Source organism: Panthera tigris, chromosome E2 (genome assembly GCF_018350195.1).
Source record: "Panthera tigris isolate Pti1 chromosome E2, P.tigris_Pti1_mat1.1, whole genome shotgun sequence".
Taxonomy (NCBI): Eukaryota; Metazoa; Chordata; class Mammalia; order Carnivora; family Felidae; genus Panthera; species Panthera tigris.
Window position 1 is genome coordinate 10,332,965 of NC_056674.1, and position 143,852 is coordinate 10,476,816.

A 143,852-nucleotide genomic window follows, 5' to 3' on the forward strand; every position below is an offset into this window, starting at 1 on the left:
ACGGGAATTGTTTTCTGCAGGGACCGCCGACCCCGCCCCGGGGCAGCCCAAATCTCGGAACCTGCTTCCACTGGCAGAGGCCGGGGCTCTGTCCAAGCGGTGAACGATGCCCTGAGGCCGCTGTGCGCGGGCAGGCGGGGTAAGCGGTCTGGGGAGCAGGGAGCGTGTAGAGGGTCACGGGGGCCACTGCCTGGCCAGTTCAGTCCTCAAGAAGGTCCAAGTCAGAGAGCAGGGCGCCCTCTGGCTGCTGCCTACGGCCGGCTCCGGGGTCTGCAGCGCTGGGCTCGGGGAGCCTGATGGCCCAGCACAAGGTGTGGACTGGGGCTGGTGCTACCGCTGAGGTCTTGAGAAGGTAACAGGGCAGAGGGGACACTCTCCCCACTCCTACCCCAGTGGACCGGGTTTTGTTCAAGGCCGCATGCCGCCCCGCGGAAGAGAGAAGGTCACCTTTGGCCCCAGGCCTCGGTGGCTCACAGCGTGTGTTCGGCTTGCAGCTGGGAGGGGAGCAGGGCCTGCATGGGAGACTGGGGCGTGGGTGGAGGCGACTGGGGGGGTGACGGCTGGCTCGTGCCAGGTGTGGAGGTGAGGAAGGGGACGGTGGAAGCCACAGCGGAGGGGGAGCTGGGCGTGGCACCGGGAGGCTCACTGATGGGCCGATTGTGGAAGAAGAAGGGGCACTGCTGGATGAAGAGCTCGATGATTGTCTGGTAGGTCCGCGTGGCCGTGAGGGCGTCCATGGTGCTGAAGTCGGGTCTCATCAAGGTGGGCCAGAAGCAGATGGAGAGGTTCTCACTGGTCATGAGATTCACCTTGTTGTTGTGGCTGACTCTGTGGGTGACACCAAACTCACGGTCAGGGCTCCACAGGGCAGGGGGCCCCAGATGAGGCTCTCTGCCAGCAGGGACCCTGCCCTGTCCCATGTGTGCTCGTGCTCACTGACACCCCAGACCGCTCTGCCCGCCTGCCCGTCTATAGCCTGAACAGAGAAAAGGCCCGAGCACAGCTCTCCCGGGCCTGGCCTGGAAGTCGAGGTCGGAGACCCTCTAGGGCTGGTCCTCTGCTTCGGTGTCGCCACAGGGCCAGCCCCCGAGGAGTGACTCTGAGGTCTTGCCTCAGGGACAATCGCCCGGGCCTCAAAGTGCGTGACACTGCTCTGGCTGCATCGAGAGGGAGTAGGAACCCCATCAAACACCACTCTGGCGAGAGAAGAACAGGTTTGCCTGGAAAACCAACCTACTCTGTCTGTACATAAATCCGGGAAACAGTTCCAGGCTTCCTGCCCACACTCTTGCACGTACTCGACGAGTTCGAGCTTCTTCACAGCACACGTACCTTGGCAGTGTTCTGTCACATACCGCGGAGGACCCTGGGCATGCCCGAGGCCACACGGGCCTCTCAGACAGAAGCAGGACGGACATGGGAGGAGGAGTCGAGACCCCAGGATGCCCCTGGTGAGCCAGACGTGGCCTACTGAGGAGGGAGACGGCAGCCCTATCACTGCCAGGCTGAGGACAGGGCCTTGCTCTGCGTCACGCTGCTGCTCACCGGCCCGGCCCCTGACTAGCCATTTCAGGTGGAGGGAAGACCCGAGGGCAAGCCCGGCCACCTACTTGTTCAGGTGAGAGATGACGTATTTGAAGACTTCGTGGTTTTCCTTTGGAAATTTCTTGAGTACTTCCTTAAGGGCATGTAACTTCTGCTCCCGGTCATTGATTTCTGAGGAAAGAGAAAACCAAAGACTTCCATGGCCACAGCTGGTGGGTGTTGCGGGCTCGAGAGATGGCAGTCCTGGGCGGGTGGTGAGACTGGTGGGCCGGGGGCCGCCTAGGGGTGGCCCAGGGCTCTTACACCAGGTCAGCCCCACTCTTCCCCCCAAAAGTCTGTGCCCACAGCGGGCACACCTGGCGGTGGCACCGACCCAGCAACCGGGCCCACCTCGGGGTCCCAGGCCCCTGCTGAAGGGGAGCACTGTGCGTCCGGGGCTTCCTGGCCCCCCCACCACCCGAGACTCAACGATCCACACAGACTCCCCATACAGAACACCATTCTTCGCTCATCCGGTTGCCCCCGGAGACAGGAATCCCGGTGCAGAAAGCCCACGTGCTTCCTGAGCAGACGGGTGAGCACTGCCACCCACCCACGCCCACAGACTGTCTAGGGAGGGAGTCTGTCACAAGACCAGGGCTCTGTCCTTTCCCTAGAGACACAAGGACCCTCTACACATCCCCCTATCGGAGGAGCCGATGGAAACAGTGGGGGAATTCTCATGCAGTTCATCAAAGGGCCTATGCACCCCTTTCCCCCACCACCACCCACACTTTGCCCATCATGGAATCCTAATGTGGTGGGAGTGTGAAAACAAGCTAACTCGAGTAAGGGCTTATCCACACCAGGCCTGGTTCAGCAAGTCTTTGCTGTCCTACGAGGAAGGGGCTTGTCGCCCTATTGAGGGATAAGGAATCTCATACCCAGAGAGGTGACGGAGCTGAGACTCAATCATCACTGACTGGCTGTGGATATCGTGTTTCCTGGGATCCCACCTCCCTTCCCTGAATACGCCCGGCTTATCTTGGCTAGGAGAGCCAGCCTAGACAGATTTCTTCGAGCATGGAAAGATCCCCCTGTGGCTACTTCTTAGAACTGAAGGTGATCTCTAGCACTCAGAAAAACTAGAGTAGGGCCCAGGAAGAGATAACAGCTATCCCATACTTATGGGGGTGGATGAATGGGGGGGATCGCTAAAAAAATACGATGGTTCCCGACTGGTTTGGGGGCACAGACTCCTTTGGGCTGGATGTGAGTTCCAGAACCTCTCCCCAGATAGGCCATGTACAACCCTGTCTACGACCTCTGGAGTTCACGGACTCGCCCAAATCCATCACATTCCTTAGGAAGCCTGTGGCCTCCAAGTTAAGAACCTCCGCGGTAGGCATTGCCCCTAGAGGGTCACGGTTTGGGGAAGCACAGGAGGAGCCTGGCTCGAGCTGGGCGAGGAAGGACAGGTGGTGCATGAACGGTAGTGGGGGGTGGCAAGGGGCAGGGGGCCAGGGCCGTGCGGTGGGACAGAGCCAAACCCAACCCACACGGTCTTGGGCACAAATTCTGTCCCTGACACCCGCCAGCTGTGGGATCTTGGGTGAGTGACACATGTGAGTGTCAGGCCCTTGTCTGTAAAAGGGGCTGGGGATGGTGATGCCATACTGTGAAAGGAACAGCACACACACAGTAAGCATCTGGAGGCGGTCCGAGTGTCAGGAAGCAGCGGGAAGGGAGGCCACAGAGACAGGCAGGGCCGGAGCGACCCAGAGCTTTTGCCGGTAGGCTCACGGTCATGAAACTGGGGAGTTTTAGGACTCAAGATTGGGACTTGATAACAACAGTGTTTTGATAGCGTCTGTCTGTTAGAAAATGATTGAAAAGCCAAGGGAGCGAACTGGGTGGGGTCACTATCACCTTCACTGCTCTGCGCCTAAGATTTATTTTAAGGGTTCCACCTTGAGAGCACGCTTTGTCTCCGGCCTTGAATTTCAAATACTTTTTACTGTTAAACTTCAGCAAAAAGTTTACTTAAAAATAGTACACTGCTCTAGGGAGGATGCGCGATCGTCCTGACACCTGAGAAGCACAGGCAGGGCTCAGAATCTCACTTCATAAAAAAGCGATCGCGCCCCCTTACAGATGCAAGCCCGGCCCAGGTGTCTGCTGGGCGCCGGTGCGGCACAAACGCAGCTGTGTGTTTTCATCAGGCACTTGACCCCTAGGGCGCCTTCACCCAAAAGCGGGTCTCTGCCATCCTGACTAGAGGCAGGAAGCGGGGCTGGAGTGACAGGTGCCGGTCTTCTCCTTCCCATCCATGGTGCCACAGGGATGCTGGCTCCCTCGGTCTTCCTTGGGAGGAGGGGGGGGGGGGAGGAGGGGGGGAGGAGGGGGGGGCAGGCAGAGGGGGGGGTATCAGGCTGCCTCGATAGTAACTCACACCCCTTCCTCAGGAATGCCACGTGGTGCGGCAGCAAGGTGCCCAACGAAGACCTAGATGGTCCCCCCTACTCATGCTTCCCCTCCCTTTCTCCAGCCAGCTTCAGGGTGCAGGTGCTCACGAGTGCTGGGGAGCACAGGGTTTGGCGGGAGGAGCAAGGACGTCAAGGAGACAACAGGAAGCCTCTCGGTGCAGGGCCCGGCCCTCTGTTGTCTGTCTCACGAAAAACACGACCCATCTTGCTGACCACCTTCTGACTTCATCTTGCTCACCTCCCCCCCTCAAGCAAGCGAATCTTCTTCCCGGTGCTCGGGACGCCAGTGATTTCTTCCTCTGCACAGGCCAGAGTGCTAGCGGGGCAGCTTCGGAGCGGCTGTCTGTGCAGCCCTCACCGCACTAGGCTCACCCTACGCGCTGGCTGGGGCGAGGCCAAGAGGCAGCGCCAAGGACGTAAGACCGGTGGGGGGAGGGCGGCCGGGCACAGGCTCCGTCTCCCGGTCCCCTACGTCTGCTCCGGGTCCCCTGCCTTCTGCCAGGCCGCAGCGCTCTCCGGCTTCAGATCCTCTTTGAAGGACGACTCGGGTGGTGAGGGGCCCTCTACAGGGCAAGGACCCCCCCAGCTAACATGTCATACTTGTGAAATGAGGTCTCAGCTGATGGAGACGGCAACACGGGTTCAGAAGAGGCATTTTCAGGCCAGCTGAACCAAGGCAAAATTTTTACACAGACCAGGCGATTTAGAACCAATTTAGAACTAATACATACCCTAAGAACTCGGGAGGAAGAGAAGGGGACAGCCAGAGGCCACAGCCTAGAGGTTAGCTCGCCACACCCCTCACAGTATACAGAGAAACTAAGGCTCAGAGAAGTAAGAATACGGGCCCAAGGTCACACAAATTGCTGTCAGGGATCTCGATCCCACACACAGCTCCTGCCTTGGCCGTGCCACCCTGCTGCCCACGTCACCCCAGGCCATCAGACAGGCTCTAGGCTTGGACCTGCTGCCGCCCCACACAGTGCCTGGAGGAAAATCTGATGGCCTTCGACCATCTCGCACACCTGCACCACCAGAAGAGGAAAAAAGTGGCTCAAGGTCACAGCACCCTCTCAGTGAAGCATGCAGGCACGTACAGCATGCACCCTCTACCTCTCTCTCAGGTACAAAACGAGTCCAAGGCCAAGATTTCACTCCGCCGGGCTTGGAATGGAAGATTCCGGGTATCTCTCTCCGGGAGGCGTGACCCTGCAGTAACCTGTTCCATGCCTCCTACCCTGCCAGACCGAGGCAGGGACTACACACTCCTCTGTCTACTGCCATTTGTCCCTGTCCCACACAGGGCCTGGTACGTGCCAGGATGTGAGCGAGGAACACCCCCGTGACCTTAAGCAGCTATCTCGACAGACAAGAGGAGGCACGATCCCAGGATGTTTACCACCTCTAGCTGTAAGGCACCCCGTCTCCCAGTGGGAATGGTAAGACGGGAGCCAGTGCCCTGAACCACTTGGGTCCCACATCCCTTTGACAATCTGATGGAAGCTGCTGGTCTTCTCTGTACACTAAACTGCACAAATGGAGCTTTACAAGTAGTTACGGGGCTAATGAGGCCCCGGAGCCAAAGGTCCTTAGGCTCAGAACTTCTAGACCAAGACAGAACTAGCTTTAGGTCCCTCTGGCATAAAGGACCTAGGACAGGACTGGCTGGACCGGAGGGGCTCTAAATAGGTGGTGGTGAGGCTGGCGGTGTCATAAGAGGAGGAGGGGAAGACGTGGGGCAAGAACGAATGACAATATTTGGCGAGGGCCAGGATGAGGTGCGCGTGTGAGATGAACAGGGAACCCAAAGCCCTTTTCTCTGCCTCCTGAAATCCTGGTCCTCCCTGAAGCCACAGCTCAGGTGCCATCTCTTCCACAAAGCCCTCCACCCTGCATTTTCTACCCTTCCAGCTCAGCTGGCTTCATTCTGTCTGGCAGGTAACTAACGTATGCACCCTGGCAGGGCAGGGACGACGTCTCTGCATGGAAGGTCAAGCCCCAGCGTGCCACTCCCCAGCAGTGTGGGTGACGGATGCTACCGTCACTCATTTCTGAATCACCCACACATCACCTTGAGTGTGGTAGGAAGATAAATGGTAAATAATCACAAAAACCTCTATTTGTGCACACATTTTCAGCAATGTTCAATATTGTGAAATTCTGCAGCTAACAAAACAATTTGATAGTGACCTTGATATCTGTTGTGATGGAATCTGAAACCATTCTCAAGCCCTGAACACACAGACACAACAGCTCTTAGGTATTAAGTGGGAAGAGCTGGTCAAGTTGATGTTGCCATGGAAACCCAGCCAGGCTGGGAATAGCTACTTTTGGGCTTGAGAATCTTCGTTTCATAATGTCCCTTAACACTAACACTGGTACTGCCTACTTGGTGCCCCTGGTTAAAGCCACCCCAGGACATACACAGCCCACCTTCACTCAACTGCTGTGGCCTTGAAAGGTGCCATGTCAGCGAGATCCTCTCCACCCTCCTGCCCCCAGGTTCAAGACAACGGAACCCCAGCTGACTGGCTCGGGCACAGGAAACACACAATGGGAAGAGGAAGCAGAAATCTCCACCCTTTTCCAGGCTGCTGCAGCAAGGGGCTCCCTTTCTCAGCAGTGGAGACTAGGGAAGCTGCTGTAGGAAGGGCAGCTGATTCTCTATCAATAACACCTCCTTCTCCTGCCCCCCCACACCCCTCCAAAAACAAAAAGATGCTATGTTAGCAGTTCCTGCAGAGACAATGGGATTCTGTCAGGTGCCAGGACTCTACAAGCCTCTAGATGGCGCCAAGTCAAGACAAATGCTGACAGGAATCCACCGGCTCCAGGAGGGGAGTACCAGCCCACACCTTTTCTCCCCAACTTCCGCCAAGAGAAAGCTTAGGTGGAGAGAAAGCTGGCTCCACATAGAGATTTCCTATGTGGTTCACATCTGGGCCAGCCTGGAGCCTGCTGGAGGAGTCTTTGGACAGCAGGATCAGAGCAGAAGCTGGCACCTGTCCCCACCCAACTCATCTTGGAGAAACCCGGACTCCTATCCAGAGAAAGCAGGTGGGAAAGAAGGCCCGGCAACCCTACGACAGCCCCAGAACCATGCGCTCCTGCCCCATCCGTGATGGGCTTGGATAAGATCAGGAGCCGTGAGAGATTTCAATCCACCGAGACCATGAGGATAAAGCAAGGCAAAGGTGGCACCCAGGTTGTGAAAGTCAGCACCGCGGAGTACGTAGACCATGGAAAGGTGACCCCAGGGGTCCCGCAGTTCTGGCAGCAGCCAGGTTCTGACCTGGGCACCCTCACATTTCAGGGGTGGGCTTTTGTCGGCACGTCCATTTCCTGAAGCCACTAAGAATCTGTGACCTAAGACTTAAAACCCTGATTTGCGACTGCCCCCAAATTTCTGCCTACACCACCAGCCTTGTGAGTAAACCATGCTTGCTTGAAACTCCCTCTTCTGAGTTGGGCACTGATGAGATGAGACTAAAGTCCTGTGGCTCCTTTTCCTCTTCCCCACCTCTATGGTCACCGGCCAAGACACTCCCTTCTGCAGCTGCGCGGCGATGGCTCCTTCTGGGGGTCCCGGCCCACCAGAGCTGCACAGCAGGAAGGATGCCTCTGACTAAAAAAGGTAAAAAGTGCCACAAGGTGGGAAGCTGTGGTACTACACGAAGTCCGGGAAAGGCTGCCCGGAGGGAAGGCTCCCAATCGGGTGGACAGATGCCTCCTGAGAGAAGCAGGTCAGGGTGGAAACAGCTGGCAGGGCGGGCAGGATGGCTCACAAAGGTCGCCATTAAAACCAGAGGTGCTGGGGCACCCGGCGGCTCAGTCGGTTAAGCATCCGGCTTCTATTCAAGTCATGATCTCATGGCTTGTGAGTTGGAGCCCCGTGTAGGGCTCTGTGCTCAGGGCCTGGAGCCTGCTTTGGATTCTGTCTCCCTCCCTTTGCCCCTCCCCCGCTTGCTCGCTCTCACTCTCTCTCTCTCAAATATAAATAAACATTAAAAAAATTAAAACCAACAACAACAAACAAAAAACCAGAGGTGCTGACCTGCCACCCCCCCGGCCATTGATCATCTGGTCAGGGCAACTGGAACCATCCCTTTCCCCCCAGAGGTGGGCTGGCCCCAGACTACATGCTAACTTCCTTGTAAGAGGGATGGGCAAGCAGAGGGGAAAAGAAATACCCGCCCCCTTTAACAGGTCTCTTACCGCCCTGCCTCAAGGTCTCTCCTAATATTTCATAAATAGGAGCGGGGACAGTGTTGTAGGGAAACTAAGGGTCAGGGAACATTGTGTCGACCACGCTTACACTTTGAACAAGCATAGGAGCAGATTTGACCCAAGTCTGCTACAAAACCAGGCTAGTAAGTGATGGAGTTTTGGGGGAACCTGCAACGATTTTGCTAGAATGCTTAGAAAAGCATCTCTGGTCTACAAAGGCAGGGGTGGGAGGGGTGGGGGCTGATCTACAAGCCCCTACGGCATCATCCTTAGTTAGTTCCCTGTCCTTATATCCTTCCAACCTCAGCTCTAAGAGCCAGAGTGTCTGTTCCCTGAGCACAGGACTCATTCTACTGATGCTCAGCTCCTCTCCCTTAGTTCAACAAACACAGTCAGCCTGGAGTGCTGCCTGGGCCCACGAGCCGGGCTGGGTTACCAGTACTCACTGTGTGCCTCCACCAGATCAATCTGCATGTTGTACGGGACCAGGGGGTCTGGCAGCTCTGAGAAAAAGCTCTTCATGGCACCAGCCACGGTATTCACTGTAAAGTCTTTCTCTGCCAAATCCAGGTTGTGGTCTGAAAGGAAGTTGGGAGAGTGAGGTCAGTCTAAGCTGGAAAGAAGCAAAAGGAAAACTCAGTGCTTGGAGAAAGGCAGAGAAACCTCGAAGACCCTGGGATGCTGCCCAGGGCTGGCCTGGAGCCTGGGCAGGGACTCAGGATTATCAAAGACTGAACAGGAGGTGGCATTCCCTGCTAAAAAAAAAAAAAAGCTGTGAGATTCGCAGACAGAGGCTGAACACCCAATGCCTCCTTCCAAGGTCATCCTTTGAATAAAGCAGCTTCACCCCCTCCTTCTGTCCTGCCTTTTCCTTACACCCCCCCGCCCCCCACCCCCTTGGAAAATCAAAGGACTTTCCTAAAAGGTTGGCTCACTTTTCACGGTGGGTTACAGAATGTTACCAATAATCTCAACTCCATCCTTATTCCTTAAGGTGGCAGGGTGAGCAGAGTCCTCTTTCTCCCTCTGCCCCTCCCAGCTTATGAAACCAATGACCTCTGTGCCTTCACTTTTCCTTAAATGCTTTATTACATTCCCGATTTACAAGAAATCATCTACTGTTAGACACTAGCTATTTCCATTTGGGGCGGTAGAAACCATTAACAGATTCTTGCATATATACATGTACGTAATGGAGTATGTGGCTCTACCCTCGTGCTGACGTCAGGCCTCCCATCCTGCAAGATTCCTTAGTGCGTGCCCTCCCCGCACTGCTGGCTAACCGGCTGGCCGTGGCGGGGTTGGGGGCCTGCCCCTGGCCGCTGCTCTGTCCCACACGCCCACACAGGCTGCCTGGCTTCAGAATCTGGCTTGGTCTCCTCAGGCCCAGCCACACGCTGGGTTGGACCCTACTCTGATCCTCAGCTTACTTTCCTCTCTGGCTGGTGACATCTGAGAAGTTTCATTGCTTTGGCTCGTTTGCTTCTGGCACCAGTGGGTGTGACTTCTCAGCCCACAGTGTGCTCAGTTCTAAGACTTAGAGTTTAGCTCTCTGGCTTCAGACCTCTGAGACCCAGCTTTGGAGACAGGAGTCCCGGCCAAGAGCCAGTCTAACTCATGAGACTTCAGCTTTGGGAGTCTGGGTCCCAACGCTCAGCTGATCATAAACGTTCCCTCGCTTTGTCTCTCTCGTGCAGGGACTCTGCGAGGAGGGGAGTCATAGCTGAGGGTATTCCTGGGGTTGGCAAAACGGGACTATTGCTGCAACCCAACTTCAGATTATGTGCCTGCAATTACGCCCCGGGGGCCCAGGGCAAGGGAAGCAAGGCCCTTGAGAGGTGACGGAGGCACACGTTGCCCTTCCCAGGGTGAGAGAAGCAAGGCACCTCGAGAGGTGACCTGGAATACGGTCAGTGGACGGTGACACGGGGGAGCAGCGGGCTGACTCGGGTTCGGCGCGGGGAATGCTTCCGTCTGGCGGCAGGGCTCGTTCCCCTCCCCTCCGAGTGGCAGTGTGACCTCGGAGGGAAGGCTAACTGGGGCCAAATGCTTTCTCTTTCTCAGTCACCAGTCACCAAGAGCCAGCACCTCTTGGCTCCGGGGCTGTGCGCGGCAGGACACCCCGGCAATTTGGCCGTCCCGTCCGCCCTGACCGGCTCGAGCCTCCGATGCTCAGCCAGGCTGTGGCCTCACCTTGATCAAACTGTCTCTGCAGACTCTCCATCTCCGACTTATTCCCGCTGACCCGGTAGATCCCTTCTGTGCTCAGTCCTGAGGAGAAACAAACAGGTATCTTAGGAGCAGGGAGTGCAGAGAATGAGCAGGACTGGACTTGAGCAAAGACGGGGCGATTCCGTGAGGAGCCCACACGGGGGAGGAAGAGGGCGAAGCACAGACTTTCCTAGATGCTTCAACCCACTTCCCCCATTTTCGTTTTTACTTCAATATTTAAAAATATTTTTTGTAAAAATTAAAATAATAGAGAAATGCCTCAGCTAAAGATAATTTTTGTCCACATTTTGATGTATATTCTTGTACTTTAATTAAAAACTTCAAAACAGTTTTTTTTTAGTGTTTATTTACTTTCGAGACAAAGAGAGACAGAGCATGAACAGGGCAGGGTCAGACAGAGAGGGAGACACAGGATGGGAAGCAGGCTCCAGGCTCCAAGCTGTCAGCACAGAGCCCGACGCGGGGCTCGAACCCACAGACCGCAAGATCATGACCTGAGCCGAAGTCGGACGCTCAACCGACTGAGACACCCAGACGCCCCTAATTAAAAACTTTTAAAAATATTTATTTTTGGGAGAGCACGAGCAGGGGAGGGGCAGAAAGAGGGGGACAGAGGAGCCAAGGCAGGCTCTGCACTGACAGCAGCGAGCCAGATGTGGGGCTCAAACTCACGAACTGTGAGATCGTGACCTGAGCCGAAGTTGGGTGCTCAAACGACTGAGCCACCCAGGTGCCCCTTAATTTTCTTTTCTTTTTCTTTTTATTTTATTTTTTAAAATTTTTTAACGTTTATTTATTTTTGAGACAGAGCATGAACGGGGGAAGGTCAAAGAGAGAGGGAGACACAGAAGCTGAAACAGGCTCCAGGCTCTGAGCCGTCAGCACAGAGCCTGACGTGGAGCTCGAACTCACAGACTGTGAGATCAGGACCTGAGCCAAAGTCGGACGCTTAACCAACTGAGCCACCCAGGCGCCCCCTTAATTTTCTTTTAAAGTAGGCTCCTTGCCCAACGTCGCGCTTGAACTCACAACCCCGAGAATAAGAGTTCCTTATTCTACCGACTGAGCCAGCCAGGTGCCCCTTGAGTTTTAATTTAAAATTTTTTTTTTAAATGGGAGATAATGCTGTGTTTTAACCTGACCTTCTCACTTACAAAGTTATGTTGTGAGCTTATTCTAATCATTAACTATTCTTTACAACATGCTTTTAAAGACATCAAAGTATACAGTAACTTTAAAAACAGTCCTATTGTTAATCATTTAGTTTTTCCTGAGTTTTTTTTTTTTCTGTTTAAATACCCCACAATTATGTTTCTTCTGTTTTCTGGAAAGCTAGTAAGTTTAACAGATTCTTGGCAATGTGTGTTTCTTACTTTGTGAATTTCCTATTCATGTTCTTGTCATTCTTTTTTTTATTAAAAAACATTTTTTTAATATTTATCTTTGAGAGAGAGAGAGAGAGACAGAGCGTGTGCGCGAGCAGAGAGAGAAGGAGACACAGAATCCAAAGAATGCTCCAGGCTCTAAGCTGTCAGCACAGAGCCCGACACAGGGCTCGAACTCATAAACTGTGAGATCATGACCTGAGCTGAAGTCGGAAGCTCAACCGACTGAGCCACCCAAGTGTCCCTAATTTTTAAAAAATGTTTATTTATTTTTGAGAGGTGGGGGGGAGAGAGAGAGAGGGGGAGGAGGGGAGAGATTGGGCATGACAGCATGAGCAGGGGAAGGGCAGAGAGAGAGGGAGAGACAGAATCCGAAACAGGCTCCGGGCTCTGAGCTGTCAAAACAGAGCCCGACGTGGGGCTCGAACCCACAAACTGTGAGATCATGACCTGAGCCAAAGTCGGACGCTTAACCGACTGAGCCACCCAGGCGCCCCTGTTCTTGTCATTCTTGTTCATTTTTTACGAGTGGTCCCTCTCACTGTGTACTTGAAAGAGGCCTCTGAATAGTAAGGAACTATGTTAATGTTACAACATTCCCCCTTTTTGTTATGTGTCTTCTAAATATGTATAATGAATTTTTTGAGGTATGTAATTTAAAATTTTTAGGTTTTCAGGACCAGTCTGTTTCTTTATCAGTCTTCCTTTGTCTTTAGACATTTTTTTAAAAGTTTGTTTATTTTGAGAGAGACAGCCCGAGCAGTGGAGGAGCAGAGAGAGGGAGAGAGAGGGAGAGAGAGGGAGAGAGAGGGAGAGAGAGGGAGAGAGAGGGAGAGAGAGGGAGAGAGAGGGAGAGAGAGGGAGGGAGGGAGGGAGGGAGGGGGAGAGAGAGAGAGAGAGAGAGAGAGAGGGAGAGAGAGGGAGAGAGAGAGGGAGAGAGAGGGAGAGAGAGAGGGAGAGAGAGGGAGAGAGAGGGAGAGAGAGAGAGAGAGAGGGAGAGAGAGAGGAGAGAGAGAGAGAGAGAATCCCAGGCAGGCTCTGTGCTATCAGTTCAGAGAGCCTGATGAGGTGCTCTATCTCACGAACTGAGAGATCATGACCTGAACTGAGACCAAGAGTCAACCGACACTCAACTGACTGAGCCACCCAGGCGCCCGGATGTCTCCCTTTGTTTTTACCTTTGAACAGCTTTTCCTATTTTTAGAGCAGGTACTCTCTATTTCTTTCTTGTTCTTTTATAATTTTTTTTTTTTTCACTTAGCTCTGTGATCCTTTTATAACTGATTTAGTATATACAGCGTTAGGTAAGGAAAAAAAATCTTAAAATGTAGTTAAGTAATACAGAAGAACACAAAGGATCAGGTGAGAGACTGACTCACCCCACCCTTCAGCTCTCAACCCCTCGGCACAGGAAGCACCGCTCAGGTTAAAGTGGAGTCCAGGCCCTGGCTACTGCCTCCACTGTCCTCAACTCAGGGAAGGAGAGGCCACGGCTGTGCCCCTGAGACCACAGTTCTAAAGGACGAGGAAGTCACAGTGAAGAGCAGAGTGGGATCTCATGGCTAAACCAAGCCTGGCCCCTCCTGAAGACTACGGTTTCGAGCAACCCTGGCTAGCTGAAGGGGCCCTGAGGATGTGCCCCGGAGCCAACACCAGAAGGCAGTGTGGGCAGTGGAGACGGGACCAGGCCCGGAAGTCAATTAGTGAGCTCCTGAGAGCCAAGTGTCTCAATGTCAGTTATCACCGTAATTACTGCCTCTGGAGAGGCACCCATCAGGCAAGATAAAAGCAGCAGCCTATTTCTGGGGCCCCACAACAGTAGCAGGTGAACTCTAAAGAACATCGAAGCAAGAGTCATCAATTCTCTGGCTTAAAAGCTGTTAACTGCACATAGGCCTTTCACCCCAGAGAAAAGGGGGTTAACGGGCCAGCCGTAAGGACACCCTACCTTGCAATGCCTGGCTACAAAGGAGCTGCCCTCACTGCATTTGTGGGGAGGGAGAAGTACGTACACTTTCCAAACCTGAGGCCCCAGACGAACCCCGCTCGGCAACCTTGCTCACTGCCTCCCTTTCGGCACTGACGTTTCTGGAGTGTCTCTATGTTGTGCACTGAGCCGGGTGCTTCCCCACCACATCCACCTACTCACTCACTCACTCACTCACTCACTCAATAAACGATGACGCCCCTGAACCCTCCAGCCCTTATGGTAGGAGCTGCTGGACAGTGACAACACAGATGAGAAAAGGAAGATTCTAAAAGGTGAAATCCTCGCCCCAAACTGCACAGATGATAAGAAGCCCAAGTCCAGGACCTCTGTCACCCTTCTGCCTCAGTGCTGTTCCGGAAGATGTCTGGCATCTATCCAACAGGTTGGGGTCCAGACCACAGTCTTCCCCGCAGAAGACAGGCCACACTTGAGTGAAGTCCATTGGTCCTCGCCATTCTGGGTCGCTTTTGAGATGGCACATCCCCTAATGCTGTCAACCCCCAAAGGTCAGAGTCAGGGATGGACCTAGTAAATTTCCAATGGTCTCTTTTCTTCTTAGTGACTTTTCCAAAGCGTCTCAGACATATTTAAACTTTGTACCTATTTCACATCCCAGGTAACCACACATACGACACACAGACACACACACAGACAGACACACACACAGACAGACACACACACACACACACACACACACACACACACAATCATCCACACTTTAACGTTTTGGCAAGCCCTGTGTTATGTGTCAGCAGGCACAAGGCTTCACCTCCTATAGGCTGAAAATACAACCTACTTTCTACATACTCTTCCCTTTATCTGAATATCAGCTCCCTCCAGCACACAGGAAACAACGGCACAAATGGCAGGGCCTTAAAAGTCCCTCAAGAATGTGGCAATGCCCTGGTCTGAGCCCCAGGTGTGGACAGGCCCCGTAGGAACTGCGGAAGATCCTGACAGCCTCAGGCCATTCACCATCTTCTGGCCACTCTGACCTCCAGCGTGGAGAGAAGTCCTCTGCGCTGTCTCCTTGTGGCCACCTGCCCCAGCACCGGAGGGCAGAAAACAAGCTGCAAATCAGCTCTCTGGAAACTATCCGAGGCGTGGGCCTGCTGAAACCTCACTAGATGGACGATCACGAGAGTGGAGGCATTTACAAGCGCAAGGCCAGCTCCGCAGCGTCAATTCATCATCAACTTAGTATTTCCTGTAATCGGGACACGTGTTTATTTTACGAAATGCCATTTTAAAATAGCAATTCTGCTGCTGCCCTACACAACGCCACAGCATAATTTAGGAAAGGTATCATCTGCTTGGCCACCACAATTTTTCACAGCTACTAATCAGACATCAATTAAATAAAAACAAAAGCTCAGAACAGACTGCAAACACCACAAAGGCCGCTACCGAAACAGAGCCCAGGGCTAGCGATACAGCTGAGAACCACGGCCCCTGACACAGCAGGACCGGCTTCCCCGGGCTGCGCCTCCCGGGACCCACACAGAAACACTCCTGGGGGGGTGGGGGGCGCCTGTGGCTCAGGCCTGCCAGCAGGAAGCAAAGCCCTTGCCAGCGGTGCCCCGATGACACATCCATTCCACGCCCGCAAGTCTGCTTGAGAAGCTTCAACCTCAACTCTGAGGCGTCTCCGCACACCAGAAATCTCCAAAGACCCGCTAGCAAAGCAGGGCCTCACCTACAGTCCTTTTTCTTTCCTTTTAAAAAAGTCCTATCTGAAAAAGCCCTTCAGATATCTTCTCCATTAAAGCTAATTTTTGGGAATAGAACAAGGGAAAGTTCAGAATGGCCTAGGTCACTCTCTTCAAATACCTCAACAACTGCTACGTGAACAGTCTTGTCCAACTGCTCTGGAGAACAGGGCTACGACTAAGAATGGAAACTGCAGGAAGGGAAACGTTCTCTCAATATATGAAATAACAATCTAATACCTACAGCTGACATTCGCTGGCCTGGGCCAGAGCTTCTGAGCTCCCTCTTCACCGGACAGCCATTTGTCAAGGGTTTCTGTTTAAAAATATTACCACCTGGTCTAGGAAGATAGCTAACAACAACAATACCAAAGCGCCCACTGGATGCTTACTACGTGTGAGGTGCACGATGCCAAGCGCTTGCTGTGCATTTTTACGTTAGTTCTAACAACAGCCTCTTCAGAGAGATTATTACCGATCCCATCGTACAGTCGGGAATGCAGAGACTAAGAGGTAAAGTAAGACGGGCAAGGTCAGAGAGCTGCTGGGCTGTGACCTCAACCCCACCTGACTTTTAGAGTCTGCGTTCTTTTACCCTGTTCTAAATCACCAGTTCTGCAAACTGAGCACGCGTCAGAACCCCTGGGAAGGCCGGCTGCAATACAGGCGCCCGGGCTCTGCCGCAGAGATTCCGACAACATCAGCCCGGAGCGGGATCCGGAACGTGGATCTCTAGCACATTTCCGGACAGTGCGGACGCTGCCGGTCGGGCAACCATCCATTTTGATAACCGCTACTGTAGAAGATGACCCAGACCTTGAAGATCTCAGACTCCTAAATTCGACGTTTCAATAAAACTGGGAGGCAATATGTACAAGGCAAAATAAATACTGGATACTTTGGAAACAAAGCATTTTCAAAAGTATTAAACCGCTGCTTTTTCGTAACGTGAGCAAGCCTTTAATGTATTAAACTTTACCCACAGCCATGTATGACTTTCATAAAAATGTTAAAAAATAGTAAAGAGAAAGGCAAAAGGGCCTTATTCTTTCTTTCGCTGAATATTTACCAAGCCCCTACATGGCAGTCAAGTGCCTTTCCAGAGCCTTTCAGGTGTGGTCTTCCTCAAAACTCCTCTGATGACCTAAGAAGGCTAGATGGCCCGCCCATGCCAGCCAGGAGGCACGCCCCATGGGCCCGAGAACTAGCAGATTTCACCCTTGATTTCCCCGTCAGAGTGGCTGCTGACCCCGGCTCCTCCCTGGCACCCGGAGCACTAGGGACACTGGGAGCTTGGAAACCGAGGGGGGCGAATCACCTCCTGCCAGGGCACGTGTCTGATTTTCCGAAATGTCCAAACGAGTTTATGTTCTTGGATCCCAAGCACCACTTCTCAGCACCAGCGTTCGTGGCCAGGAGGCTTTCCGCAGTCGGCCCACGTCAGGCTTTGCCTCTGCTCATTCACACCAGGACTCCGTTCCTCCCAAGTTTCCTTTCTAGCAACAAATCAATTCCTCTTCTAAGATAAATTCTGACTTGTTTATTTTTCACATTCTATATTTAGGTATAAAAACTCAGCACTTCAGTCCTTTAGAAAAAACTTAATTGGTGCCGCCGGTGCTCTAAGTGGCCCACACGAGACGGGCCTTAACTATGAAATAACTTTTGTTGACTTTTCTGGGGGCTGAAAACCCATCTAACAGAGAGTACTCTTCTCGTCCATGCATCTAAGACTAAGAAGTCACAGGTGGGCTAAATTACAAGCCCAGAGGGGCGCTGGGAACTCGGCAGAGAAGGCAACTCCCTCGACCATAAAATCTAAACGGTCTTGAAGAGGGCCAACCTCTGGGGAGGAGGAAGATGCCCTCCGTTGGGGCCGCAGGCCAGCAGCACACGTGGTCTCTCCTTCTGAGGGTCACACCGCAGCACCCCCACCTTGGAGGAAGACGAAAGGGCTGGGGGCGGTGGAACACGGAGGTCAAGAGCAGAAGCGACCTGCTAGCTGTGGGGTCCCGGCCCCCTGGCTTTCCTTCTCCGCACAACAGACAGAACAGCTCCCCCGCCGTGGCCTAGTGGTGTGCCTTTCGGGAGACCTTGGGGTTAAGGCAGTAGCTGTTACCCGGATGATCTGAGTGGAAAGCAAGCCGGCAAGTGGAGGGGCACCTGACTTTTGTTGTCCGGGAGACACGGGCTCGAATCCTGACCCTCGCTGCGGCTCACCTGACCATGGAACGGATGCACGCCCACCTTCGCTGCTGTGAGGAAGAGCAGTTTAACGGCTGCTGTTGTCCCCCTCCTTGCTCTACACCCTTCACAAGCCTCGACGGCAGTGGCGCCTAGAGGCAGGGCCTGTTCTGAGGGCTGAGCCCAAACCAGCCAGTCTGCAGAAAAATATTTTAAAAGACGCCTGGGCTTCGACACCAAAGTGACCGTGATTCTGATCCTGGCTCTGCCTCACAGCTGGCAGGGTGACTGGGGACAGATCACTCACCTCTCGGAGCTTCGGCTACTTTGTCAAAAACAGGGCTGCTTATTAAGGACTCTGGTCGAGACGTTGCAAATACTGAGATTACACACGTGCAAGGGGGGAATACGAATGGCTGGCACGCTGGAAGGCCAATGGCAGTAAGAAAACGATGACAGGTAACTTTTGCTGAGGGCTTACTATGTACCCGGCAGTTTTCTCAGCTCTTCACTAGAATTATCATAGTGGATCCGCCCACTAATTCTTTAAGGTAAATATTGGTCTTATTCCCATTTTACAGATAGCAAATGGAGGCTTGGTGAGGCCGAGCCATTTGCCCAAAGCCACGGAGCTGGGTCAGTGGTGGGGGCAGGATCTGAACCAGCTCGCTCAGGCTCTGTCTCCGATTACTGTGCAAGGGGTCTACTATCTGCAACGCTAATCCCCGGTCCCTTCTCCCTTGAATGTGGTATGGAGGTTACATCCTGCCAATGCCAGATCGATCCACTATGGGCTCTGAGAACTTTCCATCCCCTGCGTAGTCCTACGCATTCATCTCTTCATTCACACCCCGCTCCGTGTTCTCATCTGTCACTTGGAGGGTGAGGAGGAAGCGCCACAGAAAAAATGCCACCTCCTCGCCACATAAAAAGCAGCCAATGGGAAGGGTCCTTGCTTTATTCCTACGATGCAGTTCTACTATTGATGACACGAAAGAGTCCCCGCCAGATCTCCCCGTTGCCTTCCTGTTTTGGATGTGCTCGGAATGATTTTCTGGCTCTTCTATTAATCGAACACTAGGGTCACTCTGGCCCCGCCAGCGCCCCTTTGTTAGCTGTCTCCCCTCGGTAATTCCCTCGTCAATCAAGATCTGTTTCTGGCAATGCCAGACCTCCTCTCTCCCCATGACAGAATGCCACTAACACTCTATTATGACTGCTTGACCGGGTGTTAGCCCCACAAGTAGGCACTGTGGCTTTATAAATTTCCAACTCTATTGTACGTACACACAGTCATGTCATAAATCTCAAGGCTGAGGAGGAAGGGAGAGAAGAGATCTGGGGGAAAGAGATGAAAATATCACACCAGGTCTGGGGCATCATATGGCTCTAGCATCTGGCTGATCCTTTATAAGCTCCCCATGTATTTACTGCATTTAACTGTGAAAGAGGGCTTCTGGACTCTGCTCTGAGCCAAACAAGGGGCCCTGTATTTTTCTCCTGATTTTCAAGAAAATGCAGACCCCGAAAGATGGGTTTGAGAAACCACGCCGACAAAGTGAACTTCAGGTCAGCCTAGAGCTGATGCTGCCTGTTCTGGGCAGCCCGGGATGGAGGGGAGAGGAGAGTGCGACCCACAGTCGAGCTGAGCAAACCGTACCCAGCAAAGCAGCAACCAACGTTCCAAGCCGGGAGCAGCTGGGAGACCCTTCTGCCAAGAATTCGAGCATCCTTCGGGCTCCGGGTGTGGCTCTGTCGGCACACGCACAAGCCCAGTGGCACAGGGGTGACGGCAGTGTGGCTCTGAGGCGAGCTGGGGCCACCACGGTGAGGGGTCTCACTGGCTAAACAAAGCGCTACCGACAAAGACACAGCTCCAACCAGCGCAGAGGTAGTGTGTCACTGCCAGCCCCAGCCCCATGCATATAATGCCAACTTCCTTTCCAACAGGCCCCCAAGGAGAGCGGCCCCTTGAGGTCACGGGCAGATTCCTCCCAAGCATTAATGAGGGCAGAGGTTAACTTCTTTCAGGTTCCTGATTCCCAATGAACCATGAAAGGGACAAAGATGTCACCAATCACAGCCCGGTGTCCTTCCTTTCCCGGTTTCCCTTTCCTCACTAAGACGAGCACTCTTCATAGGTGAGAGGCCTGTAATCCTCAGGCAGAAAAGGGGGTTGTAGCCCCCACCGGCCGGCAATCCTTCCACTCTGCGTCTAGGACACAATACCGCACGTGGCGTGGGGTGGCCTGCGTCACCGCCCGAGCCTGCTCCCCAGCCCCCCAGCCCCCCATCGTGTTGGCTTGGAAGCACCGGATCCTTCTCCGCAAGGCCTTCTTGCAGGTTGTTACTTCTACCTTTCCCCCCATTGCTTCTGGCTGGCTAAACGTCGCTCCCTCAGAGAGGGCTCCCCCGACCCCCAGATCTAAATTAAGCGTGTTACGGTAAGTGCTTCCATTGACGCGGTGCTTCCACGACGGGCCAGGCTCAGGGATAAGCACTTTACGTGCCCCGTCTCAGCAAGGCCTCGTAACAACCCGGGAGCTGTAGACTACCATTGTTATGGTGCCCCTTTTACAGCGGGACAGACCGAGCCATGCGGCAGACGAACGGCAGGGGTGCACTCGAACCCAGGCAGTCTGGCCCCGGAGCCTGTGCTCAATCCCCACACCCCACTCGCTCTGCACCTTCTTACAGGGCACCGGCGAGCCGGAAAGTCCCCGCGCAGCCGAGAGGTTATCTGCTGCGTGCTGGCCCCCCAGTAGGCCATGGGAGCAGGGAGGGTTTTCTGATTACCCGTCTAGGTACCCGGACTCGGCAGAGCCGCTCATACCGGAAGAAGGCATTCAGCAACTAGGCCCAGAATGGAGGGAAAGAGAAGTAAGTGCCTGACACTAAATGTGCAGTTTCTCTGGTCGAAGAGACGGAGGAAGCGGACAGCCTCGGGCCTCCAGGCGTACTGGCAGGCCTTCCCGGACCGTGGAATGTGGGAAAGAGAAAGCCTCCGGCCTGGCCAGCATGGAAAAGATGTTTCATGAACAACTGTGTCCAACCCCTACCTTCCTTTATGCACCGGGTGAGGGTCTGCGCTCCCCATCTCCACTAGTCCCTGCAGAGGTCACGGGGACTTCATAAATTCATTTATCATCTCCCGGGGGTTAGTCGCCTGCTGCTCTGTGTGTGGCTTTCCGATCTGGGTTGTTCACTTTTTTTTTTTTTTTTTTTTTTAACGTTTTCTTTTATTTTCAAGAGAGACAGAGACAGAGCGCGAACAGGGGTGGGGCAGAGAGAGAGGAAGACACAGAATCGGAAGCAGGCTCCAGACACCGAGCGTGTCTGCACAGAGCCCGACGCGGGGCTCGAACCCATGAACCGTGAGATCACGATCCGAGCCCAAGTCGGACGCTTCACCGACTGAGCCACCCAGGCGCCCCTGGGTTGTTCACTTTTACAGAGAGGGGCCAGAGTTTGGCTTTGGCTGGGATCCCCCACAGTGGGCTGCACCCCTTCCCACACGCACACGCGTAGGCACGAAGGACAGACAGGGACCGAGAGCGAGGGCGAGGGCCAGGGCCACAGAGCTCCCCTCAGGCGACAGTTCAGGGGCACAGGCGGGGGCGGAGAGGCTCTTGCGGGCGGCCCGCAGAACCGACTGTGGGAGCAAACGCGGCGTGTGTCCGGGCCGCTCGCTAAGGGGGAGCAGCCTGCCTGACGGAGCTCACCGCTGCCGAGAGGGGAGGCACGACCGGAACGGCCAGGCCAGGCAGGTCTGTCGGAACGGTCTCGGGGATCTGGGCTTCCACCCAGACTATTTCTGTCTTGGATGGAAGGGCAGGATTACTCTGTGAAACAAGCTTTACTTCTCTCTGGCTGCCGGGCTGTCCAGGCGGCCTGCCAGGGCGCGCTGTGCAGATCAGGGCACTGGGTCCTGAGGAAATCCGCTAGCAACGCCGAGTCACAAGCCACACGAACCCTGCTTATCTGGAAGAGGCCAAAGTGGGGCCGACTGCCTGCTTTTACGGCAAGGGAGCATTTTTTTTTTTTTTTTAAATAAGTCAGTTTTTAGACATGTTTGTTTATTTTGAGAGTGAGAGATTCAGAGCGTGAGCAGGGAAGCGGCAGAGAGGGAGGGACAGATAGAATCCCAAGCAGGCTCCACACTGTCAGCACACAGCCTGAGGTGGGGCCCGATCCCACGAACCCATGAGATCATGACCTGAGCCGAAATCAAGAGTCAGGCGCTTAACTGACTGAGCCACCAGGTGCCCCATGGGGGCATTTTTACAACGCAAGTGCCTGTGTTTAACTTACAAGTGACCAGAAAACAGGAGGGTGGTGAGAAAGGGGCACATGAGAGGCAGTCAAAAAGAGTGGAAAAACCTCTGTTTTCACACTATTTAGGTTATGGGCCAGCAACTTGCCAGCGAACCCAGAATCACAGGGGGTGGGGAGATTAAGGAACACAGAACCCCCATAAAAATCACAGCAGACGAAACCACACACCTATTTCAGCACTTTATCATCAATTCAAAGCAGTATAAATATGGCAATTACTCCATAAAGCCTGTTGGTGTACCCAAGTCGTAACTGCGCCTATTAAACCGTTACAGTGATAGATGGGAGCATCTGCACTGAAATCAGCTGCCTTCTCTGAAAGACAGAACTACAGAGACCTGGGCTGACGGCAGGGAAATAACCGACTGGATCTGACGGCTCCAGTTCCACCAGATCTCCTCCACGATAGCTCTAGAATATGACTACGATGCACGTGGATAGAAATATGGATGCTTTTTTAGGGTAGCAGTTTCCCAAGTGTTAAAGAACTTGGTAAAATTCTGAATCTGTTCAGTCGGATGAGCAAAGCTCACAGCTTCAGCAGTGCGAAGCACGGAAGAAAGAGCCGGAACGTGGGTCCTTTCCATTCCGACGGGCTGCGAGTGGCCTCTGCCCAAAGGACTCCAGGACTTGTTTCCTCTCTTCTAAAAAGGGATTAGTGGTACTTTGAGATTAATAGCGTATAAAGTTTGTACGGTGACCTGGGAAGAAGCGGCACGAGCACAGGGCTCTCCCCGGGCTGCGGAGGGGCACGCTGGCCCAGGCTGGGTTCTTCCGGCTGCTCCCTTCCGGCTTCTCCTTCCCAGCCTTGGAGGACACCTGTCTCCTCGGCCCTGGTGCCCTCAGAGGGGCAGAGGAAGCCCACCGGCAAGACCTTAAACTTAGGCACCCTGTGGGAAGACGGGCAGGGGCAGTGTCGTATAACAGGAAATACACAGTTGGTCTTTGTCCCCAGTTCCTGGCACAGGGCTCCTAAAACCCTTGGAATTTCCTTAAAGATAAGAGTGTCTTTTGTTATTCATAACGAGCCCTTTCTAACTATACCTGAGTTTTTGATGAGTGACTCTAGCGCTAGACAGCTTCAAGACAGCTTCGCGGTGGGGGTTGGTGACCACAAAGACCGCGTCTTGATTAAAGGGGTTACAACTTTCAGCCCCCCTCCGTAAGAGAGGGGTTGGAGATCCAGCCCAATTACAGTCAGTCAACGACCTAATCAACTATGCCTAACTAATGGCACCTCCGTAAAACCCCTCCACGACAGGGCTGGGAGAGCTGCCGTGTTGGGGAACACGCCAAGGTGCCGGGAAGGTGGCACACTCAGAGAGCGCACGTGTACGATGCCCTAGCAGCTCTTCTGTTCAGCTCTTCCGGAGTTGCATCCCACGTAACCAACCGTAAGGGTCTGTCCGGCACCGTCCAGAGTTCTGTGAGGCGTTCGCCCGAACTACTGAACCTAGGGGGAGGTTGAGGGAACCCCTGACTTCGTGGCAGGTCAGACAGAAGTGTGCGTGGGTAACTCGGGGATTCCATACTCGCAAATGGCGTCTGAAGTGAGGACTGGCTTGCGAGACTGAGTCCTTAAACCTGCTGAGTCCTACAGTAAGTAACCCTGGGGAGTCAGCGTCGGAAGTGAACTGTAGGACGCCTAGTTGGTGTCCGAGAGCTGGAGAAGTGGTGCTGGAAAAGACCTCACATATCCGATGTCAGGAGGAAAATAAAAAACCTCTGATGCGGTTAGAGAGGAAGAAGGGTGTGTGGTGCAGGCAGCAGAGTCCAACATTAGCCGGCCTGACCCCACTGCTCCGGGAGCTGCCAGGCCACGATCTTCTCCGGGCTTCAAATTCCTAGCAAAGGGGGGGGGGGGGCAATACAGCTAAGAGGGTAATGGCTCTGGGTTAGAATCCCAGCTCTCTTACCTTCCCTTTCTGAATCTCATTTTCCTTATCAGAAAATCGGAAATCACGCCCATCTCAGAGGGCCGCCATGAGAACAAAATGAGACTCCTGGAAACGGTGCTGGCCCTGGCGACGTGAGCTCCAAACTGGCCCTCGGCCCACATTATCTGCCGTAATACCCACGACTCCCCTGCAAGGGAGCCGTTTCCATCTTCATTTTACAGTCCAGGAAACCGAGCCTTAGACGTTCAAGAACTCGCTCAGGGTCACACCTGTCACGCTGCCCACAGATGTCCCCTCTCTGGGCAAGGCTCTGTGCGGCATAAAGAGCGTTCCCCAATTAGATCAAGCAACCTGGGAGTTCACCAACAGCTGGAGGAAATCAGCTCAAGGAATAGTTTGGCCTTTTGTCTTGCTGTCTCCCATCAGGGCGACACTGTAATTTGCTCTCAGTTACGAAGCTGAAAATTACACGCGTATTACTTACTCCAAACACTAAGCAGCCATTTTCCATGGATGAGTTTGGTGGCGTTTTCTGGAGGGCAGTTCCAGGGAAGACTGGGCCGGGGTGTTCTGAAGAACTGTGAACCACGTATCCAAGCGTTCCCTAACACGGGGAGGCTTTCTCATGTTCACCGTGAAGACGCAGGAAGAGATAGAGACGTGCGCTAGGCCGTGTCTCTATGAGGAGGGATAAAACTCAGGGACCCCTGATGGTCGTCTCTTTTCAATCTACAATATGGAGGCGACACCTCGGAAATAAAGCCAGGAGCTCACCTTACCGCATAAAAACACTTTTACTGCCGTTTGTCATGAGCATACGTGACCAGTGAGTGACTCTCACTTGGGAAGGACCCAGTGGGAGGGGACAGGCACACAGTAAAGCCGGGGGTGGACTATATCCACCCTCTTTGGCCAGCAGGGCACATGGAATCCCTGGGAAGCTACGGGGTCTCTCCCGTCCCGGGGCTGTGACGAGAACACTGTTCCAGCTAGGCTCAATCACCTCCCAACTACTTACCCTTTAAGTAGGGGAACTCTACCTCCCGGCCCTCACAGAGCTCTCTCTTGTCAGCTCTGAGTGGTTTAGGGCCAAGTCGTTTTGCTTTTATTGGACCATAAACTCCTTGAGGACAAGGGTGTGCCGTCATCCTGGCTTGCTCTGGGTCATACGGCAGGTATGCCACAAACACGTGGCTGCAGAGCTATCTTTAACCTTTTGGGAGGAGGCTCCCCTCACCTTGCTCACCTGACGAACACGGCTGCACATTCGGTCTAGCCACAGTGTGCATGCGTGCACGCGTGCACGCGCACACACACACACACACACACACACAACCTCCGCACTGATTTTCAGGGGTTCGCGGATCTCCGGAAGCCCATCCACAGACCCTAGGTTAAGCGCCTCTAAATACAAAATACACTTGCTTGCACAGTCCCTCAAGTTGACTCCAGGGGTCTGAGAATCTGCTTTTCCCCAAGTTATCTGCTCTAACAATATAAATCCCTCCAACAACAAACATTTCACCAAACTCCACAAAGACAGCCCTTGTGGCAGAAGCATCCTACAGCCTTCAAAGGTGAAACAAAACTCGTGTGCAACACAGCCACCTGGACAAGGAAAAAGAAAAGCAAAAATGACGGGCTCCAGCCAGTAAGAGATCTCCAAGTGATCAATCCTCAGGAATTCATCTTGCATCTAGCGACTTTATTTCCTTCTCTGCCCTCGTCTAACCAAGTCCGTGCACAGGAGGAAGAAGTCACTTACTCTTTCGATAAACACCCGGGTGCCCACAACACGTGAAGGGCCACGCCAGGTGAAGGCGAAGAAGAGGCAGTTCCTGCCCTGGAATTCCTTATGGTGTAGCAGCATCGCAGGACACAGAGGAGCAAAGTGGCAGCACCAGTACAGGGCTGTGCACCAGCAGCAGAGAGCCTACTGGTTCTGGTGCCAACCCCTCATCTTGCCTTGGGCAGGTGGGAGAGTGGGACTCAGAGAAGGACTCCTGAAAGTGGAAAGGACAGACAGAAACAAAAACGGAGGTCGTCTCAGACGCTGAATCCAACCCAGGAATACACGGAGCAGAGAGATCCAACAATGGCATGAGTTCAGAAACCTGGGGCTGAGGAAGAAAATCTACTGCTTCTTTGAGGCTGAGGACACCCACGGAAGCGATTCAATCAGCAGTTATTTAGGTCGGGATGGTTCAACTCGGGGTCTTTAGACCCCTGAAGAGAGTGTTCTCTGTTGTTCTGCCTGTTGCGTAGATGTTCTCTCAGAGTCACTGAGGCTCTAACGCTGTCGCTGTCTCTGCCGGCCCCTGCTTGTTCCATGGCTGAACGATGGAGCCAGGGTGCGTGAGACAGCAGAGAAATCAGGCAGTGAAGAATCTTTGGCAGACAGATCTCTTCTCAAAGGACCGACCTTTGAATGAGTACTGGCTGCTACGAACGGAGAAATTTTAAGTACAAACCTAGAGCAGAACATCTACCCATCTTATCCTCTACCCATATTGTTGTTGTCATTATGTAACAGCCCTATAGAGATACAATTCACATACCATACAATGCACCTGTTGAAAGTACACAATTCAATAGTTGTTGTTGTCGTTATTCTTCTTCTTATTATTTAGAGAGACAGTTCGAGTGGGGGAGGGGGAGGGGGAGGGGGAGGGAGAGAAAATCCCAAGCAGGCTCCATGCTTAGTGGCTGGGATCACGACCTGAGCTGAAATCAAGAGTTGGATGCTCAACTGAGCCACCTAGACGCCCCCAATTCAGTGGTTTTTAAATAAATTTAGAGAGTAACCATCATCACAATCAACTTTAGAACATTTTCATCAACCCAAAAAGAAACTCCATACCCGTTAGCGGCTACTCCAAATTTCTCTCTCCTTGAAGCCCCTGGTAACCACTAGTCTACTTTCTGTCTTTATAGATTTGCCTACTCTGAACATTTCCTATAAATGGAATCCTCAAGTATGTGGTCCCTGTGACTAGCTTCTTTAACTTATTTTCAAGGGTCGCCCACGTTGTATTAATTTGAACCCTAAATTCGAAGATGATTTTCAGACACTTCCCCAAACCCAGGAAAGATGCATTTGAATATTCATGGCTGGCACCTCCACTCAGGACACCACATCTCCCATTAGCCCAGGCAGCCTGATTCACTCGCTTTCTTGCCCTGCTCTGCTGATTCACAGCCCCTTTCTTTCCAAGCTTGTCTATTTCAATATCCTACCTCTTAAGTTTCACACATCCCTTGGACTGTTAACAGTACACCCTCTACCCCTCACACTAAGAACACAGAGAATCTGTTTCCACTCCGATGCTGCAACCTTCCTCAAGGTTAGTATTGTATGCTTTTTACTTCTCCTTTTCTGTGCATACAATTCCATGTTTCCACTGAATGGAAGTCTTGAGGGAAGAGGTCTTTTGAATGTCTCTATACCAGTCTACCAGTCGGTTATTCACAGCCATTTATTAGAGCCCTGTGTCCTTAGTTTGCGGGATACAATGATGAAGACCCAGTCCCTTCCCTCAAGGAACTTAGGATCTATTGAGGAAGGAAGACAATCGGAGTTCAGTGTGATTGACTGGTCACAGAGGACTGCACAGAGCCCTACAGAACATGGGGTGGGGTGGGGTGGGGTGGGGTGGGGGGGTCCTGGCTCAGAGGGGAGGTCAGAGAAGGACTCCAGGAGGGGAGTCCTTGAAAACAGCAAGTAAAGGTGGTGTGGGTGAGAAGTATCACAAAAGCTTAAGGAACTGCACATAGTTCTAATCTGTGTGGCTGCATTTTATCATTGTGGATGAAAGTAAGGGCCAGAGGTGAAGCTCTCCAATGACAGGCAGGGGCTGGATCCTACTGGCAAGAAGCATTAAAACTTTATTCTGAGCCACTGAAGAATTTTAAACAGGGGAAGGTGATGCAATCTCATTTATTACAGAAAAACATCTGCAGCAGCGTGGAGAAGGGACACAGGATGAGAAGCTACATCCATAAACCAGGAAGGCAGACTAAATGCAGAGGTGAGGGCCAGATTCGAGACCCCCGGGTAGTAAAAACAACAGGACTGATTGATCAGAGTGACTGACGTGGGAAGGTACAGAGGGAGAGGACTCGGACAGCCTCATGCGTACACAGTTCGGCAAATTCTTGCAGATGAAACCCTTCAAACCCTGCCTTCCCACTGATGACAGGGCTGACAAGCTTTCTTAGGAGCGGCAAAATCCCTTCTCCAAATGAAATCTGAAACTAAACCTTCAGGGTGAAGGACCCAAGGTCCTTCCTGGTAGCTTGCCTTCCCCATCTGCACACAGAGGCACTTCCTTGGACTCCTAGGGATCCAAGACAGGGAGTCTGAAAAGCCCTGGCCAAGTCCAAATGCTGGAGCCTGACCTTCATTCCTAGGGCAACAGGACTTTGTGGTCAGCAGCACCTCTCACTTCCACACCCAACTCTTGTGCAGCCCACTTCCCTTGCCTGGAAGATTCTTCTGCATCCATTGTTTGCTACAGAATCCAAGTTCTCCTACAGGCCTGGCCACCACCCCGGACACGTACCAAGCCAGCTCAAGGGAATTCCTTCCTTCCTTCCTTCCTTTCTACTAAAACCTCAGTTTCATGGACACTGGGCAAACTCACTGCCACGAACTCTTCCCTGTTCATGTTCTCTTCCACGGAGCCATCTCATCTCTCCAACGAGACCTGGTCTTTGGCTTCCTCAGGATTAAAAATGCCTTGGGAGCACCAGGGTGACTCAGTCAGTTGGGCATCCAACTCTTGATTTCAGCTCGGTCATGATCTCATGGTTCGTGGATTTGAGCCCTGCCCTGGGTTCTGGGCTGACAGTGTGGAGCCTCCTTGGGATTCTTCTCTCTCCCTCTGTATGCCCCTTCCCTGCTTTGTGCTTGTGTGTGTGTGCTCTCTCTCTCTCTGTCAAAATAAATAATAAATAAACATGGCGGGGGGAAGAATTCACATATTGACCTTAAAACCCAGGGTAAAATCATCTTCCTCTAAGCTCCAACAAGCCATATCAAGCCCTCTGCTGAACTAAAACTGCCTTGTCAAGCAAACATGATCCCAAATTCAGAGGCTAGCTGAGTCAGTTAAAAGTTGAAAATTATTCTGTCACAGTTTTTCAGTGGAGGCTGACCTATGGTATAAAGGAAGACAAAATGTCAACAGTTCAAGTTCGCAAAATAAGTTGGAAATGGAGGGGCGCCTGGGTGGCTCAGTCAGTTGAACGAGCAACTCTTGATTCTGACCCAGGTCACGATGTCACAGTTGTGGGACTGAGCCCCATGTTGGGCTCCACGCTAATAATGAAGCCTGCTTGGTATTCTCTCTCTCCCTTTCTCTGCCCAACCCCGCCCCCCCCACTCTCTCTCTCTCAAAGTAAATAAATAAAAGTATACCAAAAAAAAGTTGGAAATGAATTTTCAATTTACAGTAATCTCATCTCTGATGATATGGTGGCATTTGGTTAACAGAGCATCACAGCAATAAGTCATTACTGACAAAAATGCTACTGGGTGACACTCTATTGAATTCCACGAATAGTGGGGATACAAAAATACATAGCACTGTTGTGTCTTTTCAGGTGACAACTTGGGGAGAGGACGTAAAGATGTGAAAAGTGAAATCACACTTAAAGGTAGTAAGGATCGTCGGGGTGCCTGGGTGGCTCAGTCAATTAAGTGTCTGACTCTTGATTTCGGCTCAGGTCATGATGTCAGGGTTCGTGAGGTCTAGTCCCACGTTGGGCGCTGCACTGACAGCAAGAAGCCTGCTTGGGATTTTCTCTCTCTGCCCACCCCCTCCTCTCTCTCTCTCAAAATAATAAACAAACATAAAAAATATATAGTCAGGATGGTCAATCAACAAGAAAGAAGGATTCAGGCTGGGCCTGTGATAAAAGACGGATTTGCTGAGGCCAGAGGGGAGGACAGAAGGCAGAGGGTAAAAGAAAACAGAAGGGAAGAAATAGGTGAGGTGTGTTAGGGGCCTGCAGGAAGGCCTAACATGGGAATTGTCTAGCTGGGAGAGTGCCCCCCTATAGTAGGCCCCGTCTGGTTCAAAATAAGGACCTGCTAATGTCATCCAAATAAGGACTTACTTCAATATTATATCTGGAAGGTACCCCCTCCAGCACTATGTTTACCAGTGTCCCTTTAGAACAGATCAGGAGGTTTCTTTAACACTTCCTCTATGTGTCAGGGGTATTTGGGATTTAAGAGGAGGCCAGTCTGAACTTTATACAGTTATCTGAAGTTTGCACAAATCTCTCGGTATGGACACGGAACACACCATGCTCGTGAGGCTGTCTTACATTAAGAGGGCTGGCCCTTGTAATTTAGCCTTCTTTCTTTTTTTTAAGTTTACTTTTATTTATGTTGCGAGTGAGCACACACAGGCGCGGGAGGGGCAGAGAGAGAGAGAGAATCCCAAGCAGGCTCCGTGCTGTCAGCGCGGAGCCCAACGTGGGGCTCCAACGCGCGAACTGTGACGTCAGGACCTGAGCCGACCGAGCCCCCCAGGCGCTCCATTAGCCATTATCTGTAACACATGACCAGACAGGACATCCACAGAGAGGTGCCGCCAGTGCTAGCAAAAGTCAGAAGTGTGTGCACCAAGTGTTCAGAATACATCTCCAGTCAAAAGCAACAGTTTCTGAGCACAGGAAATGTTCAAACCTGCAGCTATGCTTTGACTTACAGAAGGGTTCCAGATAGAATCTCCACAGCAAAACGAAGGAATCTTGGATGCTGAAAATCTCCCATGTTGGAGCCACACACCACGCAAACAACTCCTTGGAATCCACCACCCTCTCAAAGCAGGCCGTGAAGGACAAAAGGGAAATCAGTTTCCTGTTTACTCTGAGCAAGTAATTTTCTTGAAGACGCAATTATGTGCAACAGGGACCGGCCTGAAAAACGACCGGGAAGCAGCAGCAGAGGGTACAGACTGGAACGCAGTGAGAAGAAGGACTGAGTGGGAGAAATCACGAGCGAAGGGCAGGATGGCATGATGGGCACTCTGACTTTCTCGGCAGTCCACGGACCTTCCTAGGCCGGTCTGTGTGAGGCCCTGGGCCGGGACTTTCCCCGAACAGGTGGCGTGTGGCTGTCAGAGCAGAAACTCCTCTTGGCACATCAGCTGACTCTCAGACGCACCGCTATTCTTCGAGGGCCTCAAGGTGAAAGACACGGTCACACATTCATAGCGCTTCTGGATGCCAAGAGCATCCCTAGTCCAGTCTCGGCAAGACAGGCAAGGGCTCTGGCTTTAAGCACAAGGCTCTCAGGAAGCCTCAGCTGCATGAGGTGGCAGAGGGAGGGAAGCTTTCGACTCGTGGGGTTTTAACTGTAAAATGAAAAGAGTTGGACTAGACGCTTCAAAAAGCCTTTTTTTAAAGTTTATTTTGAGAGAGACAGAAACTGCACAAGTGGGGGAGGGGCAGAGAGAGGGAGAGAGAGAATCCCAAACAGGTTTCATGCCGCCAGCGCAGAGTCAGACGCAGGGTTCAGACCCACGAAGCCACGAGATCATGAGCTGATCTGAAACCAAGAGTTGGACGCTCAACCAACTGAGCCACGCAGGCGTTCCTAAGAGAGCCCTTTGCTGAAGTATACCACACATTTGTAAGGTTTTTTTTTTTTTTTTTTTTTAAGATTTTATTTTTAAGTAATCTCTACACCCAACGTGGGGCTCGAACTTACCACCCTGAGATCAAGAGTCACACACTCCACTGACTGAGCCAGCCAGGTGTCCCCACATTTATAAGTTTACAGAGAAGTGCACAGTGATGAGTTTCCATGCACCGAACATACCCACGTAAATAGCACCCAAGTAAAGAATCAGAGCATTCCCAGCATTCCGGAAGCACTCCTCCAGTCTCTACTCCCCGCCAAGGATAACCACTGTCCTGATTTCCAACAGCATAGCTAATTTTCCCTGATTTCTACTTTACAGAAACAGAATCATACAGTACAGTATGTATTCCTTTGTTTCTGGCTTCTTTTGTTCAGTATGTTCACGAGAGTCACCCCTACTGCGGAGGGCTGAACTAGATGATTACAAAAAAAAGGTTTTTTTGTTTAAACTTTATTCATTTTTGAGAGACAGAGACAGAACGCAAGCAGGGGTGGGGCAGAGACAGAGGGGGAGACAGAGAATCCAAAGCAGGCTCCAGGCTCTGAGCTGTCAGCACAGAGCCCGACTCAGGGCTTGAACCCACGAATTGTGAGATCATGACCTGAGCCGAAGCCAGACGCTTAATCGATTGAGCCACCCAGGCGCCCCTGAACGAGATGATTTTTAAGGCGCTTTCCCATTCTAACAGGTTACCATGTAAAACCACAGTGTTGCCTTTATATACTGCATAAAGGCAGATGTGGGTGGCATGCTGGACAGCATTTTGGCAATATCCATAAAATACAAAATGTACACACCTGTCTGTCCATTCTGAGGTATTTATTTTTCAGACAGATCTGCACACATGTATGTATGCATATGTGTATATACCCCCCCTGCAGATAGACAGCCACAGGAGTACAGTTTATAACACAAGATTAGAAACAATGTATTTCATTAGGAGACTGAGTAAATAAAGTATGATCTATCCAGACGAAGAAATACTATGCAGTGAGGAAGAGAAGGAAGAAGGGGAAGAGGAAGAAGAGGAAGAGGTAGTAGAAGTTCACACCTACCATTATGGGAAAATGTCTACAATGTATTTTTGTATTTTATTTTTTGAGGGAGGGGGGAGAGGGAGAGAGAAAGTGAAAGGGAGGGAGAGAGAATCTTAAGCAGGCTCCATACCCAGCACAACGGAGCCCGATGTGGGGCTCAACATCACAACCCGGAGATCATGGCCTGAGCTGAAATCAAGAATCAGATGCTTGGGGTGCTTGGGTGGCTCAGTCGGTTGAGCGTCCGGGTTCGGCTCAGGTCATGATCTCACGGTTCGTGAGTTCGAGCCCCGCGTCGGGCTCTGTGCTGACAGCTCAGAGCCTGGAGCCTGTTTCGGATTCTGTGTCTCCCTCTCTCTGCCCCTTCCCCACTCCTGCTCTCTCTCAAATGAATAAACGTTAAAAAAAAAAAAAAAAAAAAGAGTCAGATGCTTAAGTGACTGAGCAACACAGGGGCCCAGCGATGTATTTTTAAGTGAGGAAAAAAGCAAGGCATAGAACAGTATGTTTGGTGTTGCTCCCTTTGTGTAAAAACAAGTAGCACCTGCTATATATATTGTGTGTATGTGCAGAGAAAAAGAAAGCTTTGTGAAGGAACGACTCAAACTCGTAACAGCAGGTAACTTTGAGGAATGAGAAGGCAACTTTATTTTTTTCCTTCAAACAATTCTATCCAGTTTAATTTTTTAAATAATTTAACACTTACTGTTAAATTCCTTTTCATTCAATGCAGCAATTATACATAAAGTACATAGTCAAAGTCTTATTTTTCACCATTACCTCTATCAAAAATCTCCCTCCACTCCTAGAGCCACCTGGGAGATACTCCCGAAGTCTTTGCCATTTCCAGACATTTTTCTTCTCTATCTTTTCTTTCCTATCTTTTCCTTCCTTCTTTCCTTTTTTTTTTTTTTTTTTAAGTAATCTCTAAACCCCACCATGAGGCTTGAACTCATGACCCTGAGATCAAGAGTCACATGCTCTGACTGAGCCAGCCAAGTGCCCTGACATTTTCTTATCATGTCATAAACACGTACACATGGTTTCTTCTACCTTATGAATGGGATCATACTACAGACATTATTTTATATTCTGCTTTTCTCACTTTCTAATACATTGTGGGCATACTTCCGTATTAGTACATACAGATAAACCTCATCATTTTAACACCATCCAGCGGATGGATGCACTGTTCTGCTGTTAACAGACATCCTTGTACGTAACTTTGTGGGCAGAGGCAAATATTTCCCTAGGACAAATTCCCAGAAGAGCCAATGGCTAGGACTAAAGACATAAGAGCTTAAAATGTTTATTTATTTTTATTTTAGAGAGACAGCAAGTGAGCACGAGTGGGGGAGGGAGGCAGAGGGGGGGAGAGAGGGAATCTTAAGCAGGCTCGGTGCAGAACCCGACTTGGGGCTCGATCCCATGACCCTGGGATCATGACCTGAGCCTAAATCAAGAGTCGGATGCTCAACCGACAAAGCCACCCAGGCTCCCCAAGGGTTTAAAATTTTTAACAGTTACTGCCAAATTATCTTCTTTAATGGCCATATCTATATTCCCACCAATAGTACACAAATGCACAATCTCTAGACACTGCACCTTTGGTGATTTTTAATAAGGAATACCCATTTTACCACAAAAACAAAAGCTTTAAAAAGATTGAAAGCTAGTAAACCTAGCAAAAAGCCCAATTTCTAAGTTTAACCTATTTTTTTTTTTTTAATTTTAACAAATATTTTGAGAGAGACAGCACAAGTAGGGGGGGGGGGCAGAGAGAGAGGGAGAGAGCATCCCAAGCAGGCTCCCTGCTGTCAGTGCAGTCCCGACGTGAAATCTGTGAGATCCGTGACCCTGACTCACGAACCGTGAAATCACGAGTTATGCTGAAATCGAGAGTCGAGCACTTAACCGACTGAGTCACCCAGGCGCCCCAAGTTTAGAAGCCAGTCTCCTAACTGCCAGATTTATTTAGAAGGCTGAACAAAGCACCTAACTTATCACTGCGCATATATTCTCCACTCACAAAGAATGCTGGCTCTGAACATTCTGACCAGAAACGATCAAGCCACCACGACGGCTGGTTGCCAAGGTCCTTGCTAGAGTCAGGCACGAGAAATATAACTTGTATTGCCACGAATCATGTTTCTCTGCCATTATCGAGATTTCCATTTTAAAATTACTCAGTTGTAGGTTCTGGTTTCCTGTTTCTAGGAAAGGCCAAACCTTGTTTTTTTGTTTTTGTTTTTTATTGTTTATTTATTTTTGAGAGAGACAGAGACAGAATGCAAGGGGGTTTGGGCAGAGAGAGAGGGAGACACAGAATCTGAAGCAGCTCCAGGCTCTGAGCTGTCAGCACGGAGCCCGACGCGGGGCTCGAGCTCACGAGCTGCGCGATCGTGACCTGAGCCGAAGTCGGACGCTCAACCGACTGAGCCACCCAGGTGCCCCTGAAAAGGCCAAACCTTGTAAGGGCTAGCATTTCAAAGCACAGACCAACAGGGCTGCTATGCTAGTTTTTAGGAAGGTGGGCAGATTTTTAAGTCAGCGAGGCCCTTGTCTAGATGAGCTAGTCTAATAAGCCTCTCATTTTAAAGTTGGGGACACTCAGACCTTAAGATACAAATAAATAAGATTAAGAGCTTGAGCTCTGGAATTAGATCAACATCTGAGATGAATCTGCTACTTATTAGTTAAGCCACTTCTGGGCAAATGAATTAATTTTCCTCAATACCAGCTCATCATTAAAAGAGGAAAATGCTAGTTTCTTCCTCCTAGGACTGGAGGGGGATTAAGTAAGATCACGCAGAAAAGAGAAAAGAGATTAGTCCAGAATACTTTCCCTCTGCAAGATCACCCAGGAAGGTCTACGCAGAGCTGGGCACAGACATTCCGCTCTACCGGTACGCTAAAAGAAAAACGTACAAATCCAAACACTAGAAATTCTAAACGGAACATCTGTCAACTCTGCTGACACAACTGACAGGTGGCTGTGGTAGCTTTAGTGCTTCTCCCAACATTCACTTCTCCTGGGAACAAGAAGAGTGAGCTCCCTTGCCCCCTGGGCGGGTGGAGTCACGTGACCAGGTCTCACCAAGGCCTTACACGCATTAATGGCGGGAATGAGATCTTCCGCAAGTTTCTTTCTCTCTTGTACCCAGCGTCATTCAAGAGCGTGGCTGCCCTATCATCTGGGTCCCCGCGTCAGAACAATGGAGACCACAGCCCCCAGGACAAATATCACGGCTAAGAAAAAGTCCGCTCTGGGAGAAAAAAGGAAAAAAAAAAAAGAAAAAGTCTGCTCCTTTAAGCCACTGAGATTTTAACCTGGCCTGACCTGACTGACACACCGTGGCCAACCGGAGAAATTTAGCTACAGAAACGATAATAATAATAATTAATAGTGAGGTGAAAAACCGTCTTCTCTCAAAAGAGAACGTTGTTCTTTTTACGCAGACTAAAGAATGAAAACCTTGAGGGCACCTGGCGGTTTCAGTCGGTGGAGCCTGAGATCCGTGATCCGCTCCACACCGGAAGCCCCAAGCCCCGAGGGAGCCACAGGGGTCGGCAGGTCGGTTACCTACGAGCTCCCAAAGCGCCTCCGGTCTCGGCGACGAGAGTGGTCTGCACTTGCTCCTGCCGCGCACGCTGCCGGGAGGAGAGGAGACACCTCCTCCTCAAGACTCTCGGCAGAGCGATACACACACAAGAAATGTGTACTCGAGGACAGAGAGTCCAACTGAAATGCTAATAAAACCAGAGGAAGACGGAAATAGCCAGGCTGACGGAGAGAAGTCCGGGAAGGGTCTAAACCCACCCCTCTCAGTAAACCCTGAAGCCACTCCCTCCATAAGATCAGGTTACCCTGAAATGACACAAAGGCAGCAAGTTCCCAACCAATGGTAGTGAGGAAGTTCTCGTCAGGAGGCAAAAAAAATAAGGACCGTAAAAAATGAGTTTTTTGGAATGTTCAACTGATTTCAGTTAGAAGATTGTACTTCCTTCTAAACCGGCAGAAAAAAGACGACTCGATCCCCTTTCTCCGCTGGAGAGTCACACAAACCGACCGGGAGAATGAGAAACAGAAACATCACGTCTTTGACAAAACTAGAGACACGTGTGACCCCAAACCCCAATATATGAGTAAGAACCGCCAAATGTTGTAAAGGTCAGATGAGGGTGTGGGAAAGCGATGAAAGGGGCAGCCTGTTGTTACAGACGTCGGACAAAGCAAAAAGCCCGTTTCTAAAGAGTCAATTCCTCCTTCTGAGGGGGCAAAACCAGCAATCCATTGTTTCAACCAGTGGGAACCGGCTCAGGGACTGGCAACTGAGGCAGACCCATCTGGCACGAAGACTGCGCACAAGTCAAACCTACAGGAAGCAGTCCTACCAGGGAGGCCGGGCAACGGAGACACGGCCTGGGGCCTTACAACCACTGATTCCAGACGTCCCAGGGCAAGAAAGGCTAGGAGCTCCGTTCACATGTAGACATTGAAGGAAAACTCCAGCTAAGCCAGCCTCTCCCCCACAAAACGGTCCACAAATTTCCAGATGAGGAAGGAATTGCCTCATTCAAAGATGAATGACAATTTTGGGGCGCCTGGGTGGCGCAGTCGGTTAAGCGTCCGACTTCAGCCAGGTCACGATCTCGCGGTCCGTGAGTTCGAGCCCCGCGTCGGGCTCTGGGCTGATGGCTCAGAGCCTGGAGCCTGTTTCCGATTCTGTGTCTCCCTCTCTCTGACCCTCCCCCGTTCATGCTCTGTCGCTCTCTGTCCCAAAAATAAATAAAAAACGTTGAAAAAAAAATTTAAAGATGAATGACAATTTAAAAAGGATCTAGCACGTATTGAATGGGACCTTTAAAAATGGTCAAGACAGTAAATTTTATATTATGCAATTTTACCTCGCTTAAAAAAAAAAAGAGTGCCCAAATTCTCCAGGAAGACTACCAGCAAAAAGGGAAGTTACAAGAAAAACTAACTGCAAAGAACATCTATCACAACATGTTGCTATGTGGTAAGTAAAATATATTCCCATTAATTAAAAAAACAAAAGAAACATGCAATTCCCCCTGTGAAACAGCGTGTAAAGCAGAGTTACAAGCACTGAGAAACGATGAGACCACAAGCAGAGAAAACATTTATGGGCAGAGTTCAGAGAAGTAGAAGAGAGAAAGAAATATTTTTCCATTATGGAAATTAAAAAAGCACACGGAAAAGACATTGCTGAAAATCCAGGAAGGGACACATAGTACAGAAATTAAGATAAGTCAAATCTACAAATTAAAAGGGCTCACTACGCTCCAGAAAAAAAGTGACTTACTTCAATTAACAAGGTATGTCCTGATAAATTTATTGAACTTAAAAAAAAAAAAAAAAAAAGTGGGGGGTGGGGGGGCTTCAGGTAAAAAAAGGCTGTCCTCAGATTCCCCCATGCACGGTCCACACTAGAAGGACACAGCACTGTGCCTATGAAGGCATCAACAAAAGACAGGATAACCCAATTATTTCATATCCAGTAAAACTTCCATTTGAATACGAAGACAATAAACATTTCTGAGCATTCAAAAGGAAAAAAAAACTCCCACGGAGTAACTGCATTTATGAATACTGATGCAAAAACTGTGAGCAAATAGCATTCAGCAAGCAGCACGTTTAAAAATAATATGCTACGTATGACCGAGTGATCTGTTTTTACTCACAACACCTCCGACACCAAATGCATGTGGGTTTTTCCTCACACCAGCCAATTCTCCGGATACCAGCTGGGTGTCCAATTCAATTCAATTCTCACACTAACTACCTGGAGTCAGTGCAGACCCCACAGGTGAAGGGCTCAGTCCCATAAGACTGGCCTCCACTTCGGAGGCCAGTCACAGATCTGGGGCCCTCCTGTGTACTTCTGACTAACAGCTTATAAACTGGGGGCTCCCACAACCCCTTCCGCAGGTTTGAGAACTTGCCTGAACAACTCTTAGAACTCAGGAACATCTTTTACTTACTACTGGTTTATCATAAAGCATACATCAGGAACAGGCAGAGGGAAGAGAAGCACAGGCCAGGGTGTGCAGAAAACAGGAGGAGCTTCCCTGCCTCTGGGAGGGTACCACTCTCCCAACGACTCAACCAGGAAGTTCTCTGAATCCCATCATTTAGGGGTTTTTACAGAGGCTTCATTACAGATATTTTTGATTACATCACTGGCCTGCTGGTGAGTCAACTGTCTCCCAGTGAGTAGAAAATTATTAATTTACTGTATTCCTAAATAGGTGGAAGGAGAAAAACTATAATGACTGCAACTTCATAAAAGCTCAGAGGGCATTTAATGTAATTGAATTCCACTCTTGATAAAAATAAAACCAAAAAATTCTTAGCAAAATATGATGGATGAATAAGCTCTTCAAAATGAAAAAATCTATATAATTTATCGTAGAGGCCACCTGCAGCCAAGCAACTTGAATGGAAACCTGAGTAAGGCAGAAGGACCCACGGTGACCCCCACCCCCTGGCTAAATAGATAGGCCCATCAATCAACGCACCTCAAAGTATCTAGAAACCCTAGCTGATCAATGGGCTACTTACACGTGAACACAGGTACCAAAAAAGGAAAATTCCATTTGTTCCCAGACCTCCTTCAGCTTCTGCCTTTAACTACAGCCCCCCACCACTGCCTGGCAGAGTCTCTCCCTTGCTGTCCTGCCCACTGCTCCCCTGCAGTGTAGTCAATAAACTTCTATCTCCTTTGTTCTGCCTTGTGACTTCTTTCCTGGCCCATGCCGCAGGCCTCCATCTGATCAGGTTGCCCCACATTTGGTGGCCTCTATCTGATCAGGAGACCCCAAAAGCCGACAACGAACAAGGTAAGAATATCCACCATTACTAGTATTATTTAAAATTGTCCTAAATTGTGGTTTATATACACAATGGAGTACTACGTGGCAATGAGAAAGAATGAAATATGGCCCTTTGCAGCAACGTGGATGGAACTGGAGAGTGTGATGCTAAGTGAAATAAGCCATACAGAGAAAGACAGATACCATATGTTTTCACTCTTACGTGGATCCTGAGAAACTTAACAGAAACCCATGGGGGAGGGGAGGGAAAAAAAAAAAAAAAGAGGTTAGAGTGGGAGAGAGCCAAAGCATAAGAGACTCTTAAAAACTGAGAACAAACTGAAGGTGGATGGGGGGTGGGAAGGAGGGGAGGGTGGGTGATGGGTATTGAGGAGGGCACCTTTTGGGATGAGCACTGGGTGTTGTATGGAAACCAGTTTGACAATAAATTTCATATATTGGAAAAAAAAAAAAAATTGTCCTAGAGGTACTATAGGTACTATGATCAATGTAATTAATACAGAGGGAAAAAATATCAGAGGAATAAATACGCGGAAAAGGAGATAAATTATAATTAGAGATGTTATAAACCATTTACCTAAAAAAAACCAGGAAGTTCTATATCTTGATTGTGATGTTACATCTGTCAAAACTCAAGAATGTCACACTTAAAATCGGTGTTTTATTGTATGTAAATTATATTTCAGTAAAGCAGACTGAATCATTTGAAAAATTATTACCAGCAATAAAAAGTTCAGTTAGGAGTCTGGTTACAAAGTTAATATACAGAAATCAAAAGCCTTCATCTACATAAACACCCACCTACTAGTCCCTTTTCAAACATTCATCTTAAAAAAATGTGCAAGACTGGGTGTTGTATAGAAACCAATTAGACAATAAATTTCACATATTGGAAAAAAACGTGCAAGAACTATAGGAAGAAAACTTTAAATAAGACTGAGGAACACAAAGGAAGATGTAACATAAAGATAGCCAACAGTTAACATATGATCTAATATGATCCCAGTAGGATTCCAAAAGGTTTATTTTTAAAACTAAACAAATAGATTCTAAGGTTCATATGGAAAAATAAACAAAAGCAAGAAAAGCCAAGAAAATCCATAAGTGGCTACCTATAAAACTACAGTAAATAAAATAACGCAGTTCTGGCACATACACGGACTGAACGAGTACCTAGCTAGCTAGATCAATGAGATGAAATGAGAGGGTTCAGAAAGACATGCCAATAAATGTAAGAATTTGGTATATATTACAAGTGGTTTTCAAATCAGTGGTGGGAAGACAGATGATGCAACAAGCAATGCCGTCACAACTGAAATAATGCTGTATCTTCTAAAATAAATTTTAGATAAAAATAAAAACCACAAAATACTAGGAAAAAATTATGGGTTTTCAAAAATAATCCTGAGTGGAGTAACCCTTTCTGAATACATCAAAAGCCCAGAAGCCAAAAGAAACAAGGGAAAATTCAGCTGTAAAACAAAGGAATAAATTCTATGCAGAAGAAACCTTATAAATAAACTCAAGCAACGAACAAAGATACCTGTAACTTACATCTTTAGCTAGTTTAAGGGGCCTGGGGCAGAAGGCTAAGAGGGAGAGTTGCTTTTTCATTGCTTGCTGTTCTGCATTTCATACCAAACACAGGATTAAAAAAATTAACAGTGGACTAGCTTGTATTCTGAAATCACCTTTCCTACTACTTTGGGATTGATAAAGTATTGTCACTTTTTAAAAAAAAAACTTTAATTTTTTTTAATGTTTATTTATTTTTGAGAGAGAGAGAGAGCATGTGTGAGTGCACACATGAGCGGAGGAGGGGGCAGAGAGAGAGGGAGACAGAAGATCCAAAGTGGGCTCCACTCTAACAGCAGAGAGCCTGATGTGGGGCTTGAACTCACGAACTGTGAGGTCATGACCTGAGCCGAAGTCAGATGCTTAACCAACTGAGCCACCCAGGTGCCCCTCAAAAAAATTTTTTTAAAGTTTTATTTGTAAGAGAGAGAGAGAGAGAGAGAGAGAGAGAGAGAGAGAGATGGAGGGAGGGAGGGAGGGAGGGAAAGAGGCGGAGGGGCAGAGAAAGAGGGGGACAGAGAGGATCTGAAGCAGGCTCTGTGCTGAGAGCACAGAGCCTGATGCGGGGCTCGAATCCACGAGCTGTGAGGTCATGACCTGAGCCAAACCTGGATGCCACCCAGGCACCCCAAGTATTGTTACTTTTATGAAATAATTGTCTAATAGGTTTCTTTTTAAGTTTTTATTTAAATTCCAGTTAGTTACCATATGGATTAACATTAGTTTCAGGTGATTTGTCTAATAGTCTACAAAAATTTAACGCTCAGCAGAATGAAAAAGCAACCCTGTATTATTCTCAAATTGCTGAGAGTGACTGTACTGAGTGATTTTAAATAAAAAAGTCTGGGAGCCCCTCTCGTGCAGGTAATGATGACACTGACAACCTCTTAGAAGGCAAGATATGCAAGAAATAAGACCAAAGTTGTGATAATCCAGCTCCCAACTTGGGAAAGCGTGGCTGCTGATCACTTCCAATCTTTCCGGCACCATTACAGGGTCTCCCTCACAGGGCCGTCGTGAAGATTCGATGAGCTACCATACCTGGCACGTACCTATTCAAGCACAGATGAAGGCCTCACTTCTTCTCTGAGACCAACACACCTCCAGACAAGAGGAGCTGCAAAGTTTTATAATCTGCGAGCATTTCAACATGTCTCTCTCTTTTTAAGTAGCTTCCACGCCCAATGCGGGTTGGAACTCAACACCCCGAGATCAAAGGTCACATGCTGTAACCGACTGAGCCGGCCAGGCGCCCCTCCATTTGTCTTTCTTCTGATCTCCAGTATCACCCATCATGTAGCACGGGTAAGGCTCCCTTCTGCACTGAAGAAACCCAGGACAAAAGAAACGGAATGACTCCAATTCTCTCCCCTGGGTTCTCCGAGTCTTTTTTTTTTTTTTTTTGTCTTTCCCTTTTTGTTTTTTTCCAATTTATTTATTTTGAGAGAGAAAGAGAGTGTGAGCGGGCAGAAGCAGAGAAAGAAGAGAGAATCCCAAGCAGGCTCCACACTGTGCGGAGCCCAACGTGGGGCTCAATCCCATGAAACGTGAGATCGTGATGACCTGTGCCGAAACCAAGAGTCAGATGCTTGACCCACTGAGCCACCCAGGTGCCTCGTCTCAGTCTTTTGAACACAGACCTGTCCCTCCTGTATCTCTTCACCCATTCTCACCTCCTAACTCCCAAGGGCAGGAACCATGTCCTACTCACTGACTCTCGGACTGCTGAAGATGCTCACTCATTGCCTGAATGAGTGAATGACAGACCCAGAACTAAAAGTCAGATGTTCTGATGGCTGCACCAGTCACCTTGCCACCATACCAAAATGGCTACTATGCTCAACTTCACAAATTTGAAGCAACTGAGAAAGTCTACTTGGATGAAGAAATCATCCAAGCCACGCATTTAATAGTTTAAATCAGACTTAAAAAACAACAACAACAACAAAAAAGATGAAGGATAGTACCACCCGAACAAGAGTATTAGAAGGTCAGCTTTAAGAACAGTTAAAAATCGGGGCACCTGGGTAGCTCAGTCAGTTGAGCATCCGACTTGGCTCAGGCCATGACCTCATGGTTCGTGAGTTCGAGCCCCAGGTGGGCTCTGTGCTGACAGCTCGGAGCCTGCTTGGGATCCTTTCCTTCTCCCCCTCTCTGTCCCTCCCCTGCTCTCTCTCTCTTACAAAGTAAACTTAAAAAGAAAAAAAAAATAGTTAAAAATCATCTGTCAACAGTATGGGTTTTTTTTGTTTGTTTGAGAGAGAGCAAGCGATTGGTAAGGCGGTGGGGGGTAGGTGAGGCGGAACAGAGAGAGGGGGAAAGAGAGAGAATCCCGGGCAGGCTCCGCACTGCCAGCATGGAGCCCAATGCGGGGCTCAGAACTCAGATCGTGCCCTGAGCTGAAACCAAGAGTTGGACGCTTCACAGAGTGAGCCACCCAGGTGTCCCTGTCATTAGTATGTTAACAGTGATCAACAAGTACTGTATTTGTCAAATGCGTAGAAATAACTGGTGAGGGGTGCCTGGGGGGCTCAGCCGATGGGACATCCGACTTCATCTCAGGTCATTATTTTGTGGTTCATGGGTTCCAGCCCCGCATCGGGGTCTGTGCTCACAGCTCAAAGCCCAGAGCCTACTTCGGATTGATTCTGTGGCTCCCTCTCTCTCTGCCCCTCTCCCACTTGCACTCTGTCTCTGTCTCTCAGAAGTGAATAAACGTTAAAAATTTTAAAAAAAAGGAAAAAAATAGCTGGTGAAATCTGGATATACGGACATATTGCGATATCGTTTTTATCATCATCACCATTTAATAGACTAGGAAGCTGAGGCATAGACAGAGTAAGTAATGTGCCCCAAGTTACAGAGCTTTGGAGGTGGCAGAACAGGGCCTGGCACCGAAGCAGAAAGATCCCAGTGGGTTGTTCCCGACTGCTCTGTTGTATTCTCTTTCTTGTTAAATGATGCTTATAACTGAGTGGCAGCATTAAGGCTCATTTTTACTTTCTTCTTAGATCTTTCAAGAAGAAAAGTCTGACATCAATACAGCCATTTCCGTTTTGTAAAAAAAAAACCAAAAACCAAAACCTCATTTTCTTTTTTGGACAGTTTAAGGGGTTCTCCCCTGTAATCTTGCTTATGTTATTTAAATGATGCAGACGTCTGTCCTTCCCTTCCAAAAGCATGAAGATAAAGCTGCCTTACCTAAAATACAGGAAATATGAAACAGAGATGTTCAGATTAGGAAGATCTTGTCGACCTTACGAAAACGCTGCCAAGGAGGCTGTTGAAAGGCGAGCTGTGTGTTGTGTATGGGCCAGGGCCGACTCCTCTGGGGGCTCTACCCTCCCAGCGAGGATGAAATGAAGTAACAACGCTTACAAAGAGCTTAGAACTGGACCTCGGAAATGTTCATTATTCTCACCATGACCGTTGTTAAAAGTGCCGCTACCACATTCCCACCATCGGATGATGTACGGATGATGTACGTCTCAGCCCATTTCAAGGTTTTCCCAACTAGGCTGACTTTTCACAAATACTTTACTTACTTGTCCTGCCCATGACCCTTCCCCCAAAGCTGGTATCACTTGGATGAGGGCAGCTGAGAACCAAGGGGCCTTTCTGAGAATCAAGAGTTGTTTCATTTAGTTCAGTTCCGGCCAGGTACTTTTAGCTTATTTTTCCTCATCTAGTCATGGCGATATCAAAACAACAGTGACAACAAATCCATAACCTACATTTTTAAGACTCAGAAGAATTTTGAATTTACCCAGATTTGGGGTCCTTCCCTCACTTTATGGGTTACAGAGGAATACGTGCTCTCTGCCTAGGAAGTGAAATACTTCATTCTAGATTAAGTTTCTACAAAAACACTCTCTTGCTGCCACAGCCCCAAATCTGGCTCCTGACAACCACAACAGAAGAAAGAGTTTTCTGTCGTGGCTTTTGAAACATGAAAACCAGATCACCCCACGGAAACACTGGCCGTGGTTACGGTCATCAGGAGCTCTGGACCACGTACTAGAAAGGTCTTGTTTCAACCAGATTGCAGCTTACGTGAAAAGATAAACTGTGTGAGTTTGTTTCTTCGAACTGCTGGGAGGCCACCAAATCTACACGGCCAAAGGATTCCAGCCAGGAGTGAAAGAAGGCAAACAGAGGTGAAATCACAGGGCCTTTACACCATCTCCGTGTGAAAAAGTGGGATCCGATTGCCCGATACCCCAGTCGGCTTACATTGCAAACAAACCAACCACCTGAGAGCCAGGCGCTACACAAAAGAGCGAGCTTATCTTTTCAGACCAGGGTTCTCAGGTGGCGTTCTTCCCCGTCTCCTTCTACCGGCCTTAGGCCTTCTGACTTTCTGTTGCCTCAATTCCCATTCTCACTGACCCAATTGCTCTCTTCGGGTCACGTGAACACAAAGATCCCTGAGTGAGGTCACTGGAGAGCCAAGCCCCACTGGGATGCATAAGCCAAGAAAAACTGGCCCCTACCTTAAGGGTCTCAGGCCTTCCGATGCCTCTAGCAAACCACCTGGCCGCGTGTATCCATCGGCTCAGGCTGCCACGGTGTCTATAGAAAGCACCACAGACTAGGGGGCTTAGCAACAGAAACACTTCCTCAGTGGAGGCTGGCAAGTCCAAGATGATCACAGCGCCGGCCAATTCAGTTTCTGAGGAGCGAGCTCTCGTGTCTCTTTTCAGAAGGACAGGATCCTACCAGATCAAGGGCCCCACCATTATGGCCTTATTGACCCTCAAGCAAGGCCAGTGTGACACAGGAGAGGTACATCTAGAGTGTGAAGACTTCAGAGAGAGGGGGGATTGGTCAGGTGCAGGGGTCGGGGGAGGGCACGTACACAGCACATCGGGCGGTTAAGAACAGCGATGAGCAGACATGGAAGCATGAAACGGGAAAATGTGAAGAAAGAGGAGGTTGGAAAGGCAAGCCAGGATCAGCAGCTGCCCCGCCTGCTTACCGTTTCTTGCATTCTCCCAGTCTGGCTCTAACGGGGCCGCCCACCCCCGTGCTGAGTTACACCCCTCCACCCGTTCAGGTCTAAACCAAGGGTCTAGGTCAATCCATGCCAGCAATATAGGGGACTGGTTACATACCCAGAGAAAGGGCAGAATGGAGGAAGATCTACAGAAATGCAAGGAGATCAAGCACACTCAAGTTCCCAAGGGTCAGGACTGTTCCCTACACAGTGGCCAGAGTTATTTTACTGAGCAGAGGCCAAACACTGTCCCTCCACTTAAAACCCTCCAGCGACTTCTTACCTCACTCGGTAAAAGCCAAGCCCTCACCAGGAACGTTCCGGTCTTGGGAATTTCACACTGGCTCTTTTCTCTGTTTGGAAGGTTCTTCCCCAGGTAATGGCACGGCTCCCGCCCTCGTTTCCATCAGGCTCTCGTCAAAAGCCACCCTCCCCCAGCTCCCCCGTATCTGAAATTTTAACACTTGCTCCAGACATTTCACGTACCACTTTCCTGCTTTATTTTTATTCTCTCGAGCACTAATCACTAAGATTCTTTATATATACTTTATTTCCTGTCTGTCTCCCCCACTAGATTGTAACGCCTGCTGCACGAGGGCAAGAATTTTTATCTGTTTTGTCCAATACTCTGTCATGGGCGCCTTGAATGGTGCATGGCACACGGTACGTGAGATGTTCAATACGCAGGTGCTGACGGAATGAAGTAAGGACAGGATCCTCACGATTCCGGGTACCCTAGGCCGCTGGCACTCTGACCCAGGCAGAGGAACGAGTAAGTGCGCAGGGACCACCTACCCTAGAGAGTGAGGTAAGATGGAGGTGACAGTAGCCCTGTGGAAAAAGAGATTCCCAAGGCTTCACGACGGGCCAAGCAAGTGCGGACGAGACCTAGAACAAGAGGCTGACCGTGAGGAAAGACCAGCTAGACCGAGCCAGCCCACGAAACACTAAGGACGAGCAGGAAGCTCAGCCCTGCAGATTTCACCACGAAAGAACCGGGGCTCCCCGGTGCTCTGTGTCTCCGACGTGCCAGGCCAAGGGGCTCACACGCATGATTTCATTCAGCCCTCGCAGCCCTCACGAGGTAGGTACTCCCGACGGCTGCACTGCACACAGGAAGCACGGATCTCAGGACCTCAGGACCTCAGGACCTCAGAGACGGGAGGCGGCTCAGCGAAGAGAAGTAGCTGAGCTGGAATTTTAAACGGAGTGTGATGGCTTCTAAAGTCCACGCCTCACCTGCCCTGCGCTAAGTCGCCCTCGGAAGGGAGAGGGAGTCGCCGGGCTACTCTCTCCGAAGGAGCCGCCTGGGCGGCCCTCAAAGGTGAGGGGCACGATGGCCCGCGGGCGCGGCAGGGGCCCCAGGCGGAGGAGGGCTCCCTCAAGGTCAGGCAGGGGCCCGCCCAGAGTGGAAGGTGCAGCCTGGGCGACGGGAGCGGCACCAGAAGCAGCAGCAGCAGCCAAGGCTGATCACCCCTCGCAACCCGCCAGGTACTCTTATCAGGCCCTGAACATACCGAAGCACCTCAAGGATTCAAAGTACCGTCACCCCCATTTTAGAATCAAGGAACGGAGTCGCGGAGAGGTTCACCATTTGTTCACAAGCAGCAGCGTGGAGATCTGAGTCCAGGCACCCTGGCTCCGGGCTCATCCTGTACAGACTATTCGGCAGCAAGACGAGTCGGGGGCAGAGGGCTACCAAAACCTGCCTGACGAGTACGTGGCGTGTGCGTGTGGTGCCCCGGCCTACGGCACAAGCCCTCGAGTGGCTTCTCGGTGGGCACGATTACCAACGACAGCGAGCTCTGTACCCTCCTCATCTCCACCTCCTGCCTTCATCTGCCCTGATGTGTTTGTGGCCGGGCCATCTCCCAAAGGCCTCTGCTCTAATGGCGAGCGTCTCTCCCTGAAGATGCTACCCTCAATTAGTGGTGAAATTTAAATCTGCCACACAGAAAGCACTCTGCTCGTTTATCCAGGCAAATGAGCTAAATCAGGAGGAAGGTCACAGCTCTGAGTATCTGTCAAAGACCATTTTTATAGAGGGCTTCCATTTGCGCAGAGGAGATGAGGGCCACCTCTGACCTGCGAATGACGCAGACAAGCTGAATGAGAGCCACGGCCGGCCGGCGAGCCGTGGCTGCAGGGCTCGGCACTCGCCCTCAGAGACCCCTGCTTCTGAAGCCTCACCCTTCCTCCCCTCACAAACCGCCCGCAGGGCTGAGCCTTTCGTTTTGGAGGCTCACTGGTGGATGCCAATAAGAACACCTACTTATCTGTGCTACAAAACAACCAAACTCTAATCAGGGAGCAAAGCCCCTACAACGGACCGCGAGTAAACCCCACCGGGTTATCAAGATCTGTGCTGACCACAGCCTCACCTCAAAACCACAGACAGAACCCCGGGAAAGAAAAGTCACCTCACAAGGTACTGGAAGAATTCAAGACTCCTCCGGCCAGGCACGCTTTGCAAATGGGAACGATCCAGCTGCTAAAAGAGTATGTGAGACAGCTTTGTGTCCCTGTAAGCGCCCTTCCAGAACCACCCCTTAACTCCTTCAAAGATCCAAAACACCAACCCGTGAATAGGTAGTAAGGAGAACCCCTTACTGCTCTAGTTCCCGGCCTCACAGATGATTGTCCCTTCAGGGACTGGTGTCTTTTAAACCATCATGTTCAACACGCTAAAATTAATTATTAAAAACTGCCTCACTCTCGGGTATATACTTGAAGCACACGAGTGCTCACATACGCACCAAAATTCATTTACAAGAATGTTCACAGCAGCGCTATTTATAAAAGCCCCACACTGGAAAGTACCCAAATGTCCATGAAGAGCAGAATGAATAAACACATAGTGGATTATTCACGCGACGGAAGGGTATAAAGGGTATACGGCGATGAGAAAGGTCTCCGACCACACACAAGCATGGGTGAACTTATGGATTCAACCACGGGATGAATCTCGCAGACATCATGGTCGAGTGAAAGCTAGGCCCCAAACTGCATTTGGTATAAGTCCACTTTAAAGCATAAAAACAGACACACTCATTCTATACCGTTAGAAGTCAGGGTAGTGGTAATGCCTGGGAAAAGGTTTCTAGGGGAATTCGCCAGTCTTCTGTTTCCTAAACTGACTGCACAGTTGTGTTCGGTTTGTGCACACGGTTCACCGAGTTGCACTTACAATGGCTGTACTTTTCCTTAATGGTTGCTATACTTCAATGAGAAGTTCCAAAATAACCGCGGTGCGATCTCATCCACTACTGTTTTGGGGCGAAGTCCCGTTTGGATTTCTACAAGCGCAGCAAGTCGGTGACAGGCACCACCAAAAAATGGCTTAACAGGGGCGCCTGGGTGGCTCGGTCGGTTAAGCGTCCGACTTCGGCTCAGGTCATGATCTCGCGGTCCGTGAGTTCGAGCCCTGCGTCGGGCTCTGTGCTGACAGCTCAGAGCCTGGAGCCTGTTTCAGATTCTGTGTCTCCCTCTCTCTGACCCTCCCCCGTTCATGCTCTGTCTCTCTCTGTCTCAAAAATCAATAAACGTTAAAAAAAAAAAAAATGGCTTAACATCAACTGAGTGATGACTACGTACCAGGAATTATGTGAGAACATTACAAACAAGAATGCATCCAGTTCTCTAAAACTCTCTGTGAAAGACCTACTATTTTTATTCCCAACTTGTGAAGGAACAGAAAAATAGGGCTTAGCCGGTTCAAGCTGAAGGCCAGCTACTACCTGCAAAAGCCAGGATGCCAGGGGGGACGCCGAAGCTTAGGGCCCCACCACTGGACTATCTGAATGGGAAAGGGGTTTATGTTATAAACACAGAAGTTGCGTTAGGCCCTCAAACTTTTTTCTTTTTTGTGACACCTTTTTATTGAGTCCAGGCCAGCTGTCTTCTAAAAGGCAACACGTTCTGGATTTATCTGATTGTTTCTTCGTGGTAAGATTCAGATTAAATAGTTTTAGCAAAGGAGATATATGCTTGGTTGAACCACTAGTAGGGGCACCCGGTCTGGTCACTCTGTGAAGGTGGTGACCCCCAGATCTCTTCATCTCCTTGGTGCTGGGTGACATTTTGAGACCACGGAACTATCAAGTTCCTTCAGAACTGTTCTCCAGCGATTTTTTTGTTTTTAGTTTTTAAAAATTAACTATCGAAGCATAATGGATACATGATGAACTCTATCCATTTGAAGTATACATAACATTTGATAGTTTCGAATAGAAGAGTTCCATCATCCCCCAATTGTTGCCATGCCCCCTTGCCATCAATCCTCTTGACACTCCTAGCTCCCAGGCAACCACTGATCTGCCCGCTGTCACTAGAGATCAGTTTGTATTTTACAGAGCTTTACAGAAACGGAATCAGAATTTGTCGTCCTTCGTGTCTGGCCTGAATCTCTCTCAGCATATAATGCTTTTGAGATTCCCCCATACTGCTACGTGTGGCTAGAATCTCTCCTTTTGGCCCCTGCGTAGTATTCCAGGGGTGGAAGGACTAATTTGTTTATTCACCTGTTGATGGACACTGGGTGGTTTCCGGTTTGGGGCTCTCATGAACAAAGCTGCTAGAAACAGTTAAGTACAGGTCTTTGTGTGAGTATGTTTTCATTTCTCTCGGGCAAATACCTAGGAGTAGAATGGTAAGTGTGCATTTAGCTTTCAATAAACTGCCAAAGAGTTTTCCAAAGGGAGTCTACCCTTTTACATTCCCATCAGCATCGTGTGAGGGTTCTAACTGCTCCACAGCCTCACTTGGTCCTGTCGCTCATTTCATTCCCCAGTGATTTTAAAATCCAATAATGTTCCTTGCCTGAATTAATTATGCATTTGTGTGCTTATGTCTCTGGACATCATGGGGGGGGGGGGAGGGGGACTCGAGTTCAACACAGTTCCTAGCATAGTAGGTGCTTCATTAATATAAACAGTCAGTAAGTATCTGTTGAATGAATGAAATCTGCAGACTTTGCCCCCAACCTCAACGAGAAGACAGTAAGCTAAGCATTTTAGACCCTACTAACAACTTATCAGGAAGTTTCTATCTTTCTATAACTACTTGGTGCTGTATCCTGCATTCTCCCACTGAACCGGAGAGGAGAGGTCAAGGCTGACCGGAATCTGCTGTCCACTGAGGAGCAGCGCCCCAGAAGGCAAATAAGGAAGCCCCTCTTGCATGACACAGCCTGCTAAGGGCAGGCACTAAAACCCCAGGGCTCTGTGTGTGGCTCAGCCGCAGGCCCCGCAAGAGAGGGCTTTGAAGATACACGGGAGTTTCAGCTGCACTACCGTGTCCAGGTAGGTGCTGCCCTGAAAGGCAGAGCCCCGTTCCTGTCACCAGGTGAGAGTCCTTCCGAGACAGGAGTGGAAGAGACCGTGAAGGCTGCCACCTTCTCTCCGGCCAGGCTAACCCTGCACTTTATGGACACTGGGTCCTCCCTATGCTTGATACAAGATGTTGACCCTTCCCAAGGGCCAGCTTCCCACCACATCTGGGTTCTTGGAGTAACAAAACAGTCTCTTGTGCGCTGAGGTCACGCATGCCAAGTGCCCAGGACAATGCCCGGGTCATAGCGGGCACTCCATAAATGTGTCAGGAATAGAAGAAAATGGGGAGAGTTCATGTGATGGCAGACCATCTTTGGCGTTATTATTTTAAACAGCTGCCAGGCTTCCCTGACCACAGGGACTTTTTCATTCCACAGGGACAGACTGAAATTAAGATGCGCTAACAAAACCATGGCCTACCAGTTATTTATACGGTGGGGTCTGAATGCATAATAATTCAAGATGTACGAGAGGGGCCCTCTGCCCAAATGAAACCGCCTCTCCCTGGGAACAATTTCTCTTCTCAGCCCTCTGCGGCACTTGCCAGAGGTGCCAGGAATTCGCCACCTCTTAGTAATTGAGCAAAGCAATTAAGAAAAAGATTATTAGATGGGAAACCATTTTCGCTATTGTCACCCTGCCCCCTCCCGCTGCCAAAAGAAAAAGGTTAAAGATCACAGACAGAGGGAGCAAGGGGGTCTGGTCTCACACGTTACATCATTCAGAGAAGTCATTCCTAGAGAATGCGGTCTTCAGCGAGGCCACAGGCCTGGGGAATACGTGCCGCAGAGCCCAGATGAGCACGGCACGAAGCACTCGGCCTCCAGGAGACTAGACCTTCAGGCCGGGGAGCAGTGACACTTGGAAGCTCCCTCGGGGGGTTTCTATGCTGCAGGACATGGATGTTTCCCCCAGTTGTGGGAAGAGAACCTTGACCCAAAACTGGCCCGGAGACCTGGGATTTAAAACCTTAGTTTTACGACCACAGTGAGGTGTAAAGACAGCATACTTCTCCTGAGACATTATTCTCAGGACTGTGGGTAGGCTCTCAAAGTAAGTCCCCACCCTGACTCCAGCGAGATAAACTCTGGACAGGGCTGAATATTCCTACTCCCTGCCACGCACCAGAGAGCTCAGGTTGGCTTGGCCAATGTTCTCTCCTCACTCGACACCACACTGCTATAGAAGGGGAGCAGGGGCTCCACTGCCCTGACGATTTTCCACGTGGAGGAAAACTGGGGGGGGAAGTGTTCTAGCCAGAAATACAAAGGCAGTCCAAATGGCAGCGGTGGCCCCAGAGCAGCTGCAGTAGCGACGTGCCCCCTCCCGGCCTGATCAGGTAACCACGAGCTGCCGTCCTATTAGCACAGCAAGCACAGAGGCTGTCTCTGAGGCTGGGCTGGGCTAAAACCATCTGCAAATCAATCTGAAAGCTGTTCTACCTATGGGCCACTTCTTGAACACGTTCCACTTTTGTTTATTTTTAATGTTTATTTATTGTCGAGAGACAGAGAGAGAGCACGAGCAGGGGAGGGACAGAGAGAGAGGGAGACACAGAATCCGAAGCAGGCTCCAGACTCTGAGCTGTCAGCACAGAGCCCGACGCGGGACTCGAACCCACAAACCACGAGATCATGACCTGAGCTGAAGTCAGACGTTCAACTGACTCAGCCACCCAGACACCCCAAACACATTCCAGTTTTTCAGGAAATATGAAACGAGGGTGAGTGAACTGGTCGGAAAGCTCAGGGGAAAAAAAGGTGCAGGCCAGAAGCAATCTCCAGCTCCCACAGAGTCCTGGTAACACACAGCAGGAGCAGCAAACCGTGAGGCGAGAAGGCAGCGATCCTTGCCTTACGCTCTGTGTCAAGGAGGGCTCGGCAGTTTACTCACAGACTCTGAGGAGGAAACACAGCAGCCACAGGAACCTGCCGTGGGCCACCCCCGGAATACGGGGCTGCTTGCCAACGAAGCCTCTCTTCACACACTCCCCGAGACCCCAGCCCCCACCCTGCCCCCAACTCTTGCCACCCTCTCTTCTCAGGTCCGAGATTAAAATGCAAATTAGCTGGCTTGGAGATGGAATTAAAAAGACGATGCCCAAGGTGTATGCAGTGTTAAATTAAAACAAAAAATAAGCTGCAGAAGAGCGCACGCACGATCTCGTATTGTGAAACGTTTGGGTGGGGGGAGTATTAGCAGAAAACATAACCCATCTATTAATGCAGATTGCTTCTGGAGATGAGACTGTAAGGGACTTTCACTCTCTGTTCTAGATCTGTATTTATAATAATTTTTTTTTTTTTTTTTTACTGTGAGCAAATTTGTTACTTTTGTAATTAGGAAAAATATTAAGGTGATGGGACAGTTCACGTTGTCCCAATTCCTAACGGTCATGCCACCACTTCCCCACTGCTGGCTGTGCCAGACCCTGGCCGTGAGGTGGCAGGTGGGGAGCAACCAGGGTCCTGAGGCATGCAAGGAGAGGGGCTTCCTTCTGGGTTTCTCACTGGATCTTTCTTTCTCACTTTGGTGGGCAGGAGTGTGAACTCCCAAGCACGGCCTCTGAAAGCGATGGTGCGGTATTTTATCTGCCAGGACAAGCCAAGTGCCAACGTGTCTGAGACAGACACAAAGACAGGGACACGACACCTTTGGACTTCGAGCTGCATGGGGCAGACCTGGCAGACAAGTTTCATGTGGAGTATCGTCTCCAATCAGCTAGACGTGACTGCCTGAAACCGGGGTCATACGACGATATCCACCATGAGCAGTAGAGGGAGCGATGGGATGGACGGGTGGGGTGGCGGCAGAGGCTCTCCTAAGTGCAAGTTCAGGATAAGTCAGACCTGGGCACACACACACTCCATGATTCATTCAATCATTCAACAAAATCTCATCAGTCCCAGGCCTCTGCCGAGACAGGAGCCGCAACGATGAGGCAGCCGTGGGTGGTGTCAGAAGGGGGCTGAGGATGATGGAGAGGTACAGACAGACAGCACACCACACGAGGGGACGTTCTACAAGACAACTGTCTAGACTTAAAAAAAAAAAAAAAAAAGGTCATCATTCAGAACAAAACAAAATAAAAGGCAAAGAGAACTGTTCTGGACTGAAAGGTGCAAAGGAAGCAATAGCCAAATGCGCTGTGAACACGGCTTGGATCCTAGAACAAAATCCTAGCTAGAAGAGAGTTTAAAGTCAACTGAAGAAATTTAAACATGGAATGCATGTGAAATACTACTGAATTAATGCTATTATTCCTAAAAGTGATAACGTTAACGCAGTTACAGAGAGACTCTTTAAGCTTAGGGATACAAGCCGAGATTTTTTAGAAGTGAAGGGATGTGTGGCACCTGCAGCTTATTCTCAAATGATTTAACAATAAAATGAGGAGAAGAAAGGGCAAACGGGGCACAATATTGAGTGAATCATCATACTACTCTTTTAACTCTTCCATGGGTTTTACTGTATTCAATTTAAAAGCTGGAGAAAGGGGTGCTGGGTGGCTCAGTCGGTTAAGCATCTGACTGTTGATTTGGCTCAGGTCATGATCCCAGGGTCATGGGATCAAGCCCCGTGTCAGAATCCAGCCTGAGTTTCTCTTTCTTTCTTTCTTTCTCTCTCTCTCTCTCTCTCTCTCTCTCTCTCTCTCTCTCTCTCTCTCTCTCTCTCTCTCTCCCCCTTTGCCCCTCTTCCCTGCTCATGCTCTCTTTCTCTTAAAAAAAAAGGGGGGAAAAAGCTGGAGAGCAAAGAAAAGTCACAGATATTTACATTTATGGTACAGTCTGACAGGCAATAGGAAGAAGAACCAAATGTACTCCTGGTGAGGCGAAGGCGACAACTGGCACATACTGAGCACTTGCCTGGGCCACGCGCCACACTCGGCGCCTCCGTGCAAGTCTGCCGGCACCTTCGCGGCAGCCCGAGCGGCAGGTCCTGTCATCACCCTCAGTTTCCAGATGGGCGGAAGGCGGAACGATTCTAAACCGGGCCTAACTGCAGATCTGAAGCTCTGTATCACTAGCCCAAAACGTCTGTCCCGGCGAATCTGGTTCTTCACGTGCGTCAGGAGAAAATGCTGCATGAGCCCCCAAACAGGGGAATAGTTAAATAATCTATTTTACCGGAACGTCGTGCGGCAACTGAACGTTGTATTTTTGAGGGAGATCCTCTCTGCTTGCTTGATGTGCATACTTAGTAAAACTACTTAGTAAAACTACTTAGATCTTCACACTAAAAAAAAAAGCCATATCTTCACAGACTCACAAAACAATGTCTGATTTAAAAAGCAGTGATTCTCAGGGCACCTGGGTGGCTCAGTTGGTTGAGAGTCCGACTTTGGCTCAGGTCGTGATCTCATGGCTCCTGAGTTCGAGCCCCGCGTCAGGCTCTGTACTGACAGCTGGGACCCTGGAGTCTGCTTTGGATTCTGGGTCTCCCCCTCTCTCTGCACCTCCCCCTCTAGAACTTGGTCTCTCTCCCCAAAATAAACAAACCTTGAAAAAAAATTTTTTTTTCAAGTGATTCTCAGGGCACCTGGGTGACTCAGTTAGTTGAGCATCTGACTTCGGCTCAGGTTGTGATCTCATGGTTCGTGAGTTCGAGTCCCACATCAGGCTCTGTGCTGACGGCTCAGAGCCTGGAGCCTGCTTCGGATTCTGTGTCTCCTTCTCTCTCTGCCCCTCTCCTGTTCGCACTGTCTCTCTTTCTCTCTCTCTCTCTCAAAACCTGAATAAACATTAAAAAAATTTAAAAAAATAAAAATAAAAAGCAGAGATTCTCAAAAAATGGTCGTTCAACCCACCTCTTGGTTACTGAATTCTTTCCTTGCAGGAAAATAGGAGTAGGTAAGCTGGTAAAGTCAGGGCTCTTTTGCCTCATCTAAGTTATGCTAAACAAATTTTTGAGAACTATCATACCACATATTATGTATATATGTAAATATAATATTTATATGTAAATATAATGTGCATTATGTAATTATGTAAAAATAAAAATCGACACACACATACAGAGAAATAAGACTATCAGGAACTATATCAGACTATTAACAGTGGTTTCACGAAGTGGAAGATCAACGACTCTTTAAATCCTTTTTCACAGTTTTTGGCTTTTGTTGAATTTCTACAATGAACATGCTTTAATTTTACTAAGAGGAAAAAAATCCTTCCAGGGAAAAGAACACACAACCCACCCCCACCCCCACCCCCCCCCGCAAACACACATGCTAAATTAAATTCACAGATTCCATGTTTAACTTTTTTCCCTGAAATTCTATAAAAGTACAAACCAATGCCAAAGAGGGGATGTAATCAAACTTTAAAAGGACAAAGAAAACAAAGAAGAAAACAATGGAATTAAGGTATTCCAGCCTGAAGACCACTCATTTAATCAACAGTAATGTATGTTGTGTACCACACTCTCAGAAGACACACACTCTCAGAATCCTGTTCCCAGGAAGTGAAAACATGCTTGAGAACTACCGGGGAGGTTGCATCCAACGGCTACTGGGGGTGGGGCAGTCTTGAAGAATGAGGACAAGTTCCAGAGGCAAGGAGGAATGTGGGATACATTTCAAACCACACGAAGAACCCATGCAAAGCAGCGAAATACAAAGAAATCCTGCTTGTATTCTTGCAAAAGTAATTTTTTAAAGTTTATTTATTTTGAGAGAGGAACAGTGTAAGCAGGGGAGGGGCAGAGAGAGAGAGAGAGAGAGAGAGAGAGAGAGAGAGAGAGAGAGAGAGAGAGAGAGAGAATCCCAAGCAGGCTCCACACTACCAGTGCAGAGCCCGATGTGAGGCTCAAACTCACGAAACCTTGAGATTATGACCTGAGTCGAAACCAAGAGCCGGACGCTCAACCAACTGAGCCACCCACCTTGTAAAACAAGTTAAAAATTAATGCCTGTAGTAGCATAAAACAGAAAGCAGAGGACAGAAAAGGAAGAAAGAAGAGAGAGAGGGAAAGAGGAAGACGGGGGGCAGGAAGGCGGGCAGACAACCATAACAGCACCACACATGGGAGGAGGCAAGACTGCTGAGGCCGACACCTGGCAGGCAATGAGGCAGTAAAAAGAGGTTTTCAGTAGAGGAACCGTCATATAATCAAGACGAGGGGGGTGATGGTGGGGAAGCAAAAATGAAACAGAGAGGATAGAGCCGAGAGATGAGGAAGTAGAAGTGACAGACTTGGGAACTGATCGGAGGTGATCCTGAAGCTCCAAGCCTTTTGGTGACAGGGCGGACAGTGGCACAGTCTAAGAGAACTTTAAGAAAAGCAGCAGCTTGGCAGTGGCTGCTGGTAAAGCCTCATACCCAAAAGGATTCATAAATCCAAGGGCAAGGAGAGGTATAATTTTGTCATCGGATATCGAAAAGTGGGGGCACCTGGGTGGCTCGGTTGGTCAGGTGTCCGACTCGTGGTTTCAGCTCACATCATGATCTCGCGGTTCGTGGGTTCGAGCCCCGTGTCGGGCTCGGCACTGGCAGCGCGGAGCCTGCTTGGGATCCTCTCTCTCTCCCTCTCTCTCTGCCCCTCCCCTGCTCATGCTCGCTCTCTCTCTTTCTCAAAATAAAGAAACTTGAATTGCAAAAAGAAAAGCGAATCAGTCTAAAGCGAGAGAAGCAAGGTGCGGGAGGGGTTGGTCAAGACCACTGCTGTGCCCAGTTAGGGCGCATGTGGGTGACACTGAGGCACCCTGTGCTACCACAGGCGAGCCACTTGAGGAGGCCGTTCACAAAAGGCTCCCCCTACAAAGGGAAGGCTCCCCCTGACAGGAGAATGCCGACTGATCAACGCTGAAGGAACCAGGGAGTCAAACGATGGGGAGAGAGTGGCTCTGCAGTGGAGAAGCTCGGCCCACACTGCCACCCTAACCAAGGGGTCCAAGTGAACGTTACCGGCGATGGGTCAAACTGACATCACGTGTCACATGGTGCGATGCACCGACAAGGACACGGCATCGCTTCCCTGCTGTTTCTGCCCAAGGTACAAATAGGAACTTAATCGTGAGGAAAACACCCAAAAAACAAACAAACAAAAAACCCCAAAAAACGCCAAACTGAGGAGGAACGTCCTACAAAATAACTAATCTGTAGTTCAAACTATTGAGGCCATGAAAAACAGACTAAAAACTGTTCTAGATTGAAAGAGCCTCGAGACTCGACGACTAAACCTAACATGTGGTCCAGGATTAGCTCCCGGGCCCAAAATATTTTTGTGTTTTGCCATAAAGGACATTAATGGGACAACTAATGAAATGAAAACAGAGGACAGGTTAGCGTTGGGTCAATGTTTACGTCCTAATTTTGATAACCGCACGGCGGATATGTAAGAGAATGTTTTTAGGAATTACCCACTGAGGTAGTTAGAAGTAAAGCTGCATCAGATCTGCAAACTTTCAAATATTTCAGACAGTTATCTATATAGAAAGCATGGTGTGGGGGAAAGTGCTAAAACACTAACACTGAAGGAACCTGGGAATTTTTGTAACTTCCAATTTGTTTAAACTTGTAATTTTTCCAATAAATCGAAAATACTTTGAAAATAAAGGTAAGGAGAAAGCAACCTTCCCCTCCCCCAGAATGACACAGGGTATCTTTCTGAAGTGCCAGGTCAACATGTAAAGGCCTCAATCACCTGAATTGGACCTTTGTGCAGTTTTTCCCCTTGCACAAGGGAGAGGTGCCAGAAAGAAACTGATCTATAAGACCCGTGTCAAAAAGATGGACACTGACAAAAGTGTCCCCATTCTGGGGACAGAACGGACTGAACAAAGCTGCAGATCCGCTGTTAGATTAGGCAAAGTGTTCACCGTGATTCAACCCTGGTGTGTTGCAGAGAAAACCCCGGAAATAACCATGAAGTCTGCTTTAGCAGGCTTCGACTTGAAACCTATTTTCCCTGATTTGGCACATCCTACGTAAATATTAACACCGTCACGCAGCTTACTAGGATGCTGCTGAAATTATCTGCAGCACCCACGGGCTGTGCACACCATACAATACTTAACATCATTGCAGGGAACACCGGGATCAGAGCACAGAGGGAGGCTCTAATCCCTACTTTGGTTTCAAATTGTTTAAGCCCATATTCTTGAGCTCAACTACTAATGCTAATGCCCAAGAACTGACCTAACCATGCACCCGCTTAGACTACCTTCTCCTCAAAGCTCATCCATCAGCTCTGAGAGCATCCAGGAGAAAACCAAACCAAGGGACACAATGGCAAAAGGGAGGCCAAAGAGACACGTTACGAGAACACGTAATGAACAAATAAATGTTTTCAATACAGGCGCAAATTTGTCACTTCGAGAACGATGCAGAAAACATTAAGACAGTTGTTCCTCGCAGTAACGCCAAGTTGTCAGTGGAGATGAAATACAGCTGCCTGACCAGAAGATATCCGAGGACCTTAGCTGGGCTTTTTTTACCCCAGGGCAAAAATTCTATCAATAATGAATCCCAGGCGCCTGATCAAAGGCCAAGGTCTGCAACAGTCACGACTACTCCTTCGTTTTATTAAGCCAAAGTTTATTACCATTTGTGCCCAGGACAGGGCTGCGGACACAACGGTAACACGCCCCTTTCCCCGCCCTCCAGCGGCTGACAGATCTTCGAGGCCACAGACAAACAGGGTGGGTGCTCTGACAGGGAGCTGAGGGAGCACAGAGAAAGCACCTAACCAGCCACAGCTGCAGGCCTGAAAACACGCTGCTTGGTGCACGGAAAGGTCTCACGGATCCCGTACAACAGCCGCAAAACTACACGCAGATGGAGACCCATAAGTCTGACAGCTGTCCAGACTGCTCAGCTCCTTCTCAGAAAGCATCTCACACTTAAGGAGAGCTGATCCCAGAGTCTCCAGATGGCTCAGCTCGCCAGAAAGTAGCCCGTAGACAGTGAAAGCCACGATCAGCTCTGAGGTAACAACACTCTTACCTGTGGCTTCAATGTACTCAATACATCTCTCAATAAACACAGGGATGGGCTTCTCTGGAGTCACGACAGTTGTCAAGGGCACCCCAAAATAGTTACTCTCCCAGGTTGCCTTTGTGATGGACGGCCGGGGTTTGGGCTTTGGTTTCTGCACAGGAAAGAGAAAAGAAAGCATAAAACAAAAACAAAGTGAATATCAACATGCAACTTAAACATCAGCTAAAGCTTCCAGAAGGGAATTCACAGTGGTGTGGAAACTGCTGGGAAGACTCCAAGCAGGATAGAGATCCATTTGCTCATCTCACTAATTTTGTATTTTCCAGCCTCCAAATATCACACAAGATGCCAGCCAGTTGACACACAGTCACACCCTGAGTGTGAGACTGCATTATCAACACAAAGGTGTTTAGAAGAAGCAGGCCATGTTGAGTTAATGACAACGAGATGGCTATCCACATCCTTTATCAGGGGTGCCCTGGAGTAAACAGGAAGTTTTCCAAACATCCCACATGGATAATGAATGTCATACACTCAAGACGGCTAAAATCTTTAAAAAGATAAAAGATGGAATGGAGAATGAGTAATTTCCTCTTTCCAGAAAAGAAATAGAGCATGTGTTCTGCTACGGCTGGAAGTTCCAAATGAGAATTCCCTTCCATACATTAGCCCGGGGTTAAGTCTCAACGGCTTCCGAATCAGGAAAGGGTAAAACCGACTGAGCAAACATGACAAAGAAGGTAATACTTTGTCTCTTCTTTCCCAGCAGCCCCCTTCCTCCGGAGCAGGAGCAGCGGCAGCGGCAACCACTTGAGAGCTCACCGTGTACCAAGCCAGGTCCCAAATATTACTTCTTTTAAACCTCACGACATTCCGTTGAATCAAGGAAAAATGTCCCACGTGCCTAAGTCACACAACTAGTAAGTCACAGTGCTGGGATTCAAACCCTGGAGGGTCTGTCTCCAAAGCTCAGGCTCATAGACCTCTCTGAGATATTCTGCTCCAAAATTATTCAATCCTTTTATTTTGAAGCTCACATGAGGAAAAAATGCTCTGAACAAACGGTAAATTTCCTAAAAGTGACAAAAACGCACCTGAAATTCTGGACTTTTGTTAAAATATCTACTAAGGAAAAGGGTCACCGAACAGGAGCAAGGCAAATGGACCCAGGTGTAGCTCCGGCAATTCGGTTTCACGTCCAAGTTAACGAGATGAAATTAGAGGGCAGATTTATTACAAATACACGCAACCTATAAACTTGAAAGTATTTAGGGATCTTTGCATAAAATCCACTGGAGGGGACAACTAACTAGCCAGGGTCAACCGTTTGCATTCCTCATCCTGCCCGTCTTCGTTCCTTCTGGTACCTCTATTTATATGGGAACAAATCGCTTCCTGTTTAGTCTGAGATTCTCAGAGGACTTCCTGTGCAAACAAGCACCAAAGAAAAAGAACAACTGAGAAGCAAACGTACACGAAAGGAGGCACAAGCCCATCTCTAAGCCGGTTGACATTACCCGCAACGACCACCAAAAGGCAAAGACAATCCACTCTACACAGAGCCTGCTAACTGGGTCAGTCTGGAAGACTGTACCGCCATGCGAATGGATCTTGGCGTTCCAGAGAAGAACCACAAAGCCTCCACGAGGCTCACCCCTGCCCCTGTCCCACTCCTCATCAACGCAGCCACACCGCCTCTCAGGTTGCAGGGAGTGGCCACTGTTCCTTCCCCTTCCAGACTGCCTGCCAGAGGCAAACAGGCTCGGACCTAGATTTTTTACCAAAGAAATAAGGAAAAGCAAATGAGTGATTTATGATGTATCTTCACACGAGATAATTTAACCAATCTAGACTCTCTCCCTGACATCTTCTATTTATATGAAGTATAACATAAAGAATTTAAGATCTGAAATCTTAGCAGACCTGGGTCTGAATCCCGACAGACAAGTCCTGAGACTCTGGGTAAGTGACTTATTAGCATCTCAGGGACAGGGCCTCCTCACAAGGTGGTCTTGAGGGTGAAATGTGGGCGACCTGGCTCAGTGCCTAGCCTCACAGGAGCCATCCAGTAATTCGAGGAAAGAGAGGGGTGAGCGCTTCTGTTGTCACACATCGTGGCAACCGGATAACCATGAGTCAAGCGATGCTCTCCCTTAAAAATGCCATACAGTTTAAATTATTAGCTACAGATTCTGAATATACAAGGAAGACCATCTGGATTTCAGCGACATTCTTTTTATCAATCTCAGTCTTGCAGAATTTCCCTGTCAAAACTGACAACAGTATTGTTCTTCAATAAAACTGATGCTTCCAAATAAATTGTTAAGGAATAAAAAATGGAACTTTTTTTCTAATCACCATAAGGCCTTCTTTTTCTTAAATTAAGTTTACTTTTATTTTTATATTTTCATTTATTTTGAGAGAGAGAGAACAAGCAGGGGAGGGGCAGAGACAGAGAGAGAGAGACAGAGAGACAGAGAGACAGAGAGACAGAGAGACAGAGAGACACAGACAGACAAAATCCCAAGCAGGCTCTGCACTGTCAGCGCAGAGCCGATGTGGGGCTCGAACTCACAAACCATGAGATCATGACCTGAGCTGAAACTGAGAGTCGGACGCTTAACCAACTGAGACACCCAGACGCCCTTACCAAGCCTTCTAACCACAGTTCTAGTAAACGATCAATTTTAATCTTATACTTCCTTCCTCCACCTTCTCAATACCAGAACAAGATGATGAGGTGTGTTCTAACAATCTAAGTTAACTAGAAACTTTACCATCTATCAACTGAATACTACGTACTGGGCCGTTGCTTAAGTTCCTTAGATGTATGATTTCATTCCAGACTCACAACAGCTCCGAGGGTGTGGGGTTAATAACTCCATTTTACAGATGAAGCGGAGTCGTAGAAAAATTCAGTTACTTGCCCAAGTCAGTTTTGACTACAAAACTTGCTCTCTTAACCACTATGGTTCACGGCCCTTCCCTGAAAGGGCCTGGGAGAGGCAGAATGAATAAATGGATAGCTGAATAAATGATTAAGGGTACACCGACAATCTGAGAGTTTCTAAGGTAATAGAGGCCCACTCACATAAAATACCAGGGTTCTTTAAGCTGGAAAAGGAAGGAATGGAGCATGATGACAGCTATTTCATACAGCTATAGGACTATCTCTTGGAAAGAGATTATTTTATATGATTCCAAAGGGTTATGTTGAAAGAGATAAGAAGAGAACACAGGCAATTTTGGCCTTAAATAGAAAGAGAAATTTGAAAAACAAAATCGCCAGGTGTTTAAAAAGGAAGGGACTGCTCTGTATAAATATTCCAAGCACAGGCTGCAAACTACATACCTCTGCCACACCATTGTCGAGGAGATTCTGCCATTCGATGGAGGACTAAATTGGATACTGCCCTTATGCCTCTCGTCCCAAAGAATCCAAGACCCGAGTTCAGTGCTTCAACTTACAAAATGCAGAAATGGAGAGTAAGCTTTAACAACAGGATCAACTCCCGTTACTAAACGACATGGACTCTCCCTCTCAGATTTAAACAAACCTTGGTTTACAGAATGTCAAAACACCTCCTAGAAGTAAGTGAAGGCTCTGTAGGGTGTCACAAAATTAGGACGGGGATTCTTGCACAACGAATTCCAAACCTTTCTAGTAAGGAAATCGGACTTTGTGGTACACACTAAGAGGTGGGCCAGATTGCCGGTATGACAAACACCACATCAGGCACCTGAAGGGTTACTGGGCACATGTCAGATGGAAACGCCACTCTTGTGAGTGGCCTGCCAGCTGTCTCAGTCCCCGGTCAGACGTGGGTCGCTCATTATGGAGTCCCTGGGGCCCTCCAAGCAGCAGGCTCTTGGAGAGGAGAAAGTAACACCATCCCAACATCAATCTTCTTTCGAGGGCACTCACAGAGCAGGCTGAATTGAAAAAAAGCATCTAGCCGGAGGAGACCAAGCCCTGAGAATAATCTACACATCTGTGCCTCTAAGTTTAGAGTCTTATTGGGTCAAAAATGGAAACCAGTGATTAATCTGGAGTGGCCATGTGCAGGCCACTGCTAGGTACTTTGCACAATTACCTGAAACCTTACAACCATCTTCAGGGTAAGGGTTATTAGCACCATTTTACAGGTGAGAAATCAAGCTCTGAGAGAGTCACACCCAGCACTGAGAGAGCCAGGCTCCAGAGGCTAGTGATCTATAAACACCAAAGCCCCTTTTGCCCCTACGTGAACTCTATGATGAAATGCCATGACAAAAACCAAGGACCGGGTCAGTTGGAACCACCTTCGTCTTGTGCTTTTGGATGGATCTATTTTTTGAACGAGCAACACAGTGCATTGTTCTTTACTTCAGTTTCCTTAAAAACAGGCCCGATTCTTAGTCTTGATAATAACCAGGTGGCAAAGGAAACAAAGAAACGAACCAATAGTTTCTGCCAGGACGGCACTGCGAAGAGACGGTGGTTGGAATTTCCCACTGGCCCCTTGGCTTTCGAAACAAGAAAAGAGCATAAAGGGAAACTCCCAACTCTGGTGGAGTAGGAAGACATCTGTAAGCCCACGGGGGTCCCTCTGGAGTCCACGGGGACAAGAAAAAGGTTCGAATGCCATGCGAAGAATGAGAAGCGACTGACAGAAGGGCCCTTTCTATCAGGCTGCAAGATGAGTGGGTTCCAGGGCCTGATATGCAGTAGGCGCTCCATAAATTTCCTGAACAAAAACAGTTTCCAATAGTGCACAGGGCCAATATTTCTTTATATTTTTTCGAGTTTAGCTGAGATGAGGACTATCTCTGTATGTACAGAAGTTTTTCTTCTCCTAAATTGTGCTCCTTTCCCGCGGATGGAGGAGGCGAGGCTTAGAAGGTCTTATACTGGCACTACCGTCCCAGACTCCCTTTTAAAAACCAGATGAGGTGGTGAATTCCCTATGTCACTGTGTGGCCACTGGATAAAGGACAGTCATTTATGTACACATGTGACTGTTACCCTACTTAACTCAGTAAGGATCTTAGCATTTTTGTTTTTTAACGAATCATGCCCAAGGTCACAGAGCAAACTAGCAGCAGGGCTAATCCCAGGACCAAAGTCCTCTATCCCCCTCAACGAACTTACAATCTAACTGGTAAAAGAAAGATATATCCCTGGCAAGCAAAGCTGATCTAGACATCAGGCTCAGTAACAACTGAGCCACAAAGGAAAAGAGTCTCCCACGGCTCCCATGGAGAGCTCAGCCATTCCTTCTGGATAAAGAACATTCTATCTTCTGTGGGAATAGCAGGTACAGCTACTTAGCGATTTTGAGCTGACAACTTCAAATATTCTCTCCTGGTCTCTATAAAATACCTTTAATACATGTCAAGTTATTTAACCAGATTTTAAAGTCAGAACATATGATCACCACAGCTGTACCACCTAGCAGTCTTTTAAACGCTTGGTAACCTATCTAATGAAGGAAATAAAAAACAGAATGCAGGTTGCTGGATTCTCTTTTTTTTTTTTTTTTAAAGGAGGAATGCCATAGACAGAATGTATTCCGGGACAGGGATAGTGCCCTCTGAATGAGAACAGTTCTCCCTCCCAAGAGTGATATTAGCAAAGCCCTCGAGAGGCCCTCCCCTCTCGCCACGGTTTGCCAAGCAGTGTACTGGCTGACTCTGGATTAAGGGAAACTGGGAGGAGTCTTACAAAAACCAAAAGATTCCATACACAACGTGACTACAGGTTTCCCCCAAAGCACCTCTTGCATTCTGTATTCAACATTACAGCTTTCTGATGAGTAATGATTCGTTCTTATTTCCAACAGAGCTTCAAAAGAACCTTTTCAATTACGTTACTCACTCGTGCCCCAAATGTATTCTTGGTTAACTGGTGCTCCCTCTTCTGGCTCTGAAAAAAATCTAAGCCCAAGTTTAAGAGGAAACCTGAGGGTGGATCTGTTCTCACTGGCAAAGTCTGTTATGAAAGCACAAACGCTTATTAGACTTGGTCTCCTTCACGCTGCCAGTTAGTATTACAGCCAGGTCACCCACTGTCTTGGGGCATCTTTTTTAGGGTTGGGAAAGGAAGCAGCATAAAGTCTCTGCCTTCCTAGCATCCCTAATCCTCTCCCAGGATGGGAAAAGACATGTGCCATCCCTTCACAGGCCCCAAATCAAGCGAGACCACAGCCTGTTGCTCTAGAAAGGCATGAAGTCTGGCAAATCTGGGTCAGCCCCTGCTGCTGTCTCAGACTGAACGGCCAATGCAACAGCGGGCTACCTAGGAAGGAGGGTCCACTAGTCCCAGGAAAGTTTTTTTTTTTTACAAACATCCTGCCTGATCCAACACTCACTGAATTCGGACTTCCCAGAGTTACAGGTCAGTTTATATCTGCTTGCCTCTTCTCAAATACTGGATAAAATGCATTCAGAAGACCTTTCTCTATAGAAGCAGAGGTGATTCTTGACTCCTGCTGAAATAATTTGGATCCTAAAAAGACATTTCAGTATCACTAGGTGGTGGATGAGAACAAGTTGATTCAGTGATGATCAGAGCAATTCTCTGCTCTTTGAAAACTAGATATGGGTTGCCCATTGTCATTTTTTTTTTTTTTTTAAGAACAGGTGTGCTATAAGCTAAGGCCCATAGTTAAAGATAGTCTATTTTTGTCACCAAAAACACACTACAGCAGTTCTTTGGGCTTAAAATAAACTGAGAAAACGCATGACACCAGCTCAAAACAATTTCTCAAAGTTCCAGTCGCTATTTCAGTGTCCCCACGCCTTTTTTGTCCACTCAACTAGACTCTGAAGCCAGAAACAAATAGCACCAGGCCATTCTTAGGGGGTAGTGTAGGGAAATGGATTTTTTTTAGATAATAATCACAGTCCTTTGTCTGAAATGAACAGATTACTAGACTGATTGAGTGGTCCAAATGCGTGCCTGGCTATTGAAGATTACCATCTTTCTTGCGGGCTGGGCTCTACCGACCCGTTGGAAGCGGAAGTCAGAAGAGCAGGTTCAAAAATCTCAGCTCCTCCATTTAGAAAACTACACCAACATGGGCGGCGGCAACGGGAAAAGGGCTGGTGCCGCACCTGGCGCACAGCACGCGTTCGGTACCTCCGGGGAAGGATGAAACCCCACGGTATTCGCAACCCTGCCATCCCCGGCCTGCTTCCCCTTCACTCTCCGCAGCAACCACTCTAGGTTTCTTCCACGTGTTGTTTTTTATTTTTTCTTTCTTTCCCCCAGCTCCAAGTTCCACGCTGTTTTCTCAAGAGCTCTCCCCAGAAAACCTCCACCCTCACTGCCTTTGTCCGCCTCACTCTGTAAGTCTCCATTTACACACTGTTGCCTTGGGGAGCTTTACCGGACCTTCGCTGAGGTTAAAACTCCTTGCCCTACAATCCCTTAGCACCCTGTAGCTCCTCTGTGGCAGTATTCAAAATACCTGTCAGCGCATATTTAAAATCCGCTATCCCTCGATGGTAAGCTAGATAAGCACACCACCACGCGCGGCACCCTCAGCACAAAGCCAGGGGTACCACCGCTCACTAAGCATCCGTGCGCTGAACTGGAGGTTTCCTTCCCAAAATGAATGAAGGAGTACATGCTTTGGAGCAAAAATCCTTCTCTTAAAAGATGCAATTCTTTCAGGAATCAGAAAATCCAAGGTCAAGTAGGCGCCCCCCCCCATCTTTAAGGCTACGGTATTTATTTGGCCTCACAGCACATTGAGTAGGCCTAGCCTTTTCTGAAACACACACTGAGAGTCTTTCCCGAGCAGGTTACAAAGAGCTCATATTTCATACCATTCAGCTTGTCTGTCAAAATGCAACATCCCTCCCTGGGGAGCTAGCTGTCCAATTCCCCAGCTGGTTTTTATTCACACTAGAAACTTTAACTCCGTTCTAGGCCTCACAAAATGAGAGCTGTGTCCACACAAAGCCCCAACAACCAGCCGATTCACTGAATCCAATGAAATAAGCCAATTCACTGGGGGGGGACACAAACTGTCAAACTGGTTACTTGGTGCCTTATAGACCAAACAATGCGTGATTGAATTGGTTTGCTTTTTCAATAGGTTGTCTTGTCATGTGGTAGCTACAGTGAGTGAAAGATTTTCTTTATCATTCTGTTGTCTTTTTTTTTTTTTAAACACAAAGATAAGAGCACATCAGATAGAAGGGTGAATAGCCAATAATGTCTTGTCTTTAAATCCATGGTCAAACACACTAAATTCAGCAACTTGAGCTTGCCCAAAAGGCACATTTTGTGGACCAAGACTCCCAGCCTGTGGTTTCTTTTTTTTGGGTTTTTTTTTTTGTTTTTTTTTTTTGGTTTTAAAATAAGACCCTGCCGGTCCTGATCTCATCTTTGCAAACGCATGATACTGTGAGACAGAGACCATGTGCAACACCAACTCTTTACAGACAAAGCATCTATTCATGGGCCCCACTGAAGTGCAATCGTAGATTTTCAATTTCATTCAGCTGAGTGCGGAAGGCTCCCACTATGAGGGTGGGTTGCTAAATGGTTCAGCTGGGAAAAGGACCCAGAATGACAGTCAGCCTTACAGTCTTCACTTTCATTAACAGAAATGAAAGCGATTCCCTCACTCCAACTCCAATTTTACAGTAAAGAGCTAATCTAGCAAATCGGCCAAGGGAAGCTGAGCAATTTCTCTTTCTCCACATCACATCGGTACCCAGAGCACAGCTTTTTGTTGTTGTTGTTAGGGCTGTTGCTAGGGCAAGTGCTGAGAAAGCAGCTAAGTAACACACAGGGTTAAAACTTACACAAAAGGGAGGGACGAAGTTGGTCCCTCAAGCCCTCAGCTAGACCAGACCAGCACTCTCCTCTCCTTGAATACGACATGCACATTTTCACCTTCAAGCCGTTCCTCACCTCTGCCACTTCTTCGGTTCTACCCACTCTTCAAGGTCTAGTTAAATAACACTGCGATACCTAACACCTGTCCGAGATGCAGTACGCTGAGTGTTTCACGTGCAAAACCTCATTCCGTTTCTCACCACCACATGAGGAAGGTGCCACTATGTTCTCCCTTTGTGCCGAAGGGATATGGCAGGTGAATCACGCGCCCCAAGTCCCAGTGAGGAAGCGGAGGAGTCGGGATTTGGCTTTAGGCCCTCGATCCCGAGCTCCTGATCACTACACACGCTACACTACCTTCACCGCCCCCAGCGGTGGGATTTCCACTCTGCCTCCACACAGCGCCCCCTGGGCACACCACCTATTTCCAGGAGTTGTGGAGGTCTCACTGCCTCCACTGGGAGCCACGGTCTGGGCAAGAAGGATCCGTGCCATTTCCCCAGTGGTGTCTAACATTCTGGCACCCGGGAGGTACTAACTGTATCTTCCATGACCGACTGGCTCTCCCTGCACGTCAGATAAATACTGTATTGCCGTGTCACGCCAATAAAAATCAGAAGCCAGATCCCCCACGTAGGGGTTGGCTTGGCATTCTCTGTCCTATGGTATCTTGCTTTTCCAGTAAGACAAGTGTCAGTCTGCTTTCTTAAGGCAGCAATTTTAATAGGAGGTTTGCCCGAACGAACGGGGAAGAGAATGAAGGCTGATCTCTGGATTAGGGTGACAAAGCAACTACACTCATTTCAAAGCACCATTTTCCGAGGCAGGAAAAGACAGTTTCACCTTTTACTCACACTTTCCAAAGGATACTCCTGAACTGGCTTCTGGCACGCTATGGCTCTTGGGCCAGAGGTGTCATTTTTATTTGACTTGAAGAGGTGTGGCCCGCATAACTAAGACGGGAAGTTAATCACTTCTTGCATGCTGACCCAGCAACCCAGGGTAAGGAAGTTCTAGTTTAGGAAGGGCTCTTTAAAAACAGGGTCCCCGGCCGTCTTCGGCTGAGCCTAACGTGTGCGCTCTTTAAAGCACGGTCTGTTTGGGAATGTGTCTTAAAAGCATGATCTTCAACAAGTGTTAAAAATGTAGTTAGAAGTCAGAAGATCAGTTACAACTCAGTGTGCTATTATGCCACCTTCCTAATTCCCAGGTGTGCAAACACCCCCACAAATTAAGACTGCCAGCATTCAGATAAGCTATTCTGGTAACAGTCTTCATCAGGAGTGGAGGAGGAAGAGAAGAAAGTCAAAACGTTGAAAATGTTTGGATTCCAGGATCATTGAACAGGAGAGCTTTGAGGAAATACTGGGAGGCAGGTGAGGCTAACTTCAGACTTCATAAATACGAAAGGTTTTCAATGGGTCTGCCCATTACTAACCCTTGGAGGACAAAATACTGAAGGCAGATGAAGGAATCCAAGAGAAAAAACAAGGGGAAATCAAATAGGAGAATGCCTATGGTATTTATTAATGTTCAGTTCGGGGTGGGCCGGGAGGACAGAACACACAACAATGCTGCCCTGCCCTTTCTAAAATTACACAGGTGAGGAAGTTCTGGAAACTCCAGCCAATGGTGACTGGGAACCACTGTGTATGCTATGAGGGAACACAAAGTGAAGGTGCGCTCCCTGTGAGGCCATGGAACCATGTTCCTCCACCTGCAAGGGCCCTCCTAACCAGTAAGAGCTGCAGAACTAGCCTCCAGGTGGTACTTACTTTACAACAGAATTGTCAACTCTAGATCCTTCTGATTTGGTACGTCTTGTAATAACATAAGTTTTTGGCATCCTTTCTTCCAAAGTTCCCTGAAATGTTTTCAGACAAGTGACTTTGTTCTCTGCTGCTTCACGGTAGGGAGAGGAGGAAAAGCTTTCAATGCAGAGAAATCCTCATTCTGTATGTCGCAAGGCTGGTCGTGGGCTAGCATATAACACGCTTTTATTGTCCTGTCTCACCAAGATGTCTTTCTCTGAAAAAACAGAGTGTTTCGCTCTGCTCTAAATGGGGGGAAGAAAAAGAAAAATCTGGGAAATACCTTTTCTGTCTCAAATCTTAAGCCCAAGGGGACAGGGCACTCTACTTTGTACACCACAATTCGAAACAAGATAAAGAGGATTCACCTGCTGCTGTTTCCTCTCCATCTGATGGCAGGCCTGACACTCATAACACACACGGTTTACTTTCTTTCTCTTCTCCCCATCCTGCTTTGGTCCCTAAATAAAACCTGAAGCCGTCACAGCAACTCACTTAAATGATGCAGCTGGAGGGCACTCCAATCTCACAAATATGGGACAGGTTTATAACTCACAGTGGCAAGTTACTTCTTACTTTTCACTTACGTAAAGACCCTTCACTCATTCGCATATGCAAACAAAATAATCATCCAGTGTTTCCTAATCTAAGATGCAGCAACCTTACGGGTCAGTGAGGGGAAAAAGGAGCTTTTAAGAGGCATATGGATGAAATGTTTGTCTAGCAGTCAGAGACTGAAGCATGCAACTTTAGATTCTGGTGTTCACATAAAGGAAGAGCAAGCATATCGTCACTGGCTTGGCTACCTGTCAGGACACCGACAATTTCTACACGATCTGCTCATTTTGGAAGTACCTAACTCTTGTTCTGGACAAAGACAACTCAAACTCAGGCTGTCTATCCAAGGTCCTTACTACTCCAGAGCTGCCAGCGGTAGCAATCTGAGACACTGCCTACTTTTTTACACCAAGTCAGAGAGTAAATGCACACACCGACCAATTTTTTTTAACCAGAATAAGCTGTCCTTGAAAAATCATCATCATCGTCATCATCAGTCAGCTCTCACCCAGACACTGTGCAAGCCACTCCTATGATTCATTCCTAAACTGGTGTCTTACCTTAGTGTTCCTCCGTAGACTGCGAAGAATATTCCTCCTCCTTGGGTCTTCGTCTGTTTCATATGGAATGACGGCATTGTCCCCTTTATAACCTTGAGATGCCTGATCCTCCTCTTTTTTCCGAATGGGCCCTAGCTCATCATCGCTCCCCACACTGAAGCTGGTTCGATAACTAGCAAACCTCCCTAGCCGGCTGCATCTCGTCCTGTACAGCACGGGCTTGCTCACGATGGACACCTTGCGGCCTCGCTCTAGAGAGCTGGTGTCCATTTCACTGTCGGAACCGTTGCCACTGCCGTTGGACTGGGCTTTGTTGATATTCCGAATGGTGATGATTTTGCCTTGGGTGCTGTCATGGGGCACTGAATATATGTTTTCTTCTTCGTTCCTTGGCTTGACCACAGCATCCATGGGTTCAGCATAATCAGAAGGATCAAACCCATCCGGAGGTAGCCAGGTGCTAGAAGACACAGACTTCCTCTGCCCATCTCTATGGCCTTGGTCTAAATAAGACAGATCCCCCTTTGTGATCTCAAAATGGACAGGAGGCTTTGGTTTGACTGGTGGAGGTACTTTGTTGTTCAGTTTACTCTCAAAATTGCTCATGATGAACGACAGCCCATCATTTCCCTCCAGTTCCATAGAGAGCTTAGAATGGTCTTTGGACAGAGAGGGCAGTGACGTGTCTTCTCGAAACAAGCTGTAAGAAGGCGGCTCGATATCCTCTTCTGAATCCTGCAGGTTGGAGTTGCAGAGTGGAGAGCCCGCTCGGGGGGAGTTAAACACCTCTTCCGTGGTGCTACAGGCCTCGGCAGCGTTATCGTACATATGAGTAGCCTCGATTATGTTCTTTTTATCCACCACATCCTTAAAAAATGGGTGGAAGATCTCAAGTTTGTGCTGGGGTTGGCTACAAGGGATGCTTGTGAACCTCCCGTCAATCTCTTGAGCAATCTCCTCCCCTTCGGTCAGCTGTTCCCGACTTAAGTCATTGTCCAGGACATCTACAGCGCCGTCAGTGAGTGCGACCAACTGAATGGGGATAATATCCTGCACTTCACAAAGAAAGGCACGTAACATAGCCAAGGAGGCCTTACGTTTGGCTGAATAAAAAACAATGTACCCATGGACCAACCGGCTTTTTCTGATGCTAAATGAGGAATGGTACGAAAGAACAGACAGCTCGATGCGCTTCTTGTGGAGTCCGATCGGTAGTTCAAGTAAAACAGAGTTGTTGCTTCCACAATGGGAAGACTTACAGGTCTGGGACTGAAGGACAGGATAGAGTATGTCATCTGCACTGAAAGGATCGCCACACATCAGACACATGACAATTCGCAGGTCAACGTCAGCCAGATCTTTGATGCTAGCAGTAGAACTGACCAGGTTTAAGTTACGCTTGGAGTCCAGGAGTCCCTTCAAAACTTGACTGATTTGCTTTTCATTAATGTTGCGTCCATAACCGATGCCAGCAGAAGCAGGGTCGAGAAAGACACACTGAAGTTTGCTAGCAATCTGCTGACCTTGTTGTATTAGGCTATGCAGGGTCTCTCCACTGGTGTCTCCTCTCTTGTTAACTAAGATCAACGTCAGGGGAAGATGGGCTAAATGGTTATCTCGCCTGCCAAGTGTGGACTCTCTACTCTTCTCTATACTCTCCACCACATAGGATAGAGATTCCTTTGAATTGTAAAGGCAGAGGCAGCCGTGGGGCTGAAATGTTGGCGTTTGGAAAGAGTTCACGGGAAGCCTGACATTCCCTTCTATCGGCCTCAGGGAAAGCTCATACATTTTACCATCTATCACATACTTATCATCATTTGTACAAAGAGCTCGAATCTCATTGGCCAACTCACGTGCGAGGCCATCTTTGCCTAAGATAACCAAGTTGATCCTATCAATGTTGGGGTCAGACAGTGAATTTTTCTGATTCCGGTCAGATGGTCGGATAAACCGAGAACTAATCAAGTGCTCGATCTTAGCATCCACACAAGCTGGGCAGCTAGGGCACGTTTCCTTGGTTGGGTGATACACAAAATGAATGTGCTTCAGGATAAGGGCATCACGCTCCGCTTGGAGCTTCTGTAATGCTTTAAATCGCTGTTCCTCCCCCAGAACATCCTGAATGACACCCATCTTCTCCTTGCTGGGCTTAGCATCCAGCTCCAGCTCATAAAACAACTCTGAATATTCCAAAAGCAGCTCCTGAAACTCTTCCTTTGCTCTGTCTATAATTTGCTTTTGGTGTTTGCCATAAATATCCATGTATACGGATTCTTCCAGCCACTGGTAGAAATCTTCGTTCATAATGAAACTACGGGCCTCTTCCCAAGGCTTTCCGGGAGTTATGAAGGGAGAGGTCTCCAGGTTTTCTTTAAATGCCCTTCTCATCTCAGCTCTTTTCCTCTCGTTCCGCAGCTTCTCTAAGTGGGCCTCGTACAGCTGCTCGGCAGGGACGGTATCCATCAAGTCAAAGGGAATCCGCTCGTTCTCCATGTTGTCAATGTGGCTGGTGGCATCCCACGGTGTCTCTTCGAGCACGACAAACCACTTCAGGAATTCTGGCTTGGTCTCCAAGAGCTTTTTGGTTTTTATGCAGCTCAGGTGGTCTATCTCATCTAGACTGGGTATAAGAGCTTCAAAGGCTAACGGCAGGGCCGCGAGGTACAGCTTTCTCCTGCGCTCAATGTGCTCGTGCTTGAGGCGGTGGATGTGCTGGAGAAACAGCTTCTTGGCTTTCTGAGTACCTTCCAGGTAGACATAGTCCTGGTACTCAGGAGAGGCCTGCATCTTTCGGCTGACACTCGGCCAATTCTCGTTGTGGCTCTTCACAATGCGACTCACCAGCCACTCATACTTGTCTTTCGCTGTAGCTATCTGCTGACTCTGCTGCTTGAGAGCTTCAAAATAAGGAATGATTTTCGTCTTTCCCCGACTTTTATCAATGAGTTGCACTAAGGTGCTGAAAGCCAAGTCCACGTTTACGTTGGATCTTGCTGAGGTCTCCACAACCTGGAGGTTCTTTTTGCTTAAGGCAAAAGTATGTGCATCTCTAATGTACCGCTCAACGCCCTCATCACACTTAGTCAGGACCACCACTATGGGCTTTTTTGTTTTCGCAAGCTGATTGTAGAGATTGGACACAAACTTGAGCTGGTCATCAAAGTTCCTATTCATGCCCCTGCTAACGTCAATACCAAGAAGAAAACCATCAATCAGCAGCTTTCCATCCGGCATCTGTTTCTGCTCAAAGTCCTGCTCCAGCCCCAGCTGGTCAGTGCAAAAGTACATGAGTTTTTCAGCTGATGCGAGCTTGGTTGCAGCAGCTCTCTTGATATAGGGCTGCAGGGCCGTGCTTCGATGAGGTTGAAAAGTCTGATCATCGATGAACTCAGTCTGCTCCACAATGTGCATCTTACATTCCACACAATCCTCCAGGGAACGGCTAACTTCTCCCCAGTAGAGAAAGTGGTCATTATTGACCACTCGCCCGCCAAAGTCACTGGTGCTGAGGACAGAGGTATGGTCCAAGTGAAACTCATCAGCACTCGGGCGCACGAAGCGGTTGCACAGGCAAGACTTCCCAACGCCGCACTGGCCCTTCTCCTTCTCGGTCCCAGACAATCCCACCACACTGATGTTGTAGGTGGGAATGCGGACATCTTGCTTTCTTGCCATCATCATCGTCGACACATCCTGCCACAATCGGCCACTTCCAAGATCAGATTAGTGTTTTCCAGTGGACCTGATGGTTTCCCCACATTATCAGTGGGGGCCGGCTGCCCACGAGGTCAAAGTGTCAGGTCCCATAGTGTTTGTACACCAGCACGAGGTCAGTTTTCACCACTTCTCATCGCCAGATAGTAAACATTTCTTCCTAGACGGGGGCGGGAGGAGAAAGAAAACCCATCAGCATCATAATTTTGGAACCTGATTTCAGTCGTTGAACTAGAGCAAAAATCAATTTTCTCGTTCAACAAATACTTAAACATTAAATGTGCCAGGCCTCACGCTGAGTGAAGATGTAAGAGGAAGACTGACATCTATGTGCTCTCAATACCTCTAACAGAGGAAGACATACAAGTAAGCAGTTGTGCTGAGTGTTAAAACAAGAGTTTGAGGGCTTCTTGGAAACACGGCTGATACCAGGGTTAGAGCAGAGTTAGTACAAGAAGAGCCTGGAACATCCTATTGTGCAGGAAAGGAAGTGCTTGAAAAAATGACAGGGCACCTCACAGACACAGGAGCCCACTTGAAGGGGATCCCACTGGTCAAATCTGAAACAATTTGAGCACCAAAATAATTAAAGACAGTAATGGATTATAACCCACTGCCAAAAACAGAAACCTGAGTTCATACTACTGGATCAGACAAGAATCATCCCTTGATACCCCATCTAAGGGGAAGATTTTGATGAGAATCAGGATATCTGCACAGACCTGAGGTGCCTCCTGATATGCTACTTATCAGCTGCAGAGGGAAGAGGTACCAAAAACCACTAATTATACAGTAAAGAAACTGGCTTAACACTTTGTTTTTAAATTTTTTTTTTAATCTTTATTTATTTTTGAAAGAGAGACAGAGTGCAAGTGGGGGAAGAACAGAGAGAGAGAGGGAGACACAGAATCCGAAGCAGGTCCCAGGCTCCGGGCTGTCATTACAGAATCCGACGCGGGGCTTGAACTAATGAACTGCGAGTCGGACGCTTAACCAACTGAGCCACCCAGGTACCCTGGGTTAACACTTTGGGTAATGAAAATTATCACCACCAAAGAGGGACGGAAGGACATCATGGGCCTCCAGATGTGGTACCCCCACGAGGACACATTACTAAGCGGTGTGATGACCTAGAATGTATTCCCTCAACCGAATCACAAGGAAACATCGGATAAACAAAAAACGAGCAAGATTCTATTATGGGGGTTGGGCGGGGGGAAGTGGCACACACCCTATACTTCTCAAAAAGTATCCATGTCATAAAAGACAAAGAATGGCTATGTAAACATTCTAGATCAAGAGAAGCTAAAGAGACATCATAACTAAATGCAATTGTTTGAACCTAGAATGGATTCTGCACCAGAATGGGAAATACAGGACATTATTAAGTCATTTAACAACACTGGACTCTGAACGGAATATTATACAGAAGTATTTGATCAATGTCAATTTAGGAAGGTAACTACCATGTAAGCGAATAGGCCTACTCTTATAAAATACACACTGAAGTATTTGGGGGGGAAAAGACCATAATGTGTGTGACTGGTCCAGAAAAAAACATGTATATACGTTGAAAGAAAGAATGTGCATGCGGTAAAATGTTAACAACAGGTAAATCTGGATAAGATATTCCTTTGTGCCATTTTAATTTTTTTGCAACTTTCTATAAATTTGTGATTGTTTCCAAATAAAAAGCATTTTTTTTTTTAAATTTTTTTTAACGTTTTTTATTTATTTTTGGGACAGAGAGAGACAGAGCATGAACGGGGGAGGGGCAGAGAGAGAGGGAGACACAGAATCGGAAACAGGCTCCAGGCTCCGAGCCATCAGCCCAGAGCCTGACGCGGGGCTCGAACTCACAGACCGCGAGATCGTGACCTGGCTGAAGTCGGACGCTTAACCAACTGCGCCACCCAGGCGCCCCTAAAAAGCATTTTTAAAAAGGTGTGAATATTGGGTGGTTTCCTTGACGAGAACAGAATAAGCTTTGTGAGGACAAGGTCCACCCCTTCTCGTTTACTTCTGTATCCTCAGCCTATGACACGGTGCTTGACACGAAGATTTACTGAAGGAATGAGTCAGGGAAGGACTATGAGGGCATATTACACCCAGTGTTTTGATTGAGGAAGGCCTTTCTGGAGGAAGTTCCACCTCAGGAGAAACCTGAAGTAGGTGAAAGAAACACGGAGACTCCTCTCCGCAGAAAAAGGCACGGCTCCTCGAGTGTGTGTGGGGAGCGGATGGGTGAGACGCATTAGAAGCAGAAATCAGATTAAACCTCTTTCAAAGAGTCTGCAGTCTTTCCCGAAGGCTATGGGGAACCACAGAACGTGGCTGAAAAGTGGCACCTTAAAGGACCTAAAGTATGAAGAGGTGAAGTAATGAAACGTTATGAGAGCATCTTATGATGTCTTTAGCAACCTCCTGGTTAACAGAAATCAAGTACATAGGCCTCGGCTGTCTCCACATAAATGGGCTTCTGGCTACTACTGCTTATACTGCACTGCAGTCTACTCACGCGTGCAAATATGACCACGCGACGGCCGAACGTGTAGCCAAATGAACAGTCTCCTGAGATAACTCAGTTTAAAATAAAGAGAACAGGGGCGCCTGGGTGGCTCAGTCGGTTAAGCGGCCGACTTCGGCTCAGGTCACGATCTCCCGGTCCGTGAGTTTGAGCCCCGCATCGGGCTCTGTGCTGACCGCTCGGAGCCGGAGCCTGTTTCAGATTCTGTGTCTCCCTCTCTCTCTGACCCTCCCCCGTTCATGCTCTGTCTCCCTCTGTCTCAAAAATAAATAAACGTTAAAATAAATAAATAAATAAATTAATTAATTAATTAAAATAAAATAAAGAGAACAATTTTCTTTTGAATCTCGGTCATGGCTGGTAGGAACCCAGCATCTCCACAACCTGAATATATTTTTGTGAGCCTTTCTCCTAAGAGATGCCACGGGAAGTCACATCATCATACTTTATTCTAAGAAGAGGGGGTGATGAATGAGAGAGGAAAGTTGTCCCCTATGATGATAACCTCAAAAGGTCAGACCTTTCCCAAACATCCAGTATCTTCCCTCGATAACCAAGAAAGCCCAACCCTCCGTGGAAACAAAACGTGCCTACGTGTGGTATGTAAAAATGATTTGACCATTGTCAAGACAGAAATCTCAATGATCATAAGCAATCACCTCCAGATAACCTAATGGCATGCTCCTAAAGAAGCCAAGGTCCAGATTTCAGCAGAAATAAGCAGACATCCATGTGAAAGATGGATCCCCATCCTCCACTTCCCCAGGCGACTGCTTCCTTAGGTAAAATCTTAAGATGTTTACACACATCCTCTGAAATACCCAAATAGCAAAGATTCATACGAAATCACAGTGCTTTTGCTTATTACTCGTAGTACACATATACACAATTTTGTTTCCACCTCTCGGGAGACTCAGGTTTGACAGAGCCTCAGATAGGAATGCTGATGAAAGTGTAAGTCAGGAGTGCTCCTATCACAGAGCCCTTCTCCGTCAATTCCCCATCCCAGAGTCTGGCAGGACTCAAGGCCACCTACTTGATCAATCCTGAAATGCAACTTGGTGACGGGGTCCCACTTCGAGTGACTGCTGCACGCAGCTGGCAAGTCATCCCCCTTATTCTCTGTAAAGTGGGTCGAATAAGCTCTCTCTTCACAGAAATCCCAGGAAAACAAAACACCAAACCTGCTCTTGAACCTCAAGAAATAGAGACGGCAGCTCAACTTTGAACTAAGCTAAAATGTATTCTCCAAACCTTGTTTGGTCAGTTTCTTCAGCGCATGATATTCTGTGCCGCCCATGCAAGTCAACGTCTCCGCTATCTGAAGGACGCTAAAGACAGAAAGCAACAACTCTCGACTCTCAAGAACGTAGCAACTCATATTTTAAACCCAGAATGCTGCTGACTACACTAAAAAAGCTACCAAACAATGAGAATCAGCTGGCAAAGGAATGGTTAATTTGGGGACACCTGGTAACTTTCCACTTGGTAGAAATCGAATAGGTTCCCCGGTAGAAGCACACTCTTCTTACATGCCTTGTCTTTGATGTCCGGATAATGCAGTTTTACTAGTTCCTCAATTGGACTGAATTACACGGTAAACAAAGACTGTTATAAATCTAAGAACGCTGCAAACACTTGGTTTAAAGGAAATAGCTCGAAGTGCTTGGTCACAAACACGTTCAACTTTTCCAAGAGGTGGATTAAAAAAAAATTAGCTGAGTCACTAAATTTAATGATCTTAAGGCCACAAAGAAAGAGAAAGTAGAAGATGGGGCATGTCCGAGACTTTGCAATATCTTTAGTTTACATCTGATAGGAACCGGTGTTCTTAGCGGGCCACCAAACTCCTCAAACGGCAAAATCCAAATGTCCATTCTAATAATTTGCCAATATTAGTCCTTTGAAAACTGAAGAGTTACAGCAGAGGGGGAGAAAGTATTCTTTAAACTGAAACGACTTCTATCTTCAAGCTTTAGACAGCTAGTTGTATTAGAAAAACTAAACCCTAATATTTAGTAGTTTTACACCACAAGTCAACTCCTTCAAAAAGGAAAATACTTCAGGGGCACCTGGGTGGCTCAGTCGGTCGGGCGTCCGACTTCAGCGCAGGTCGTGATCTCACAGTCTGTGAGTTTGAGCCCTGCATCGGGCTCTGTGCTGACAGCTCAGAGCCTGGAGCCTGCTTCAGATTCTGTGTGTCTCTCTCTACCCCTCTCCTGCTCATGCTCTGCCTCTCTCAATCTCAAAAATGAATAAATGTTAAAGAAAAAATTTTTTTTCAAAAAGTAAAACACTTCAGGAACATCTTCAGTTTTTGTTACAAATATATGCAGCACTACAACATAACGCAAACAACTGAGAGCTCTTTCAGAACCAGCCACCAGACTTCCAGAGTTATTTACTTGACTTGTTTAACCACTATACCAGCTCCCCAAACAGTGTCTCAACTGGAAGGTAGGGGGGTGTTTTCTTTTTTACCACCTCTACAAAACTTAGGGCAAGAAGTGGCAACATTCCCAAGACAGTACACATTTCAAAGGACACAGAAATGCCACTGTGATCCAGCATTACTATGACTGCTAAAGTTCATCCTGTCAACAGCTCCATCAACACGCGTCCCCCCCACCTCCCGTCTTACCCCCAAGAGGAAATGTTTCTGGGCTCTGTGATCTGGAATGTCCCCTAAGACACAGATCCACCACTATTACCCATAACCAAAACTACTGTCTCTATCTCTGAGAATAGTCAAATTCTGAAGATGCATTTGGTTTCAAACAACCACGTATAGAATACCACACCAAACTAACAATACTATAATATTATATGGTAATTATATAATATTACATGATAATAAAGCAAAGAAATAATTTCATAGGGAGTTGCTAGCAAAAAGGAAGTAAAATACTTGGTACTATAATTTTTCTTAATCCCAATAGAGGAAGGGAATGGAAATATGCATTGTAACTAACAAGGCAAAGAGCATTTTCTAAACCTCCTTAATACCTCACTTCTCACCACCTTAAATTTCTGAATAAGTTTTCAAAGCTATGAATACCATCAGCAGCTGGTTAAAAGATCTGCATCAAGTAGATACAAGACTCTTATCTATGGGAGAGAGGAAATGCAAAAGGGGGGATCTAACTGGAAAACATTTTTCTTGTGAGAGAGACTCCAAAAGGAGAATTTTCTAGAGGAACAGATTTTCCAAATGAACCAGGAAGGATGGAATATAAAAGCTCCAGTAAGAAGAAAACACAACTCTATGGTCTACTGAACCACCAAACTTAAACAAGATGGTCTTTTTTTAAAAGAAAAAATTTTTCATTATTTATTTTTGAGAGAGAGAGAGAGAGAGAGAGACAAAACATGAACAGGGGAGGGGCAGAGAGAGAGAGGGAGACAGAGACTCTGAAGCAGGCTCCAGGCTCTGAGCTGTCAGCACAGAGCCCAACGTGGGGCTTGAACCCATGAACCATGAGATCATGACCTGAGCCAAAGTCAGACATTCAACTGAATGAGCCACCCAGGTGCCCCACAAGATGGTCTTTCAATGAGAGAATCAATTCACACCTGTCAGAATGGCTAAAATCAAAAACACGAGACCAGTGTTAGCAAGGATGTGGAGAAAAAGAAACCCTCTTATACGGTTAGTGGGAATGCAAACTGGTATAGCTACTGTGGAAAACAGTATGGAGGTTCTTCAAAAAATTAAAAATAGAACTACTCTATAATCTAGGAATCACACTACTGGACACTTACTGAAAAACACAAAAACACTAATTCAAGGGATACATGCACCCCATGTTTATCACAGCATTATTTTTTTTTTAATTTTTTTTTTCAACGTTTTTTATTTATTTTTGGGACAGAGAGAGACAGAGCATGAACGGGGGAGGGGCAGAGAGAGAGGGAGACACAGAATCGGAAACAGGCTCCAGGCTCTGAGCCATCAGCCCAGAGCCCGATGCGGGGCTCGAACTCAGGACCGTGAGATCGTGACCTGGCTGAAGTCGGACGCTTAACCGACTGCACCACCCAGGCGCCCCAAATTATTAACAATAGCCAAATTATGGAAACAGCCCAAGTGTCCATCAATAGATGAATGAATAAAGAAGATGTGGTATAAACATATAATGGAATATTATTTAGTCATAAAAAAGAATGAAATTTTCCATCTGCAACAACACGGATAGAGCTATAATGCTAAGCGAAATAAGTCAGAGAAAGACAAACACCACATGACCTCAACTCATGTGGAATTTAAGAAACAAAAGAGCAAAGGGAAAAAAAGAGAGAGAGAAACCAAGAAACAGACTCTAACTAGAGAACAAACTGAAAATTACCAGAAAGGAAGTGGGGGGTGGGGGACAGGGGAAATAGGGGATAGGGATTAAGGAATACATACAGGAGTGCCTGGGTGGCTCAGTGGGTTAAGCGTCAGGCTTTGGCTTGGGTCATGATCTCGTGGTTGGGGAGTTGGAGCCCCACGTCGGGCTCTGTGCTGACAGCTCAGAGCCCGGAGCCTGCTTTGGATTCTGTGCCTCCCTTTCTCTCTGCCCCTCCCCCACTCACGCTTGTGCTCTCGCTCTCTCTCTCTCAAAAATAAACATTAAAAAAATTTTAATAAAAAAATAAATAAATAAAATAAAGTTTATTTAAAAAAAGAGTACATATGTATCATGATAAAATAAGATAAAATGATTGAGAAACAAGATAGTCTTTAAAAACCCAAAGGTTTCCATTTTTATATTAATAAATGTAGAGTGAATTCTCTGAAGGTTTTTGTTTTTCCTTTAAAAACTTCACATAACTCACAGAAGAAAAGTGAGAAGTGAAGTCCAAGGTCCTCATTCAACCAATTCAATTATCTGTGAAATCCAGATAAACTTACAGAACCTTAAAGTTAGAGATGTGCACAAACGATGTGACAGGGTTATTCAGGAATTACAACCTTTATGAACCTGACTGACAGAGGGAGCCTTCGTTTCCTCTGTTGAGTTTTGCTGGAATGCGAAGCAATACCCTTAATTCTGCTCATCTCTTTACCACATGAAGAGTGTCGTAGGAAATGACTACATCAAACTCAACAAGCACAAAACAGCCTCCGATACTGAATAAAAGAGAAAGGTAGCCACTTGATGGCCCCAGTGACAGCAGCTAAAGTCTCTCCTCCTTCCTTCACAATATTTCAGATGGGTTAACCATTTTTACTCTGTAGTCTCTAATCTTTAGACCTGAGAACTGAACCAATCAAATCGCTTGTTTAGAAAGCTAAGACAATGTGAAGAAACAAAGAAGAAATGGGGCACTGTCCTTGCTGATGAGAATCTTCTAATTTACTTCACATATAATATTTTACTTAGAAAAACAAAAACAAAAACTTAACCACAAGACAAAAAAGGGCACAGACCATTTCCTGGGATCCAGAGGAAGAGGAGATCATTCAAATCTCGAGGGGTCAGAGCAGAAGTGAAATTTGAATTGGTACACAAAAGACTGGCAGGGCTTGGAGGGATGACCCAGGCGCTCTAAAGACGTGAAAGGGCAAGAATAATGGTGACCAAAACGGCAAAGCACCGGACACGTTTTGGGACAGACTGACTGGAACAGTGTTCGTGGGCGGTAGAAAGCGAGAAGGGCAGCAAGGACTCAGCCTAGGAACAGACTATTTTTACTTGTGCGAATCGAATATGACAATCTTTGATCCCACCAACGTTATTTATTATTGGGAACACTACTACTTTAAACTCCTCGTCTGACAAACTAGCACCGTCTAAGGAGTTGATCAGTCTAAGGAGCTGATCTCCTAACTTGAAAGAAAACTCCATTTGAATATGGCAAATTCTACTTCTATTCAGTTTAACGCAAGTTAAAATAATAAAATGGGGAAGGGGACAGAAAATATAGATTTACAAAGGCAGCAAAGAGGAAATATTTGCCCAGAAGAGTACTGGAGGTTGCCCCACTACTACAGGCTACACACACCTACTTCTGTTTAATGTGGGAGGGAGGATTTCCTCATAACCACGGAATCTCACTACATCCCCAGGGCTCTGGCTACAGGAAATCTCTGAAATGGGTCATCTGGATCTTTGGAAAGACTGATTTAAGTGTTTAACCATCTGGTCTTGAAACATGTAATCTCATGCAACAGACGGGCTATTCTTGGACACTGGATATGTACCGGCATTCAGCTCTCACTATGCCCTATGCAAACTCAATGGACAGCACTCTCCAGAGAGCCAGTGAGAAAAACCAAAAGCAGTTTTAAAGCACTGGTATCTTGGATGTCTGTTTGTAAAACAACCTGGCCTAAAGTTAATTTTTAAAAGAGCAGCTATGAAAGATTCTCTTCCATTCCATTTGTAATTTTGGCAAATGTCTCTTCCTGCTCCTCTCGATTCATTTTCTCCCCAAGCCCTAGTAAAGAAAGTTACCTCTAAATTCCAGGGCAGGGGCACCTGACTAACTCAGTCGGCAGAGCACATGACCCTCGATCACGTTGAGGTTGTTGAGTTTGAGCCCCGCGTTGGGTATAGAGATTATTTAAAAAAAAAAAAAAAAAAAAAAAAAAATCACATCAAATCAAATCTGAATTCCAGGGTAAAAAAACTATGCCACTATCTTACCATCCTCGCCAGCCCGCACTGAAGAAACCAACCAGCCCATTTTTCACCCTGACACAGTTCTCATGCTCTGAGGTGTGTAGAACTCTATGTGCAGGTCCCAAAGAAATAAAATTTCTAAGGCAAGCTATTCACAGGATGAAATCAACTTCCCCTGATGAATGAAAGGGGCTGCTTTCAGCAGAAGCACTTCCTTAAACTTTATCCTCAGCAGGTTTCTACCAGGTAGCTCTAGAGTTCTAATCAAGCTATCTGATCAAAGCAACTATAAACAAAGACAAAACCAAAGGCTGAGAAATCTTTTTCACTGATGCAGCAGGATTTCCCTGGGTTACCTATACCAAGAACAACAACAACAACAAAACAGGATTTCTCGATAAGCTGTAAAAATATCCCAAGCCAAAGGAAACTCAAAACCAAGGCCAATGCAGTCCAATAAGTCTTAGGATCACAGCCTACTTAGCATTAAATGCAGTGAGCTGAGATTCTTAGGAGACCAAGAAACAAAAACACAGCCAAGTCTTACCTTTGAATTTCCTGGTTTTCAGATCAATTCTACACTTTTTGAAATGGTAAAGAAAACCTGTATTATTATTTCAGCAGTTGCTTCTGAGCACTTACGATCTAAGCTATTCCGGTGTTTTTGTTTTTGCTTTAAACTAGAAAAATTTTGTAAATGATCCTCTCCATAAACGTTTCTCTGAATGTGTGAGAATGGAGGCACCATCCAGCCAAATGTGCCTTGCCAACAGAGGACAGTGCTGAAGAAACAGGCATTTCTGTCAAATTGGGGAAAACAGGTCAGCTTCTTTTCAAGTCCAACAGTAAGCCTTGTTATTCTATTCCCCTGATGGCATTCTAAGAGGACATGAGGATTTCAGCCCATTATTTCTAATTATTCTTCACTCCTTGTTTGAATTTTTCTATAAATTGTCAGTCGTAAAACAGGCTACTGTAAGTAATAAAAGCCAGGCCACATGCATAAGCTTTTCAAAAAAGAATGGTTTTATTTTACCTAAAGCACCTGTACTGAAGATAAGGACAAGGGTCACAAAGAGACAGAAGAAACAGAGTCAACTTCTATATCTGAATTGTTCCTTTGAAACAATTTGGATCCACAGATTAAAGAACTAACTTAGGGTCACACCAGCAAAATCCACACTCATAGCCATCTTTTCTACTTGCCGGTCTCCACATTTACTCACACATTTGCCTTATTTCAAATGAAGCTAAAAACAGATGTCTGAGAGAGATGAAAAAAATTAACACGTGCAAGAAAAAACACGCAAAAGGGCCTGGAATCAGCCCAAAATTGGGTCCTAAGCTCAATTAATCGTATTTGAAGATCTGCTACATTGAGGTGTGTATCCCTGTCTTCTAGAAGGGATGAATATTTGAGTTGATACGTGTAAAGCAAACTGGATTTTCTGAATGAAACGATGTTACACGTTGGCACTATTAACAAAAAGTTATTACGGAAAACATTATTTCCTGTTCAAGTATTTATCACCTCAATATCTGAAAAGCGTACTTCAGGTCCCTACTTTGAGGCTAGGAAAGGGGATATGGCGGGAAAAGGGTACAAGTGAAGCTTCTGTTTTATTCCTTGACTCGGGCTGCTTACACGGGAAGTCATTTCGCAATTGTTCACACTGTGCAGGCTTTACACACTTCTCTGTACACTTCTGTAAAAGCACGCCATCAGAGAAGTGAAGCGGCACGGGTACCTCACACGGCTCGCAGGTCGAGCCGGCCCTGTACTGCCACAACCCTGTGCTCGACCAACACGAGCAAGCACTGCAATACTCGCCCCCTTCCACACGAGGCCTCCGCCCGGGATCACGTCAAACAGGTGACTCCAATCCTCACGGGAGCCAGCGAGGAGTGTCGAGAAGCAGTGACCCGGAGAGCCCTGGATGTAACCGGCAGTTCTGCAGGGCTGTGCAGAAGGCTGAACGGGTGGCACATCAGACCTTCCAGCCTTAAAACAGAACAACTCAATTTGATCTGTTTTATACGTTGGGATCCCACGTAAAACAATTCTTTTTGATTTTGTTTTAATGTTTATTTACCTTTGAGAGACAGAGAGAGAGACAGAGGTGCAAGTGGGGGATGAGCAGAGAGAGAGGGAGACACAGAATCTGAAGCAGGCTCCAGGCTCGGAGCTCTTCAGCACAGAGCCCGATGCAGGGCTCGAACCCACGGACCGTGAGATCATGACCTGAGCTGAAGTCAGACACTCAACTGACGGAGCCACCCAGACGCCCCCATAAAACAAACTTTTTAAAAGTTCTATGGTTTTTTTTTTAAGAATAATTAAAAAAAATTTTTTTTATTTATTTGACAGAGAAAGCACGAGTGGGGGATGGCAGAGAGAAAGGGGGAGAGCAAGAGTCCCAAGCAGGCTCTGCACTGTCAGCATGGAGCCCCAATGCAGAGCTCAAACTCACAAACCGTGAGATCGTGACCTGAGCCAAAGATGGATGCTTAACCAACTGGGCCACCCCGATGCCCCTCTCTATGGGTTTTTTTAAAAGCTCAAAAAACTTCATGGTTTGAAAAGCCATTTAATGATCAGACATTTGGTGGTCTGATTCCCAAGATTTTGCCAAGAGACAAGAGAGTCAAAAAGAGCCTCCTGATCCATCCCCCCAACCCTTTCTTTTCTTCCCCTCATTCAGGAAACTCATCCCGATTAGTGACTACTGAGATCAAGAAAAAAGAAACAACTCAGTTAGAAATGGAACTCGTCCTCAAAGCATAAGAGACTGTTAAAAACTGAGAACAAACTGAGGGTTGATGGGGGTGGGAGGGAGGGGAGGGTGGGGGATGGGTATTGAGGAGGGCACTTTTTGGGATGAGCACTGGGTGTTGTATGGAAACCAATTTGACAGTAAATTTCATATATTAAAAAATAAAAAAAATAAAAAATAAAAAAGAAATGGAACTCGTCCAGAATCCAGGCCTCCTCTGACAATGCCCCACTCCTTTGCCCCCCAGGTCCTGTCTTCCTACTGTATCGTGCTGTCCCCGCCTACCTAAGACATGGACGGCAGGAGAGGTCAGGGGCAAATCTGCGGAGGACACAGTTACACTAAGGAGAGTCTGGACTTCATTCCGAGGAAGCCCCAGGATGCTGGACAAGAATGGCGTGGTCAGGTCTGGGTCGAAAAGGGGAATTCTGAGAGCAATCCGTACACTCTCATCCTCCCTCCAAATCTGTCTGCTATTTTACCCTCACCCAGTGGGTAAATGCTTCCCGTGTAAAGGCCACTTCGAACCTGGTCATAATAAGCACTGTGAAAAACAACTGCTCACGATGGAAACGCTGACACAGTGGTGGTGTAAGATGCCCCTTTGAAAAGCCTTGTCAGGGCCCAGTCTTTGTAATTTAGTGGTGGCTCACAGGAAGCGCCTGAGAGCCAGATTCTTTCTGACTGTGCTCAAGGCCATAATTTCCTTCCCATACTTAAACCAATGACCCTGTGTCTCACTGTCAAGGGAGTCTGCCAAAGGGAGAGGGCAGATAAATAAGAAGCAAAATCTGAAGAAAACTGGCCACTTTGCAAAAAATTCCTAGGATTCTTCTTGGGATCAACAAATTTAAAAGGACTTCTAGATGAACGGATCTGTTTCTCCAAATGAAAAGCCCCTGGAAGGCAGAGCTGGGGAAAGCTGACAGCCAACTCCTTCAGGTAACAGATGCGGAAGCTGAGGAGGAGAAAGGAAGAGGAGAGAGGAGAGAGGAGAGAGGAGAGAGGAGAGAGGAGAGAGGAGAGAGGAGAGAGGAGAGAGGAGAGAGGAGAGAGGAGAAAGGAAGGAGGAGGAGAAAGGACACAAGCCGCTGTCAGACCTGTGCTCGAACTAAGCAGGGCCTCTCTCCCACCTCCAGCTCCCACCCCAGAGTGGTTTCCACACACCCCTCTCTGCCGTGAGATGGTAAGATTAATGAAGATCATAAAATCAAAAGGGAAAGGGGGCAAAAAGGAGTGACATTTGGCCAGTTACCACGTATTACAGTCACTATCTCCGCCCTTCACCATGTGTGTATTTTCACCAGGTTCTGCTACGTGTTCTGTACAGTACCTAACTACCACCCATTACTTCAAGATAAATTTCAAACTATAAAACACGTCCTGTTGGGGAGTCCAAAAATAACTAAGAAAACACTTGTGATCATGTAAGCAACTTACTAAATGGCATTTTCTAAAAAATGCTAGCTACATGATTTTCCCTTAGATAACAGACCAGAATAGTAACTAGTTCCTCCTTATCAACCACCATTCCTTGAAAGTCCTCAGCCAGTAATTTTCATGAAGATCAATGAGTCACCTCTTATCACTACTTCAGCCCTCAGACTTAAGAAGGAAAACAGGTCCGGCCTACCCTTCCATGACAGCTGTCCTACTAGAGGAAATCACCTTGACCTCATGTGTTTGGCTGCTGTTCAGGAAACCAGGTCTGAGTTAAAATTCTCAAAAATACACTCACTTTGGGTAACAGCATACCCTTCTCAGTTATATATGCATAGAATGCCTGCCCTATTTCTTCCCGACATAAACCCACTGAGGGTCTAGTGACCTCAACTTCCAGTCCCCAGGTTACACATGATCCTAAGAACATATCGCAGGTACATTCTTTGTAAAGTCTTAAAATCAAAGTACAACAAATAGCTACTGCTGATTTCTAACTCACATTAGAAAGAATGGAATAGGAAAGTACACCACCATTATAAAACCTTATCAACAGACTGATTTTGACTACCCACAGCATCGACTATGTTAAAATCTTAAATGAAAATTGTCATCTCATGGCTAATGTGACTACTACGGTCTGCAGGAGGAAGAGGAGATTTGGTGATGAACAAACATGATTCAACTCAGCTCCTTCACTTCTGCACACATCTCCCCAACTCCTTGGACCGCTCCCCTGCTCCTGCATCCGCTATTTTGACTTTCTGCTCAGAGGAGCCACTGTGTAAGAGAGCCCATAAAGGGGTTTCATTTTGCTGTCCCTAAAAGGACAATCCCTCTGGCAATCAAACCCCTCAAGAGTGCAGGTGTCAGCATGTAAATAAACTTCTATAACTTATCAGCACCAAAGTGCCCTATCCAAAACACCAACCCCTCTTTCAGTCTTCTCCAGCAAGGACATTCTAGGGTACACTTGGATGAAGAGATGATCCACACCTGCCTGAGCCCTTTTGCCCAGTGAAGAATCGTACACAGTAAGGTGGGGTTTCTCTCACTGTTGTTTCTTTTTTTTTTCTCCTCCTCCTCCTTTTTGGAAAGGGTGGGGTTGTTTCGTGTTAACTTGTCAGTCCTTGAATTTATATATTCCTCCACTGTCTTACTGGAGTGGGCCGTTTCAAAGACAGCAATTACAATCTATGTATCGTGGCTTGTCAAGTCTTACGATTACATGAGTTCAAAAACTGGGCTACTGACTCCATTTTCCATATTGACTATGGAACAGAAAGCCCAACTCAACCAGTTAAATCATGAGCGCTAAAAGCCTAGTCAGGAGCAATCAAAAGGCAACTGAGCTTGAAAGTTGTACGTCCACATTCCACACTGTTAAGGTTGCAATGAGCAGATGGCACGGACAGAGCTGGAATGTGTTCAATACAGCCTTCGCACGCCCCTTCTCCGTCCCCCCTCCAAAACCCATATTCCTACGAGCGCAAGCCTCGCTCTATAATCCAATACAGTAAGGCCAGTGTTGTCTGGAGTCACTAAGTTTTATATATGCTTGCTGCTAATTAAAGACCATTCAATTTTAAGAACTTAATAAAAAGGCCATAAACCTGTATCATTCTACAAGAATGCCAAGAATGGTAAGTAACTAATATTCTTCCAAAGTGACCTTTATTAAGGGCTGCCTCTCCAACTATGCCAACTAACATGTCAAGAGGCAGAAACATTCCTGTCACAGGCTACTCCCATTTTGAAAAGCAAAGGCAAGTGAAAAGGCCTTCTTCAAGTTACCAAAGCAACTCAAGCGCCTACAGTGAAAAGTACCAGCGCAAACAGTCTGAAAAGTGACAAAATCAGAGTTTAAAAACCCTGGCACTTACGGTGCCAGCAAATGATTCGGAAGAATTCTGAGAAAGGTAACATTAGCATTTTAGTGGTAGAACATTTGGAGAGTAGCCAAGAGACCTGGACTTTCTCTCTAACTAGGTCATTAAATCTTGCAGGTGGGGAGGGCGGGGGAGGCACACACAGATAGAAACTAGTTAAATGGCATCTCAGAGCCAAGCTATCTTGACAGCTTTCATCCGTCAGCAGGATCACTGGACAATAATGTTCTTCAAGGAGACAGGTAGGTCTCTGGGGGCTAATGACAACCTAAGTGCACACAATTATAATCAGCCTGATAACGATCAATCCCTACCGCTGGAATGTACACTCAAACTCAACAGCTGAGAGAGAGAATCTATCTGCTGCCAGGGAAGCTAGATCACCTGGATGCCCACAGCCTCAAGTGTTCCTTCCCACATCTGCTCTTGCTTTCCGCAAACCACACTCTGTAGAACAGCAAATTATCTTTTTGAAGTACATCTCTGATCTTGTCAATCGCCTGCTTACAACCCCTCCGAGCCTCTCTGCCCTTCTACTAAAACCTCAAATTCTTATACATCCCCAAATGTGATCTCATCTCCACCACTGTACCTTTTTCTCACTAGACTCTAGCTACTGTGGCCTTCCTTCAGGTTCCCTGGATGCCCCACTTATTTATTCTCATTCAACCATTCAACAAAAAGTTACTGAAGTATTTTTATGAATTACCTACGATTGTGCCAGGCACTGTCCTACACACTGGGGATACAGCAATGAACAAAAGAGACAAAGATCCTTGCTCACACTCTACCAAGGGGAAACAGAATCAGAAAACAAAAAAGTGAGGGAGTTAAATAATGTGGGCTCTGGAAGGACCGTTCCAGGCAGAGTAAACCTAACTGCAAAGGCTCTAGGGACGAGTAATAGTTTTCTTTTCACATGTTTCTTGTTAAATCGTGAACTCCAAGATGAGGATCTAATGTCTTATCTTGTTTTTTCTTAATGTTTATTTATTTTTGAGAGAGAGAGTACACCAGCTGAGGAGGGGCAGAAAGAGAGGAAGAGAGACGATTCGAAGCAGGCTCTGCACTGTCAATGCAGAACCCGATGCAGGGCTCGAACTCACCAACCGTGAGATCATGACCTGAGCTGAAATTGGATGCATAACCAACTGAGCCACCCAGGTGCCCCTCTATTGTCTTATCTATTCTGCTCTCCATCCAACCCCAGCACTGAACATAATAATGCCTGGCTCAATAATTACCTGCTAAATAAATGGGATAAGTGAATCAGTTTCTATTTTTTTTTTTTTTATATTTATCTTTGAGAGAATGCAAGCAGGGGAGGGTCAGGGAGAGCGGGGGACAGAATCTGAAGCGGGCTTTGCGCCCACAGGCTGACAGCCGCGAGCCTGACGTGGGGCTCGAAGTCACAAACTGCAAGATCATGACCTGAGCCAAAGTCGGACACTCAACCAACTGAGCCACTCAGGTACCCCAAGTGAATCAGTTTCTAAAGAAAAAAGAAAAAACCCCCACAAAACCCACAAACCAAACCAAAACAATAAACGAACCAGAAAAAAAGCCAAAAAGGTGTACCCAAGAAATAAAAGTGTTACCTCAAGTTATCAAAGGTGCCTGCACAAGTTACAAAGACTTCAAATACACGGTTTATGATTAGAGTGAATTTAGTGCCACTTAAAGAGATATCCTAATAACAACAATGAGTCTTACCAAGGAATCATCCCAGGAAGAGGTAAAAGCATACAAAGAAAGAGCAAGAACCTTCAAAGATATAAAGTAATCAAGACATTCAAATGATGCAGAGAACCAGAATTCGTTATTGACTCCAATGGCCTGCCCCAGCCCACTGCCAGCTAGGCCAGTCAAAAAGCTGATCGGATGGATTGTCCCCCCCCAACTCCACTGTCGCGGCCTTCACCGTGCCCTTTGCATCACAAAGCCTGGACTAAGGGCAGTTTCCTCACTGGTCTCTCCCAGGCCAAAGCACTGTGTACTGTGCTCCGTGTTAATTTTAATAGTCTTTGCCACATCTCCACCCCAATTTGACTCCAATCTACCTTTCCAGCCTCTCCCAACTATCCTTCAACAAGAACTCCACACTCCAGATAAACTGTTCCCTGAAAATGCCTTGTACATTCCTGCTTCCAAACCTCCACACAGGCTGGACCCCTTATCTGGAATCCCATTACACCTCTCCCCTTTCTGAATGCTGTCAGTTTAAAATACTGCCTCCTCTTCCCATCTCCACTATGACATATTCATCATCCCCAAGCAGTCATAGCATTCATTCGGCCACACTTGGCTTTCTGTGCTTTTCTCTGCATCACCAGAACTGAAAGCCCGCAAACCACATTTCCCAGACCCCTTTCCCAGCTGGCTTCCAGGTAGGTTCTGCCAAAAGCGGGAGACTGGATGTCAGGAAGAGGGAGACAACACTCTTCCTGCTTCTGGTCTGTCTGCAGCAGCAAGCAACTGTGGAGGGCTGCAGACAACGGCACACGGCACACGGCACACGGCACAGGCTCCGCATCCTCAGCATCCTCAGCCGGGTGCTGGCTCTTGGCTTCCTGCTGAGCTGTGGCAAAAGAGCTCCGGCAGCAGCTCTCCAGTCGGAGGTTCCAGCCCAAAGGCAGCTAGCTTCCTCATCTTTGGGTAACGACCCCCTGTCTCCCTTTTGCTTCTCTCCACACACCATCTTTTCCTCATTTTGCTCCTCCAGGCCTTCCAACACCTCTGGAACGGATCTCTCGCATTTAAATCCCTCTCTGCTTGACGCAGCTAGAGTGGAGTTTCCACTTTCCTGACTGGACAATAACTGATAGAACAGCAGATGACGAGGAAATAAAAATAGCAGCATCGACAAAGATGGAAAATGAAATATAAACTGGCCAAAGATGACTACCAATTTTTAAAAATCCCATAGAATGAAATCCTAGAAAATGTCTCCTTAGGTATATTACAATGTACTTTTTGAGTTCTAAAGATTAAGATGCTAGCTTAGCTGTATATTTAGCCAAACATTTATAGTATAGTTTCGTTGTATGTTTTTTAATTCTTTTTTTTTAAACGTTTATTTATTATTGAGACAGAGAGAGACAGAGCATGAGCACGGGAGGGGCAGAGAGAGGGGGAGACACAGAATCCAAAGCAGGCTCCCGGCTCTGAGCTGTCAGCACAGAGCCCCACGTGGCGCTCAAACTCACGAACCGCGAGATCATGACCTGAGCCGAAATCAGATGCTTAATCGACTGAGCCACCCAGGCGCCCCTAGTTGTATGTTTTTTAAAAGAAGTCAATATTGCATCTCTCTTTGACTAACCGAGTTTCTGTGGAATACAGAGAATCCTTCCAAGTGTTTCTTTCTGTTTCTCCAGAACCTCACACACAGGAAGTAATTCTTAGGTAAGTGGTGTCTGACTGATGACTGTTACAAAGCTTTGGAATTCACGGAGATTGGGGGATGAAGGCCAAGCAAATAGTCCAGTTCTTTTTTTTTTTTTTTTAACGTTTATTTTTGAGACAGAGAGAGACAGAGCATGAACGGGGGAGGGTCAGAGAGAGAGGGAGACACAGAATCTGAAACAGGCTCCAGGCTCTGAGCAGTCAGCACAGAGCCCGACGCGGGGCTCGAACTCACATACCGCGAGATCATGACCTGAGCCGGTCGGACGCTTAACCGACTGAGCCACCCAGGCGCCCCACAAATAGTCCAGTTCTAAAAGCAACTTGAAAACAAATCTCCGGGCACCTGGGTGACTCAGTCAGTTAGCTCAGTTAAGGGTCCAACTTAGGCTCAGGTCATGATCTCAAAGTTTGTGAGTTTGAGCCCCACGTTGGGCTCTGTGCTGACGACTGGGAGCCTGGAGCCTGCTTCAGACTCTGTGTTTCCCTCTCTTTCTGCCCCTCCCCAGCTCACGCTCTGTCTCTATCTCGAAAAATAAACATTTATTTATTTTTGAGAGACAGAGAGACAGAGCGCGAGCAGGGGAGGGGCAGACAGAGAGGGAGACACAGAATCCAAAGCAGGCTCCAGGCTCTGAACTGTCAGCACAGAGCCCTACATGGGGCTTGAACTCATGAACTTTGAGATCATGACCCGAGCCGAAGTCAGACACTTAACTGACTGAGCCACCCAGGTGCCTGCCTTGTCATCTCTCTTTTGTACAAGTAATACCAGCAAATACTGGGACGCCTGGAGAGCTCAGTCAATTAGGAGTCTGATTTGATTTTTGGCTCAGGTCATGGTCTTGCGGTTCGTGAGATAGAGCCCTGAGATGGACTCCATGCTGACAGCGTGGAGCCTGCTTGGGAATGATCTTTCTCCTTCTCTCTCTCCCCTCCCTCATTCACACTCTTTCTCTGTGTCTCTCAAAATAAATAAAAAACTGGGGCGCCTGGGTGGCTCAGTCGGTTAAGCATCCGACTTCGGCTCAGGTCATGATCTCACGGTCCGTGAGTTCGAAAAAACTGGGGCGCCTGGGTGGCTCAGTCGGTTAAGCATCCGACTTCGGCTCAGGTCACGATCTCACGGTCCGTGAGTTCGAGCCCCGCGTCAGACTCTGTGCTGACAGCTCAGAGCCTGGAGCCTGCTTCTGATTCTGTGTCTCCCTCTCTCTCTGACCCTCCCCCGTTCATGCTCTCTCTCTGTCTCAAAAATAAATAAACACTAAAAAAAATTTTAATAAATAAAAAACTTAAAAAAAACTATTAAAAAAATACCATCAAATACTCTCAAGCCAGGCACAGCATCAAATAAACTATATGCATGTGTTTTCATTTCATTTTTCACAATAATCCAATGAGGCAGGTACTGTTAAACCCCCATTTTCCAGATGAGAAAACAGGCTCAGAGAGGGAAAGTAACTCATTCTAGACCACCCAGCTTCATGTGACGCTTACCGCCTGCTTCTGAAGCTGGCACACCCGGCTGAACCCCAACACTGCACGGCTGCTAAGCCAGAATGGACAAGAACAGCTGTGCAGGTTGAGCCTCCTGAAGAAAAATCAAAGCTACCTATTGCTAGAATCCATTTGCTCTGTTAGCAGAGCTCTCCACTGTGAGGGGGGCAGGCTCCTCTCTACCTAGAAGCAAAACCGGAATAATATATGTGTGTGAGTGCCTCATGCTGCTCAAAGTACTATTACATACCTTGCCTTACAATTTCTTAAACGCACCTGGGAATGACAGGTATTTCCTCCCTTCCTTAGATAAGAACACCGAGACCTGGAGACTACACCCCTCACCCAAGTAGGGAAGGATTCAATATGCTGCCTCCTCAATGGAAATGATGACGTCACCCAAGACTCACAAGAGAAACAGAATGTCTGCCATAGTTTGTTTGTTTTCACTGTTTTTTAATTTATCTTAGAGAGAGAGAGAGACAGAGAACGAGCAGGGAAGAGGCAGAGAGAGAGACACAGACTCCGAAGCGGGCTCCAGGCTCCCAGCTGACAGCACAGAGCCCGACGCGGGGCTCAAACTCACAAACCGGGAGATCATGACCTGAGCCAGAGTTGGATGCTCAACAGACTGAGCCACCCCAGCGCCCCATAACATCTGCCATAGTTTTAAACACAAAGACCATCTCCAAAACGCCACTTAATGGAACATGGCTGTCTTTAAACTTCAGTATAATTTGCCACTGAGAATCAGTATCGTTTCAGTTGTCTGAGCTCAGTATTTTTAAATTGTGAGAAAACACTAGCTCGAGCCTTTCTTCATTTCTCAAACCATGGAAGGGAGATGTTCTAAGTTTCTGCCCTTAAATTTAATTTCATGTTTTTTCTCTCATCCCACTGCAAAAACGCATTTCTACTCACACAGAAAGTACACCTGAAAAATCACCAAGGAAGTCATCATGTGACCTTGTGATTCTGGAGATCCTCTTTCAACGCTCCAGCAAAATGACCTCTTTCATACCGATCAGACAGCAATGTTGGTATACGTCCTGTGAGGGGCAGCTCCTCCTAAGGACAATCATAAAATTAAGCGCTCCGGGAAGAAAATCAACGTCAAATGTACAAAATGAAAACACCTGTACTAAAACCCCGTGGGTAGGAGAATCCATCTCTTTAATCTCCGTCTCAAGAACCCACAAAACAGCAGAGTAAAACGTGACACAGCAGACAATGGGAAAAGACCCGTGTCTTTCCTTTCCCTCAAAGTGAAAACCACCCGGACACAGTGTACACACGTCAATTCCATTTAAAGTTTCAAAGAAAAAATTAAAACAGCTCAAAGACAATTAGAAGTAACATTTTATTCATAGATCAAAGCTGCTTTAGAAATCTCACATCACTGTTTCACACTCAAAATCTCTAACCTCAAGGTAAGAATCTCACTTCATCAGGTCATTTTTGATAAATTCGCCCAATCTACAAGGAAGCCTGAGGGGTGCCTGGGTGGCTCAGTCGGTTAAGTGTCTGACTTCAGCTCAGGTCATGAATTTGCAGTTCATGAGTTCGAGTCCTGCGTCAGGCTCTGTGCTAATAGCTCAGAGCCTGGAACCTGCTTCTGATTCTGTGTCTCCCCCTCTCTTCCCCTCCCCCTCTCATTCTCTCTCTCTCAAAAATAAATAAAAATATTTTTAAAATTTTTAAATAAATAGGGGGCACCTGGGTGGCTCAGTCAGTTAAGTGGCCAACTTCAGCTCAGGTCATGGTCTCACGGTTCGTGAGTTTGAGCCCCATGTCAGGCTCTGTACTGACAGCTCAGAGCCTAGAGCCTACTTTGGATTCTGTGTCTCCCTTTCTCTCTACCCCTTCCCTGCTCACACTGTCTGTCTGTCTCAAAAATAAATAAACAAAAGAAATTAAAAAAAATTTTTTTTAATAAACAAACAAATAAATAAATAAATGGAAGCTTGACTTTGTCCATAAGCTTCTGAGCTGCGTGGAAATAATTTCCCTTGAAATCCACAGGCAACAGATTGCATCCTAATTACATCACTTTTTGTGTTGAGGGTGCTGGGGACAAACTTAAGGGCAAGGGAGTTGTATCTAAAAATATTCACCCTGGGATGCCTGGCTGGCTCAGACAGTAGAATATGCGACTCTTGATCGTGGGGTTGTAAGTTCAAGCCCCATGTTGAGCTTACTTAAAAAATAAGATTAAAGATTATAAAAAATAAAAATACTAAGCCTAATCACAAAATGGAAGCGCTTGGAAAACAACTGCATCCTGAATTTATGGTAAAAAAAAAAAAAAAAAAAAAAAAAACAACAACAAATCAGGAGAGACGTTTGGTTTTTCCCAATATGCAGTCTTTGCCAATGTGAAACTGTATGTAAGAATTTAAGAGTCAGTCTGAAATCTTCTTTTAAGTTTATTTTGAGAGAGAGAGATAGAGTGAGAGAGAGAGCGAACGCATGCACTGAAGAGGCAAAGAAAGAGGGAGAGGGGGAGAGAGTCACAAGCAGGCTCTGCACCACCAGCATGGAGCCCAATGAGGGGCTCAAAACTCACAAACCATGAGATCGTGACCTGAGCCGAAATTGAGAGTTCAATGCCCTATGGACTGAGCCACTCAGGTGCCCCCAGACTGAAATCTTTTTTAAAAATGGAAAGAACTCAGCAGAAAGGCAGAAATAAACCCGATACAGAAACACTTCAAAAATACTTGTAAGTAAACGTGCTCTTCTCAAATACATTCTCAGTTAGTGAAGACGGTATTACAAATCTATATCCCAATCCTGTTTAAGGGATTCACTTATAATGGATGGAATTAAGTCCCTAAATCTACCTAAACCCTGGGATCATACTCCTATTGGTGCAAAAAGCTTCCACCCAATCTTCCTAGGCTAATTTACTTACGATACGATACGATACGAAGACCTCACTGGGGACTAGATAATGTAAAAATGCTGGCAGTGACCTTGGCACACATTTTAAACATTTTTAATCTGCTTAAATTATAGGCCAAAGGCAGGGTGGGGACAGTACTCATAATAAATAAGAGAAGAGTACTTCGTAATCTTCAAAGTGCTTTCTCATTTAATCTTCACAACAACCCCCAGAGCAGAGGCCGGTGCCCACTATCCAGATCCCAGAATTGTAATGCTGGTGAAGGGACTAACATCCCACTCAATACATTCCACTAGAATAAAAGCAGAGGGTCTTGTCTGGTTGTTCCTGATTATATTCTCAGGACCCAGCCTAGTACCTGGTACATGGTAGATGCTCATCAACACCACTATTACATGTTCAGAAAGTCCAATCCAGGGCGCCTGGATGGCTCATCTGGAGCATATTACTCTTGATCTCGGGGTTGAGCTCAGAGCATCACGTTGGGTGTAGAGGTTACTTAAAAATAAAATCTCTAAATAGAACTACCCTACGACCCAGCAATTGCACTACTAGGTATTTACCCAAAGGATACAAAAATGCTGATTCAAAGGGGCACATGCACCCCAGTGTTTATAGCAGCACCATTAACAATAGCCAAATTATGAAAAAAGCCCAGATGTCCATCAGCTGATGAATACATAAAGAAGATGTGGTGTATGTGTGTGTGTACATGATCTCACAGTTTGTGAGTTCAAGCCCCGTATCGGGCTCTGTGCTGACAGCTCAGAGCCTGGAGCCTGCTTCAGATTCTGTGTCTCCTTCTCTCTGCCCCTCCCCCACTCACGCTCTGTCTTTCAAAAAAAAATTAAAAAAAAAAAAAAAAAAAAAGAATGATATCTTAGGGCACCTGGGTGGCCCAGTTGGTTAAGCGTCCAACTCTCGATTTCAGCTCAAGTCATGATCTTACAGATCATGGGATCAAGCCCTGTATTAGGCTCTATGCTGACAGCCCAGACAGAGCCTGCTTGGGATTTTCTCCCTCTCTCTGCCCCTCCCTACATGCTTTCTCTCAAAAATAAAAAAAATAAACATTAAAAAAAAAAAATCTTCCTTTTGCAACAATATGCATGGAACTAGAGTGTATTATCATAAGTGAAATAAGTCATTTACTTATAATATCAATAATATCATTCCACTTATACGTGGAATTTAAGCACCAAAACATGAACATAAGGGAAGGGAAGGAAAAATAAGATAAAAACAGAGATGGCGGGGGTGGGGGGGCCTGGGTGGTTAAACATCTGACTTTGGCTCAGGTCATGATCTCACAGTTCATGAGTTCGAGCCCTACATCGGGTTCTCTGCTCTCAGCATGGAGCCTGCTTCAGATCCTCTGTCCCCCTCTCTCTGCACCTCCCCTGCTTGTGCATGCTCTCTCTCTCAAAAATAAACATTTAAGAAACAAAACAAACAACAGCAAAAAACAGAAAGGAAGGCCAACCATAAGAGACTCTTAAAAACAGAGAACAAACTGAGGGTTGCTGGAGGAGAGGAGGATGGGGGATGGCCTAAATGGGTGATGGGCATTAAGGAGGGCACTTGCTGGGATGAGCACTGGATATATGTAAGTGATGAATCACTAAATTTTACTCCTGAAACCAATACTATACTATATGTTAACTAACTTGGATATAAAGAAATATATTATTTAAAAAATAATAATAAAAAAATAAAATCGTAAAAAAAAAAAAAAAAAAAAAAAAAAAAAGTCTAATCCACCTTGCAGAGAAGATAACCCAGTCCAGAAGTACTATGACTCAGCCAGGGCCATAATGCTGGCTGTTTCCCACACTCCTAGTTCCTAAATCAAGGTGGGTTCTTCCCCCTAACAAGGCTGTCACTGAGGCTATAAAAGGGTTCCCAAACCCTCTCAGAACTCAAAACTCCCACTGGCATTTGACCATTTTTCATGTTTTCAATAAATTTAACCTATATTCTTTTCCTCCCTCAGGCAGACATTTAGTTTCTTCTTATGCATCAGTATTCACTTTAGTTCCACAACGCTTTATTATGTGTAATAATATGCCCCTGTATCACGCACACAGGCAGTGCTTACTCTGTACAAAGGACAGTGCCCGTGGAGGGTAAAGACGAATGTCAGTGCTCTGAAGGACTCCGAAGCTGATCATAATTAAGACAGGCAGGATCAGGAAGGACACCTGCACCTGCAGACTATGGGAGAAGGGACAATCTCAGCAAGAAGACCAACCTGAGCTGACAGAACCTGAACAGGTGTTCAGGAGAGAGCAAATGGTACACGTGACCAGAAGCCGTGGTGCAGATGAGGAAGCCAAGTGATGATCTGGAATCAACCTCTGAGGGCAAGAAACTGCCATGTCATTCTGCAGGCAGTATTTCACTCCTTCCTGACATCTCTTTCTTCCCTACTGGTCCCACTTTCTCTTTGCCAAAGGAAGAAAAAAAGCACACAAAAGGTTTTGAGTATTCAACTTCTATCTTCATTATGTTCTTTTTATTTGGAAAAGTTCTCTCAGTAGTATCTTAATATGATGGACAATTAACTGTGGCTCTACACCTACCCAATGGATCAATTAACCAAGTAATCTTTTACCAGTTAAGGATCGCTTTGACAATATGATGAAAATTTGGACCTTCTCCCACAGAAAATGCACTTACACACAAAAAATTCAGGAACCCCAGATTAAGAGCCTTTGCCCTAGCAAAAATCATGGAACAGGCCAAAAAAAAAAAAAAAAAAAAAAAAGAGAGAGAGAGAGATTCAGCTACTCCTTCCAATACTAATTAGGAGTACCCAATTCCCCCATTCACATAAGTAGAATTATCTTTCTTCTGAGTGACACAGTAATTATCATTAGTGAAAAAAATAAAATGAGGGAATTTCTCCATGATTTGTAATCATTGCTTACTAATAACAATACAGCTTCCATTTATTGGGCCCTACTCTGTGACCAGCCCTTTGCGAAGCAGTGGACACGTTGTATATAATATGAAAGTCCTATATGGCAGCTAATAGTTTAACCCTATTTTATACATAAGGAAGCTGAAGTTCAGAGGGGTCAACCATGACCTGAGTCAAGGCTATCCAGCTGGAAAATGGCACAGCTGGGTTTGGAACTCTGGCATCTTGACTTTCAAAACCCATCTATACTGCCTCCCAGGGGAGGTGACCTTGACACCATATTGATTACTGAGAGAAATCAAAAGATACTGCCATCTCCTAGTAAGTAAACAGTGAAGTCCAAGGGTCCAGCCCAGAATTACACACCCTCTCGGTGTCCAATAGATGCTTGCTAAGTGACCTAAGGCAAAGAGAACCTTACACTCTTGACCAGAGCAGGGGGAAACGGTGCCAGCAGTCTTCAAAAGAGTTCCATGTTAATACATGTATCACTGTCATGTTTCCAACTGGACCTCCCCAGCTTGGCAATGGCCATAAGCACCTAATCTGTTACACCCTCACATGCAAAGGTTTGCAACATATCAATGAGGTAATAAGTCAACAGTACAATTTCACTAAAACATACAATTTAAATACTCTTTCTCCTGTGTTCCTGTCCTGTACATCCTACCCTGAACATCCTCCAAGACTACAGCTGCGATTCAACATGATAGCTGTTCCCATGAGACTACTGGCTACCATTTCGGAGTACCTACACTGTGTATCACCAAGAGCTGATTTAGGGCCAGGACCTGCTCATCCTCATCTTCATGTGACCACTACTCAGTTACCTGGACCTAGGAAAGCAGTGATTATTATTTCAAATATAAAGATGTTTTTACTAAACAGCGAGAGAATAGATGAAAGTTTAAGAGCCGTAATACCAAGCTTCCAAAAAAAGAGAACACTTCACACAATCCTCCCTCAGATATTCAACAGTACAATTTTTGCAACAAGGACTCCTCCAAGTATCACAGAAAAACCAAATGCAGTGCCCAATCTAAAATGGTGAAATAAAAGGAAGACAAAATGAGGCCATGGGTCTCAGCGTTACTCTAAACCTGTGGTTCTAATCTTTTTTGGGTCATGGATTCCTTTGAGAATTTAACAAAAGCTACAGATCCTCTCTCCACAAAAAATAAACGGAACCAAAATGCAGCATATTCTCTTAGGAACATTATGGACACTCCCCCAACCATACCCCTTAAGGATCCAAAGACCCTCAGAGTTTATAGCCTTTGCTTAGAATTTGCATCTCTAGCCACATCTAACTAGGGGCAATCCAAACTCACCAACCACTGTTTTTCAGAGGTCATACCAACACCAAGGGAAACTGAGGACAGAGGTGATGGCTTTAGCACCTGCTAAACCACAAGGGTCCCTACTCCTCTTGTTACCTGATTCATGTTATTAAGCCACAATAACAAACTATAAGGTGAGGATGTTCTCTCTCTCCCACTGGAATGTAAGAAATTCAAAAGCAGGGACCATATCAGATAGCATTACGTATTCCACCTAGGGCTGTACACACTCCAGACAATTAATTGTTGATTTGGTTTACTAAAGAACAGACTTACAACAATCTGCACATTATCTCTTATGGTAAAATGAGATAAACTCACATAGTACAGGAAAAGATAATGCTACAGAACTGGAAGATTTTAAAATGCCTTCCTAAACTGGACCCCTCGAGCTTGATGTGCAAGAATAAGCCTGTAAAAAATGTGCTTTCTCATCTCTGAAAGCAGGGGTTTGGCCATCTATGGCACATACGCGGGTTCACAGCAAACTACAGCCACCATTCCTTACAGGCCTCAGTGAAACTGCCAGTGGAGGCTGAGAGAGTGTGAGGTGTGCTGCTTGCTGCTTGCTGCTTGCTGCTTGCTGCTTCCTGCTTCCTGGAGCAATCTATTCAAGACACATTCCCCAAGTTATCCAGGATGCTGAGATTCCTGGGTTCTATGCCTGGGAGATAAAATAATGAAAAGTACAGTCCTTCAAGGAGCTTAAGATGTAGTTGGACAAAGAGAAAGGAAAAGAAAACAGGCAGTTCAAACACACGGTAGTAAGTACATCAGGGGCAAACTCAGACAAGGTCTGACCACTGATGGTCAATCAGGGAAGGCTTTCTGAGAGAAACAAAATCCGAGCCAGATCTAGAGCGCCTGCGTGGCTCAGTCAGTCAAGTGTCTGAGTCCTGATTTCAGTTCGGGTCGTGATCTCAGGGTCATGGGATCAAGCCCCAAGTTGGGCTCCATGCTCAGCATGGATTCTCTTAAGATTCTCTCTGTCTCCCTCTCTCTCTCGCTGCTCCTCTCCCCTGCTCGCGCAGACACTCTAAAACTTAAAAAAAAAAAAAAAAAAAAGCCAGATCTAAAGAATTAAAATAAATTAGTTAAGTTTTTGTTGCTTTGGTTGGGATGGGGGTAGCAGGAGAACACCCCAGATAAAAGGAAACAGTACATGAAAAAGGCCCAGAAGCTAGGATTTCTGGAAGAGCTACATTCAACATGGCTGGAACACTGGGCGTAAGGAGGGAAGTGGACAGAGACAGGCACAGCTCCTGGAGGGGGGCGGGGGGTGCTTATATAAACCAAATCTATGTATGCTTCCCCCTTGCTGAAGTCACAACCCTGAAATGCTCTGGCTCTTCTTGGCTTTAAAAAAAGGGGAGGGGGACGCCTGGGTGGCTCAGTTGGTTCAGCTTCCTAACTCTCAGCTTTGGCTCAGGTCATGATCTCATGGTTGGTGAGTTAGAGCCCCGTGCCGGGCTTTGCGCTGATGGCGCTGGGCCCTCTTGGGATTTCACTCTCCCCTTCTCTCTACCCCTCCCCAGCTAGCTCGCTCTCTCTCTCAAAATAAATTAAAAAAAAACGCGAAACAAAACAAGCACACAAAAACCAAACAAAAAACACAACAACTTATTTTGGAATGACTTTAGAGTTACAGAAGAGTTGCAGATATGACAGAGCTGCCATACTCGATTCACCCAGCTTCCCCTAAGATTAACATAACCATTGCAGCTGTGCCAAAACGAAGACATTATTTTGGTAAAAAAAAAAACTAAACCAGAGATTTCATTTGCATTTTACCATTTTTCCATTAATTCTCTTTTCTGTTCCAGGACCCAATCCAAGATTCCCCGATTCCCCTTAATTCAAAGACTTTTAAAAATTCCTTCCTTGGGCACCTGGGTGGCTCAGTCGGTTAAGCGTCCGACTTCAGCTCAGGTCATCTCACGGTTCTTGAGTTCGAGCCCTCCATCGGGCTTGGGCTCAGGGTTGACAGATTCTGTGTCTACCTCCTTCTCTGCCCCACCCATTTGCATTCTGTCTCTCTCTCCGCTTCCCATCCATCCCCCAACATCAATAGCCCACTCTGAAGGTAAAAACGTCATTTCAAAGCAGAATGGAAGTTACCAACACAGGTAATATGAAATAGGAAAAACTGTTAGGGATTAAAGGAAATTTGACAAAAAATGAAATCAATGACATCTTTACACAGGAAAGATGCATGCACGCTCTCTCTCTCTCACACACACACACACACACACACACACACACACACACACACACACACAATGTTCACAAAAACAACTTGGCTTAAGGTGCTGCTTCCACTATGGAAGAGAAAAGAAATTCAAGCAGACCCGCTTCTGCTTCTTCCATCTTGCCAGCAAGGAATAAATCCCTTTAATTTCTCTTCTCCAAATACCCCCACCACCCCAAGGAGCCAAGCCAAAATCCCCTGAACGCCCAACTCATCCTCAAAACAAAATGCTGGCAAAATCATCTGGACTGTGGAAGAGGAAAGAAGGATGATTCATCCTCTTTCCTAGATTTTCACTAAGAACTCTAAGCGTTAGGACAGAATTCCATTATGTCACAACAATCTTTATAAAGGCACTTGACCAAAATTAGTCATAACTTGCTTCTGTTACATGTATGACCTGCATTCTAAGCCTCCATCTCCTAAAATTCCAAAATCTGCAACAACCTTGATAAATGTTGATTTCTAGAGGGGCGCCTGGCTGCCTTAGTCAGAAGGGCCTGCGAACTCTTGATCCCGGGATTGTGAGTTTTGAGTCCCACGTTGGGTGTAGAGATTACTAAAAAAATTAAATAAATAGGAGTGCCTGGTGGCTCAGTGTGTTGAGCAACTGACTCTTGATTTCAGCTCAGGTCATGATCTCACGGTTTGTGGGTTGGAGCCCCGCGTCGGGCTCTGTGCTGACAGTGCAGAGCCTGCTCAGGGTTCTCCCTCTCTCCATTCCTCTCCTCCTTGTTCTTTCTCTCTCTCTCTCTCAAAATAAATAAACTTAAAAAATAATTTTTTTAAAGAAAACAATAAACAAATAAATAAAAGTTTTTTTAAAATGGATTTCTAGAATCAAGGATGAATCCTATGCAGAAATCACTGCAATGTCAATGAAAACTGGCAATTTTTTCTACAAGTAAAACACAATTGTTAACAATGGTTATTCCTGGAAGGCAGAATTTAAGGAATATTTCCTTTATTATTTCTGCTATTGAGGGCTATTTGTCAAACAGTCATCAAATACATCAAGGAGCATGGTCCTATGCCAGAGTTAGAAGAGACAAGAAAACAAAAAAACAAACTCTCTTGTGGAGCGTATAGTGTAGATCTGCACTCCCCAATACCCTGGCCATTGAAAGTTTCATCAAAATTAAATAAGACTTAAAATACAGTTTCTCGGTCCCACTAGCTACATTTCAAGTAGAAACTTAACAGTACAGAAAGTTCTATTAGACAAGGCTGATCTGCAAAGAAGCCCTGATGCTAATTCAGACCTTGGAAATAGGGAGGAATGGGGAAGGTTTCCGGAAAGGCAAATATATATTTGAAATGGGTATTAAAGTGAGCATTCCGGGCCAACTGATGGCAGACAGCACATGCCACGGACCTTCCCTGCATCATACAACACCAAAATTTCCAGGGCAATTCCCCAAAAACCAAAATACTTTAAGGAAGCATTATAAAAACGAATTGGGTGATAGGCTTTGATTTATATTTTGCTGAAATAAACTTAGATGAAAATACCTAAAATGAGAAAAACAGATGATAAACTCCAATAAGGATCTCACTAAAAACGAGGAAGGAAAACAGAACTGGAATTAACTGCCAGATCATTCTGGAAATCTTTAACAGGTAAGCCAAACTAAGGATCAAGGGGACAAACCAAAGAATTCGCTATGCTCATCCAAATACCTTTCAGTGGGAGAAATATTTCCCAATAATCGAGGTCAATATGTGAATCGAAGGTGATTAACCCCAGGGAGAGGGAGAGAGAGAGAGAGAGAGAGAGAGAGAGAAGAGCACACATACAAAACCAGCCCAGTAGACAGCTGTATAACAATTTGGTACTTTGGGAGGTGGGAGGGGTAATCCTCTTTTCTCTGAATGTTCCTACATTACCTAGCATGTGCTGCCTCAATTTCCTCATACATAAAATGGATACAAGGAAAGTATCTATTTCTGAGGGCTATTATGAGGATTCTTTGAGTTAAAAGATATAAAGCACACAGAACAATGTTTGGTACGTAGGAAAGGACTAAGGAAGCAAAGGCTACTATTATCGCAGAAGCTTCTGAGGACCCAGATTCACTTGGTGGAAAGGAAACAGATTTCCCCAGGGGTGAGCCCAGAGGAAGGAGGATGCTGTACTGACTGTATTAGGAAGAGCGGTTTGAAAAGTCCAATCCAGGGGCACCTGGCTGGCTCAGTCAGTCAAGCGTCCAACTTGATACTAGCTCAGGTCATGATCTCGTGTTTATGAGACTGAGCCCTGTACCGGGCTCCGCGCTGAGCATGTAGGATGCTTGGGTCTCTCTCGGTCTTGGTCTTGGTCTTGGTCTCTCTCTCTCTCTCTCTCTCTCTCTCAGATAAACTTAAAAAAAAAAAAAAAAGCCCAATCCATTCCAGGTTGAGGAAGCTTTGTAGACACCTTCCAACCATGTCCTATGGGCTATGACAACGCCCAAAGCCAAGGAGGGGACAACTGCTAGAACTTTGGATTTAGCTTTAGGATTTAGCTGTGGACCCCTGATATGCTGGTTTAGTATTATCAGTGTTCTTTTTTTTTTCAAAACTCTGTCTGGTCTGCCCAGCTAGACTACTCTATCCCTCATTCGGGCATTAATTAGGCACCTGTGACAAGTCAGGCACTTTACAAGGCAATAGAAAAGCACTAAGGGTTTTCAAGCAAGGGAATGCAAGTCAGGTTTTTGTTTAGTGACTTGCAGAGAGAATAAACGAGAGAGGAAATTATGTAGAGAAGGATACCTTGCAAGAGACTTCTACCGTCAAGCACACTACCTTACTTTTTGGATTTCCCAATGGCATACACTGTGGATTTCACTTGACTGGCTCCCAACGAATATTTGACTTCCCTGTGAGAACCCCTAGCAATTTAGCATTCACTATACGACAAACATTTCATTCTTTACCTCAGCTTCTCACAATAACCCAGCGAAGCAGATACCAGTACCTTTAGTTTACACATGAGAAAACTTAAAGAAGAGGCTCAGGGAAGTCAAACAGCTTGTTTAAGGTGACAGAATAAATGGGGAAGTGGGATATGAATTTACGTCTGGCTGTCTAAATACCTAGCCACACATTATTGGTGCTGGCCTGGGGCAAAGTCTTCCCCAGTCTACGTAAAAATGAGATTTAGAAACATATGCCTACACATGTCCATATAAGGCTGCCAACTTCCTTGAGAAAGGCTACCTTTTATTTTGATACTAGATCCTATTTTTTATAAAATAATAGTGAGGAAGGTTTTTCATTCTTTTTTTTTTAATGCCCTCCTTGGCAAGACTACAAATTACAAAATTTGTATGTCTCTTCCCTCCACCACTTTCCTTTTTTTTTTTTAAGTTTATTTATTTATTTTGAGAGAGAGGAGAGAGAGAGCACGTACACATGAGTGGGGTAGAGGCAGAAAGAGGGAGAGAGAATTTCAAGCACGCTCCATGCTGTCAGCGCAGAGCCCGATGTGGGGTTCGAGCTCACAAACTGTGAGATCGGGCCCCAAGCTGAGATCAAGTCAGCACTCAGGTGCCCCTCCCACTATCATTTTCAACTGGTCTATAAAAGCCAAGTCCGGGAACCACTACACTAATAATGACATTTACATAGCACTTACCATGACCCAAGCATTATTTTAAGCTTCTTAAATATACCATCCCTTTGAACTGCACAGTGACTCGGGGAGTAAACACTACCATATTCCCCTTTTTATAGATGAGGTGCCTGAGGCACTAAAGTTTGAGTCTTGTCTGAGAGCGCAGAGCTGGCCAGAGGTAGGACTGGGGACTTGAAGGGAGGCTTATGTGTCTCGGTGAGAATACCTGAGGCCGCAGTCCTAACATTGTGAAAGCAAACAGACCTCAACCACTGCTATTTGGCCTATGACCTATAACATTTAGATGTGTGAGACACTTACTGATAAGACCCGAAAACTGACTGCTACCTGGGGGCAAGTTACAAGATAACACATCAGTAGCAGAGTCAAAATGCCTGCACGCTGCCCTTGTAGCCCTCTTCCGTGGCGGTTACCTGAACAGTTTAATTAACCAAATTGTTCTCTTTCATTCCCCCGAGAAAACTGAAAGGCTTTCCAACCTTAAAGAGTTTGCACATTCATCTTGGCATTCAGTTCTCAAAAGAAATCTAGAATTAGAACACAAAAGCCTTTGTGGTAGGTAGAGTACGTACCCAGGCTCATTTTATAGACAAGAATTTAAATGAAAATAAATGACTTGTCCAAGGTAACAAAGTCGGTGAGAAGCAAAATGAAAACGGACGGCAGAGAGGGTTCTGTACGTGGCTTGAGGAATCCTAAGAATGAAAGGACTGAAAGACGGCAGAGACTACTTTTTCCTGGTTTCTATCTAAAACATATACCTTTAGGGAGCACCTGGGTGGCTCAAGTCAGTTAAGCGTCTGACTCTTGATTTTGACTCAGGTCATGATCTCACGGTTCATGAGACCAAGCCCTTCGTGGGGCTCTGCGCTGACAGCATGGAACCTGCTTGGGATTCTCTCTCTCCCTCTCTCTGCCCACCCCTCACCTCCCTCTCCCTCTCTGACTCCCCCTGCCCCTGCACTGACTCGAGTACGCTCTCCTCTCAAAAATAAAGTTAAAAAAACTAATAAAGTAAAATAAAACATAAGATAAAATGTATGCCTTTAATTCAACAAATATTGTGTTCCTACTGACAGGTTCTAGGATATATGCGCCCAGTGGGTTAACAGAATAAATGGGAGAATAGAAAAAAACTCCTGTGGTGCTTCCAAACCTATTTTGCAATTTCTTCCTGCTGTCTGAATGTAAACCCCCTCACATTTCAATTGAACCACAGGTCTTCCAGTATTCTCTCTCATGAAAGAATGACCAGTAAATAAATGTGTGTGTGCAAACGTCTTAGTGATTAACAACAATAAAAACAAGGTAAAAATTTAAATCTCCAAATTATTCCTTATTCAAGATAAAATATGAACTTGGACCATATTCTTAACAAGTTCTTTCTTATCATAAGACGAAATCTATCTTCCTAGTCTACCTATTCTTGTGTTGAAATGTTTGGTCACACTTCTCTAAGATAAGATCAGGAAAAATCAGGCCACTGACCTTCTAAATATTTTACTTTCTGGCACAGAAACAGGATGTTCCTTGTTTCACCTGTAAGGGAAGAATTGCTTTTGTTTTAATAAATGGCATATAAACTCTCGCAGGGAGGAAGAGACGTGTTTTGTATAACTAGTACTCTCAACAGCGTGGACACCCAAATATTGGTTGAATGGGAAGGAAAAAGGAAAAATAAAACCTGTTTCCCTGTATCTCTATCCTCTGGAGCTACAAACCTATAGGTTTATTCCTTCTTCTGCTTAATAGCCCTAAATTATTTAAATCTTAAAGAATTTTGGTTCATAGAAGGGAAGATGTAACTAATGTCATGTCCATTCTTGATTTTGGCCAAGAAAAAGGGAAAATAATATATGAATGGCTTCTCTTTTTACAAAAAAATTTTTTTAAGTTTATTTATTTTTGAGGCAGAGAGAAAGACAGAGCATAAACAGGGGAAGGGCAGAGAGAGGGAGACACAGAATCCGAAGCAGGCTCCAGGCTCTGAGCTGTCAGCATAGAGCCCGACTCGGGCTTCAAACTCATGGACCACGAGATCATGAGCTGAGCCAAAGTCAGATGCTCAAACGACTGAGCCACCAAGTGCCCCTTCTCTCTCTTAAAACAAGCATCGGGGGACACCCTGCTGAAAAGAGAACTAATGGATTAGCTATGTGATCAGCCACAAAGCAGACTTCAGTTCTCTTCTCTGGGGTACACTCAATTCTTTTTTTTTTTTAATGTTTTATTTTAGTTTTGAGAGAGGGAGAGAGGGAGAGAGAGGGAGAGAGAGGGGGAGAGAGAGAGAGAGAGAGAGAGAGAGGGATAGGGAGAGAGAGACGGCATGAGTGGGGGAGGAGCAGAGAGAGAGGGAGACACGGAATCCGAAGCAGGCTCCAGGCTCTGAGCTGTCAGCACAGAGCCCGACGTGGGGCTCGAACCCATGAACCGTGAGATCATGACCTGAGCCAAAGTCAGACACCTAACCGACTGAGCCACCCAGGCTCTATAAAGTGAGAACTACGGCTCTGAACCATGCTACCTCAGGAACCTACTAGCTGTGTGACCTTGGGCAAGTCCCTTCTAAAAGCCTCAGTTCCCAGGCTACAAAATAAAATACCACCTACCTCAGAGAACTGAGGGGAACACTCTGCAGTCTCCTGGTACACAATAAGCATATTGTTATCAAATGCTAATGCAGCTAATAACTAATTCAATTATTATTCTAAGAAAGGGCGACTGCTTTAACCTTCAAAGGAACTAGAATCCAGCAGATATCACTATGACTAATTTCTTGGTTTTCAGCTCAATTTTTCCTTCATGTGTTTATAACACCAAACATAATACAATCAAACGGAAGTAAAAAAAAAAAAAAAAAACCTTATCCTTTTGTTAAAAAATAGTAGGAAAAAAATTTTTACTCAAAATTCTACAACACAGAGATAAATACAAACAGCACTTTGGCATGTTTCTTTTAGTTTTCCCATATATATATTTTTAAATACCTGGGATCATACTGTTTATAGTTCTATATCCCACTTTTTTCTCATAGTTAATTTTATTTTGTGTGTACTTTCCCATGTCAAGAATTCTCCAAAAAACATCCTTTTCAAATGACTCCGTATTTTTCCATAAAGCAACCATTTCTCTAAGGTTAAACATTTATTTACTGTTTATTTTTTATACACATCACTAGAGTCAGTATCTCTGTGTACAATCGTGGTCCTCATCTCTATTTCTTGGTCCATACACAATCTGTATGTTGATCAAGGATTTTATGTCACTTAAAACATTGTCAAAATGCTTTTTAGAAAGTTCACACCAGTTTTTGTGTCTGACAGTCCTGATCGCAATGACTATTACCTATTTCCTTTTAATTCCCAGCAAACAGAGACCCAAAACCTCTGGAATTACAATACAAATGGGGAAGATCTGTTATTAAAAGAATGCTTTCATCACTTGTGGTAATTTGTACCAGGTCACTATTATTCCATTCTCTCTCTCTTTTTTTATGTTTACGTATTTATTGGGGGGGAGGAGCAAACAGAGAGAGGGGGAGAGAATCCCAAGCAGTCTCCGTGCTGTCTGTGCAGTCCAATGTGGGGCTCAGTCTCACGAACACTGAGATCATGACCTGAGCCTAAATCAAGAGTCAGCCAACAAACTTGGAAAAGTTACAAATATCACTCAGTACAATTCACTTTCTATATTAAAGTCAGGATTTAAATGCCTCTCAAATAATTTTCAACTTATTAATAAGTGTATGGATAAGGAAATGATGCCCCATTATATGAAAAAGCTGTGTAGACAATATGTAGAAAATTCAGAAATGTAAACTTTAAGTTTTATGTACTTGTCTACACGTAAGTTGTATCTTAATTTTTTTAATAAAAAAAAATTTAGAGGATCTGTACACAAGAAAACATATGTATTCCTTGTATTCACACAGAACATGAAATCCTAACTATTTTAGCTAATGCTGCCGTTTTTAAGCCTTTATGGCTGTTGGCTAATGTTGGGCATAGGCCAACAGTGGAGACTCACTGCCTGAGCACTGAGAGGACTTTTTCCCTTTTCCTCATTTACCAAAAGTTTTATCTGCATTCCTCTGGTGACTGACCAATCAGAGGAAGAAATCTCCTAGAAGTCAGCAACATTCAAAAAGTATTCAATTATTTCAGGCCATTAGAAACGGTACCACAAAAGCAGCATCCACCACCCTTCTACCTACAAACTTAACACATCTGGAAAATAAAGACCTAGTGATACTTTTATCACCAACCATTCAAGTACACTAATCCCAGTGAAATAATTCCCTTGAAGTGAAAGCCACTCTAGTTAAAGATGCAGATTTCGAGAATCTAATAATCTTGTATTAATGCAGTACTGGCTTTCATTTGTACACAATCAATTTGCTACTGAACAAAGAATCCTTTTTAATTGCCCATGGCAATTAACGGTAATCATTTTCTTTTGTCTTATTCCTAAGAACTACAGGCTACAATAGATGAAGCCGGGATTTTGACCTTTCTTTTAAATGGAGACAGGGAGAAGTACAATGCAACCTTTTTTTTTTTTAATTTTTTACACTTCAGGAAGCTATTAGTCGCAGCTAGCCAACATACTTTTACCCCAACATTATTTAATAACTTTTTGAATCGTGTTTTTGAAAAAAAGCCTTGTAGAGAGTGCCACACAAATAAGGGGCAAGGTGTAGTTTTATCTGTAAGTTTCTAGTTGCGTAGAGTGTTTTCTCTTGAAAATTGTCAATCAGGAACCACTCAGATACTTTCCTACTTACCAAAGAAAATACAGCTTAAAGTAAGAATCATTACATGACCAAACATGTCTTTCTTCTTTCCTTTGGACTACTTTACTTATATACAGTTTTGTTTGTTACACCCGGGTTTGAATCCAGGTCAGAATTCAACCGCTCAACTTTCTCCACATGCTGGCTAGAATGACAAGCTGGTACTTGGAGCTATAGATTCTTTTTCAAAGTAATGTGACACAGAACCTACTGTGTGCTCAGTAGTCTCTGAATATGGAACCCTTTAAGACTGTTAATATGGGGCTGCCTCTCAAATGCAGAAATTTATCAGAACAGTCTATTCAACACGTGCTTCCCTCACCCACTTTATATTATTATATAGAGAGTTAACCGTTCACAACTATAAATTCCTTAAGGGGATGAACTATAGCTTATTCTTACATCCCAGAAACACAAGGCAGACTAATAAAATAAACACGGATTTTAAAATTAGACAGACATAGCTCTTGACTTATTAGCTGTGTAACTCTGGCCAAGACACTTATGACACAATATGTATATATACATGAGGATTAAATGCTGACCAGGAGGGCATGCCCTCTGAGAGTTTAAAGTCTAAAAATGGCCATTATATTTGGTGCACATCTCTCCACCCACCTACCGCACAGATAAAAACAAAAAGGCTTTGGCACCTGTTGGGTTCAATCAACATATATGTAGCAGGGGGCCTACTAGTACAAGGTGATTTTGCTAGGTGTGATGGGAAATAAAAGATACAGGAGGGTCCCCACCCTTAAGGAGTTTACCATCTGGAGAAAGGAAACAATCAAGCATCATTAGCTAAAATAAAGCAGAATGGGAACCAATGAGTACAATCCCTTCATCTTTCCAATGAAGAAACCTTAGCCCAGAGAAGTGAAAACGATTTGTCGAAAGTCACACAGCTAGTAAGCAGCAGAGTCAGGGCTAGGACCGGAGTTTCTTCGTTATCAACTCAACATTCTTTATGCCATAGGAAGCTGCCTCTCAATTTGTTCAAATTTGCCAAGTGCAAAAATTACCATAATGACCAGCAAAAAAACATTTCCCAATAATAATGCAGAGACACTAGAAGAACAAAAAAGGTATGAAATACCACAGATACACCATGCAACAGTCACAACTGCCACAAATTTCATAAAATGAAAACGCTCATTTCAATAAAGGAAGATGAAGGAGATAGGCAAGTCTGGCTATTTTCAACTAAAGTAAATACTACTTTCCTGTGATGATGGCTCATGGCTGAAAAGTACCTGGTTCTCTGCTAATATATCAACTTAATGGTGTCTCCCAACCCCAAAGAAGCAAATAAATGAAAATCAGACTGCCAGATGCCGAAAGTTATTTTCAAGAATTCTTCATAGATGAAGCCTCATTAAAGCACTGTATCAAAAATTAAATAAAAATAAACTTTCAGGAAGATGAACATGAATGATTTGTTTGCACTTCTTAATACCAGCAATTCAAGTACTATTCAGACATTGCTATTTGAGAGCCTAGGTCAACAATGACTCAGCTTGAAAGATTCCATATTGCTTTTAAAAGCGGTGTACGGTTTTAAGTTATGTAGTCAATACAATCTGGATGCCACTCTCCCCCAAGATGATAAACTCTAATTTTCACATGAATGGCTGAAAAAGAGATAGTGTTTATGTTTGAAAAAGTATATGACAAAGGCAATCCAATTCGTTTTACTGCATCTCCCAGAGAAAGGGCCCTTCCTTACCCCCCAATTCCAGGCTACAGGATTTGATGTAGGGGAGGGAAAGAGGTGGGGGTGGGATTAAGACCAGCACCAAGAGTCCAGTCCCAATCCCAGCTCTAACTTGGTATGTGGTCCAGGACAACAAGAATCTAAAATCAGAGCTGGAGAGCACACTACACTTCAGACTAGGAATGTGAAGCCCAGAGAAGTGAAGTGATTTGTTCACGGTTCCCACTAATTAGGTTAAGGCCTAGACCAGAAGGTCTGCTGCCTGTATTTCCAGTACGCCTTCAATTATGACAGGAAGCCTGTCACCATGCCCTGTGCGAGTTCATTTTCCCATCTGTAAATGAGGAGGCTAGACTAGGCACGGGTCTTCCAACTGTGTTGTCCAAACCCAAGGGATTTCTGCTAATCGCTTTCCCTCTTCAAGCAAAGACTCTCCAAGTTTATGTATTTCATATAGTGTGAAAAAGAAATTTTAAACAACTAGACTAGATGATCAATAAAACGTCACACTGGCTGGGTAAATTAAGACACCCAGGTGGGGAATGACAACAGTCAAGGCAGATCACAGGAAGGCCCTGCAGGTGGCTTCACACCTCTCAGAAGGCCCTCCACCTCGCAGACTGAAGATGTGAGAGCAGAGCCTAGAGGGAGATGGACAAACACTCTCACCTCATCAATCTCCAACTGTATTGACCTCATGTGTCTCCTCATCACATAAGAGACCACAGAAACACCTGAGAGGCTACAGTTTACAGTCATCTGTGAAACCCTCGCTCCTCCCAGATTGTCCTTCGCCAAAAGTCACCATCAGGCCAAAGGATCTGCACGTGGACAACTTCTTCCATGTAACCTGTATCAAGAAGAATGACTTTTCTGATTTTTTTTTTATTGTCCTAAATGCTTTGGCCTTAATCGTGCCAAGAAAAAAAGAGAAAATAGGCAAGGGAAGGGGGAAATGCTCAAAAGGATAGTTCAAAAAGAAAAACAGCAAGGGAAGAACTTTGATCAGACTAGTATTACAAGAATTTTCTAGGCACTGCAGGAGACCTTAAGACGCGTTACTAGGCTGAAAACAGTCATCTACCGCCATCTCCTGCTCCCCATCCCATTCCCAATTGGCATATTAACTGTTCCAGAAGGCCAAGGCTACCACCTCAGATTTCTGTAGCACCCAATTCCATCATGAAAGCAAATGCTGACACCGAGGTTGGAGCCTCTGCTACCATCAGAGAAATCTGACAATCTTTGTAACATCAGTTACCAGTTTAGGAAGAAAAATCAGCTTTGTTCTTCTGTCTCTTCTCTTCCTATTATGTAAACTTAGGGTTTGGGCATGGAGAAACTTTCTATGCTGCCAGTGATGTCAAAACTCTGAAACACAAATTTAAGCAATGCTGCACACACAGTTGTTTTAATTCTTAATTAGCTATCACTTCCCCATTAAGAATAAAAAACAACTATTTATACCAACGTGGAAAACAAATTCTAAAATAAATCCAGAGAATGAATCATAATTCACAAGGCCAAAATTAAAAAATGAATGGAAACCAACAGGAAGATGAACCAAAATTCAAGTCAATAATGGTGAAGACACATGCTATAGGTAATTAAAATTGCCAGACTCTGCTTGGCAGAAAATTTAAGACCTAAGAAGTCAGAAGCTAAAGAACCAAATGGATGTACCATCTAGCCCCCCTCACTGTATCATATACAAATGTCCTAACTTTTGATGAGTCAATAGTCCAATTCTGCAGATAACAGTGAATGCTTTTTTATTTCAAGTGTTCTCGTAGAACTATTTCTAAATAAGTGCTGAAGTAAACAAAGTTTGATCAGAGCTCAGTTAAGAAATAAAAGTCCTTCCAGTAAATGCTCCTCCACAGCTGGATGGCTGCTTTAATATGCAATTGCCCTAGGCCACAGGGATAAAAAAAAAAAAAAAAAAAATCAGGCTTTTGATTTACTTAAGAAATAAAATAAATAAACCCATAACATGCAAAGGTTCCCGCTCCCAAATTAAGGACAGAAAATGGTTAGATGGCTTCTCTGTAAAACACACCTCTTTCTCTGAGTCAATTTCCTGAACCCCACTCCCAACATAAGATCACTAAAGAAAAAGCTTGAGAAAAGGTAGCTAAGGTAATAATTTCTCAGGTAATAAGACCAAAAATCCAATCGTATCAGCCAGTTCCTGGCACTCTTTTCTCACTCTACCAAATCAGGTCACTCACAAGGCTTGGGGAATGTCAGGGCCCACCCACAGACTCCTTGTACACCACTGAGTCCCCCACCCCCACCCCGCCCCCCCTCCAGCACGGATCTGCCCAGAGGCATTCAGCTCCGGTGGCTGGGAGCTGCCTGCAACACCAGAGGGCAGAAATCTGAGTGACACTTGGCACTCTCTCTTTCAACAAACAACCGCAACGGGCTTTCCAAACTCAGGCCTTAATTATTTTGAAGACCAGGAAGCCAGAGCCTTCCTGGGGCAGAGGTGAAAAGAAATAAGCCCACCCTCCCAAAGGTCACACAGCCAACCCGAAGCCATTAGGGAAGGCAAGACTGCAGCTTCTGCAGCCCCAGAGCAGTAAACACCAAATGTGGCCATAACCCCTGGTGGGACTGGGGAGAACTTGAGAACTAGCATTTCCCCAGCCAGAGGTAAAACAAAAATTAGACTGTCATGGGGTGGGGGGGAGGCAAAAAAGCACACTTGTAAGCTCTCCCAAGGGGTGCTGGCTTGGAGGTGGAGGTGGGGAAAGGGTACAACTGTCTCTTTCAATAGCTCAGAGAAGGAGGAAGGGAAAGTAAGAGGAAAAAAAAAAAACAAAAAAAAAACCTGTGAGCTGCTGCACTCTCCTGTTCTGAAGGACACAAAGCTGCAAAGCCCAGGGATCTGAAGGGGCTGGGGAGTGAGACAGGAGTGAGAAAAATAAAGGTGCGGGGGAGGGTAATGGAAAGAGACCTGCCCCCTCACCACCACGAACCTTGGCAGAAGTAGGGGAAACGGGGCAGACATTCCCAGACTCCGGACAGCAATAACCAGCCAACCACCCCCCATCTATTCTACCCAGGTCTCACAGGATCCTTGGGGATAAAACCCTGAGGGTCGGGTGCTGAGTGAATCTTCAGTCTAAACCACAGTCTAGAGAACCCTGGATCCAACCTAGGCCCCTTCCCCTCCAAAGCTGAGTACTGGAGGGTAGAGGAAGACAAGACTGAAACGGGGAGCACTCAGTGGCGATGGGTGGGTCAAGGGTGGGGAGCTGGGAAAAAGCAAGCCTGATAGGAAGCAAACGGGAAGAGAAGGCGCTTGGCAGGACACAAGGGGAAAGAAAAGGTGAGGAAAGTCAAGGTAGAACAGAATTGGGAAACGGGTATCAAAAGAGAGGGAGAATCTATCCAACCACTGAGATGGCTCCAAGAGGGAGCTGGGGGGTGGGGAGGCAGCCGATGATCAGAAAGAATGGTTGAGAAGACATCTCTACCACTGGGCAGAACTGGGGGAAGAACTCAAGAAGGAGGTAAAAAGCAGGACAAAGGAGAGAGAATACATGAAAGGAGAGATTGGAGGTCGAGGCCTGAATCAAAATGGTGGGGGGAAGAGGAGGTCAGGTGGAAAACTTAAGTATTGAGAGGTAACACGGGTGGGATGCAGTTACAGAGAGACCAGGATTAAAGAGAACCACTCCAAGAGGGGAACAGCAATAGGAAAGTTAAAATGAGTCCAAAAAAAAAAAAAAAAATAGGGGGGCAAGTGGACAGCTCCAAAAGGGGCAGAGCTGGGAGGAAAATGTTACAGCAGATGGGGCAGAACTGAAAGAACAGGTGCAAAAAGGATTTGGGGCAGGAAAGGGGGTGATGGATCAGAGAAGTTATCAAAGATTTAGGGAGGTAAAGGGCAAGTCTAAGAAGGGCCAAAATGGAGAGAGGAGAGGACTGAGAGCGAATGGGAGGCTGGAAGCAGGTCTCAAGCAGAGAAGAACTGAAGGGGAAACAGGTCAAAGAAAGAGGGAGCGAATGAATGAGACAGCTCAACAGTGCCAATGAGGAGGTGGGGTGGAAAGGAAACCGCAAGAACACTGGACAGAACTGGGGCCTGCAGGGCAGCACTGAGGCTGCGGACAGGCTGAGTTAGAGAGGTCAGAGAAATGAATGGCAGAAATGAGAGCTGCAGGGTCACAGAAGGGGGAGGAGGCTGCTTCATGGAAGGCAGAGTCAGGGAAAGTGGGCAGGTAAGAGGGCACAGCAAGATCTGAGATTGGGCAAAGGGCAGATCGGGAAGGTAGAAAGGTCTGGAAGAGTGGGGAAAAGGCGGGGGGGGGGGGGGGCTCTGAACGGCAAATGGGAGCCAGATCTGCGAAGGGGAAGAGGCAAGCATGGTGCATCCCAGTCCGAGAGGGGGCAGGGGACTGAACTGAGGCATGGAAGGGTCGGAGAGGCAAGGGGCATCCGGGAGATGCACGGGGTTCCGCGAGTGGGCAGTAGGGCCCAAGGAGGTGGAATTAGGTCCAAGGAGAAGACCTAGGGCCAGCAGTGCCAAGACGAACAAGGTCTCAGATGGATCTCGAAGGAGGTGGAACTGCAGGTCTTAGAGGGACAGTTCCTGGGGGTGCAAGAGAGGACGGGTAAGAGTAGACGGGTCAAAGAAGGGAACGGATCAAGGGTGGTGTGAGTGGAATCGAAGAAGGGGCAGGACGGACACGAATCTCCAAGTGAAGGTCCAGAATCAAGGGATGCAGAAATGCAGAAGGGTCACTGAGGAGGTGGGTCGCTAGAGGACCGCAGAGTCCAGGAGGGGCGAAGGGCACTACTGACGGGCGGAAAAGGGAAGGGGGAGGCGCAGAATTGGGAGAAGAGTGGCTTAAGTGAGGAGGGGGTGGCCGAGGCAGGCACCGAGATCCCAAATGGGTCGGAAGGTGGGGGCAGCCGCGGGGACAGCAGGGCTGGGGCGAGCAGGGGCAGGTCCGAAGGGCAAGCGGGCCCCGTGGGCCGGGCCGCTGCGCGAAGCAGCGGGGCCGGCGGGGCCCGGGGGGCTGGGGGGCCGCTCCCTCCCCTCCCCCTCCGGCTCCTCCATTGTTCGCGGGCTCCGGGCCCCGCCGTCCCCGCCTCCCCTTGGACCCCGCAGCGGGGCGGCGCCCGGCCTCGCCGCCGGGGCCCGCGAGCTCGCGCACTCACCAGCTGGGCGCCCTCAGCGCGGCTCCGGCCTCCAGGATCCCAGCAGAGGCGACGGCGGCCCCGGCGCCATGTTCTGCTGCTCCTCGTCCAGCGGCGGCTGAGGCGGCGGCGGCGGCGGCGGCGGCGGCGGCTCCGGCGGCGGGGGGCCGGGCGGACCCTCCCTCGCGGGCTCCCTCCTCCGCCTCCTCCACCTCCTCCTCCCGCCGCGCCGCGGCTCTCCCTCGGGGCGGGGGGGCGGGGAGGGGAAGGGGGGAGGGGCGGGAACCAGGGGGAGGGCGGACCAGCCTCGCTCGCTCGCTCCCTCCCTCCCTCGCAATGGCGGCGGCGGCGCCTCCTTCCTGCGGCCGCCGCTCCCGCCGCGCGCGCCCCTCGCCAACTGCGCGTGCGTGGCACGCGGACCGTTGCAGGAGGATAACGGCCCCTGGGCGCGCGCCGCAAGGGGATAACCGGCGCCAGGCAGGAGATGAGGCGAGGGCGTCTACGCACCCGTGGGGCTCAGTGCCACTACCGCGGCCTCTGGCTGGGAACGGGCGCGGAGGCCATAGTGCGCGTGCGCCCCAAAGAAATGCCGCTACTGCGGTGGCTGCGACGCGAGACGGCACCAGGCAGCCTGCGACCGGGCTGAGGGAACGGGGTGGGCAAGTGCGCGTGCGCGGGAGGGGCTGCCTAGCGCGAGACGGAGGGAGTGGCCCGCGGGAGTCGCGCGCGGCCTTGCGCGCGCCAGAAGCAGCCGATCCCCTCCTTGCGGGGGCTCGTGGAGAAAGCAGGAGGGGAGAGACATGGCCCGGCTTTGGGGGCGGGAGCGAAGGGCGCGATCCCGCTCGCGCGGGACCTGACCAGCCAATGGGAGGCAAGGGGAGGTGGGTTTGCCGCGCAAGCCTCAGCCCCTGGAATAACGGAGGAGGAGAGAGGGGGCGACGTAACGTGGGGCAGCGGGGAGGGGCTGAGGAGCAGAGAGGACACCCAGCGAGGGAGTTGATTGGGGAACACGAGGAGGCGTGGCCCGCCTCACCCCAATCCATGCCGGGCAATTTGTCGTTCCGGAAGAAGGGGCAGGGCCGGGGAGCGCGTGCTCTTTCCCTCGGCGGTGATGAAAATCTGCAGGCAACGCGCTGGTGGATACGAATTGGCTTGGGATTCTGTGTTCGACCGATGCCCGGGAGAGGGACGAGGGTACGCTCCTGCGTACAGCCCTGACCTCCAAGTCAACGTTGTGCAAATGACTGCAAATCAAATGTCAGTTCCGGCCCGTGGAGGGTAACAGTAGTGATGGGAAGGGGGCACTGCGGTAACCCTTGAGTTCTTCTGAACCGAGGAGGGGTTCCTCTGGGATCCCTCCGGAAGTACGCGTCGTGGAAGATGAGCGTTCTGGGCATCCAGTCAGTATTTACGGAATGCATGAAGAAAGGCTGTTTCCTATTGCATTTTTGCGTTTCTTTCTTCAGTCTCTTCATCTACAAAATGGAATAATAATCGTACCTCCCTCATGGGGTTGCTGAGAGAATTAAATGAGCTGTATCGGTTAAGTACTAAAAACTGCTTTGCAAACGTTGATAAAATTACATGCACTCAAGTTTTAAAACATCCCATTAAATAAAGGTTTTTTTGATTACCGATCAGAGTCGTTTCCCTTGACTTTTTTTAACTTGGCATTTTTATGCATATAAGCTGATTTTTAGATGTGCATTACTTTCCTTTCATTTTGTTTTGTTTTTCCGAGTTTGTTTAGCCGGTCAAGTGCGTGGCCCAGGTTTTCTTTAGGCTGTCATCGCGAACCTTGGTTCCTAAATTATTTTGAGATCACTTGAGGGAACACCGGATCCCCCCACCTCAAATTACTTCATACGTCTTTTTAACTCCCAATGCAATGTTCCAGGTCGTTCCATTCTTGGAAAGACTGTGAACCGACAGCACCCAGAATAGAGAAGACTGGGTTCACTCTGGACCTAGATGTCCTTCTCTCTGTCTTTTGGAGCCTGTCAATTCTACCTTTGTGCTTCGACTCTCAGCTTAAAATCACTTCCTCAGAGCAGCCTCCCAGATTTGGTCTGACTCATCCTTTGATGAAAACAGGTACTTTATGCTAGGTGACATTGTGTTAAACATTTTTTTAATTTATCGAGAGAGAGAGAGAGAGGGCACCAGCGAGGGAAGGGCAGAGAGAGAGAATCCCAAGTAGGCTCTGCACTATCAGCACAGAACTGTGAGATCATGACCTGTGACTAAACCAAGAGTCGGACGCTTAACTGACTGAGCCACTCAGTACTGAGCCACTCAGTACTATATTACTCAGGTAATATAGGTGATATTCTAAAGCATATTAAACATATGAACCCACCTAATCCTCAATATGAGTAGGTTATACAGTAAAACCTTGGTTTGCAAGCATAATTCATTCAGGAAACATGTTTGTAATCCAAAGCATGTATCGAAGCAAATTTCAAGAACCACTGGCTCAGTTGTGCTCATGTGACATTCAGTATCACATACTACTCACTCGTATTGCAAGACATCGCTCGTTTATCAAGTTAAAATTAGAAATGTTTGCTCGTCTTGCGGAACACTTGCAGAACAAGTTACTCACAATAAAAGGTTTTACGTAGGTGTCATTGTTGTACTAAACCAAGACCCAGGAAGGTTATACAGCTAGTAATTGGCAGACTTGAGATTCAAACCCAGATAATAGGGATCAGATGACTACAACTTATTACTTCTTTATAGCACTACACCAGGGCTTGAAGTTCTGTATTGGCATCACCATTTTATGTGTGAGCCCTTTGAAGGCAGGGGCTAGTTCTGCAGTCTGGCAAATGGCCCACAATAAATACTAGTTAATAAATAAATGAATGAATCCCATGCTAAACAAAGGGCATGGGCGAAAAGACACAGTCCTGTCTAAGGACTAACTCTCTTACCCCTTTTTCAGACGCTAGCTCATATGACCCCCTCTTCCAGGAGGCTCTCCCTAAGACACAGGCTTGGTCTGGTGCTTCCTCTAGGTTCTCACAGCCCCGTTGGGCCCTTCATCCAATCCCTGACCACCCTGGGTTGTCCCTGCCTGGTAACAGGTCTTTGTCTTCCATCAGACTGTGAACCCCCTGAGGGCAGGGCCAGGGCTATCTCAGTCACTGTCGATGTCTCCAGCACAGGTCCAAGCACAAGGCAGGGTCTCAGGCAGTGTTTTCCTTGAATGAACAATTGAACTATCAAGGAGGGTCTTCCCAGCTCTGCAATTCTTCTTTCCAGTTTGCCAGAGGGCCGGTGTTAGCAAACCAACCACAGGAAGCAGGCTTCCCTGGGGGCAGCCGCCCCCTCACTGCCCTGCTAGCCTCCGCTCCAGGATAAATAAACAACCGAGTAAACAATTAGCTGACAGAGAGAGAAGTACCAACTGCTGGCCTGGGCCGCTGCCGAGATTTCCCAAGCATCTCCCAGAAGGGCTCCGAGGACTGGAACTCAGACCAGCCAGAGAGCCGGAGCAGGTACGAGGCAGGCGGAGCCTGGGGTTCTGGACCCCGCTCGTAGAGATACACAGCCAGAAAAATCCACTAAAGAGTTTTGCAAAGAGGTGAATGTGCTGGCGTATATTCTCTGTACATTCCTCAGAGTCTGAAAAAATCAGACAGAGGGTGGGGACCGGGTCTGCGCTCGACCAAGAAGTCAGTGAGCTCACAGCGCCTCCTACAAACCGAACAGTGGAAGCTGCCGCCAGCTGATGCCGCCGGGAGGACAGAGAGCGGTGAACTCTTCCGCCATTGGTCGGCGGGGCAGCCAATCACGAGGAAGGAACGGGAGGCGGGGATGCTCGGATCCCCGCTCGGATTCACTGCTGGATCCCGTCCCCAGGCCAGCGGTTGAAACGAAGCGGTCACGCACTTAATGGCTCGTGGAAGGATGGATAATGAAAGAACCTCTCAATTTCTACAGACTTCAAAAATGGAAATATAACATAGATACGGAGAAGTCCACAAATCACAAGGGTACATACAGCTCCATGAGTAATTCACAGGGAACACACCCCCTGTGGGGCGTATGGGTGGCTCAGTCCGTTGAGAGGCCAACTCCTGATTCCGGCTCAGGTCCTGATTTCGAGGTGGGTTAGAGTCCCGCGTCTCCGCTCATCACACTGCGGAACCTGCTTTGGAACCTCTGTCTCCCTCTCTCTGCCCCTCCCCTGCTCACGCTTGCTCTCTTTCTCTCTCAAAAATAAATAAACGTTAAAAAATGAAAACACACCCCTGTAACGTTCACCCAGGTAAACAGAATGTGACCAATCTCTCAGAAGCCTCCTGGTGACCCCTTCCAGTCACTCCCTCCCACGAGGAAAATCTTTATCCTGATTTCTACGGCCATAGATCAGTTTCGCCCGTTTCTACACTTTATAAAAACGGAATTATGCAACAAGTGGCCTCTTTTAATCAACCTTGTGAGATTCCTCCAGGATACTGTGTGTACTTATCGATCGTTCATTCTCAATGCTGTGTAGTATTCCACCATGTGGATGAAATACGATGTATGTAGCCATTCTATTGTCGTGAGCATCTAGGTAATTTCCACTTTGGGGCTATTCTGGGTAGTGCTGCTGTGACAGTCTAGAATACGTCTTTTGGTAAACATACGTATTCATTCCTGCTAGGTATGTCCCCAAGTGAAATTGCTGGTTACAGGGCGGGCATGTACTCACCTTCCCCAAAGTGAATGTACCATCCCAGGAGTCAGGTGTAAGAATTTCAGCTGTCCCACCTTTTCCGTCTTCTTAATTTAATTTTGGCCATTCTAATGATTGTTCAATCGTATCCTTTTTAGTCTTAATTTGTCTTCCTCAGTGATTTATGAGGTTGGGCGTCTTTTCATAGGTATAAAGTCCATTTGAATAGCATCTTTGGTGAAGTGCTGTTCAAATATTTTGCCCATAGTTATATATTATATATGTTATATGTTATATAACATATTATATATATATATATAATATAACATATAACATATATAATATATAACAATGGGCAAAATATGTTACATAATATATATTACATGTTATATAATGTATATTATGTTATATAAGATATATTAAATGTTATATAATATATATTGTATGTTACATAATATGTTATATAATATATATTATATGTTATGTAATATATATTATATTGCCCACTGTTATATATTATTTTCTTTAATTATTTAAAATTTTGCAATACTACATGAATTTCTTGTCCTTGCAAAAAAATTAAAATACTCTAGATTAGGGGCGCCTGCCTGGGTGGCTCAGTTAGTTGAACTTCAGACTTCAGCTCAAGTCTGATCTCATGGTTCATGAGTTCAAGACCTGCCTCAGGCTCTGTGTGGATGACTCAGAGCCCAGAGCCTGCTTTGTATTCTGTGTCTCCTTTTCTCTGCACTCCCCTCCTCCCCCCTCCCCTTAAAACTAAAGAAATATTTTTTAAAAACCTCTAGATAAAATTCAGTCTCCATGGAGAATCTAAACCCATCCCACTTAACTCTCCAGAAATGTGTTTGTTTTGTTTTGTTTTTTCCCCCAGATCTCTCTACACGTTTACATGAACACAGCATAGTATAGTGGCTTGAGGCATTGACTCTGGAGCCGGAATGCCTGTACTAGAATCTCAACCCCACCATTTACACTAGCTGTGTGACATTGGGCAAGTTACTCAACTTCTCTGTACCTCAATTTCCTCATCTTTAAAATGGAGTTGATAATATTAATACCTACTGCACGGGGTTGTTTTGAGGTTTCCATAAGTGAATCGCTTAGAAAAATACCTGGAACAGGGGTGCTTGGGTGGCTCTGTCAGTTAAGCGTCCAACTCTTGATCTCAGCTCAGGTCTTAATCTCAGGGCCACGAAATCAAGGGCTGGCTCTGTGCTGGGCATGGAGCCTGCTAAAAGAAAGAGAGAGAACTACTTTCTGTCTCTATAAATTTGCCTGTTCTAGGTACCTCATGTAAATGAAACCATACATTTGTCCATTTGTGTCTGGTTTATTTCACCCAGCATGATGGTTTCAAGTTTCCTCCACGTTGGTTGGGGGCGTGTATCAGGATTTCATTCCTTTTTAAGGTTGAATAATGTTTCAGTGTATATATTACATCTTGTTTATCTATTCACCTGTTACTGGACATTTGGATTTTGGGCTATTGTGAATTATGTTGCTAGGACCATTGATGCACAGGTATGTGAATCCCCTTTTCAGTTATTTGGAATATCTACTTAGACATAAAGTTGCTGTATCACGTAGTAATTCTACATATAACTTTTTTGTGGACCTGCAAAACTGTTTCCCACAGGGGCTGCACAGGGGCTTACATTCTCACCAGCAATGTGCGAGGGTTCCAGTTTTCCCGCATCCTTGCCAACCCTTGTCATTACTGTTTTGGTGGTGGTTGTTTTCTTTTGTTTTTGATAATGGCCATCCTAATGGTTGTGAGGTGGTATCTCGCTGTGGTTTCCATTTGCATTTCCCTGAAGACTAGTGATGTTGAGCATATTTTCCTATGCTTATTTGCCATTTGTCTCTCTTCTTTGGAGACATGACTCTGGATATCAGTCTCTTACCAGATAGGGGCTTTGCAAATATTTACTTCCATTCTATGGGTTGTCTTTTCACTGTCTTGATAGGGTCTTTTGGTGCACAAAAGTTTTTAATTTTGATGCTCAGCTTTTTTTTTTCTTCTTGTGTTGCTTATGCGTTTGGTATCAGATATATCACATATCTTTTAAGAAGAAAAATGTGGGGGCACCTGGGTGGTTCAGTGCGTTAAGCATCTGACTCTTGATCTCAGCTCAGATGATCTCAGGATCATGAGTTCAAACCCCATGTTGGGCGTGGAGCCTATTAAAAAAACAAAAAATGGTGGCAGACATTACCTTAGCCCAGTGACCAAACTCACCAAATGATCAAACTCAAATGAGACAAACTAGCATCACGCGCCCCTTATGGGATACTCTGAGAAGAAACAGGATCATTCCTGTCATATTTCTGCCCCAAAATGTCAAACCTGGATCTCATCATGAGGAAACATCAGACAAACCCAAATTAAGGGACATTTTGCAATATAACTGAAGTGGACTCTTCAAACTGTTCATGTCTTGGGGTGCCTGGATGGCTCAGTCATTTAAGCTTCTGACTCTTGATTTGGGCTCAGGTCATGATCTCTTGGTGGTGGGATCGAGCCCCGCCTTGGATTCCACATTGAGGGAGAAGCCTGCTTAAGATTCTCCCTCCTTCTTCCCCTGCCCCACCCCGTTCACTCTCTTTCTCTATAAAATAAAATAAAATAAAATAAAATAAAATAAAATAAAATAAAATAAGGAATTCAAGAAACACAACAGCTGAACATAGGGGAAGGAAGGGAAAATAAGATAAAAGCAGAGACTCTTAAATACAGAGAACAGGGGCGCCTGGGTGGCGCAGTCGGTTAAGCGTCCGACTTCAGCTCAGGTCACGATCTCGCGGTCCGTGAGTTCGAGCCCCGCGTTGGGCTCTGGGCTGATGGCTCAGAGCCTGGAGCCTGCTTCCAATTCTGTGTCTCCTTCTCTCTCTGCCCCTCCTCCCTTCATGCTCTGTCTCTCTCTGTCTCAAAAATAAATAAAAACGTTAAAAAAATTTAAAAAAAATACAGAGAACAAACTGTCAACCTGTCAGCACAGAGCCTAGAGCCTGCTTCAGACTCTGTGTCTCCGTCTCTCTCTCCCTGCCCCTCCCCTGCTCACGCTTTGTCTCTCTCTGTCTCTCAAAACTAAATAAACATTAAAAAAAATTTTTTTAATCACTCCAATACATACGTACATAGAGTAAATGGGGCACGATGTCAGCTAATCATGGATCCAGGCGAGTAAACATTGGAGTTCGTTGTTCTAACTTTACAATTTTTTTTTGTAGATATGAAAATTTTCTACACACAAAGCTGGCACAATGAATTTAAGATCAAATGGTACACTGTGGAGATATCTCTCCACAACATCCTTTGCGTCTCCAACAACGTGTCAATGCATACACGTTTCTCTCATTCCTTTTTTTTTCTTTTTTCTTTTTTTTTAATTTGAGAGGGAGAGGGAGAGAGAGAGAGAGAGAATCTTAAGCAGACTCCAACTCCATGCAGAGCCCCACGTGGGGCTCAATCCCATGACCCTGGGATCATGACCCGAGCTGAACTCAAGCGTCTGATACGCAACCGACTGAGCCACCCAGGCGCCCCTCTGTCAACTTAACTACTGCCTCATATTTTGTTATGTAGCTGCACATAAACTAACTGACTTTTCCCCTCACGATGCATATTTTGACTCTTTCCAGTTTTTCCCTAGGGCAAGCATACCGTCATGATCTTGCAAAGGGAAGGATCATTTCAAAATCCATACGAGAGTGGAAGTGTTAGGATTGCTCCTTCTTTCCATGTCTCTGGAATATCACCTTTAGACTCCAAACCACTCAGGCATGAGATTCCTGAAGGCAGAGACAGAATCTGTTCCCCTGCAAACCGCACGAGGGACCCCAGGCCAGAATCATCCAGCTGAACTCCCGAACTTCTGACCCACAGAAACTGTGTGAGATAAAATAATATTTACTGTTTCCTAGGTAATTTTATTTTTTAAAAACAAAATTTTTTTAACGTTTATTTATTATTTTTGAGACAGAGAGAGACAGAGCATGAACGGGGGAGGGGCAGAGAGAGACAGAATCGGAAGCAGGCTCCAGGCTCTAGGCCATCAGCCCAGAGTCCAACGCGGGGCTCGAACTCACGGACCACAAGATCGTGACCCGGGCTGAAGTCGGACGCTTAACCGACTGAGCCACCCAGGCACCCCTCCTAGGTAATTTTAAAATTCATGGATACAATGTCCTTTTTCCCCTGCCGGACCGTGAATGTCGTCAGAGTGGGGACAGTGTGTTTTTCTTGATAACTGTTCATTCATTCATTCATTCATTCACTCACTCATTCATCCAGCAAATGTTTTTGGAACACCGGACTCATGTCAGGCACTGAGCTAAGCGCTAGACGTCAAGGCTGGAACTAAGGTGAGCCAAGCAAGGTGTCCAGGGAACAAACCTCAAGTAGGTGCTGACTTTCAGACTCTTGCAAGGGCAGGGTCATCACCTAAGAGTGAGTGCCTTTTTTTTTTTTTAAGGTTTTATTTATTTATTTATTTAATTTATTTATTTTTGAGAGAGAGTGTGAACAGGGGAGGGGCAGAGAGAGAGGGAGACGGAGAATCCCAGGCAGGCTCCGGGCTGCCAGTGCAGAGCCCCACGTGGGGCTCAAACTCAAGAACCCGAGAGACCATTACCTCCGCTGAAATGGAGAGTCGGACGCTTAACTGACTGAGCCACCCAGGCACTCAAGAGTGCCTCTTTAATTTTATATCCTGGGCACCTTGCTTACCTTGTCTCAATCCCAACCTTCCTAGAGATACAGCAGTGCACCAGATAGAAATGATCCCTAACCTTTTCGTGCCAATGTATTGGCGCTTCTGCTAATACCACGTTTTGAATTTACATTGTTCTATGATATGTGGTTTTTTAAAAATATTTTTATTTCTTTTTGAGAGACAGAGCAAGGGCGGGGGGGAGGGACAGATCAGGGACTCCCAGAACCACGGTACTCAGGCTCCTCTTATGAGGGCTTGTGACGAATATTCAGGGGGGGGGGGGGGATGTTAACATTACAATGAAACTGAGGTCACTGTTGAGCACTTTCTGATTCATCCGCACAGGCATCTCATCCACAAATGTTTCTTTCCCCAGTCCAGCAACTCATTAGTTAATTTCCAAAAGATGAATTTGACAGTTAGGCGGAAGCTCCTGGGAGCTTGCTGAGCTTAGGAGGTCAGTCCTGAGTTCAGGGAGTCAGAGGGTCTCTCCACTGATACTATAAGAAATGAGACTTGGGGCACCAGGGTGGCTCAATTGGTTGAGTGTCAGACTCTTGATTTTGGCTCAGGTCCTGATCTCATGGTTAATGGGATCGAGTCCCTTGTCGGGCTCCATGAGAAGAGCATGGAGACTGCTTGGGATTCTCTCTCACACCCTCTCTTTCTCAGTCCCCCTCCACTGCTCTCTCCCTCTCTCTATCTCTGGAATAAATAAATAAACATTAAAACAAAACAAAACAAAACAAAAAAGAAACCTAGAGGGGCACCTGGCCGGCTCAGTCGGTGGAACACGCGATGCTTGACCTTGGGGTTATGAGTTCGAGCCACAGGGTGGGTTTGGAGATTACTTAAAAATAAAATCTTAGGGGTGCCTGGGTGTCTCAGTCGGTTAAGCATCTGGCTTCCGCTCAGGTCACGATCTCACGGCTCCTGAGTTTGAGCCCCACGTGGGGCTCTGTGCTGATAGCTCAGAGCCTGGAGCCTGCTTCGGATTCTGTGTCTCCCTCTCTCTCTAATGCACCCCTGCTTGTGCTCTGTCTCTCAAAAATGAATAAATGTTAAAAAAAAAAAAAAATCAGGGGCGCCTGGGTGGCTCAGTCGGTTAAGCGGGCGACTTTGGCTCAGGTCATGATCTCGCGGTCCGTGAGTTCGAGCCCCGCGTAGGGCTCTGTGCTGACAGCTCAGAGCCTGGAGCCTGTTTCGGGTTCTGTGTCTCCCTCTCTCTGACCCTCCCCCGTTCATGCGCTGTCTCTCTCTGTCTCAAAAATAAATAAACATTTAAAAAAATTAAAAAAAATCAAACCTAGGGGCACCTGGGTGGCTCAGTGGTCGTGATCTTGCAGTTGGTGCGTTCGAGCCCCACATCGGGCCGTGCACTACAGTGTGGAACCTGCTTGGGATCCTCTCTCTCTCTCTCTCTGCCCTTCCCCCCTTTCCCTTCTGTCAAAGTAATTAAGTAAACTTAAAAAAAAATCAAACCTAGAGAATTTCGGTGACGGAAGAAGAGGACCTTTGTAGGCAAGCAGGGTCTTCTACACAGGTCTGTGGAAGTGGTGTTTAAGGTAAAGGAAGAAAAGGAGCCAGCCTCAGGATGAATGCGGAAAGGTCCATGGGCAAGAGCAAAGTACAAAGGAAAAGTCGCTGAGTTAGGAAAACATTTGGCCTATTTGAGATAACTGAAAGAAGACAACTGTACCTCTGGATAGGAAGTAAGAAGATCCTATTACCCTGTGGACGTTAACAATGAGCATTCGTGATGTCAACTAGTATTTATTGAGCACTTACTATGTATCAAACACTGTGATAAGCGCTTTGGAAACTTATCGAAGATGTAAAACAACCCCGCCGAGGTGATCTCTTGATTACTCCTTGTTTACACATGAAGAAATTGAGCTAAGAGGTGAAGTTGTTGTCCCAAAGTCACACAGCTAGGAAATGCAATGGCTGAATTTGCACACAGTCCTCTCAAAATCATTCTCTTAAAACACTGTCAATCTCCCACAGGGAACCGCAATATATTTCAAAAAAAGCACTGGGTGAGCGCGGTCAGAGTCACATTTCGAGTTCCCACAGCGCAGTTTTTTCTCCTTCTTCTCCTTCTTTTTTTTTTTTTTTTTTCTGCCCCCAGACCCTCAGATCAATTTCTTACTTAAAACTACTATTTCAGGGCGCCTGGGTGGCTCAGTCGGTTAAGCGGCCGACTTCGGCTCAGGTCATGATCTCGCGGTCCGTGAGTTCAAGCCCCGCGTCGGGCTCTGTGCTGATAGCTTAGAGCCTGGAGCCTGTTTCAGATTCTGTGTCTCCCCTCTCTCTGACCCTCCCCCGTTCATGCTCTGTCTCTGTCTCAAAAATAAATAAACGTTAAAAAAAAAAAAAAAAAAAAAAAAAAACAAACAAAAAAAAACCCTACTATTTCCAGCATGCCCTTCTGGCCTTGGGAGGATAGGGATGGAGGGAGGACTACCAGAACTACATTTCCCAGAATGCAACTCCCCGTTGCGGGCTATCACGCAATTGTAGTCCTCGGAAGGGACCGTCACCCGCAACTCCCAGCATGCATTCGGGGTCTGTACCGTGGGGTGGGAAAAGGACAGTCGCGCAGCATGTTGGGAAGGGGGACCAGCCCTTTTCCCAGGCTTGCAGCCTGGCCAGGGAAGGCATTCTTCAGACTACAGTTCCCAGTGGGCTGTGCGCGAGAAGGCGGGCGCGTTCTTCTGCCGGAAGTCCGCTCTAGCCCTGGGACCCCGGACTGCTGCGGGAGCCGGAGCTGCCAAGTAGCCGCGGGACCCGGGCCGTTGGGGTCCGGACGGGGGTCGCCATGGTAACGGGGGCGCGCCCACCTTGGGGACGGGCGCAGGGTGGGTCCGCGTGCAGGTGCTTGAGGCTCGCTTGGGTGCTGACAAGCGTCCCCTGCCGCGGTGCGATGGTTTGGGCCGGGCGCGGGCTCTCGGGATTGGGGCCGATTGGAGGCCCGGGAAGGGGGCAACTGGGTGGTGATTCTCGGCGCGGAAGCGCACCGGGGGTCTCGAAGCTAGAGGACATTGGCGACCGAGTGCCAAGGGGAGAGGGCTGTGCGGGAGACATTGGAGATGGCGGGGGCGGGGAGTCGAAATGCGGAGGCGATTCGTGAAGCGGGACCTCGGAGGTGGGGAGAAGGAATGGGAGGTGGGGAGGGGGCGACCCAAGAGGAGGGATCTCTGGAGTGTGGCAGGATAATTGGAGAAGAATGGAAACCTCTGGGACTGCTTCGGAAGGGGTCTTTAGAAGGCGGAAACTGACACTGAAGGAAGAGAGGGGCTGTTGAAACGGGAGGAGTACTGCTGACGAGAGAGAGGGAGACCGAGAATGAGAGAGTCTCCAGGGGAAGAGCCTGGGCGCTGGAGACGGGAAGTAGGCTGCTGTAGGGAATGGGGTCAGGGGAAGTGTGTTGCAAAGCAGGAGAAGGCTTGGAGGTAGGGAGTGGGTATTAGAAACGGTTGGGGGGCAATGGAACAGGTCTTTCCAAGAAGAGGGGTCTTGGGTAGGGATAGACATGCAAATGTGAGAGATGTGAATGGAGTTTTTGGAGCAAGGACTGGGCATTGGATTTGGCTCCCCTCCCCCAGGATGGGTCTTTGGGCAGGGAGCTGGAAAACAAGATCAGTGGAGGTGGGTGTCAGAACGAGGGAGTCTCCCCCATCAACAGGGTCCTTGGAGGCAACACGGACCTTTGGAACAGGGGAGGAGGCCTTGGCATCAGAGAAGGGATGTCCTCAGTAAAAGGCCTTCTGAGGCCTGAAAGAGGGGATTGATCGAAACCCAGAAATTGGAAATCAAAACGGAAGAGCTCCAGGGGATGGGGGTTCAGAGACAGGGAAGGTTGGGGGGCATCCAGAGGGAACATCAGAGGGGTGAGGGTGCAGGAGGGAAGGGACCTCTTAGGGCAGATTCCCAGAGGTGGAGAGATTCTAATGCAGAAGAGGTGTGTAAGGGAATTTGGGGGTGAGCGGCAGGACTCTCCCTCAGTTCTTTTAGCTCTCCTCCCCCATATACCCTATATATCTCTGGCTCTGGCCACAGGTTGTGGCTGTCTAGTGAGCCTCCCCCCAGTCAGGCCCAGGCCCTTTCCCTTTGTACCCAGGACCCCTGGCCTGCTAGGAAGTGGTTTTCCCTGGCTCAGCAGATGGGGTTCTTGGAAGGAGAGTGTAATATCCTGTTCCTGTCTGTCTTGATTGGTTGGGGGAAGGGGGACTATTGGAGAGTGAGGCTTAGGAAAGAGAGTGGACTCCCATGAACGGATAGAGGCTCCCGGAGAGTCAGCCAGGGTAAAGGGGTCCAGAGCAAAGCCTTTCGACTCCCAGGTGTGCTTTGTGGCTGTGAGACTTCTTTCTCTGAGCCTCAGTTTCTTCATGTATAAATGGGCATACGCATGCCTGTCTCAAACAGAACTGGGCCTACAGGCAGGCTTCCTAGCTGGGTGAAGTTGGGCCTTGGTTTTCTTTTCTTTTCTTACTATTTTTTAACTCTTTATTTGGGGCGCCTGGGTAGGCTCAGTCGGTTAAGCATCCGACTTCAGCTCAGGTCATGATCTCAAAGTCCGTGGGTTCAAGCACTGCATCGGGCTGTGTGCTGAAGGCTCAGAGCCTGGAGCCTGTTTCTGATTCTGTGTTTCCCTCTCTCTGCCTCTTCCCCGCTGTCACTCTGTGTGTTTAAATAAACATTTAAAAAAAATTTTTTTTTGAATGTTTATTTATTTATTTTGAGAGAGAGAGTGCGAGCAGGGGAGGGGCTGAGAGAGAGGAACAGAGAGAGAACCCCAAGCAGGCTCGACGCTCAGTGCGGAGCCCGACATGGGGCTCTGTTCCACAACCCCGGGATCCTGACCCAAGCTGAAATCAAGAGTCGGACCCATAACCGACTGAGCCACCCAGGCGCCCCGGGCCTTGGTTTTCTTAAAGTCAAATGATGGTGAATTATAATGTCACTAAGAACTAACACTTGTGTAACATTTAGTATGTTCCAGCCACTGTGCTGGGCCCCTGACATTTCTTAACCCTTGCGACTATCTTATGAGGGAGGTGCTCTCATTATGTCCATTATACAGAAGGAGAAACTGAGGCCCAGAGAGGCCAAGTTACTTTCCCGTGGACACACAGCCAGGAGCGCCAGGATTCATTCAGGCTCTAGAGTCTGTGTTCTTTTTTTTTTTTTTTTTTTAATTTTTTTAATGTTTATTTATTTTTGAGACAGAGAGAGACAGAGCATGGATGGGGGAGGGGCAGAGAGAGAGGGAGACACAGAATCGGAAGCAGGCTCCAGGCTCTGAGCCATCAGCCCAGAGCCCGACGCGGGGCTCGAACTCACAGACTGCGAGATCGTGACCTGAGCCGAAGTCGGACGCTTAACCGACTGAGCCACCCAGGCGCCCCGTAAAAAAAAAAAATTTTTTTTTTTTTTTGAAAAGAAAAGAAGTGAAGCCTGGACACACGCCTCCACGTGGGTGCGCTTTGAAAACATCGCCAAGGGACAGAAGGCAAACCAAGGGCCACAGAGTTTCTGATTCTATTCACACGCAATGTCCAGAACAGGAAAATCTATAGAGATAGAAAGGTTCTTGTTTGCCAGCGGCCGGAGGGAGGGGAAGTGTCTGCTACACGGGTGGGGGTTTCTTTCTGGGGTGATGAAAATATTCTGGAATTAGAGCCTAGTGATTTTTGCCCAATCATATGAATGCACTAAAAACCACTGGAACGATATACATCTTGAATGGGTGAATTTTATTTTATTTTTTATTTTTTTTATTTTTATTTTTTATTTTATTTTTGGGACAGAGAGAGACAGAGCATGAACGGGGGAGGGTCAGAGAGAGAGGGAGACACAGAATCGGAAACAGGCTCCAGGCTCTGAGCCATCAGCCCAGAGCCTGACGCGGGGCTCGAACTCACGGACCGCGAGATCGTGACCTGGCTGAAGTCGGACGCTTAACCGACTGCGCCACCCAGGCGCCCCGAATGGGTGAATTTTAGGTGGCGCGGTCGGTTAAGGTTCTGACTCTATGATCTCTAGCTGGTGAGATCCAGCCTAGTGTCAGGCCCCACGCTGACAGCGCAGAACCTGCTTGGGATTCCCTCTCTCCTTCTCTCTGCACATGTGTGCGCTCTGTCTCTCTCTCTCTCTCTCTCTCTCTCTCTCTCTCAAAAGAAAGAAACATATCTTTTAAGTGGGTGAAATTTAAGAAATTGGTAAGGAAAAAGAAAATAAAGGAGCGGGGTCTCCCGGATTCAGACCACAGAAGTCTGAAACTCAAAACATTTCCCGAGCGCATGCTCTGTGCCGGCTCCTGAATTAAGCTTATAAACCTCTATCCCACCGAACACTGACAAGATGGATCTTCTTAGGAAACTTACTTTGCCGGTGGGGAGTCTGAGGCTGAGGGGGCGGATCCTTTGTCCAAGGTCAAACAGACAAAGATAGCGGAGCCTGGGCCTCAGGGCCAGGGAGTGGGAAAAGTCACTCCCTTGGGCTGTTGGGACCACCGGGCTCTGGGGAGCAGTTGAGACCCCAGAGGGCAGGCGGCAGGAGGCGTGGCCCGTGGGGATGGGCGGGGCCTTGGGGCGGGGCATCCTGGACCAGCCCGCTCTCCCCCGCCACGCTCACTTCCGCTTTCTCCTGCTGTCCCCAGATCCGCTTCATCCTCATCCAGAACCGGGCGGGCAAGACGCGCCTGGCCAAATGGTACATGCAGTTCGATGACGACGAGAAACAGAAGCTGATCGAGGAGGTGCACGCCGTGGTCACTGTCCGAGATGCCAAACACACCAACTTTGTGGAGGTGATGCTCCCCTGCCCCCCCCATGCCTACCACACTCGCCTGCTTCCCTCCACCGGTCCTTCCTGCCCAGCCTCCTGCCCGACGCCTACCGGCAGGAACCCCTCGGGCCCTCTTTTCCTTCCCACGTTCATTCCCTCAACACGCTTTGAGCTGGCGATCTTCCTTCTTTGCAAAGACCTTTTCATTGTGGGGAAAAAAAATTTTTTTTTTTTAAGATTTTAGTTTTAAGTCATCCCTACACCCAACGTGGGGCTCGAACCCACAACCCCGAGACCAAGAGTCACACGCTCTACCAGGCGCCAGGGTCCCCACGTTGTGAAGATTTTCGAACATACAGATTAATACAGTGAGAAGGAAGTTGATTGAAGATTCATACACCCACTATCCAGATTTCATCTGTATTAATATTTCACCCTTTCCTCTACCTTTTCTTTTTCTTTTGGCTGAAGGATTTTTTTTTTTCTCGTGCCTTTTTAAAACTTCCTATAAAGGGGCGCCTGGGGTGGCCCAGATGGTTAAACGTCCGACTTTGGCTCAGGTCATGATCTCAGAGGTCGTGGGTTCGAGCCCCGCGTGGGGCTCTGTGCTGACAGCTCAGAGCCTGGAGCCTGCTTCGGATTCTGTATCTCCCTCTCTCTCTGCCTGTCCCCCATTCGTGCTCGCTTGCTCTCTCTCTCTCAAAGGTAAAGAAACATTAAAAAGAAACTTATTTTAAAAAATTACTATAAAAATGAGGGCGCCCAGGGACCTGGCTGGTTCAGTCGGTGGAACACGTGACTCTTGATCTCAGGGTTGTGAGTTTAGCCCCACATTGGGTATAGAGATTGCTTAAAAATAAAATCTTAAAAATGAAATAAAACTCTAGAAAAACACACACAAGTAGAGACTAAGGTAGCGAACTATCTATCCCTTGCTGTAGTGTTTGAAATTAAGTTACAGAGATGATGACTTTTCACTCCTAATTATCTCAGAAAATAAAGATGCTTCCTTACGTTACCACAATATCATTAGCCGACCTGATGAAAGTAATCATACTCCCTTATTTACTCTAATACCCAATCAATAGTTAAATGTCCCACAGATTGTCGTAGCTGATTATTCAGAGCCAGTCAAGGATCTTGTATGGCTGTTTGTTGCTATGTCTCAGGTTCGTTTGTTCGTTCGTTCATTTTAAGTAATCTCCATACCCAACAGGGGGCTTGAACTCATGACCCTGGCTGTACTGCCTGAACCAGCCTGGTGTCTTTAAATCAGGAAGGCTGTGTCTTTTTTTTTTTTTATTTTTTTTTCAACGTTTTTTATTTATTTTTGGGACAGAGAGAGACAGAGCATGAACGGGGGAGGGGCAGAGAGAGAGGGAGACACAGAATCGGAAACAGGCTCCAGGCTCCGAGCCATCAGCCCAGAGCCCGACGCGGGGCTCGAACTCACGGACCGCGAGATCATGACCTGGCTGAAGTCGGACGCTTAACCGACTGCGCCACCCAGGCGCCCCAGGAAGGCTGTGTCTTTAATTCCCACGGCATCAGCCAGGCTGATTGTCCTGTAAATTCAACACATTTAATGGGGGCCTACTGTATGCTGGGCACTGTTCCTTACTATTATTATTATTACGTTTATGTTTATTATTTTTGAGATAGAGCAGGGGAGAGGCTGAGAGAGGGGGAGACAGAGGAGCTGAAGCGGGCTCTGCGCTGACACCAGAGAGCCCGACACGGGGCTCGAACTCACGAACTGTGAGATCATGACCTGAGCCGAAGTCGGACGCTTAACCAACCGAGCCACCCAGGCGCCCCCGCCGGGCACTGTTCTGGGTGCGGGAACTGAAAGATCCAAGTCTCCGCCCTGAGGGCACTGATGTTCTGGTCAGAGGGAGACTGGTGACAAAGGTAGAGCCTGGCGGGTGGTGATAGGTGCCGGGGAGCCAAAGCGTCATCTGTGGGAGGTGAAGTGCTGGCGTGTGTACAGCGGGGGTCAGAATGCAGGTGTCAGGGATTTAAAGAGGAAGTCTGGAAACGGTAGCATTGGAGCCAAGACCTGAAGGGGCTGAAGAAGTGGCAGGAGATGATATGTGAGAGGGAGGGAGCCCTCCCAACCCAGGGAGTAGCGAGTAAGGAGTAGCGAGCAAAGGCCCTGAGGCGGGAACCTAGTGGGGCATTCCTGGGATAGCAAGAAGGCTAGCGGGTCTGAGGTGCTGTAAGGCAGGGAGGAGGGCCGATGAGGTCAAAGAGATAACGGGGACAGATCACCTGGGGCCTCGTGGGCCTCCTAAGACTTGAGCTCTTATGAGTGCGGTGGCTGCTCCGGGAGGCTTTTGAGCAGAGGAGGGAGGTGGGCCAGCTCAGGAAAGAGCAGGTTAAGGGTGAAGGCCAGGAGTGAGGTGTCTGTTCACACCCCAGCGGAGAATCCAGGACGGAGTGATGAACCGGAGTTTGGGCAGGATGTGGTGATCTGGAAGGTTCTGCACACTGCGGGCAAGGAAGGCCGAGGGACTTAGCGGGGTTGGGGGTGGGGTGATGATCGACAGAGGGGAACAAAGGAGAGAAGAGAGGCCATATCTAGAGACGGGAGGTGAGGAGGCAGAGGAAAGCCAGGAGATTCGGGGGTCCCAGCAGCCTAGAGAAAAGGGTTTCCAGGAGGAGGACGGGATGGGGAGCCTTGCGGGGAGCGGGGCGACGGGGCCAGAGCCGGTGCAGCAGGTGCAGGACGGAAGGAGGGGGCGGATGCCCCATCCCCTGCTGCCAGCATAGTGGGCCTCCTGCTCGGAGTGCTGAGGGACCAGGAGCAGGTCGGTGAGGCCAGCTGGGCAGGCGAGAAGGTCACAAGGGGCCCTGACGCCCAGATCTTCGGTTCCTCCCGATGCAGGCCATTCATTCATTCATTTGTTCCCTTGTGCGTTTATTTCCCACTCTCTCCCACGACCACCCAGAGAGGGCAGGGCTGGGACGGAGCAGCTGGGTGGGAGGAGGGCGCCTGACTCAGCCTGAGGGTCAGGGAGGGGTTCCCAGGGGAGGGAATGCAGTGGGGAATAAGAGAGAATTGGTGGGGCGCCTGGGTGGCTCAGTCAGTTAAGCGTCCTACTTCAGCTCAGGTCACGATCTCACGGTCCGTGAGTTCGAGCCCCGCGTCGGGCTCTGGGCTGACGGCTCGGAGCCTGGAGCCTGCTTCTGATTCTGTGTCTCCCTCTCTCTCTGCCCCTCCCCCGTTCATGCTCTGTCTCTCTCTGTCTCAAAAATAAATGAACGTTAAAAAAAATTAAAAAAAAAAAAAAGAGAGAGAGAATTGGTCCCTCCCCCAACGAAGTGGGAAGGATTACGGGTAGGAGACAATAAATACTGTCTCTCTCAGGAGACTGAGATCAGGGCAGGCTTCCTGGAGGAGGGGACTTGTGAGAGGAAAACCTAAGAATGAGTACCCAACGAGAAGGCCCAGGCCACCCAAACTTTCTTCCTCTCGTTGGTTCATGAATGCCTATTCCTTAGCACCTATATTAGATTCCGTCTGCTGTGGTAACAAATCACTTTTTTCTTCTAGTTTATTTATTCATTTTGAGAGAGAGAGAGAGAGCGAGCACGCACACAAGTGAGGGAGGGTAGGTGAGTAGGAGAGACAGAATCCCAAGCAGGCTCCACGCCACCAGCGCCGAGCCCGATGTGCGGCTCGAACTCACTGACTGTGAGATCATGACCTGAGCCGAGATCAAGAGTTGGGACACTTAACCGACTGAGCCACCCAGGCGCCCCTGTGGTAACAAATTACTAAACTTAGTGGTTCCAAACAACACAGATTCATTGTCCCAACAGTTCTTGAGGTCGGGCGTCCACAATGGCTCAGCAGGGGCTGAGTTCCCTCTGCGGGCTCCGGGGAGAGTCTGTTTCCTTGCCTTTCCCCCACTTCTGGAGGCGGCCTGCGTTCCTCCGCACGGGGGGCCCCTTCTCCAGCTTCAAAGGCGGCAGCATAGCCTCTTGAACTCTCTCCCACCCACACTCTCCCGTTGTCTTCTTTCCCTTATAAGGATCCTTGTGGAATTGCTCTGGGCCCCGTCGGGATAATCCCGGATCTCCCCATCTCAAGATACTTAGCACACCTGCACAATATCTTTTGCCATGTAAGGTCACCTATTCACGGATTCCAGGGATTAGGGCTTGGCCTTCTTCCCGTGCAGGGTGGTGCTGGGGACACAGCGGTGACAGCCCCAGCTCAGTCCAGTGAGGAGACAGACCTGCCCCCAGACAGTGACGCCTGGAGTGGTCAGGGTGGGGATGGGGGCCCCGTGGTGGGGGCAGTTCAGAGGGGGCCTGCCCCGGTCTGCGGGAAGAGACTCATCTGAGAGTATATAGCAGGAGAAGGCATGAAGGTGTGGGGCCGGATCCCTGAGAGAGAGAGAGAGAGAGCACACAAGGTGCCCGTGGGGAGGGGCAGAGGGAGAGGGAGAGAGAGAATTCCGAGCAGGCGCTCAGTGCAGAGCCTGACTTGGGGCTCGATCCCAGGACCCTGAGATCATGACCCGAGCCGAAATCAAGAGTCGACGCTCAACTGAGTGAGCCACCCAGCTTCCCCGAGAAGCCTTCAAATTTAAAACTGAGGCATAGGAACAAGCCGGGAGGGTGACAGTGGGAGACGGAGAGCTTTAAGAAAAAAAAGAATGCTGGGCGCCTGGGTGGCTCAAGCGGTGAAGCATCCGACTCTTGATTTCTGTTCAGGTCATGATGTCAGGGTCCTGAGATTGAGCCCCACGCCTGCTTGGGATTCTCCCTTGCTCCCTGCCCCTCCCCGGCTCTCGCACTCTCTCTCTCTCTCTCTCTCTCTCTCTCTCTCTCTCTAAGTAAACAAATAAACTAAAAAAAAAAAGGGGCGCCTGGGTGGCGCAGTCGGTTAAGCGTCCGACTTCAGCCAGGTCACGATCTCGCGGTCCGTGAGTTCGAGCCCCGCGTCGGGCTCTGGGCTGATGGCTCGGAGCCTGGAGCCTGTTTCCGATTCTGTGTCTCCCTCTCTCTCTGCCCCTCCCCCGTTCATGCTCTGTCTCTCTCTGTCCCAAAAAATAAATGAAAAACGTTGAAAAAAAAAATTAAAAAAAAAAAAAAAAAAAAGGAAAGGAGACATACTCAAAGTATAGAAATTAACAGAAGGATGAGCCTGGGGGGGAGGGGGTAGGAAAAAAAGAGGCATAAAAATCAGGGACTAATGTTTTGTAGTTTCCACCAGGTGGCGACAAAACATTCTAACACCAGACCCAGAGCTGGGATTTTTCAGATATTGGCCAAAGACCTTGTGCTTAGCAAACCCTGATGCCTATTTGTATCTATATCTATCTCTCTCTCTTTTTTTATTTTATTTTTTTATTTTTTTAATGTTTTATTTATTTTTGAGACAGAGAGAGACAGAGCATGAACAGGGGAGGGTCAGAGAGAGGGAGACACAGAATCTGAAACAGGCTCCAGGCTCTGAGCTGTCAGCACAGAGCCCGACACGGGGCTCGAACTCACGGACCGCGAGATCATGGCCTGAGCCGAAGTCGGAGGCTTAACCGACCAAGCCACCCAGGCGCCCCTCTCTCTTTTTTTTTTTAAAACAAATTTTATTTACTTAGAGAGAGAGAGAGAGCGCGCACACCATGCCAAAGGGGGAGAGGTAGAGAGGAGGAGAAGGAGAATCCCAGGAAGGCTCTGTACTGTCCGTGCAAAGCCCAATGCGGGGCTCAAACCCACGCACCACGAGATCATGACCTGAGCCGAAGTCGGATGCTTAACCGAGCCCCCCAGGGGCCCCTGTATCTATCTCTTTATCTACTTTCCCAGTGCAGACCTCAGTGCAGACGCCCCCTCCAGGAAGCCCTCCTGGATCCCCAGGCTGGGGATGACCGTGGATGAACCTCTGTGGGTTTGGGAGCCCCGCGAGGGGAGGGCCGGGCCTGTCTCCGTCACCACTGTGTCCCCAGCACAGGGCCAGACGCAGAGCAGGGCCTCAGGGACCGTGCATGGGATAACGGACGGAATTTTTTGGCTCCGCTCTGCCCAGCACGTTGGGTCCTGGGCACAGCTGGGGGCTGACAGGCTCTCTGCCCTGCAGTTCCGGAACTTCAAGATCATTTACCGACGCTACGCTGGCCTCTACTTCTGCATCTGCGTGGATGTCAATGACAACAACCTCGCCTACCTGGAGGCCATCCACAACTTCGTGGAGGTGCAGGGGCAGGCGGGGGGTGGGGGGGGGCGGGGGAGCGGGTAGGGGCGCTGTGGCCCCCGGCCCGACTCCCCAGAACCACCCCTGGTCTCCCCTCGGGATGCCCAGACCCTCACCACCTCCACCGGGTGGGTGGGTGGGGGGGGGGCCTCCCTCTGCCCCTCCCTGCCCGTACAGTTTCCTCTTTCTCCCTCTGCCTGTCTGTCTGTCTTGTCTGCCGTCCGTTCGCTCTCCGATCATCCCTGCCCCTGACTTTCTGCCTCTGACCGTCTTTGTCACCGCGTCTTTCCTCCTCCCTGCCTCCCCCTTCCTCAGTTTCTCTGCGTGTCTCTCCCTGCCCGGCTCTTACCATCTCTGCCTCCTCCCCCAGGTCTTAAACGAGTATTTCCACAACGTCTGTGAGCTGGACCTGGTGTTCAATTTCTACAAGGTGGGCTTCCGGTCGGGAGGAGGGCGGGCCGCCCAGTGCCTCTGCCCCTGTCCGTTTCCTGGCTCTCTGTCATCAGGGGTTCGGACCAGCACCTGTTGGGGGGTGGGGAGGCCTCCCTCACACCGGGGTCTCCCCCCCCCACCGCCACCCCGCCCCATCGACCTCCCTCCGCTCAGGTTTACACGGTCGTGGATGAGATGTTCCTGGCCGGCGAGATCCGCGAGACCAGCCAGACGAAGGTGCTGAAGCAGCTGCTGATGCTCCAGTCCCTGGAGTGAGGGCGCAGGCCCCCCACCCGCCCCGGTCCCCCGGCTCCCTGCTCGCCCCCTTGCCAGGCCCGGGC

At 47.5% G+C, this 143,852-nt stretch overlaps 2 protein-coding genes across 3 annotated transcripts in view; one reads left to right on the forward strand and one right to left on the reverse strand.

Annotated features, from left to right (window-relative positions):
* Positions 1-384: 384 nt before the first annotated feature.
* On the reverse strand, positions 385-120,834 carry ARHGAP35 (Rho GTPase activating protein 35). Of its 2 annotated transcripts, XM_042970275.1 has the most exons (7): positions 120,699-120,831; positions 72,126-76,002; positions 60,370-60,514; positions 10,431-10,508; positions 8,684-8,815; positions 1,611-1,716; positions 385-828 (listed from the first exon to the last, which is right to left on the reverse strand). In XM_042970275.1, the coding sequence occupies exons 2-7, from the start codon at positions 75,807-75,809 to the stop codon at positions 471-473; spliced, it is 4,503 nt and encodes a 1,500-aa protein (XP_042826209.1). In that variant the 5' UTR covers positions 75,810-76,002; positions 120,699-120,831; the 3' UTR covers positions 385-470. The 2 variants fall into 2 exon arrangements, 1 of the variants encoding a protein (XP_042826209.1); XR_006212101.1 differs by lacking the exons at positions 385-828; positions 1,611-1,716; positions 8,684-8,815; positions 10,431-10,508 and adding an exon at positions 70,972-71,252 and having other exon boundaries at positions 60,431-60,514; positions 120,699-120,834.
* Positions 120,835-132,775: 11,941 nt separating this feature from the next.
* AP2S1 (adaptor related protein complex 2 subunit sigma 1) overlaps positions 132,776-143,852 on the forward strand; it is an 11,273-nt gene continuing 196 nt past the window's right edge. Inside the window, exons 1-5 of the mRNA XM_042968730.1 lie at positions 132,776-132,906; positions 136,747-136,896; positions 142,966-143,079; positions 143,450-143,509; positions 143,686-143,852. The exon at positions 143,686-143,852 is cut by the window's right edge and continues 196 nt beyond it. Of these exons, the coding sequence (XP_042824664.1) occupies positions 132,904-132,906; positions 136,747-136,896; positions 142,966-143,079; positions 143,450-143,509; positions 143,686-143,787 (429 nt within the window). The 5' untranslated portion in view covers positions 132,776-132,903 and the 3' untranslated portion in view covers positions 143,788-143,852. The remainder of the gene's footprint in view (positions 132,907-136,746; positions 136,897-142,965; positions 143,080-143,449; positions 143,510-143,685) is intronic.

What these genes read in the sequence shown, in the direction of transcription:
- ARHGAP35 (XM_042970275.1), bottom strand. Translation starts at nt 75,809, where the DNA reads ATGATGATGGCAAGAAAGCAAGATGTCCGCATTCCCACCTACAACATC. An exon ending in TGATCTGGTGGAGGCACACA is followed by an intron (nt 1,717 to 8,683) that starts GTGAGTACTGGT and finishes CTCTTTCCTCAG; the next exon opens with AAATCAATGACCGGGAGCAG. An exon ending in GTCATCTCTCACCTGAACAA is followed by an intron (nt 829 to 1,610) that starts GTAGGTGGCCGG and finishes TGTCACCCACAG; the next exon opens with AGTCAGCCACAACAACAAGG.